At 40.9% G+C, this 133,559-nt stretch overlaps 1 protein-coding gene across 9 annotated transcripts; it reads left to right on the top strand.

Moving 5' to 3' along the window:
* Positions 1–26,181: 26,181 nt before the first annotated feature.
* On the top strand, positions 26,182–109,104 carry ARHGAP12 (Rho GTPase activating protein 12). Of its 9 annotated transcripts, XM_071559953.1 has the most exons (20): positions 26,192–26,268; positions 27,255–27,339; positions 28,945–28,991; positions 32,051–32,802; positions 66,559–66,822; positions 71,768–71,908; positions 73,474–73,554; positions 81,807–81,932; positions 85,407–85,481; positions 87,962–88,023; positions 89,624–89,705; positions 95,599–95,703; positions 96,059–96,157; positions 98,573–98,675; positions 99,637–99,756; positions 102,583–102,681; positions 104,735–104,812; positions 105,672–105,806; positions 106,065–106,167; positions 106,581–109,104. In XM_071559953.1, the coding sequence occupies exons 4-20, from the start codon at positions 32,134–32,136 to the stop codon at positions 106,753–106,755; spliced, it is 2,517 nt and encodes an 838-aa protein (XP_071416054.1). In that variant the 5' UTR covers positions 26,192–26,268; positions 27,255–27,339; positions 28,945–28,991; positions 32,051–32,133; the 3' UTR covers positions 106,756–109,104. The 9 variants fall into 9 exon arrangements, with proteins under 9 accessions (XP_071416049.1, XP_071416055.1, XP_071416056.1 ...); XM_071559949.1 differs by lacking the exon at positions 28,945–28,991; XM_071559950.1 differs by lacking the exon at positions 28,945–28,991 and having other exon boundaries at positions 26,204–26,268; positions 27,242–27,339.
* The last annotated feature ends 24,455 nt before the right edge of the window (positions 109,105–133,559 follow it).

Consider the following 133,559-nt stretch of genomic DNA (forward strand, 5'->3'; position numbering starts at 1 on the left):
GTTTTTTGACATCAACGGGTGTACCCTGTAAGCAGAAGATGGCTCAGTCACGGCAGTGCAGTGCTGGCTTTTGAGTACATGTGTCTCTCCTAGGAGGTAACTCACTGGCACCTTTTTAGTTGAAGACAAGGACATAATCAGAAGGAAAGTAAGTCTCCTTCCTCTCTGAACTTTCTTAGGAGCAATGGTATGATCTGAAATTCTGAAATTAAGAAAAAATATTATTACCTCTCTTCACAGGGGAAATCTGTACCTGCATTGACAAACTGATAAGAAATTACTTGGCAGAACAAGTTTGTTCTGTTGGCTGGCCTGGGTGCTTCCCTGTTGAATGCACCAAGAACTTTTAGCACCAATTTAGGAAGTGTCAAAATCCATCACTCTATATAACAAGTGCTACGTGCAAAGCTATCACTTGAATATGTATTAATTACGTAATATAACCTCACTAAATGACACAGAAAACGCCAGGAAGGTGGTTACTGAAAACTGATGGGTAAGTCAGAATTTTTGCTTGGGGAGTTTTGGGCTGATGAATCTTTCTAAATTCCCTACAGGGCTGTCCATTGTTTTATCTTTAACCAATTCTTGCTGAGGAGAATGACGTGGGACTGAACAGGGAGAGTAATTTGAGCTGCTGCCTCCTTTTAGTGTTCCCTTGTGAAAGCTGAAGGTGCAGAGAGTGGGTATCAGTCAGCTCAGCTGTCCAATATAATGGGCAGAGGACAAGTTAGATGAAGGAGGAAAATACAGTACAAAAGAAAAGAGCTTATTTAGCCTATTTAAATTTGAAAAGGAAAGTAAGAGGCTGATGACTGTAAAGGGGAAAGATGGGTGGGTGTTGCAGGAGTGTCTTTCAACAGTGTACTCCTGTTGTGTTCTGCGCGGTGTGTGCACACGAGTTTGGGGAACAGAACTAAATTCATCGTTCAGCTTCACCGACACTACCAAGGGAAGTGTTGATCTGTACCTGCAGCAAGTAACAGCAGTGGGAGAGCAGCATAGCGCACATTGTTCGCGTTCCTAAATGCACAAAACTGGGCGTGGAAATGACGGAGGTGCCCGCAGGCGTGTGTTAAAGAGCTATTTCCACAGCTTCTGTTGTGACGAACTCGATTGTCTCCTGCAGTTGTAGACAAAATACCCTTCACGGCTGATAACACCATATCGGAGATACCTGGTGAAGCCACTTGCTGTTTTAATGGATTCTTGATTTGGCTTTTGTCAGAAGCAGCAATTAAAGGTGTATTTGCTGAACACTGTAAGTGATGTTACCCTGTCTGCTTATCGTCTTCACCACCAGGTGCGGTTCCCATCAGCCAGAGAGCTGTTGTGCTGCCAGGACAGATGTTTTACATGATCACTTAGCATCCTATAAATAACTGGGCATTGGCAGAGCATTACGGGCTGATCTCCTGAGAGGGTGTAAATGATTCTTTAAATGCTTTTACTGAAGGAAATTCCTTTCAGCAGAAACCATCACAGAACTTAATCTGCTGCCCAGGAAAGTTCGTTTGGGGCTGCGAGGCCTCTGTGTGCAGTGCGGGCTGCCTGATGCCTGTGGTGTCCAGGGCATGGTTTGCGGAGGGGCTGCGGAAGGATGACCCCCTTCCAGCTTCCGATGGAAAAGGAAGCTCCTTTAGGAGAGGGTGTGCTCTCACATGTGCTCTGGGGGCTGTGCCCTGTTGGGTTCCCTCATCCTGGTGCAGAGGCAGCGCAGCTCCCGCTTCTCACACGCGGTCAGGAGTCCTGGTCCTGCGCCACCAGCCTCAGCCCCTGCTGCCTTCCCCTTCGGACTGGAGGGACCCCGTGCCCACCCTGGGCCCCGGTTTAGTGACTCCTCACTGTGCTCGGGAAAGGGATGGACTGCCTGCTTTTCCTGAAATTGGTATTGCTGCTCCTACAGGTCTGCTTTCCTCCGTGAACGTGAGGCCATGAAATAGAGAGGAGCTGAGCCACAGGTCTCGAGTGGAAGAAACACAGGCCAGGCTGTGGTGGAGTAATAAAAGTTTCGAGTTTGGTGTGTGAGACTTTCAGGGTCTAAAGTTCGGCTTACAATAACAAACGATGAGTTCTTCCTCTGCCAGGGCTGAGCTCATCCTTGCTGCTGGGAAAGGATGGACCGCTGCGTCGATGAGCCCACGGGGATGTGATGAAGTGTGAGCTGCGCTCGTCACCTCACTGCTCAGCGCAGCGGAAGCGGAACTGCCTGGCTGGGATTGAAGTTTCAGCTGTGCAGAGGGGCTGAGGTGGAGAGGGCCAGCACCAACCTGGCCCACACCAGCTCCTGCTGTGGGACCTGTGTCGACCCGAGTTCTCGTGGCCATGACAGAGCACTGGGAACCGCCGGGCTGGGGATCCAGGGATTCCTGTTCCCTCCCTCAGCTCCCTCTGTCCTGCCTTCAGTCTGGAACCCCGGTGGGGCAGTCGTGCCCTGGGTCGGTTCGGGATGTGCCCCCGGCATCGGCTCAGCGGCCAGGGGACGCGCGGGGATCTTCCGTGGATACGGGTGGAATCGCATCCCATTCCCGGCGTTCGGCACCGCAATGGGCCTTCAATGGGCCCGCAGTCCCAGCGTGGTAGTCCTGTCCCAACCTGGGGCTCCTGTCCCAGCCAGGGGCTCCTGTCCCCGCCCGTGTCCTGCAGCCCGGCCACCTTCCCACCGAGCTGCACAGGAGTGAGTCCTGGCATTAAAATAGTGGTGTAAAGCTGCATGTTAAGTTTCAGAGAAAGTACCAGAATATTCTCCTAGGCGTTTTCCACTCTTCATTTAAACCGTCTTTTTTTTTTTTTTTCCCCAGGAAAGTACTTAGAAATGTCACAAAATTTGGTTTCTTTATTTGAACTGCAAAATGATATAAGATAAAAAAAGTCAGACCTGCGCACTGGGTGAATCATTGTCAAATCCACTCGTAGGTGAAGCTTGAGACATTTTTGTATTTTGCTCTCATTTCCAGTTGACTTGTCTCCATTGATCCACAGACACTTGAGCGGCACGTGAGAGGTGGGAAGAGTCATTCCTGATGAGAAATAGATATTTCTCCCCCACACTCATTATTGTAGAGGACTATCAGTTTCCCTTGGCAGCTTGTACAATGGGCTTGCTCTCTAATAAATGCAGATAGCATTAAATTAATGTTTCATTCCCATGGTGACTAACAGTGGCATCCAGTTCCAGTGCAGGATAATTCAGTGGCAATATGGCAGCAAACAAGTACCTCGCTGTTATGGGCTAATCAGAGATGCAGTGTTCAAATTGGACTCAGAGCATCCATGTAGCTTGGAGGGAGTTTATTAATCTGGTCACACGCTGGTGAAAATAAGCTGTGAACTGGGAAATGAGACACTAAAATATCTGCATTAAAAAAGGCACCAAAATGCATAAAAATAAGCATAAAAGCATGAGTCAATTTTAACAAAAATTTTCCTCCCATTCTTCATCCAACTTTAACTGGAACCTGCACAGGATCTGTCAGTGGAGGAGAACTGTATCCATACCTGATTGCAGGAGGAGGTGAAGAAGAGGATCCTTGGCTCATAGGCTTGCCTAATAAAGCTGGTAGAAATTGGGCTGCCATCCTGGGCAATGGTGGAGTTTGGCTTGGCCGGAGTTCAGCAACCCAGGACAAGGTAACGCTGTAGAGAATGAGACCCAGAGGTGTTTGGAAAGTACTGCATGGAGTGGCTGCAGCAAACAAGAGCAGATACCCACCACAGAGAGACTCCAGGGGCTGGTGAAGCCGGAAGGGTGAGCAGAGCCCCTCAGCACCCTGCCATGCTGCTGAGAAGGGCCCTGCTGGCCCTGGGGCCAGACCTGTCTCCGAGGCTTCTCTCTCAGCTTCTCCTCTACTGCCTTTGTTCCCTCCTCCTGGTGCATAGCTGGTGGGCCTTCATTAGGCCCAACAGTGAATGCATGTTTCTTTTGAAGTTATGATACATTTGAGAAGACACTCCAGAGGGAACAAGATGCTGAGCTTTTTGAGTGAACTTGCAAAGAAGAGATTTTGCAAGGACCGGAAATTCAGACTTCACTATTACAACATGCCCCAGGCTTTTGTTCTGCACGTCAGCAGTTCTGCAGGAGTCCAAGGACCAGCAGCAGCCTAGTAAAACACAGGGTTCCTCTTTCACTTGTGCTCAGCTTTATGGGCTGTGTGTTTCTTAAAAGCTCTTTTGTTGCATGTGTTCTTGGTGAGAGCAATGCTTCAGTTAGTGCTTGGGATAAAATCTTATGGGTGCTAGTTGCTTTATACTTGTCATCAGATTAGTTATTTAAAAGCATTTCATTCATATCCCCTAGAACTACTCTGAAGATTCTCATCACACTTGTTTTTTTATTAATGAAAGCTCTTGGAGACACATCTGGCATGTTTTATTGATCATAATCTCAGGGCTGGAAACTCATCTTGGTAGCTATAGCAACAGAATTTTTTTTTCCAAATGTCATCACAACTCCACAAAAAGTAGAGTAAGGGGGAGCAGATAATTTAAATTACTAGACAGCTAATAACTCCTTTTTCTCTAGGCAATTCTGAGATTTCTGATTTGATACAGTAAATAATAGGAAGAAAATCTTTTGACAACTACATCTGCAGTGGAACATTATGAAAGTGAATGACATGGATGCACATGGTGTTTCAAGAGTCCCTTTTAGGGGTTGTCCATTCCTCCAGTCTTGCTGGGCTGCAGGGATCATGGGTAGGCTGGGGGCACAGACCCTGGAGGAGCAGCACCATGGAGCACATATTGGCAGCCCTCCCTCTGCTACCCAGACAGGCAGGGGTCTCAAACACTGCCCACACCAGAAGGGCTTGCTCCTGTTCCTGGTAGGAAGACGTGCTCCCAAAATGTACCTAAGGGTCAAGATAAAATGATACAGACTGAAATGGCAGCTTTCTGTAAGTGTGTTTTTATGGCTAAAGACCCCGGTGAGGTTGGCACCACCAAGTTCTTCTTATCAGAGATTTTCTCAGGTGTGTCTACTCAGACATAAGTCACCTCTGAGCCAGGGGACCTGCAGGTAACCTGGCCTGTGTTGTGGGATGGTTCTTCCCTCTGTTTCCAGGTCCACTGTCTGGCTCTGAGAGCATTCATGGCCATGTTTTTTCATCCTACTCACACTTGAAAATGGTGATGCTGGGACAGTCAAAAGCAGCAGTGGGTGGATGCTGTTGCCCCCCTTGCTTTCCCTCAGGGCTTTCCATCAAGGCAAGTGGAGAACCACCCTCAGCCTCCAGCCAGATCAGAAAATCAGATCCAGCTGTGGCTGCCTGACTTGTTCAAGTCTGCTAGAAACTAGATACAGGTATAAACAGTATTTCTAAAAAAATTCTAAGACATTCAATTTCTAAGACATTATCTTTTCAGCCACTGAAAAAAAATGGCCCTTTGGAAGAGCTGGAGAGCACAGCCCTGAGAAAATTGCAGAGGTCAAAGGGCAGGCTCCTTCCCTGGAGACCCCAACTGCTGACCAGGTAGGGGCTGGAAGCTGTTGCCATCAGCTCCGTGGCTGGTGAGCAGGGCAAAGCACTTTGGTATCCTTAACATGTTCCTCCAATTGATGATTGCTTTTCCCAAGTCCGTTCCCAGTGTGGGAGGTCTGCCTCAGCCACACAGCCTCAGGCAGAGCTGAGGTTCTTGGCAGCACCCTACAAAAGGATCATTCTTATTCTTCTTATTGTTGTTGTTGTTATTGTTGCTATTATTATTATTGTTATTAAGCTTGCAGCTGGCAGACAAGTCATCTGGGGGCTCTGCTGCTCCAAATATCACCTATGTGACCCCCATTTCTGTGAATTCCTTCTCCCTGCAGCCACACCAACAATACAACATGAGGCTTTCCCTGCAGATGCCTTTTCCACCCCAGAAACTGCCTAGATCACCTTCTCAAAACCCAGGGTGGATTGGGTGTTTTTAATTTGCATCGTCTTTCCTGGGCTGTGTTAAGTCTCCACCCACCCCAGCAGCTGCCCGCGGGAGGGTGTAAATGGCCACTCAAACCCGGACAAAGCCCCCGGCGTTTTATTCTCTTGCAGATGATGCGGCCGCTCATGTGTGTTAATCTCAGCGCCAGGTCACTGAACGGGAACAAAGCGAGAATTGTTCCTCTGGAGCCCGGGGGAAAGCAGGAACGCAAGGCATGGGGGGGGGGGGGGGGGGGAGAGAGAAGACACGCCACCCCATCCCGGACAGCGGCGGAGAGCGAACTGTGTTTCCGTTTTGCTGCTGGTAGTACCGAGGGCTGGTTGCTGGAAGGGATGCTGGAAGAGATGCTGCTGAGTAAAAGCTGGCACGGGTTGGCGCTGACTTGGTGGAACACGTTTACCCTGAGTTGCACCCACAGAGCACCCTGGGAAAGGAGATAACCATCGGGAAAATACGCAGCTACGGTGCTGCCAGGGATTTGACACAGAGAAATACTCCTGCCGTTATCGGTTTCTGCTGGTTGAAGTGCAACTCCCCGCCGGGGCAGGTCTCTCAATGCTTTAGCACTTAGAAATTCCGGGAGGCGAGGCCAGTGGGAATGATCAACCTGCCACATGGTTAAGGATTGGCTCCCTGAGGTTTTGCTTCCAGTTCAGTAGGTCAAGTGCATCACTGTGAAGAGTTTGCAATTTTACATGGTAAGAGCAAAAGGGAAGAATAAAGTACCTGCATAAGAGCAGATAAAGCCAATATGCCTGAAAAGAATTTCAAAGGCAAAATGGTTCGTGTGGTTGAGGAAAGTCAAGGGGACTTCTGCAGAAAAGTCAGTGTTGTGTTGTACTGGAAAGGCATAAAGGTAGAACTTGTCTTTCCTCAATTTGATCTATTCCCCTGCCTTTAGATTCCCCAAAGGCTATCCCAGGAAAAGCCTTTTACCTTAAGCAACTGTTTTAGTGTATTACTATAGCTGAGGGCCTCAGAGAAGAGCTGGAAGTTTCCCTGATGCTGCTGCTAGTTGTGGGCAGCATCATTGACAGTGTCATCAACAGAAAATTGAGCATCCACTGGGAAGTTTCAAACTCATACAGACCTCAGATAATTTAGAAATGATTAATGAGGCTACCTTTTATTTCAGTTCCTGATGCATCTTTATAGTTAGGCAGATCATACACCACCCATTCACACCTCAGAGGAGCCCCAGACAACATCATAACACCAATATGTACATGTATCACAGCAACCTGCCCTCATGCTGTAAGGATCTAGTTCTGTTATCTCCTGCTTTTCTACACTTGCAAACATCAAAGTCCCTTCGTGTCTGTCACCTCCCAGGACACCACAGCCAGGGAGAGGGAGGTGCTGACCCCTCCCGCACCCAGGTTAGGTCCTTGATGGCAGGGAATGTGGTGCAGGCAACGTTTTGATATTTGGTATTCAATACTTATAAGAGGATGGGAAGGGGCTTCTCAGCCTCTGCTGATGAGTGGTGTCCTCTAGGCCAATGTTTATGGACTCCGTACAAAAAGGGAGAACTTCCACCAGTGGAGCTGAGAGGGCATCAAGGGCTTGCAACTGCCTTTGGGCGGAGGAAGGGGCCAGACAAGGGGTTCCCGCATCTTGGCTGACTAGTTTAACCACAAATAACCACCGAACTAGCGGGTGAAAGTAACAGCAATAAAAACAAACCCAGCACCTAAATGAACCAAAACAGAAAGTAGTGACTCATGTGTGGGTCTACACAGAGGACTCCCTACTCCCACTTCCCACATACCTTCAAAGAGCTGAAAAGCCTCTCCCTTTTTTTTTTTTTGTCTTAAAATCAGATTAGAAAGAATACTTGTGAAGTGTTTAAACTCTCATGGGGAGCAGGGCTGGGCTCTACCCTCCTCACAGCTATTCCAGTGTCTGTCCAGGGGCACGCTGCACTGCCTGTGCTGGCTTTTCTTCTTGTGGGTAGGTACCCACTTCTGCATCCCCTGTGTAGTTGAGATATTATGAACGTTAGACAAAAAGTTAAGTAGCACAGGGCCCTATTACAGTCTAAGTAATCTCTTTGACTCTAGTCTGTGTTTGTAGCTAGCTCTGTGTGATGATTGTAGCAGGGCTGTTTGCTGAGCCTGTAAATGCCAGATAGAGAAGGAGAGCAGGGCCCTGCATTTAGCTGAGGAATTAGGTCTATCTTCTGTGTGTTGCTGATATGATCACTTGTATTCGACTCAGTCAGCATTCATTTAATACACAGGCATTAACAAATGCTCATTAAAGTCAGATAGAAGCTGTCTACTGTCTAATACTCCAAATACTTCAGGCTACTCATAGCACTACAAAAAGATTGCACTATCTATTCGTGTGTGTACATATATATATCTCTATACATACATATATATATACACACATATGCATATCTATATGAACGTACACAAATATGTGTGTAAATGCATGCACGTATATGTATGTTTGGATTTTTTATTCTTTGAGACAGTTATGTTCTGCTGATCAGTACAGAGACATCCTTGTGGATGCTCTGCAATTGAAATGACCTCACTGAGTTTGTGCCGTGTGGGGCGAGGCAGGGCCGTGCTCATTGTTCATGCAGCCTCAACCCACACAACCTGAGGTCAGCAGCCGCCCCACCAGTGCCTGGGAAGGCCGTGGCCAGAGTTCCTCCTGCTCCAGGGAGCCGAGCAGCTGCAGATGAGCATCCCTCTGGGTGGTGGGAAGGGAGGAACTACTCTGCCCCAGCAGGGCACAAGCTACATAAACCAACTTGTTGCAGATTGGGCCTGGTACCAAGTGTCAGAAATGCTCACATTTTATTTAGTATATTGGCTTCCAAGGCAGAGCCTGACTTGGCAGCATTCCTGAGTTGTGGGCTTCTTGCTGCCCACTTCATGGAGCAGAGTGAGCATTCACCAAGGAGCACACAGTGCCCTGGAAATGCCCTGTGTCTTCCTAATGCTGTGGACACAGCACCAGTGCTGACAGCAGCAGCACAGCAGCTGCCCATGCCAGGGGACACTGAAGGAACACCTTGCTGTCAGGTACCAGTGGTGGCTGCTGCCACTTCTGCACCAGGAGGGTAGTAGGAAGCTGCTTGCTGATGCCTCTCTTTCTGCACAAGCATCCCCAGAGCATCAGTAAAGGTCTTGTTTTGTACTCTGATTTATCTGGAAAAAGATATGTCACTAAATATTGAGTCACTCTGCAACAAGACTAATACTTTCCAAACAGCTGCAGGTCTCTCCTATCCTCTGAAATATTCCTGTGGGGGAGTGATGTGGAATATGTTCACCTCTAAAATATTATTTTCAGTTGATGCGTGTGCTGATGCATGTACAATACTGTCAGTGAAATTATCCCAGATCGTCACATGTTGGAGACTCTGTACAGTTTATATCTGTAATTTATTTCTTACTTCTAAACATTTTAAACTGCCTTTTAAAAAAATGAAAAGCAGACAAATAAATATTGGGAAAGTCTTGCTTGAGATTGGGAAAACAGGTCTTGTGGGAAAATCATTTATATTGTTCTTGGTTTATGAAACACTTCATAGAGGTCAGACTTCTTTTCTGTGTAAAGATCACACATGGGGTTATAGAATGTTTTTTTGAGTCCCACAGTATGTCAGTAGCAGAGGTAGCATATATGCTATTAATAAAGCATTAAATAATTAATATTAATAACTAAGATGCTCAGGGAAGGGCTGGGGTGGTAGAGCTGTGTTCAGATGAAAGCTCCTTGCTCTTACTCTGTCCCTTAAACTGCTCTGAAGCAGGTGTACCTAACATCTTGCCTCTGTCTGGGTGTCCAGCTGTCCTAGTGGAGCTCTGTCCTGGCCCTCCCTATCTTGCCTTGCAAAGGACGGCAGGCTTTTGCCCACAGGAAAGGGAATATTAAATGGGAGAAACAAAACCAACTCCCAAACATCAGGAAAGGACGCTGTGCTTTGAAGGAAGCCCGGCTGCTCCACACTCCCTGGTGACTCACGTCCTTGGTGGCTGTGAGCAGCAGCCATGGCATGAACTGGAACCAGGATGCTGATGGATGCCACGGGCGGCTGTGGGCATGTTTAGACTAAATGGGAAGCTCAGGTCTTGGGCAGCAAGGCTGCGGCACACATTGCCATTCCTGCCACAAAACAGGCTCATCCCAGACTCGACACAGGTGCTTAGGGATACTGAGCTTGCTTTGCAGGCTCTTGTTGAGTACCTCTGGCTGTTTGTGACAGTGTCCAGAGTGTCACCTGTGCTGGAGCCGTGATCTTCATCGCTAGGTGGTTCCATAACTCCAGAGGTGCAGGAGGCAGTGTTTGGGAGCTGTTCAGCGGGGAGGAGCCATGGCAGCAGGGTGTTCCCAGGAGCAGTGACTCAGGGGAGCATGCTGCTGGCCCCGAGGTGTCCCAGCTGGCACTGAGCTGTCCCATAGCAGCCGTGGGTGTGTGCCACCTGCCACACTCCTTCCTGGAAGGAGCCTCTGCTGCTGCTCCTCTTTAAAAGTTATGAAATTATCTTGTTCAGAGAAGTTCTGTTTACAGTCTTATTTCACCAGATAAACTTCTGAGTCCGTGTGATGCCAGGAAAGATGTGAGATTAAAGTTGGAGAGTTAAAATCCATCCACTCTTTCTACTTGATGAAAGAGTGTATGAATTTCACCTTCACACCATGACTTGGGGATGTACCTTCAGCTGGCTCTCAGCCTTTTGCTGGCACTACTTGCCTGATTCATTGCAATTTTATACTTCTTGAATGACTGGCTCGGGTAGAGCAAATCCCTGGTGTATTCCTACCAGCCCTTTGTATGTGAACAGGATGAAGTATTGAACCACTCATCAGGACAATAGTAATTAGTTGCAACATCTGAATCAAAATGCATAATTAATGCTGTGTCACATACTGAGTATCAATCATGCAATGAGAGTGTTGTGATGGCAATTAGAAATTCCTGAGTTTTAGGGCCATTGTTGTGTCAAAAGTCTTACTCAACTTACACAAATTGTCTGGGCAGTATCAATTGTGCAGCATCTGGCAGAGAGACTGCTGGCACCTCACAGTAACCCTGTTGCAACCCTGTCTCCAATGAAATGGCATTTCCTCTGTCCTGGAGCACATCTCTGGGTGATAGAGTAACCCTGAGCCCAGGCGAGAAGCCATCTCTCTCCTTGCAAAGAACAGTCTGCGAATACCGAGGTCCTCCTGCTCACCTTTCTTTGCCTGAAGTCTCCTCCTATGCAAACTCAGGGAGCTTCCTCCCTCAAGAGTTTCTTTCACAGAGCGTGGGGAGTGGACGTGTCACAGGCAGCCCAGGGCTCCAACCCACTGCCCCATGAACAAGCAGGGGCACAGTGATGGCAGCACCTTAGCAGCACTTCCCTCCACTACAGTCACCACCAGGACACATGAACTGCACACACCAGACTGATCGTGTCTCTCCCTGACAGCACCTGGGAGGAGACTTCCTCACCTGTTCTATAAACATGGAGCATGGAGAGCCTGCAGGTTCTGTCCTTTGCTGGGCTGGAGAGACTCCAAGACTAAGAGATTCACAAACCCATGTTTTCTTGCTCTTAGAGGAAAACACGCCAATTTTACAAATGCCAGCAGCCTTTACCTGCCACCTACTGGTTTGGGGAACAGCTCTCAGATTTGTGTGTGCCATTGGAGCTGTGTGAACAAAATTGAACTGTGTCTGCTCAGCAATGCTGTCACTGAAACCACTGGGGTATGCAGCTTGTCCATGGGCATCCTACCTTCAATGCTACACACCCAAAATACCTATCCAAGGTCTAGGACACCTTTGCAACGACTAATCTCTTGAGTTGCCTACCAATAACATTTGCTGTTGCAAAAGGCATCCTGGGCTGATGCCACCATATTTGTCCCACTGAAAGCTTCACAATCATAGAGGTGCTGCCAGACATGCTTGGTCTGCGCACCCAGCCTGGTATTTCCCAGTACTGAGGTTCTCTCAGCCATAGTGAATGTTGGGACATTTTCATGGTCCCCTCTGAATACAGGGAAAGGACAGACCAGCTGTCTACTGAACAAAGCAGGGACAAAGAAATAGCATTCCCACTGAGGCTGATTTTTAAAATGCTTGTAATATGCTATGGTGCTTAATAAAAAAGAGAGAAGAGTAGTGATGGTGCAGACAGCACAGCAGTGTCCTGTGCCTGTCAGGGGGAGGAAAGAAAACAGATCAGTGATCTCCCCAGTTTCCCCATTAGCACCACTCCCACTCGTTCTTTTTGGTTTTCTAGAAAACAAACTTGATTTCGCATCAAGTGCCTCCCTCTTCTATACCCCAAACTCTTCATGGCCTGTTACTGTTTTCCTAAAGCATTTTGAACTAAATGCTGCTTTCAAACCTGACCCCAAGCCCTGCTGGTACTGCTGGATCATCTGTTTTAGCCTTCCACCCCTTAATGGTCCTTTTACAATATTTATGGTTCACCCTTTTAATAATGTGAGATTGATTTAACTCTGTATCTTTTTCACATAGTAATTGTAATTAAATGTTTGAATCCTGATGAAATATTATTGAGCGGCTTCTACCAGCTGCTACAGCAGGTAAGGCCAGATCCACAGGCCACTGATTTTCTTAATATTGTGGGAGCCATACAGAGCTCAGGAAGAGCCACATATTTTCACTGCAGACTTTCCAGGCCGCTAAAACAATGTCTGTACTAACCAGACTGACATTATTCATCTGAACAGGAAGGCACCCCCATCCCAGCATAATGAGCTGGTTTGAGAAAATTACTGATTTTTTTCAGTTCAGCAGCTGAACTAAAACGTTAATAAAAGAAACAAAGAAGAAATTATCAGAATGAGCAGTATGTAAAATTTGCAGGTGTTTCTTTTAGCTAAAAAACCTTGTCCATAAAACCATCTGACCCAAAGCAAAACACTTTATTTCCTTGCATTTATTAAAAAATAATAAAAAAGAGACTCCACACACAGAGATCTGTTCGTACACATTCAAGATGCCAGCCAGCAGCACGCTGTCAAATCCTCCCTCAGAAAGCAGCTGTGCTGCCGCCCCCACTGCACTGGGGAAATGACAAGGCTCTGCCAGGACCTCATGCTGACCCAAAATGTTGCTACTGTGTCCAATTGACCAATAAATAATGTCTTGTTCAGGGATGCTCTCCTGAATAGCCTGGTAATCACTGTTCCTCGACTAAATGCTCCCTAATGGCTGAGGTTTCCTTTGGAGTGGATGTGAGTCTCTAATGCCTGTGGGTGAGGCGTTTTCAGCGGTGCAAACTGAAAGAGCCTTCAAGAGATTGAGGCCAAGAGCATCCTGCAGTATCCTCTCTCTGTGCTGGGGAAAATTGTCACCAACAATTAATCATGGTTTTGTTTGTTTGTTATTTTCCCTAAAAATAACTATTTGGGTCAAGTTTATAAACAGTTTTGGGGTAACTGAATTTCTTTAGGCGGAGAATTTGCAATTTCCTTCTAAGTAACTGCTGAGTCCTACTTTAAGAGTTAATTACTGTTGGCAGCTCTGAGAATCCTTTGGGCAGGTGGAGACAGCGTGGAAGAGACAGAAGTGAGACAAAACATTTTCCAACCAAAGATATAATTAGGGATTAGACAGACTGATCCTTCTGCATAGTATAATTAGGAGATTATGGCGTGGCATTGGCTGGGATTAGACTTGGCAGTAAAATCTCTACCCTGTTATATAAAACCTTCCAGGTTTTGAACCGGAAACCTGTTAACAAAAAATCCCCTCACTGTCTTAAACCCGTGTCATGCAGCAGTCTTGTGCTGCTAAGGTTTGCATGCTGAGGAGTGAATGGAAACTTGTGTGGCCTCTTGGGCAGAGGTGGAGAAACCCCTGACGGGAGGTGACCACATCTCAGTCTGCTGCTTCCCCTTCCCCTGCACAGAAACTGGTCCCAGCTGAGCCTCCTCTGCTGTCCCCAGCACCCCCTCAGCTGAGACTTTCTTTGAGCACCTCCTGATTATTGCCATCATGGGGCAGTGGGCTTGAGGACCCCCTGCTTCTGCTCTGGCTTCTGGGCAGGTTTCTGCTGGGATCTCCTCTAGGGAGCTGGGAAGAGGCTTAGAGTGCACCTGTCATCTCTCTAGCCCTGGGCATCATGTGGGAGGACAGAACCACTCTCTTATTCAGTAGAGGGGGTCAAGAAAGGTACCCTGTGGGCTGATGGGCAGGAAGAGAAAGAGAAACCAGCCCGTGCACAGCCCTGGTGTTGCAGTGGTCTGCATCAGCCAAGCCAGATCCTTAATCAAATGAAGACAAAAAAATTTGTGAGAATCAGCTACATGGATCACATCCCCTTATCTCCTAACCTGAAGCATTTCTAAAATCATTAACTCAAAAAAAATTACATTTATGTCTAAATGAACCACCAGCAGAATAGGCTCAGTGTGGTTTTGGTACACTAGTTGATTAATTCTTTCTAAAAGTCAATAAAGCAGTCCAGTGAAGCATCCCCCAAAGCAAGCAGTAAGACCAATGCTGCCATTCAGCTGTGGTATTTTTTGGGGTACCCAGAGATATAGATTTTCTGAGGAGAGGGAAGTGGGAAACTGTAGTGCCTCCCTGCAGCTCTGAGTGCTTTGCCATGGGTTTATTTGTCATGCACTACGGTCGCAGCATCAAGGCTGTCCAGTTCCCATGGCATCCTCTTCTCTCTACCACTTTTTCCTTTTTTTTTTCATTTATGTTGTATTAATTCTTCAGCACTAGAGCCACCTTTTACTATGTTATATTTATTACTAGCTATTCATGGCAGTGTAGATTGTAAATGTGAACACCTCTGAGTAATTAACTTCCTTCATTATATTCACCAGCACAGGACATGGATAATAAAATAATAACTTCATCCTATGGTCAATAAGAATAAATCTGAGGATGAAATTCATGTGACAAAAGCCCAGTGTGAGAGGGCCCTGTGAGTCACTGCAAATTCATTTTTTGGTTTATCTTTCTGATGCTCAAAAATCAAAGTATAGTAAAGTTTCAACAGCCTTCACAAGAATATCTTGACCAAATCAGAGGCTTTTACTATTTTGGGAAGCATTGATTTCAGCAAGGTCAGTTGTCTTTCTCTTGCTGTGCAATCACAGAATGAAAAATTGCAGAATTTACAGAAAATTGAGAGTCATCAACACATTATCTTGTCAGACTGATATGTGTGGAGACAAATGACTGTCAGATTTCCTCAGCCTAGGATGTTAATCTGAACACTATCTGTCACTGACTAATTGCACTAAACTTCCCAGCATTCACATCAAGCCAAATATTCAGGATACTAAAATGAAGATTAAACATGTGATTTTAATTAGAAATTATTCCAGAGCAAGTGCTTGGCTGCTCAAATCTTTTATGGTATTACTTTGAATTGTTTTGTAATTTTATCCATTAGATGAACCAAATCTTTGTGATACACCATAGTCTTCTCTAGTAAATGTAATTGTCTCTCCCCTACATTTATCTTGGTCAAGATTATTACGCCCCAGAGTACCTTACTGAGCCTTTTTGCTATCTGAAAAGCTAATTAAAAAGGTACTTGAAGTTGCAACTAAAGAAGTAAAAGAAGATTTAGAACTATAAAAAGTAATCTGTATACTTCCATAAAAGCACCTACCTGGGAGACATTAAATGACTGCAATGTACAGTCACAAATAAAAGGTAACACAGTAAATTGGAGCTGTAATTTCATCTCCCATTAAGAGATTAATAATTTTCCTCTGACAGTGATAGCAGTTGAGCTTCAACATAAGAGCACATGATATGAAAGCAAAATAGCTTGGTTTAGAAGTGTGTATTGACAGTCATCTGTCTGGGATCCTACAAAATACAGTAGATTTTTTCCCCCCACATTTGGTCCAGCAGTACAATTTTGTCAGAGGCTGAAGAAAGTTTCATAAACTCCTGAAATCAGAGTGCATCCCTATTTTCAGAGTGAGTTTTTTGTTTTTGCAAGATGTTGGAGATCCTACTGCCTAAAACACCTGCTTGCTTAGGGTAATTTTAAATGTGACTCTTCTCACTTGTGCTTGACATCAATTAACCCTTGGAAGAAAGAAGTCTTCTTCTTGTATAGTTAACAAAATGGTCTGAAAAGATCTGTGTTTAAAGCAAGCCTACCAACCTATCTGACACCCCAGTTCTGCGGAATAATCCTGTTGCTTGGGGTTCCCCCAGAGCCCTGAGGGCAGCTTCTTTCGCCAGCACCTCAAAAGATGCCACTTGTACTGTAGCGAGCCCCAGGTCATCCACCAAAGAAGGGGCCTGACATTACTTCCTGGAACTGGGATGAGTTTCCCCAGCAGTCCCCCCTGGTTTTCCAGCAGATGGCAATAATGGTAATGGGTTAGTGGGAGGAGTGGGGGGTCTGCACAGAGCTGGGGCAGGAGCCCCCCTCAGCAGCCCTGCCAAATCCCTGCAGTGTGGGGAGAGGGGAAAAGCAGGGCAGAGAGAGCAAGGCAATGAATAATAGATTAGTAAAATCTAGCGAACGAGAAAGTGCATACACAGGAGAGGGAAAGAGTGCATAATTCATCTATAATTGCTTGGGGGCGGATTTTAAATAAAGAAGAGAGATGGGTTGGACATTCCTTTTGTTTCTTTTTTAAGTTTTCCAGCAGCAGAAATGTGTTTTTATTCACCTGTCTTGAACTAAGGGCTCAAAGGTGACCCAGCTACCATCCTGCCATCTGTCAGGTGATGTGGCTGGTCACACATGGGATGCCAAGGTGTGACTGAAGCATGACCTAAAAATGACTGCAGCCTGTAGTACTGCAGGCACAAAGTGGTGAGTGCAGAGTATGCACCTTTAAAAAAGACTGGGTCAAAATCCTGATACCATCTTGTCAATGGCTGTATCACAGCTCCTGAAAATACCCTAGAGGAATTCTCTCTTGTGATTCATGGTTAATCATCCTCCTCACTTTGCAAACCATAGAATTTATGTGAAGTTGGCTTTTATCACAGCAAATGAAAACCTGTTTAACTTTCTTGTGTTTCTGCAAAATAAACAAGGAAACAGAAGAGAATAACACAGCTTGACTAATCTGGATTCTGTAAAGGATGTTTCCCTGGGAATTGAGCATGTTTGTGTCTAAAAGTGATGATTTTGTGTGATAACTTACACCCTGCATTTGTCAAGACTAAATACTTCAAAATTCTTATTTTTGTTACAGAAAGTCACATAAATATAGGCCCATGGTCTCAGCTCAGAGTTCTGTTTGTGCCAATATCCTGTCTCTGAAAGTTAAAAAAGTCAAGCTCTTCTGGAGAAATATAAATGAGATAACATGCTCTGGTTTCCTATTCACCGTGGGGAGGGACAAAAGACTGGTATCTGCTGTAAAACCTGAGCATTTGTGACTGCCACTGTTCCACAGCTACCTGCGTGAAATGCCTTTTGTTTTCTCATCTTGCTACACTCCTGGCCTTGGTGAAAGACTTTGGCAATGAGTTCCATGTTCTAGTTTGTGTGAAAACCTTTCTCAGTTTCTGCTTTGTAACATTTCAGTATCACTGAATGTTCCTTTCTTTTTTTCCTTTCTTTTTATAAAAAAGTGCACTTAGAAACTTTTGATCTGATTTGTCCTTCCCAAGGACAACTTGAGGTTATAATAGCACAAATCCATTTCCATTAAATAGGAGTGGAAGTAGATTATATATTTCCCACTAAATAGCAGAATCACAAAAAATATGTCCTCATTCATTCAAAAAATTCAGACTTGATCTGAATTAATTTGAACGGTGCTGTCTTGGGAGAGCAAAGGAAAAGCGATGACACAGATTCCCATCGCAGAGCTGGGGGGAGGGGACACCTCCCTTTGAACATTCACACTTGGCATGAAAAATGCAGGTTGGGTGTCTGCTTGAGGGGATTTGAGCTTCCTATACCACCACTTCCTCAGTCCTTCACCACTAATCGCCACCCCATTAAGTATTCCGGGGTGCCTGCCATCCTTTTGCTGCTGTTCCACTGTCCATTAATAATTAAACCTTCACTGCAGGGGGACTGAGCCTCAGATATCTCCCATCCTCCAGGAGTGCTCCGGGCTGAGCAGCGTTCCCACCTTAGGCTGAAACGCCTGCTCATGTGTTTCCCACATACAGAACAGTGCAGGTCAGAGGGACTGTAAGAGTGACTCTTATGGTTAGGATGCTAATCTGGAGGAGATTATAAACGTGATTTTAAATCCAGTTTCTGCTTCGTTTGAACTAAGCTACGAGGTCTTTGTAAGCTACAAAAACGACTGCATTTAAATTTGTTTTGACCCAAGTCAGGGCCTGTCTTTAATTTTGTTTCCACCCCTACCCCGCCTTGCTTTTTTTGTCTCGACAGGAAGGCTGAGAACTGTCCCTCCCTTTTCATTAATTGCAAACATAATGTTAACAAAACTCTGAGCCAGTGAACACCTCTCACTTGGCTTTGGAGTTTATTCATCCCTAAGGTAGAGCAATTACTTCATAATTGGAAGCACCTTCTAGGGACTCCTTTATCAGTAGTTTAATGGATACTTAACATCCCGGCCACCACTTCCTTGTGAATCTGCCTTGGTGTTAACAGTTTTTATCTTGGCTCAGCTGTTTGCAACTGCTCTGGGGCCCCTCCCTTGCAGGACATAGTTTCATCCTGACCGAAACCAGCATCCTACACAGCATGGCTCTGTCATGGGGCAGACAGGTGCTGCACCAGATTTCTTCCCACTCTGCAGGAAGAGATCGTGACCTCAGTTATGTAAAACTGCGGATGGAGCAAACAAATTATGTACTGGTAAAGTCATGACCGAGTATGCACAAGGCTTCTAGACTTTCTAATTAGGGACTGAGCTAATTAGAACTGGCTAAAATGCCCATGTAGTACACAGATTTTTATTTCATGGGCTTCAAAAGAGATATAAGCCTCTAAAAGGTTTAGCATTTATTAAATTGAAAACTGACTTTTCAAATTAAGTCTGTGATTACATGAATCAAGAATCTTGATGAAAATAAAGAGAGTTTGGGGATTGGCTTAATGAATTTGCTAAGGCTAAGATGTTTCCATAAAGGTTTTAGGGAAGTGCCAGCCAGTAAATGGCTGAAGATGGGAAAAACTGCATTGGACAACAGCTATGGCAGTGTCACAGCTAACACAATCTTTGATTTCTTTATCACGGAGCAATTGTAAACTCAAGCTATGAACTACCTGAAACGTTCCAGGGGATCCTTCATGTCAGCTTAGGGCATAAACCTATGCTGGTCCAGCCAAAAAAAAAATCTATTCTTTCTAATGAAACATCTATTTTATGATTTAAAAAACACATGCAAATAACAAAGACCCAGCCAATCCCTTTTTATCACTTTCTCCCATGGTTTCCTCTCTAGTGAAAAACTGGAATGACTCATTTCTGGCTAGAAGCAGGTGAGACAGCAGAACTAACAGCAGCATTGACTGTGTCACCTATGGCATTATTCCTATGCCTGCCTTCGAGCAATGAAATACTTCAGAAGAATTTCTTTTCAGTTTCTCATGGAAAATGACTGAGCAAACAGAAAGAGCAAGCAAAACAGCAGAGAAACTTGCAGCAAAGCAAATATAAGACAAAATGTGGACTTGGATTCCTGGAGATATGTCTATTTGAAGAAGGAGTGACAGGATTGGAAAGGGTTTCGGATCTGAACTCCAGTGACTCCCTGGGAATGGCTATGATATACTGAAATTGTGAAGAACTCTGAGCCAGCACATAGTTTCCTTCATACCAGCCCACTCAGGGACTTGAAATAACTTTTTTTGTCAGAAGCAAAACACAGAAATGAAAGATAGAAACACAGCTTGTCATGGAAATGTCATGACCTTCTACCTGACTCTTTCTGCAGTAGCTATTGGCACAGGAGCATTGGGGGTTTTTACTTTTATGAAGCAGAATTAAATAGAGAAGAGTAGGTGCAGGGGCTCTAATAGAACAGGAAAAACAAAAGGGGGCATCTGTGCTAGTCAAATAAACAAGGTCACAGGTTCTGGAACTTGATAATCTATAGAGTGAAATTGTTAGAGTAGTCCTCTCCATGGCTTTGGTCAGAGACTAGCTTGCTGTCTCCCGTGTGTCCTGTGATTGGACCTTTCCCAATAGGTAGTTTAGATGAGAACACCTGATTTTGAAGAGCAAGAACTCTATGGCTGGGCTAGTGGGCCCTAACTGTCTGAGAGATGCTTAGGTCTATTTAACCCACTGGTTTAGGCACAGCCTTAGAGAATTCAGGGATCTTCCTTGGACATAACCAAATCCCACCTTTTCTCTAACTGTATCTAACAGCATCTTGAAATGAGTTAAGATTTTTTCTGATTCTATTTTCTCTCAAGTCACTCAAAATCTACAAAGCTATACCCTGCTTAAGATGACAAGCTTAAAGAAATATCTTCTATGCTGATTGATTAAAAAAAAAGGTATTTTTTATCCTTGCTATGGCTGGCTATTGTAGTTCTTATTTCTCTTACAGGTAGGAAACATCTCCTAATTTCCAATTCACATCTATTCACAGCTCAAACAGGAGAGCCATGCACATGTAATATGTTATGCAGCAGCAGCTTCCCCAGTCACATAGACAGCCCTGGACACTAAAGCTGTGCCTGCACTAGTAAATAGAACTGGCTGGGGCTGTCCTCTGGCCAGAGTGAACTGGCAGCATCCACCAGCTAAACTCTTCACCCTCAAAGTCAGAGTGGATGCATCCAAAGGGCCTAATGGGAACAGTCTCTGGCACATGCTAATTCTCAAACTGCTTGAACACGGAGTTATTTGGTTTGGCCAAACGCGTGTGCCAAAAACATGCCAGGGAACATGGTGACAATTTAACATGCTGGGTGGCCCAGTTTGTTTACAAGCATGGCCATAGCTTTAGACTGTGATCTACAAGAATATTTATGGAGTTAATTATCAGTTACCAAATGAAATATTTTTCTAAATTACTGGGATCCATAAAGTGAATCTTCTTTCACCGGGAATTGCTCTCTAGCTCAGTTTTCTTCCAGACTAACCCCATGGTGACCAAGTAATAACTTTAGGAAAAAAATATCATGCTTACATAACAAAGGATTTCAGACAAAAACTGAAATATAACACATGCATATCTATTTTTTTCTGGTAATAGGCAGGATTAATTAATTTTAGGCAAATGAAAATTAAAATTTAAGTCACTCATTTTTTTCTCATGAATTTGTCTAATTCTTTTTGAACATGAAAACTTTTGGCATTCACCAGTTCCCGTGATAGTGATTTCCACTGTTTAAGTACTTAACAGACTCGAGTGCAATTGCTCTGATCACATACGGGCACCTACTTTAAAATGAGATGAATTACTCTCCAAACTCCTTTCACTGTAATAAATAGAAGCCTGAAGGGAGCTTAGACAACTATCTTTGATGCAGAAACACACTAATAGACACCCAAAAAAACTTGGGCAGGATGAACCTCTCCCCTGACTTTTAGCTATGCCTGCTAAGCTGAGGTAAACCTCATCCAGTCTACCAATTTCTGTTATTCCTCATGAACAAAATTCAGTATGAACCAGACAATCTCACATAACTTCACTTTGACTGCCCACTGGGAGCTTTTCTGGACCTTGAGTAGCCTCTGGGGCTGCAGGGGTTTAGCAACTCTCAGTCTGAGTTGGAGCTTCCAGTTTCAAGCACCCATCAGCAAGTGGGTTGTTTACCAAGTCACACTGGGCCCTTTGCACTGGAGCAAATTCGCGTGATTTGGGGAACCAGAAACTCCCTTGTGTATCTTCTCTAAGCCTGAATTTGGTGCAGTATAAAAAAATGAACTTAAGAATGAAAAAAAACATTTAACACACAAGGTTTTATTTAATTCTTTCTACACAGCTTTGTAACATCTTTATTTCTAGTCTGCTTATCAGTGGTTCATAAACTCATTTCTTTCCTTTTCACTAGACAAAAAATAACATACTTAGAAATTAGAGACACTGATGCAGGACTCTTCTTAATTCTCCAAAGTATAAATGGACATTTACATTGTGCTTTTTGAATATCAGCATTTTTCATTATAGTTTATGCCAGGAAAGTGATATCATTATTTAAAGGATTAATTGTGCCTTTTGTGTGTTTAACCTGTTAGCTCAAACCTTGGTGAGATGAAGACACAACTAGCTGTGCAGAGCTGACTAAGATTTAGCTTAGGCAAAGGTCTTAAGGCAGCACAAGGAAATGTCCCCCTTCACCCACTGTCAGCTCTAGCTATTCTGTCAGAAAATTGTTCAATACTTTTCTCTACTTTTAATTCGGTGCTGTGACTCCGAGGTATATTTTCGTGCTCAACATAGAAGTAATACAGTTTGTAACACTATACTTGAGAAGAGAAAAGGGATAAACAGTTTAACTTCTCAGGTAAGTAGTGAGCCAGGTCTTGGCAAGAGCAGAATTGAGGGATCAGTTTGACCAAAACAAACCTCAGTTTGTTCTTTAGTAATGCTGACAATCAGATAGTTGTAAGAAATTGTCCTTTACTTGCAAACTGAGACTGCCTATACAGGCAATAGGCATGTCTGAATTTTTGTTACAGCTTCCATTGGATGAGAGAGAAGTGAATACTGAACACCACAATGGCCATGTGGCTAATGAACAGAGCAGAGTAAAAAAACATGTGTTGGCCACTGTCCACTCTGGATAATACGATTTGCAAAAATAATCTGCTGGCAAAATGGAAAAATTTTACAAATTCCTCACTGAATTTTCACAGTAAAACAAATAATCTTCTCTGAACTGTGGATAAAAGTTCTTCCTAAAGGCAGAGAACATTCCTTTGTAGCGTCATGGTAAAAGAAGTTCTTCACTGAACTTCTGAGGAATCTGGCTTCCTTTTTCTATATTCTTTACTTTAGTTGTTCCATCGTCAACTGATTTTCCTTATAATGCACAGTTATATAAATAAAAATGGCTCATCTGTTAGTTGAGTCAGGAGATGGGGAGTAAATTGGCAAATTTATGCAGAAAGCCCACAGCATCTGCACTTTGTGGAAAAGTGCTTTTGTAGTACTGAGAAAGAACAGAAAGGAGGGATTGATTGTATATCTACGTGTAGGTGGTAAGAGTATTTTTAGATAGAGGTGAGAGGCTGGAAGCTGTAAAAAAACTGAGAGTAGGAGCAGAGTAGACAGTAGATGATGCAGGTAATGTGCTTTACATCAGGCAAGTTGAGCCATTTAATAAAATACGTTTGTAAATAGTATTAGGAGTAAAATAAAAATATTTTCTATTTACATCAGAACTGTTTGCTGAATTAAGTACATTTGTTTAAATTTAGAATGATTTGTCTAGTGCATATCACTGCTGGAGTTATAAGACCAAACAGAGAAAAAGTCTGTAAAAACGAGTGAAACCACAAGGAGACAGTAAAATGATCATGGTAGATATTTGGAGTAACTGCCTGTTAGATGTGACATAGCTTTCTGTCTTTGCCTTCTCAGTCACTTCTGAAAGAAAGAATCAACATAGTTCATAATGGGATTAGTCTGTTTGGTGAGGAGGGCAGCAAACAATGAATAAACAACCCGGATTTAATACTGATCAAGTTTTAAGCAGCACATTTCTGCTGGTTACCTAACATCAGTTCTGGCACTATGAGTAGTAGGATGGCAACAACCACTCTCAGATATGCATTTCAAATTAATTAAAACATGACACACATCTAGAATTACTGCAACTGAGGCATAAAATAATGGACAGCTGAACTTGCAGAGATTTGAAATAGACTCAGAAGAAAAAAAATAGAAAAAAGTAAAATGAGAGTTTGCCCTTCAAAATTAATAGGCTCATCTTTTTAGACATATAATCCTGGTACTTCAGAACTTTGAATCTAAGGAAAGAAAGCAATATTTCTATATCTATTTCAAACGCCAGAAAATTATTTTTCCAAGACTGGTTTTTCAGAACTGTGAAGCTCGTTTTCTGTGGATTTGTATTTTATTATAGAATGTATGTATCAACTTTGTCTCCACAATTCCACCATTTACAATGTCCCTTTCTCACGTGGCTTCTTCTCCACCTTTGTATGGCTGACTGCTTTTACAGAACTAGTGGGAGCTTACCTGCCTTTAAGGCAACTCCCTTTTGGCAAACATAGTTAAATTTGGACAAAGGTTTTGAAAGTCTAGCGTAACAGAACAGACGGACACAGTTCAAACACTGACTTCTCATAAGGAGTCAGTTTATAAATAGATTGATGTGTTGTGTGCAAGTTATGACATAGAACATTCAGAACACAACAGATACATGAACCAAGTCCTGTAGTTTCTATCATATCCTGTGTATAGTACATAAAGCTACATAGATGGCAATTCTTTCAATCCGAGATTTGTGAGGTCAAAATGTGTACTGGATGTTTCCAACTAACATAGACTTATAGTCCCATCTGAGGTGTCAGTATGACAGCCTTCCTATATCTCCAGGGGCAGTAAATCACAATGAGTGAGGATTCAGCTCTTTCTACTCCAGTGGAATGATGGAGAAATCCTTCATAGGCAGAAAATGTAACAGATACTAAAATTGGAACTTATTCTGGAGAGTTTATTTGTAATGTGGAATCTTTCATGACTGCACTTGGGCAGGGACTCAAAATTACATATCTTCTGGCACCTTCAGCTCTATTATGCATGTTGATATAATGTGGGACCATTGGTTCAACACTGACTCAGAGGGAAGAGTGCCTGAGCCTGAATCACTAATGCCATATCCTGCAGCACTCTAGTAAAGCCTTGGCAGTAAGGAAGGATAATTACAGTGTGGTTACTACGACTGATTTTTGAGATGCTTTTATATATACCTCAGGCATGTCACTAGGTGAAACACCATCAGCTTGCTCAGAAATACCCAAGTGTCTCAGGTATATTATTGTTTACTACAAAACTGGGCATACAGATAGAATCCTACTAGACAAAAACATCCAACCAAACACCCTACCCTGAATTACTCTATATCTTTTTCATGTATATATGATTTACAGAAGAGTGAGTATGAGTACAAAACTATTGTCCTTTTACATGTTTCTTTTGCCTTTTAATGATAAATAAACCTCTACATACAAGATGTTGTTCCCCTTGCAATAGAAATGCTGGTCTCCAGTCTGTTTTTTCAGACTCTGTGAATAGCTGCTGAATGAGTGCGTGTGACAGTGGTACCTGCCTTACAACATCAACAGAATTTTAATAATGGTGTTTTGTGAGCAGACAGCCCAAAGTCAAATGATGCTTGGTGTCAAGGGGACATGCTCACAAGTATTCAAGCTAAGATACACAGAAGAAAAACTACAAGGTATTTGGAGAGTTTACCACTTGTCTTGCATGTTTTTCATATGAGACATCAAGGAAATATCGATATTGGAAATTCAATATGAATTGGCATTCCATATGAAAATATGTCCACATGTTCAATTACAGCTATTGATTCTATTTTTATCTTTTCGTCAGTAAGCGTCTGTTTCTCTCTCTCTCTTACTGGAACTACACAGGTCTTTTGCCATTGTATTTCCTTCCCTCGCAAACCTGTTCTTTCGGCCTTTTGATGATTTTACTGTCTCCTTCCTTCTTCCGTGTGCCAAAATAGTCAAAGAAAAAGTTAGGCCAGCATTAACTTTCATTAGATTAATAGAGTGCAGACAGTTTATATGTGTCTGTGTCATTGTTTCAGGATGTTTGCAGATTCATTCAGATACACACGTATCAGTTACAGTCAGTTCATACTTTCAAGGTTATCTTTGCAACCAACAGAACTAGATACCATTTTTTAAAGGAGAAAGATAAGATTAGTCACAATTTCAAAATGTTGTGAAGGCCACCCAAAAATTCCCAAACAATGTTTGAAGACTTTTACTAATACAGTAAGAGACACCAGTAAGTTGTAAATGACACAGTGTAACTGACAAGGACTGATTATTTCTTTTGAGGCAGACTATTTAAAAAATGAGGTTTCTTTGGATGCCAGCTGTTAAACACTCAGACCGGCCTTTGCTTGCAGCGAGGAAGGGGTGTAGATTTTGTTTTCCATCAGGTGTTCTCACTGGGGACAGAAAGGCCCAGATGTTTCACAGTGCCGCGTCACTCAGAGTCGATGGAATCCCTGAGGCGGGCACCCTGGATCCTTCAGCGGGGCACAGCAACACGGACAGCACGACTGACGGACACAGTGCCCGGGGCGCTCCCCACTCTCGGGGTCGGGCCCCGCCCCGGCCCGCCCCCGGCCCGCCCCGGCACGCCCCGGCACGTGATGCGGTGACGCCGCGGAGCCCGGGGCGGACACTCGGCGGGGCCGCGGCGGGAGCGGAGCCGGAGCCGGAGCGGGGCTCGGGCGGCAGGTGAGCGGCTGAGCCTCGCCGCTCGGCTCGGCTCGGCCCGGCACGGGGGAGCGAGAAGGGGAGAAGGGGAAGGGGAAGGGGAAGGAGAGGTTCGAGGAGGGGGAGTGCGGCGGCGTTGGGACAGCGCTGGGACAACGCCGGGACAGCCGGGCAGGGCAGGGCAGGGCTGGGTGGCCTTGCGGTGGCACAGCCCCCCGGGCCGACGCGGCCGCAGCCCCCCCGGTACGGTGCCTCCCTCTCGGCCCGGGGAGCGCCCCCCGCGCCCGGCTCTCCGTGGGGGTCCAGGCGGCGCCGCCCCGCAGTGCCCCCGGTGGCGGCCGCGGCTCCGCCGGGGGCAGCTCCACACCGCACCTGGGGCTGCCGGCGGGGCCGCTGTGCCGGGGGAGCGGGCAGGACCGCCCGAGCCGCCGTGTGCGGGCGGCGCTCGCTCACCTGCCGGAGACAAAGGCGGGCAGCGGCGGCTCCGCCGCCCTTCCCGGGCGCCCCCGCCGGGCCAGGGGGTCTGGCGCCCGTGTGCGAACCCGAGTGGCGGATCGGGGCGGGCGGTGCGGGGCCGTGCGGGTGTGCCGCGCTGTTTGCCGCCCTCGCAGGCAGCAGCTTAACAAAAGCCCGCACCGAGGAGCGAGCGGGGTCGGGAGGGAGCTGCGGGCGCTGCAGCCCAGCTGGAAAGTTGTCCTGGCACTTCTTCCAAATGCATCGCTTGTTCGGTACTGTGGGGTACAGGCAATTATTAAATGGTTGCTTATTATGCAGTTAGTGTTCAGGGACGTGTGAGCTCCGGGAACGCAGCTTACTTCCAAGCAGTGCTCGGTTTCTAACTATGTTCATAATCTCCGAGGAACCAGTGAAAGGCTAAGCTTGTTTCTATAAAGCTTGCAGGTTGCCTGTGTTTCGGTTATATATGTTGTTTTCATTTGCGTATTTGCATCTATTTTTATACAACTTTGGTGTACTCTAGATGAACACTTTGCAGCTGGTTCTTACAGGCACCGGTGAGGGCTGGTCTGCGTGAAAATACTGGCTGAGGAGTCAGGAGTGCTGCACAAGGAGTGGTGCCCCTTGGGAAGAAAGGTATGAATAGGGTTGAATTCTATTATGGGACCAGTCTCCCAGGCAGTGGTTGTCCAGAGTACAGCCTGAACTCCTAGGGAAGGTGCCCAGGGAGAAGCAGAATAGTGGAATCTATTGAGCTGCAGCCAGGGTATCTCATCTGGCCTGAACTGTTAAGAATTTATCTTAATTTAGCCTCTGTAATTGAGTTTATTTCTGTATCAGCACTGCGGAAGGGTTCATTTCAGTAGTGGGTGAAGTTTGATGCTGAAAATGGAAAAAGATTACACAAGTCAACTGCTGCTGCTTTGTAGGACACTGTGGACAAGGTCATACAAAGAAACTTAAGGCGATTGGTTAATAGTGGCATTTTTAACAACTTACCATTATCTGCTTGTATTATGAAGTAAGTAACAATTCCATAGCCACAATGAGTAAGGTTCTTTTTCCCTAGAGGAAAATAAAAGAAATGGCACAAATACTTTTTAGTATTTCTCAAGTCAGTTACCTGGTTCTGGAAGATTAGAAGAAAATACTCTGTGCCTAATTATTTCAAAAGAAAAGTATGAAATGCTTACTGTGTAAATCCTGACCCTTTTTTTGGATGGTGGGAAGCCTTTAGTTTTAGGATACTTCTGAAGTTAGGGCTCACCATATCTAATATGATATATGAGCATACTGTCATGTATGATTGTACTTATGATTCTGTGTCTTTATCTTATGTAAATGGTCTTGAAAGAAAAACGGTATTGTGTTTCAAGGTAATCGAGTGAGCGTCATTCTGCAGTTCAAACTGGATGCTGTAAGGAGGTGATGGTGCTGCTGCAGAATTTAGGTGCTCTAGGAAAGGCTCACTTCGGAGCAGACCTACAGCCCTCTGAACCCTGCCTGTCTGAGAGTGGCTGAAGCTGTCACATCGGCCATCACATCACCATAGATACAAACGGTCTCGTTTTGTTGGGACATACATAAAATCTAGCTTGCATACAGAACCCCTGAGTGCGGAGCAGGCTGTGACATCCCGGGAGGAGCAGAGCCCAGCGGGCTGTGCCATCCCCGGAGGAGCCCATCTGGCTGTGCCATCCCGGGAGGAGCGGAGCCCGGCGGGCTGTGCTGCCCCGGGCAGGGGCGCGGCGGCGCCTGCGGGCGGAGGGGTGGAGGGAGGGTGGAGCTGACCTCTGCGAACACCGAGGGCTGCCAGCCTTACTCAGCCTTAGCTGAGTAAGAGATGGGAACAGTTCCATCGGCAGTCGGAGTCCGAAGGGATCTGTGCCTCTTGCTTCCCAAGCGTGGCCGGGCTGCTGCACCCGGTGCCATGTGTGTCATCACCAGGGTCTTCTCCCACAGGACAGCCTGAGTGCTCTGTGCAAAGGTGGGTTGTATCTCCACTTAGAGATGTGGCCTGTCTTAGCTGCCCTGTAGTGATTGGGTTTTTTCTCATCAGAAGAAAAGTGAGGGCTAAGTCTGTTCTTTGGTGTTCATGAATAAGTTTTTTAGGTCTTCATTGCTAGTGAGGCCATTTGTTGTTATTAATCTCTTAATCAGATATTGAGACTGTATTATTTATTAAAGCTTACAGATGTTCTCTGTGGAAGTAAACGATTTTTCATGCTTATCATCCTCTAGGGTTCTTCAGCCTTCTTTACTAAAGTGAGTGCCATCCAGCATTACAGGTAATGGTAAAAAAACCTAATACAGTGAGGATACAAGGTCTGACCAGCCATATCACTTCAGTTGTTGATTAGTAGGACAATAAAGTCAGTACTCCAAATTGCAATATTGTGCATTCACACCTGCATCACTGTGAGCCCCTTACAGGGGAGATTTGGTCAAGGTTTCCATGGCTCTTAAACCCTTGTTCTCTGAGGCATCTTCATGAAAGGACATTACAATTAGTCATCCCCCGGGCTGCACGTGGAGTGCATGTGACACAACAGCTGCATAAAACAATTCAAGCAAAATAAAAATTAATGCATTTGGATCTGTGGAATCAAGGTCCATGGTAGTTGTTTGCAGACCTACAGGGTTGATTTCCTACCTATATCATAGATATCTCTTGCTTCCCTGTGTTGAGAAGGAGAGAATTGGAGCCTTGTTGATCCTGATGATGTGATCAGTTTGTAAAACTGCTTTAGTGTTCTGGCCAAACACAGAATGCAGCCCATCCCTTTTTGATCTTATATTCAGCTTCACCAAATGTTTGCTATTGACTTGATAATTTTGCAGCTTGGATGAAAGAACAAAAACCGTGCTGCTTATTTTTTGTTGTTGTTAGGTTTTTTTTAAGGGATGAGGCTGTAAAACTGATTTCAAAAGTGGATAGAGCTATTTTTGTAGCAGTTCTGTTTTATTTAACTTGTATTTCTCAAAATTTTTTTCTTTTCTAAATGCAACTTGTTGAACCTCTCTGTTTTGAAAAAAATTTAATCATGAATTCTCAAGAAGTAGTTATATGGAAGGGGCAAAAGAGAAATGAAAAATCCAAGCTTTTGAATGCTTGTTAACCCTGTGGGAAATCAGAGGCTTATGTTGTCCTTTTGGTTTCTATGTGGGAGAAAGGACAAGGACTCCTTCACTATTTCTCTATGTTTCGAGTTTTGAGGTAGACTGCAACTTGGTAAGACTTGGCCTTTTTCTGGGTGTGACCTGCAAGCCATGAAAGGGATCCGTAGCAACTGTGAAGAGGGGCTGGAAGGAGTCAGGTTTAGTAACAAAGGAAAAGTAACATTTGCATGGCAGAGCTTCAAAAAGTAGAAAGACAGTGGAAATGGATGCAGTTTGTTCATGTTTACCTTTTGCTACTGTTGCTAAACAACTGCAGAGCTGCGCTTAAAAACACCTATTTATGTAGAGCAGCAGGTAAGCAAGTTGTTTTGTACCAAGGCTGGAAATAGACTATAATAATGTGAATGTCAGTGTACCATTTTTATGGTAAGCACCAGAATCCTGGCATTCTTTTCTGCTGCTTCGTGTTCCCAGTGTCAGCTTTGTTGAATGTGGTACCATCCTTCTTCTGCCAAATCCTTGGTAGAATTGTAAATCTGACTTTGTGATTGTGTTTGGAGTCTTGTAAGTGATGGTGGCTTTCTAGTTACCTGTAGGAATTAAAAGATGATGGACTTCAGGAAAGAGAAAGGCACAGATTAAAAATGGACACTTTGTCTTGGCCTGATACTTTAGCTTTTTACCTTGTACTTTTTCTTCTAAGTTGTGTGGCAAATGTATTTTTTTCAAGGCTCAGATGAAATAACAGAAATGGCAAAAGAAAATTGAAGAACTCTTGGTGGTTTCTGCTTTAGCTCTCCCCAGCAGTTCTTTTTTTGTTATTTCTGTCTTCAGTCCCATTTAGAAGCTGAGTTCCCTCTGCATGTGTGTGCCTGCACAGAATTGCATTAGTTCCACTCTGTGGCAGGGTAAATGCTACAAATCTCATCACAGAGTCTTAACTTGCAGAGCTGCAAGTTTCACATAACTTTTCTCTTTCATGAAACATGCATTTAAAAATATAAAGATGTATTTGTTACTCTTTATAAGATTAAGTGTGGCCACATTTTACTTGAATTTCCCTACATTCTCTGTGAATGCTAGAGGTCTTCCTGTTTACTTACATGCTTTGTTTTTCAAGATTAAAAATCATATCTTTCATGTTAATTAACTGTGTTATGTTTGGTGTATGTTGGTGCTTATCCGCTCATGAATTCTGACATTGATGCTACATGATTAAATAGAAAGGACTTGTAATTCCTGGGTGTGGATACTGTTGTCTGGATTATAAGATGATGAAAGTGCTTTTCAAAATTTTTGTGTATTATTCCCCTTTCATTTATTATCCATTTTGGTTTTGGTTCATATTCCTGTTTTATTACTTCTGAGGTTTTTGTTTGTTTTTTTCAGTTTTAACCCTTAAATTTTTGGTTACATTGGGTTTTCTGTGAGGTAAATACCACAAAAAGCTCTCTTAAGAGCACAGTTAATATACAGAATTGAAACCACTGGAACCAAAGTATCTCAGAAATGTTGAATACTTCCATCTAATAATACCATGATTCTGGATGTTGAAGTCATAGTAGAAATTTAGATAAATGAATGAAAAAAGTAGTTATACCACTTGTTTAAAAGGCACCATGACCTGCAGCCTTAGGCAGTGTGAGTCACGTAGCCTCTGGTCATCTGCTCCAGAGAGGAGAAGGTGAGGACACTCCCTGGGGCTGCTACACGTTCGGGTCAGGCACTGCCAGCCCATGCTGAAACTGGTGACTGGGGGGAGACTTAAGGGATTCTGTAAGGAATATCTGATCCTCTGAAAGGACTCTTGAACTGAAAGAGGAATCAAAATAAGGAAATAATAGTCTTCTTCTGGCTATTTTGATTAAAACCGGTGTAGTAACACAGTTTCGTGAAGAAATTAAGTCTATGTGTAAGCAAGAGATTGACTCATATCAGACCATCCCGCCAAACCCCTGATGATCAATCAATGTTTTTTGGTAAAAGAAATAACAGGCTTAATGATCCGCTTGATAGGAGGAGACTTGTGTGAATAGGAGAGTTAAATTGGTGATTGTTGTACTACTGATTTTCTATTTTATGACCACGAAAGAGATCTGAAAATACTGCATTTTCCCATCAATTAATTAATCTAAAATTAACATAGGCAGGATTATTTGTGAAATTATTTTTCCCTGAGGTTCTCTTAAACAATCACTTTATTTCATATACTCTTTTTGTCTTACAGCTCTGATTATTAATGGGAAAATAACCCTGGAGCAGAATGTCGCTTACCTTTTGCCTGAAAAGGTGAAATCTTTTAAAATAGAAATGGCTGATAAGGGTGGGAAGATCCTTCCAGGACAATTGTACATTCAAGTGGAGTATGACTATGAGTATGAGGCCAAGGGCAAGAAAATCGTGATTAAGCAAGGGGAGAAATACATCTTGGTGAAAAAGACTAATGATGATTGGTGGCAGGTCAAAAGAGATGAAAATTCCAAACCCTTTTATGTGCCAGCACAGTATGTGAAGGAAATACCCCGAAAAGCACTGATGCCACCTGTTAAGCAGGCAAGCATGCTGCCAAATAACACTTTGAAGTTGACACATGGATTACAGAGATCAACAGAAAATGTGAATAAGTCACCAGAGCTTTCTAGTTTTGGAAAGTCTTCTCCAGTTCAAGTGTCTTGCTTAGTTCGAGATGCCAATCAGAATCTGGGACCAAACAGTACCCCATGTCAAACTCTTGCTTTGAGTCTGGACCTTACCCAAAACAACGGAAAACTTAACAATGAGTTGCAATCTCCCAAAGTTTCCAATCAGTTTAGAACCATCTCCATGGGTCACTTCCCAGGCCCAGAGTTCTTGGAAATAGAGAAGACCAGCTTTTTGCATGAACAATCTTGTGATTCAGCTGGAGAAGGCTCAGAAAAAATTCACCAAGATTCGGAGTCTGGAGATGAACTTAGTAGTAGTTCCACAGAACAGGTACAGGTAAGCTGAAAAATGCTCCCCATGTGTAGTTTTTCTTTCATTATTGCCATAAGTGCTTTCTACTCTTTTGAGATTTATTCCTAATGAATTCAGAATAAGTAAAAATGTCTTCTCTCAGCATGAACTTCTTACTGAAATCTGAACAGTTAATATGTATAACTCTAGTCCTTGCAGAATTACTGTGCTTTGGGAACTAATTCCATTTACATTATTCTGTGATTGAATGTTACAAAAACACTATTGTTCTTCCTTTATTAAGGTTGTTTTGATATGTTACGGAATTTGGGTTATATTTTCTTTCAGAGGAAGGGAGCCTTCTGCTGTAACTCCTCATTACTTGGCTTGTTGAAATAATAGTGCTGGTTACTGTCAACTTTTTTAAAGTGTGTATAGATAGCATAAGAGCTGTAAACTGGTGTATTGGTGGGTTTAATAGTTTTAAAATGTTACACTTAAGGTTTTCATGCAGTCTAATTTCGGGTTGGTTATTTTATTTGTAGACTCTTTTAATGAGTCAGCCCTGCCAATTCTGCTTCTCACAACTTTACTCTGGATTAAAACTCAAAACATGTGAGTTTGTTAATTAGTATGGAAGAATCTCAGGAATGGTGTACTCCTACTTCAGGCTAAAACTGAGCATTGATGACCTTTGTCCTTAGTAAGGCAGTTTCTCTCAGTCTTTATTTTTCTTTTTTAACAGGCCTCCCCACCCCCACCAAAAGATTAGAACTCTGACTTAATCAGGTCACTTCTGGTACGGGTAACCAAGTTAGTCTGTTGTAATCCAGGTTTTTTCTTAAACCAGTGATGTATGTGTACATACCCGTAATTATAAACGTGTGTGTGTATAGATAATTCCCCTTCCTCACACCTGCCTCCCCCATCTTTCTGCAGAGAGCTGTTAAATTACTTTAAGTTATGTTAAAACCTCTCTGGTCTTGAACTTTCTTACTTTGTAGTGTGATACTGTTGTTGCTTGGGTAAAAACTGATTGTTACAGTAAATCCCACTTGCCAGCATGTATTCAGAGTACCAGAGAATCTCAAGTCAAACTTGATGCTAACTTTAGAAATGAAAAATCTTATATTTGAGAGCTGTGAATCAGTACTTTGCTAATAAGACACAATGAAGACAAAGCTGCTTAGGAATGAGTCAGTGTGAGAAGATCTTGAAGATGGAAGATTGATTAGAACCTTTATGTAGTCTTGGGCTGTATGAGCTCATATATATAGATGCATATTTATTGAAATGCTCAGAATCAGTAGTTTTTCAATATCCTACTATATTTGTGGCCTTTTTCTTGAAATTCAGAGTTTCTCTACTTATGGGACAGTATGCCTTGAATATTTTTATATTTCATGATAATTTTATTTTAACTTCATTCCCCCTCCCCCAGAAAAGGAATAAATAGGATTACTGAGTTTAATTTCTTTTCTTCAGTAACGTGTTGTGTATACAGTGTGAGAACCAATGAGCTTTCTTGTACTTTCTTTACAGCACTGTCCTAGCTCAGTGTAGCTGATAGGAGCCACTTGGAACAATAAAATGATAATTAGATATTTATTTTAGAAACATGTGTTGGCCCGTTCACTGCCATAGTAATCGATTGCCAAACAGATTATGGAAATGCTAAGGAATGCTTAGAAAGTATATCCTACTTTAAATAGTTCACCACATTAAAATTTACATTACATGTTAGGGCAGTTCCTTCTTCTGTGCTGGCATTTCCTTCTCTAAAGTAGGTGGAATTAATATTACATGGGTGTCTTTTGTCAATAATAAATATATGGCCTGCAGCTCAGTTTCCACTGGACTTTGTGCCTGTTGATGCAGTGACACTTAATCTTTTCACCTTTCTCCCCTCTCCCACCCCACCCCACCCCACTGTACTCAACACTACAAGCCATTTATGTTTGGATTTGAGCAGGGCAGCAGTGCACATATTGTAGACTTCACTGGGTTATGGAAGGTCTGAAGAGGGGAGTTTTCACAGTGCTTAGCAAGAACAAATACTAAAAATGCCACATTTTGGCTGTGGAAAATGCATGGCAGTTTCTGACTGCTGCTGGAGAACCTGCCATTATTGGTCTTGGGCAACAAGAGCACCATGCTCGCTGTGCCTTGCAGTTTGTCTTATTTTGTAACTTAATCTTATTGTGCATAATCACAAGCTCTTTAAATACAGTGAAAAAGTTTGACATTTAGTAGCCGTAGGGATTAAAGCAGTGGTAGCACTGATGTCACTGTTAGCTCAGTCTAAATATTCAGAGTGCCGGCCTTCGCACTGGAACAGCCTGGCTTTTTTTTTAGAATTCTTTCAATAATGAGCATTGTTTAGTAGAAATCAGCTGTGCAGAAATTAATGGCTCAGAAAGCTGTTTTTATTGCTCTTAGTCTGTAGTGAGAACATCAAGTTCCCGGCTTTTCACGCACAAACAGGATTTCACTTCACAAAACTTGACTGTGCTTCTCCCTCCCTGCCTGCTGTGGAGTTCAGTTTTATGCAGTCTGCATTATAATAAACTTTAAGCTACAGGTGTTTTCTCTTAAATTTGTAAGATTAGAAGCTAAAATGACCTTGATGCCTCTATATGGGTAATGTTTTGGGGGTGTTGTGGTGATAGTATTCAGATTTAGCCCAAGCTTCACTCTGTTTTCAGTGGAATGCTTCTGTTAGGAGGCTCTTCTAAGAAATGGTTACATTATTCCCCGAAGATTAACCTTGTTCTCCTTTCCAGTAATGAAGTGCAGGTTCTGCAGCTGTACAGTCTTGAGCTCATAGGCTTGCTTGGTGTGGAAATCCTGGAAGACGCAGAGCCTTCAAAGTACTGCATAGAGGAAGGATTTTTTAGCAGATGAAATGAAGGATAGAGAGGTGACAGTGTGAACAGAAGTATTTGCTAATGGGGATGTAGCAAAGGATCTGGTCAAGAGAAACATCAGGACTGGGTAGTGCTCACTGTTCACATTTTATGCAAAGAAATTCCAACTATTGGATGCAACTGTGGTGCATAAGGCATTGCAAGAGTCAGATGTTAGTTTATGCACTGGAACAGTGGGGAGGCTGCAGGTAATTAGAGGAAGTAGGGTTTGAGAGGCAACAAGCTTCAGTTTAACTGGATTTAAGTCTCTGGTGGCTACTGTAACTGGAAGTAGTTTGGAGCTGAATGAAATGGTTTGGACTTGAATGTACAGCTGGGTGAAAGAATCCCTGACAGGATGGTGGCACTTGAAGCTGTGAGAATCTATGAAATTCAATAAAACTTTAGGAAAGTTATGTCAGGTGTGATGTCCTGATCCTACAGGAAGGGCAAAAATACACCTCAGAGATGCCAGAGATACAGGGAAAAGGAAAATTTTGGGAGAGGAAGTCTTTAGCAGATATGGATAGTACTGGAAAGAAGCAGATCGGAGGTCCCAGCAATATGCAGTAGAAGCAGAGACCTGAGTAATTGTTCTGAAGAAAAAAATTACATGTTCAGGCATGCCTAAACAAGCAGGAAAAGATAGAGCCAAAGTAAGAGACATTAAAGTGGTCTTGAAATGAGCCTTGGGCAGAGTTTGCAGGTAAAATCTACCAGCAAGTTTTGAGAGAGAAGGTGTGCAGACAGGGAGAGAGTTGGGTGAGTTCAGTGATGGTGTCAAGTATGTTTAGATGTTATCTTTGAGTATAATACTTTGGAATAAAGTTGTTACAGACAGAAATTACAGTCTGCTTTCAGCAATGCTAATGCCTGGCCTATGGAAAGTAACCTTGTTTCTGATGAGCGTTTCCTCTTCTTCTGTCACAGGAGACATTGAATATATTGAAGAGTAAATACATGCACTGTCTTAATGTTACTTTTTATGCTTATTAAAAGTTACTTTTAGTAGCAGGCTGGTTTTAATCATTATAAATATAGACAGTGACCTATTTGCAAAGATTGTTCTGTCTTTCATCCTCTTTAGTAATTGACTATTGCATAAACTGTGAAGCACTAAAGGGGATTATCACTAGGATGACTGTTTTGCTTTGATTAAATCTGAGTAGTAAAGGTCTTAAAGGGCTCTTTCTGTCTTACCTGTGCAGTTTCTGTGTGCTTATTGTAACTTTTTAGCCAAGAAAACAAAATATTTTGTGTTTCTGTAGATGTCAGAGCAAATCTTCTGGACATCTTAGCATTCTTGACTTTATTGCTTAGTTGAAAGACTAATGGCAAATGATTAAACTGCCTTGCTGGTCAAATGTAAACCTCTAAAATAAATGGCTGTCACTGTTTTGTGAGGCCCAGAATTAGTTTGCTTCAATGATAGGAAATGTCATGCTGATTTTTACTTCATTCATTTGTCCAGTGGATAAATAATTTGACAGTTGAAGGAAGCATGCAAGAACTTTTTTCTTAATAAAACTGAGCATATTTGCAAATTCATGGTGTTATGTATAATGTAACATTTTGAATTATGATTGAAGAATCATCCTTTAATCTCTTAACTCCTTGAAATCAGCATTTTTTATTCTAATTATGTTAAGTGATGAAATATGCCCATTGTAATGAGATGAAGAATAACTTTCACTGACAAGGAACTAAAAGCTCTATAGTTTAAGGAGTTTTATAAAGCCTTTTTTTTTTTTGTAACATCAGTAACTGCTGCTAGAATTTTGTAAAAAGCTTGAAATGTTTGCTAAGTTGCATCAATGACTCAAAGGTTCTGGAGATACAACATTAAGGAATACTTTTCCTGGCTGCTTTTCTGTATGTTTGTTTTTTTCCTACCCAGTGTCAACAGGTCTGGATAGTTACACTCTGCAGTGGTGCTGCTTGTGATCAGCTCAGTCTCAGTATTTTTAATATGTAAGGCAGGTAGCAGATAATTGTCCCTCTCGGTCCGGGTGAGTAATTTTGAATTTAGGTGCCCTAAAATGAGAAGCCACAGTGTCCCACTAACACTGCCTACAGCCCATATCCTGAATACTCCTCTGAATGGCCCTGCTGCAAATTAGATTGACCTTACTTAAAAAAAACCCCCACCAAACACAAGTATTATCTATATGGGACAGTTGTCAAAAAATCCTGGCCTGTGAGAGAAGTTGTTTCTTGCTCTAATGCTGGTGTTTGGATGCTCAGCTGAGCAAGGTACAGATCTAGTTGGTACATTCAGTTTTATGCCATGCTTTTAGAATTGAAACAGACATTTAGAGCATGGTTAAAATTCTGCAAGTGCCAACACAGTCTTTTGACTTTTCTGCATGAAATTAAGGTAAATAGGGGTGAAAATGATAAAGTGGAACCTCCAAGGCTTCAACCTTTGTGAGTAAACCTCTGCCTTTCATACTGGTAGAATTACTTACTGGCTCAAATGCAGCTCAAGCTGCACTGCCCTAAGGAATAAGGGTCATAATATGGAATTGATTTTTCTCTTCTTATCTAGAAAAGTGTAATTTTGAGTGTGCAATATGAGTTTTGGTGCCTGCTGTCCCACCTCTCCTTTCTTTTGCATTAGTGCAAAGTGCCAGCCTCGGCAGGGTGACGACAGAATCTTTATGGAGGGTGGAATAAAATGCTTAAATAGAAAAGCAGCCCCAGGAAAAGAAATGGCTGTTTTGTCTCACTGCTGCCTAAATTGAAAGCATCTGGAGATCCTGGGGACTTCCGTGTTCTCCCTTGGCGTTTTAAGTTGGGAACCTCCAGACATACAAAAGACTTTGTAGCAGATAAAACTCTGTTTGAGAGCATTTGAAAATATTTGATCATGTCTTGTTCTTCCACATAGCTCTGGATATAAACAACTGCATTTGCTGTGTCTTTACCTAGTTGTGATCTAGGCAGTTGTTTAATATTGCAGTGCTTGCCTATGGAACAAATGTGCTGTTATTCTGTAGAATCCTAAAGAAAGTGTCATTTGTTTCACAGCAGTGTGACAAAACGGTGGGGAACGTATGACTCGGTAGAATAAAATGCAGAACACTTTTTTGCTTTTTTTTACACAGCTCTCTGGAATAGTAGACATTTGTGCTTAAAAAAAAGAGTAAAATCTATGCATATCTAGTACGCAAACAGCTGATTTTTCTCTGACGTGCCTTACCAGGTATGTTTGATTTAAAAACACAGAGAAATCGGTTTTGTCTTTGTGTGGAGTTTGTTCTAATGCTAAGGACAGTAGTTTTGGCCAAAGCAATCTTTCACGGTAGTAAGAATTGAAAATTTTCAGATCACTGGTGATGGTGAGTAACTGGACAACATAGTGTTAGATTACATGTGTCAATTTTGAATTTAGCCTATTTTAGTATGGCTTTTTAGCCAAGGCCTTGGGCAAGACAGTAGATTTCGAGTAGGTTCTAGTTATGTTGTAGTGGTTTGTTTTATAAAAGTGCTAAGTTAATGCAGAGGGGCAATCAAAGAATCATAGAGAATGTCAGTCATAGGAAATGGAGCAAAACAAAAATGCAGAATGCTAATTCCATGCTATTTCTGTATTCTAAACAACATGCAGTTGCCGGCCTCTCATCTTGAAAAGGAGATAATAGTGCTGAAAATAGCATAGAAGAGGTGAAAACTACAAGCAGAGACATGGAATAGTTCTGTGAAGGCTTTGCAAGAACTTTCTGTGATAGGGAGTGCACATTTAGTGCTGCATACAGAGAACTACTGATTTTTGTTACTGTGATTATTGTTGCTGAAATGGCTGAGAGATTGTTTAGAAGTAAAGCAACCTTAATTCTGGTATTTTTTCCTTTCTTTCAGCAGTTTTTATCTGCTTGTCCTGTCTTTGTAAACTCTTTTGACAGAGTTTTGGAGCTTGTGTACAATAATGTGAAGACTGGCATAGGTGTTTGGAGTCTATATTTTAATTCCTTTTAGTTCTCCATCTGATAAAAGTTTTGCAAATGAAAGCCAGAAGTTGAGGAGCTGTCTGAGTGCATTTAAGTTATTGCTTATGTTGAGTTTTGATGTTACATTATCTGTCTTCAACTTCTGTTCGTAATCAAATCATGGTTAGAAACTTTCTGGCTCCTATTTTAAATCTGAAATTATATATTACATTTTGAATTTAATTAACGTAATTTTAATTGTTCCCTTTTCTAATGGTTTACTTAAGGCTTCTGGGTGATCTTCAGATCATTCAGTTAAATTAAGCAACTTCCCTGTGTTTTGTTTAAACACAGTGCTGAAGAGCAGAGTTTTATGTATGATTTCTAGAGTTATTTGGTGTACACAATTGCTGTATTTTGCTTTTCGTGGATTGTGGTTCGGTTGAGCCACTTTGCTCATCCAGTCACCACCTGGCTCTACAAAAGTTTATTTCTAGTACAGCAGTGAGATGGTGGTGCTGGCCTAGGCAGTGTTGTGATGAGCATGTTAGTGCCCTTTATTGCATACTGAGTAGTCACAGTCTAGTGCAAAGTCAGCAGATCCGGTGGACTGAAGGACACACTTGCCTTTTTAGTGTCACTGATGTGGTGGGACACACATGCAACAAATATGCTTATGTAAAGATACTGTAATAAAATGTTATGTCTGATAAAACAAAAAATATAGTTAATAAACTTTCTGTACTCTCAACTGCTTGTTCAGCAGATCTAGGAGTATTGTATACACTCTTCTAGAGAGCTTGAAAGATTGCCATGATATTGTTTAGAAATTATCCATGCTACAACAGAAACTTTACATTGTTGCACATAACCATTGTTTGTCTTATAAGTATTTAGGAGAAGCAGCTTGATCCTGCCTCGAAGTGTTGTAACCCAAGAAGGCCAATGGGATCCTGTCCTGTATCAAAAATAGTGTGGCCAGCAGGACCAGGGCAGTGATCCTTCCCCTGTACTCTGCGTTGGTGAGGCCACACCTTGAGTACTGTGTTCAGTTCTGGGCCCCTCAGTTCAGAAAGGATATTGAGGTGCTGGAGCAAGTCCAGAGACGAGCAACAAGGCTGGTGAAGGGACTGGAGCATAAGCCCTATGGGGAGAGGCTGAGGGAGCTGGGGTTGTTTAGCCTGGAGAAGAGGAGGCTCAGAGGTGACCTCATCACTGTCTATAACTACCTGAAGGGAAGTTATAGCCAGGTGGGGGTTGGTCTCTTCTCCCAGGCACTCAGCAATAGGACAAGGGGGCACAGGCTTAAGCTCTGCCAGGGGAAATTTAAGTTGGATATCAGAAAAAAATTCTTTACAGAGAGAGTAATCGGGCATTGGAATGGGCTGCCCAGAGAGGTGGTGGATTCACCATCCCTAGAGATTTTTAAACGCAGATTGGACGTGGCGCTGGGTGCCATGATCTAGTAAATGGACTAGAGTTGGACCAAGGGTTGGACTTGATGATCTCAGAGGTCTTTTCCAGCCCAATTGATCGATTCTATTCTATTGAATATGAGGTTCTTGAGTGACTTTGTTTTGACTGCTTTTCCTGTTGGAATTGAATAAAGGTCATTTCCCACCACAACCAATGATCTGTCAGCATGCTTGGCACTCTCCATATCAATTCTTGGTTATCTACATCCAGTTGAAAAAGCTAATAGATGGTAATATGTTATGCCATAATATGCCATACATAACTGCATTGTGCTTTAGACAAGGGACTATATATGTGCATGTGTATACATGTATATAAAGATATTCTCTCTAATTATATATATGGGAAATAAATAAATCAGAGGCTACTGGTCAGTTTCTTGATAGCACTTCGGTCTTAATTTGCACCTCATACAGTGTGCCTACCAACTTTAAACCCCTTCACGAAACTTCATGAGATGTGCTCATCAGTGCTGTCCTGTTCCTGTCCTCCAAATACATTGATTTGTCCTGGTTGTGACTTTGTTATCATCCCTCCCAGGTGCTGCAGCCTCACTTTCAATGGCATCCTCATGCTACCCTGAGGTTCTGTACTTTTCATCCTGTAATGTGTTACTCCTTCGTGCCCACGGGCTTTGCCAGGGAACTGCATCGCCTCCTCCCAGGCAGCTTTTCCCGGCCAGGCTCTGTGGCTGCCCTGCTTTAGGCAGAGAGTGGAGCCTGAGCGCTTCAGAAGAGGCCATGTGGCCCTGCCAGTGGCCCAGCGGTCACACAGCGTGTTCCTCCCGCCCTTTGCCCATCTCTCATTCACTCGCTGAGCTCATCTGTTCGCGCCTGTCACCCACTGCAGCCGTGTCAGGAACAAGCTACAGCCTTCAGCTTCTCTTGCTTTCCTTCCTCTTGCCTTTGCCAACCTGAAGGTCATGTGACTGCCTGAGAAGACAGGATGTACAGGATGAGGGAAGTAAATACAGGATGAGGGAAGTAGAACTTGAGATACTTTTTCTTGTTATTCTTCCGTACTTTGATCTCAGAGACACCTGTCCCTGTGCTTCCCAAGGTTGACAGCACTTGTTCCTGGAGCAGATTGTAGGTTGTCATGCACCAAGATGTAAATTTTACTTTTAAGTTTGTTTACTTTTCAATTAGTTATATATGTAAAAACTATCTGTACTTGGGCTTGGGGTTTTTTTGTTGGTTGTTTGTTTTTTCAGTTCTATGTAAAAACAAAACCCAAATCCAAAGTGCTGTGCTAAAAATCTAGCTCTAAACTCTTTTATTCTTTTCTTCTTCTGTAAACCTCTAAAGCCTCAGCAGATTGTGTCCAGGCTTAGGGTGTGATGGTACCCTGTACAGCACTTGTGAGGGCTGTGAGATTGAGCTTTCTCACTGTTGCATATCTTTGGCATGCTGTTTATTAAAGTAACTGAAGAGAATGCTTGTGGGAGCACAAAATGTGGGAAGATTGGTTGGGAAATCTTCCGCCCCTTGGAAAACCAACAGAACTTGAGACCGACGCCACTAACAGAGTTGAATAAACGTCTGCAGACATCGCTGTCCCTTGCATTTAAAAGAAATATAGATTGCATATGTAAACCTTGCTCGGTATCGAGAGTGTAAAACCTATGTCAAATTACTCTTTGTTCTTCTCCCCTTGTTTCATGAATAATGGATTAGCTTTAGGCCTCTGCCGTAGACAGATATACAAACTGTAAATTCCTTAGTTAAGAACTATTTGCATGTTGCCTGCCCCTGGATTATAGAACCCTATATTAAGCAAGAAGCTGTACAATAAAATGTCTTTATTCCTCCTTCCGAATAAAGTCCGGTTTTGACCGTCTCAAATGGCGCACAACGGTGAGGCTTGAAGTCTCGGCTCCCAATATTTGGAAGCTAGCCGTCCAGAGCCCGTTGGCAGTAGCAGGAGAAGCGGCGCCTCCGCTCCGGGGACCGTGCGTGGTCGAACTTCGAAAGGGTTCCGGAACTAAGTCTCTGCAAGGATTTGCGCAGGTGAGCGACCACGAACGGAAGCTTAAAAGAGCTTCAGGGATAATAAGAAAAATGGGGGGAAATCTATCTTCAGAGCAGAAACATGTATACTCGATCATGAAAAGCCTGCTTAACCAACACGGCTCAAATATTGATGAACAATCTTTACAGAACTTACTGCTCTGGGCTCAGGCTAACGTGCCTGATTTAAATTCAACGAACAGTTTTGATGATGCTAAGTGGGATAATATTGGCGTTCTCCTTTGGGAAGCGGCCACTATGGGCGATGACAAAGCTGCAAAGGTCTTACACCCTTGGCGTGTTGTTTTTGAAACTGTAAAAGCCCATACTGCTAAAAAATCGCAGCTCCCTGAAACCAGCGACACAGATGCGGAAACACCAGGTGCTCGCACACCTCCGCCTGTTGCTGAGGAGGAGAAGCCCATTTTCCCAGCCATGCAGCCACTTAGCGAATCGTTGCCTGCCTCGCAGCAGTGGGGACAGAATACTAGCAATAAGCTGGACCGCCCAGCGCTACTGCCACCGCCTCGCACTGAAACGAACCCTTGCTATTCGGCTGCCAGAGGAAGCCTCGCTGCCGCAGTGGGTCCTAATCCCAATGAAAATCCCTGGGACCCTGGTCCACGTAACCTGACTGAGGACCCAATATTGTACCCTCCAAACCCCATGCTCAGGCAAGAGTGCCTAAGGCAAGATGCTCCACCTGTCCAAAATTCTGGGGTATTAAGAGCCTTCCCAGTGTTTATGCATCCAAGACAGCCCGCGTATTGGGAACCAGTCCCTTACCCACTGATAAAAGACTTAAGAAAGTCAGTAATTGATTATGGTTTGTCGGCACCCTTTACTATGGGAGTTTTGGACAATTTGTTTAATAGCTTTGTTCTGACTCCTCATGACTGCTCCTCTGTTGCAAGAATGACTCTGAGCACAGTGCAATTTGCCTTGTTTGAAGATGAGTGGAGGAGCCTTGCAAAAAAAGCAGCAGAAGGCATTTTAGCTGCTAACGGGGTGCCAGTGGCAGATTCGATAAACAGGCTTATGGGAGAAGGTCCGTATGCCAATGTTGCTGTGCAAACCCGTATGCCTCTGCCTGATTTAAACCTTGCAAAAGATCTGGCACTACAAGCCTTTCATAAAATTTCTAACACAACTGCCCAAACTCCGTCCTTCACTACAGTGCAGCAAGGACTAAGAGAGCCATTTTATGAGTTTGCCAATCGGCTCCGAGATGCAATTAATAAACAAATTGATAACAAATTGGCACAGGATGCACTGTTCCAAAAACTTGCTGTAGAGCAAGCTAATTCTGAGTGCCAAAAAATACTACGTGTCATGCGAGAACCAACTATTACTGATATGATACAGGCTTGCAACTATGTCAGCTCGCAAGCTCCAGCCTCTGATGCCCCTGCCCCTCCTGCCGGAGTCTTAATGGCTTGTCAACAACCCTCTGCTCCAAGGTATCAAGAGCCTGCTATGAGTGCGGTCAACCCGGCCATCTGCGAAAAAATTGCCCAAAAAAGAAACAAGATAGCCAATCATCCCTTTGTCATCGCTGTCAAAAGGGGTCTCATTTTGCCAAAGATTGCCACTCTAAAACAACTAAGGAAGGCGTACCTTTGCCTCCGAGGGGGGGGAATAGATACAGGTCGGGAAACTGGAAGACGAGCGCCCGCGGGAGCAGCGCGATGACAAAAAATGCCCCCGAAATCAATGTCAGTCTGTCGTCTCAGTCACCTCACTGCACCCCCATGCCTCAGACAGCGCAGGAGTGGACTTGGCACCAACAACAACAGTGATTTTGCTTGATAACAAAGTTCAAATTGTTCCCTCTGGAGTTAAAGGTCCCCCAAGCCATGGATGCAGTGCTCTTCTAATCGGCCGATCATCTGCCTCGGTGAGTGGAGTCTTTGTTCTACCAGGTGTCATCGATTCGGATTTCCTCGGGGAGATTAAAATCATGCTGTGGACACCCTCTCCGCCTGCCTGCATCGAGAAAGGTACACGCATCGCTCAGCTGATTTTGATACACGCACACCCCCCTGGCAAAAGCATCCGACAGAGGGGAACTGAAGGGTTTGGATCCACAGGTAATGCACTGACACCAAGCAGACACATAAACTGGTCACAGAGCCTGTCTTTAGACCGGCCAACAATGCGCTGTTCAATTTACAATTCCACCCTGAAAGAATCTGTTTGCCTTAATGGCTTAGCTGACACAGGAGCAGATTCAACTGTGATCTCTGCCCAGCAGTGGCCTTCGTCTTGGCCACTTATCACTCCAAACATGGGGATTACTGGAGTGGCTGGAGTTGTTATGCCTCAACAAAGCCTATACCCAGTAGTTGTCACAGGCCCAGAAGGCAGAACAGCCACTGTCAAACCTTTTGTCTTAAATCTCTCTATTAACCTTTGGGGAAGAGATGCTTTAGCTCAATGGGGAATTGGACTCAGTTCAAATTTATCCTAAGGGCCACTGACATGCAGCTTGTCCCCACTCTCACCTGGAAATCAGATATTCCTAGATGGGTATCTCAGTGGCCTATTACAAAAGACAAATTGCTGCATCTTCACTCCATAATAAAAGAACAGCTTCAAGCTGGACACATTAGTCCTACTACAAGCCCCTGGAATTCTCCAATATTCGTGGTTCAGAAAAAGAGTGGCCGGTGGAGGCTCTTGCACGACTTACGATGCATTAATGAGGTGATTGAACCAATGGAAGCATTACAGCCAGGTCTGCCATCCCCAGCAATGCTGCCACAAAATTGGCCTTTGACTGTTATTGATTTAAAAGACTGTTTCTTTACCATTCCCCTGCACCCAAAGGATGCTGAACGTTTTGCTTTCTCAGTCCCCTCGCTTAATGCCAGTGAGCCGTATGCCCGATATCATTGGAATGTTTTACCACAGGGCATGAAAAACTCTCCAACAATATGCCAGCTGTATGTAGCTGCAGCCCTATCCCCTGTACGTTTGCAACATCCAGAAGTGCTCATATACCGCTTCATGGACGATATTTTGGTTTGTGGACCTAATACAGATATGATGCAAAAAGCCCTTGCAGACACAGTCAAAGCAGTCACAAACCATGGGCTCCAAATAGCTCCAGAAAAAATTCAACGAGAAGCCCCTTGGCATTATCTAGGATGGAAAATCACAGAAACCTCAATTCAGCCTCAACGTGCTTCTATTACAACTTCAGTGCAAACCCTGAATGATTTGCAAACTTTGCTAGGAGCCATTAACTGGCTGCGTCCAGTTTTAGGCATTACCACAGATGAACTGCATCCCTTGTTCGACTTGTTAAAGGGAGATCCTGACTTAACATCACCTCGACAGCTGACCTCGGAAGCGCGCGCAGCACTGCAAGCAATTGAACAAAAACTAAACTCCAGGCAAGGTGACAGACGCCTCCCCAGTGAGCCTGTAGTGCTTGTCATCTTAAAGGGACCTAAACAGCCTTATGGACTGTTAGGACAATTGTATCAGGGCAATGCGAAGTTTTGTTTGTGGGAATGGATTTTTTTGGTTCACCAGTTTTCAAAAACAGTTACCACATTGCCAGAAATGATTTCTAAATTGTGCTTTAAAGGTCGTAAAAGGTGTAGAGAGCTTACTGGATGTGACCCCCGAACTGTGTATTTGCCAATGACTACAGAGCATTTAGAAGAACTGCAGATGCTAAGTATTGATTTTCAAACTGCTTTAGCTGATTATCATGGTAAATTAAGTATTCATTTACCTGCTTGTGCTTTTTTACAGAGGCTTGATAACATTCCCTTGAAACTCAGAGCTCACTGGTCTCCTGTTCCATTACCAAATGCCCAGACTGTCTTTACTGATGGCTCTGGGAAGACTGGGAAGGCCGTAGTGGTTTGGCAAAAAGATGGCCAGTGGCAACAAGATATTCATAAAGCTCAAGGTTCACCCCAAGTTGTTGAGCTGTCTGCAGTTGTTCGTGCTCTCTCTCTGTTTACAGGTGCTTTAAACATAGTTTCAGATTCTCAGTATGTCGTGGGAGTCGTCAGAAGGATCGAGTTCTCCTACCTCAAAGAAATCGCTAACCAAGCTTTGTTTTCTTTGTTTAAACAGCTAATGCATGTTATTCACACCAGGCAAGCACCATTCTTTATCATGCATGTTCGCTCTCACACTCTTTTGCCAGGATCCATTACTGAAGGGAACAGACATGCAGACACGCTGGCTGGAACTGTTATTGTCCCTCAGCGTGTAGAACAAGCAAAATTATCTCATGACTTTTTTCACCAGAATGCTAAAGCTCTAAGAAAAGAATTCAAACTTACTGTGGAGCAAGCCCGTGCTATAATCGCTTCTTGCCCAGATTGTCAATTAAATACTCCTCTAGCCCCAGAGGGAGTGAAGCCTCGTGGCTTAGAGCCTTTACAGATCTGGCAAACAGATGTCACACATATACCATCTTTTGGCAAATTAAAATATGTTCATGTCTCTATTGATACTTTTTCAAGTTTCTTAGTGGCAACAGCACACTCAGGTGAGAAAAGTCGAGATGTCCAGAAGCATTTCCTAGCTGCATTTGCACATATGGGTATACCAAAACAGGTAAAAACAGATAATGGGCCCTCATATGTGTCTAAACAAACCAAAGATTTTTTTGCACTGTGGGGCATAGATCATGTTACAGGAATTCCTCACTCTCCCACAGGACAAGCCATTGTGGAACGCGCCCATAGCACCCTAAAAAATATGCTGCAAAAACAAAAGAGGGGGAGTGCAGGTCTGACCCCACAAGAGTGTTTAAACAAAGCCTTGTTTGTGCTGAATTTCTTAAACAGGCTAGTAGAAGATTCACCCCCAGTGCGGCGACACTTTGTGCCTGCACACATTTCTGATAAAGCTAAGGCTGAGGTAATGTTTAAAGACCCGCTTTCAGGGCAATGGCAAGGCCCATGCCCACTGATCACTTGGGGAAAAGGGTATGCATGTATTTTAACAGATCACGGACCGAGATGGATCTCGTCACGCTTTGTGCGGCCATCTCAGTTGCCAGCCTCCTGACCTCAGCGATGCCAGCAAGAATGCCTCCTCCAGCACCGGTTCCACCCAAATAGCTCACCTCCAGTAGAAAAAATGTTTGGACAACCCTCGCTAAGGCCACTGGAACTGACACGCTGTGTCTGTCAGTTGCCACCCCTACGAATCCGTTCCGCACCTGTCTGGTAGGAATTCCACTCTCCAAAAAGGAGTGGGTTGCTTTTCTGATAAATAACCAACCCCCATGCACATACCCAGAAATTCACAATGTACCTATAGACAGCTGCCATAAAATAACAGACCAAAGTCAGCTCAAAAAACCATATCAAAACCACTTTATAAATTTGACTGTAGAGCCCCAGGAATTAGAAGTCCTTGGCAGTTTAACTGCCCCAATGTGCTTCCATTTTTACCCTGAGAATTCACACATACATAACCCATTAGCTATAGATATTTCCCCTGTGGGAACTTATCACAATGACAGTTTCTGGTGCAAGCAGCGTTTCTCTGCAGTAAACATTAAATCCAAAACCTTTCCTATTGGGTTGCCAGATGATTTGTTTTTGATCTGTGGAGAAAGGGTATGGAAAGGCATTCCTAGCAGAGCTGAAGGGGGACCTTGTACATTAGGTAAGCTGGCTCTGTTTAATCCAGTCAAAACTCCCTTACCCCTAAAAGAACTCTCTCATAACAAACGCCTTAAGCGTTCCTTTGACAAGAAGGATTTTAATACACATGGCTTTAAAGCTGATTGTGACTCGGAAGTAGTTTTTTGGAATCATGCACAAAGGTTTTTTAGTAGCTTTTTGCTGCCAGGTATTGGAGCAGGACATGCTCTCTCAACCCTGGACAAAATGGGGTGTTGGCTCGCGAAAGAAGCAAATGCCACCAGCTCTGCTCTTGAAGATTTGCTGACAGATGTTAGCTCTGTCAGGCAGGCTTCCCTGCAAAACAGAGCAGCCATTGACTTCCTTCTGCTTGCCCACGGACATGGTTGTGAAGATTTTGAAGGGCTTTGTTGTATGAACTTAAGTGATCATTCCGAGTCCATTCACAAGAGCATTGATAAGCTAAAGGCTTTAGCCAGTCAGTTAAAAGAGAACAATGAGAATAGTATAAGTAATTTGTTTGATTGGTTAGATGTTTTTAATATTAGTGCAAATCTTAAAAAAATAATTATTGTAGCATTGTTTGGAATCTTTATATTTGTTTGTATCTTGTTGTGTGTTCCCTGTTTGCTGTCTTATATTCAGAAAATGATTAGCAAAAGTTTTTCTCGAGTCTTTGTTTTCCAGCAACTAAATACAAAGGGAGGAGTTGTGGGAGCACAAAATGTGGGAAGATTGGTTGGGAAATCTTCCGCCCCTTGGAAAACCAACAGAACTTGAGACCGACGCCACTAACAGAGTTGAATAAACGTCTGCAGACATCGCTGTCCCTTGCATTTAAAAGAAATATAGATTGCATATGTAAACCTTGCTCGGTATCGAGAGTGTAAAACCTATGTCAAATTACTCTTTGTTCTTCTCCCCTTGTTTCATGAATAATGGATTAGCTTTAGGCCTCTGCCGTAGACAGATATACAAACTGTAAATTCCTTAGTTAAGAACTATTTGCATGTTGCCTGCCCCTGGATTATAGAACCCTATATTAAGCAAGAAGCTGTACAATAAAATGTCTTTATTCCTCCTTCCGAATAAAGTCCGTTTTTGACCGTCTCAAATGCTCTGGGGTAAGATGATGCTACACTGACAGATTCTTGTTTGCAGTTGATTTTCCGAGAAAAGTTTTTGGCTGTACCTTGACAGGCTGTATTTAAATTCTGTGCCAAGGGGTGGTCTCAGGAATTCCATATGCTTATCCTGCTCTCACATCATCTTCTCACAGTGCCTTCTTACTGTCTGTCCAGAAACTGTTGCTTTGCTTCTCAAAGTATTATGTTAAACAGTGATTTGAGTGCTGAGCCAGATCTGTGTTGTCCTTGGTATGGTTGGATCTGGGCTCGAGTACAGTCTCAGAACTGTAAAGTAAATAAAATTGCACAAATACTAAGTCTTTTTATATCTTCTCAACTGTCATCTGAAACAAAAATTGCTGGTTTTATATCTAATTCCATTGAAGTAAAGTGGTAGTTGTAGACTTTATTTTAACATCTATTTCAATGTTGAAACATAAAATATGTGACAGGCATACTCTGGATACTGAATTGCAGAAATAGCTGTTCTTAAGAATGAAAGACATTCTTGCTAGTGTAAGGGAAATAAAGGGGAAGAAAAAGTGCAGAAATGCATAGCTGAGTGTTTCATGCTTTCTGCCCTGAAACTGGGTGCCAACAAACTGTCTGCAAGTGGAGAGAAACAGACTAAGAAGTATAGTCAAAAGAACAAATTCTTTTTTTAGTTGTTGTTGGGGGGGAAAAAAAGATGCAACCTGGTTGAGAATCCTGTAAGATTTACTGCTTGCTTAGTTCTGTTGCAAGCAGTATGTATAGCCTATGGCTGAGTATTTCTGGGATGTTGAGATGAGTTTCTAACTGTTCAACTCTGTACTTGCCTTTACAATTTAAAAAAAACCTCAAAAGTGATCTTAAAAAAATATCTCTAACTTCCTGAAGTTTAGGCACTGTGGGTTAGAAGTATTTCTAAAATATGCATCCTACTATTTGGTATACTTTTGCAAAACAGGATCCTAGCATTAACACTGCAGTGACTGTAGCCTTCAGTTAAAAGTTGAAAATTAAAAAATGTCTTGAATCATGACATAATTATGTACAGGCTATTTTTTGTGTATGTGTGGCCTTAAACAGCTACTAAAGGAAATATTCCTATTTTGGTCAAAATTTAGAACAGTTCTTATATAAATATATAAATATGGCCTATATAAATATGCCAACTGCTGGCACGCACTTTGCTCATTGTATTATGTTTTTTAAGGCATAATTTTAAACTGAAGTTTTGACTTAGTATTCTCTTTATGTCTTCTCTGGCATGAGACTTGGCTTTCTACTTTGTCCTTCATTAACAGAAAAAATGTTATATATGATGTAATAGTAGGTCTTCTTTGTCCTAAGTCATTAAAATCCATGAGTTTGAGGGGGTTCAAGCAACCCTGACAAAATCCGAGTTTTGCTTGTGTGCTGTAACATATGTATTGTGGAGGCAGTGTCTTGTGAATTTAGAAGGACTTGTGCCATTTTGTCTTAATTCTTTATATCTCTCTCCTCTCCAGTATAAATGATAGATACCAACATATGTGGGATTTTTATGGCTTCTTTAGAAACTTCAACATGCAAACTAAACAGCTGAAAGTGGCAATACAGAAAGAGCCTGTTAAAAACCCTACTCATAATGGGAATTTAGTTTTAAAATACCTCTCCATTAGAGCTGTGAACTTCATTTACCTAAGTGCCAAAATCAGAAATATTTTTCCTGAACTGCGGAGTTTTCAACACAAAAACCATGTAAATTATTGGAAAAAGCAAGAAATACATTAATTTTGATGTCAGGCATTTTTTCCCTCTATTTCTTTTTGCCTTAAGGTTTGATCGCTTCAGGCAGGACAGTGAATGACCCATTCCAATGTACTGGGAGACAGTGAGGATGTCAAAGAAATGCAGTGGCCAAAAATACCAAAGACTCCTTTGAAAATGAATTTATAATCTCCTACTGTTGTTACACGGTGACTGTCTTGCACCTTGTACGTTCCGTCTGTCACAGAACCAACTAATTATATTCAGTGTTACACAGTAAACATGTGAGAGGATGCTGGATCTGAATGCAGATTTAATGAACAATAATCTAGTACAGGGAGTAGTGTTTTTTGAAGACATGAAAGTTTCATTTGTTGATGGTTGGTTAAAAACGCACCATATGAAAATGAGTTTTATAATGACATTTTAGGTAATCTCTTCTAATAATGAGCTAAATTAGTAAGTGGAGCATGGCATCTAATTTAATTTAACCATTTAAAAGATTACTTGTTAACTGAAATTATGCTTACATATGTTAAAAATTATGAATAGTATGTGAAAATGGCTTTTTTATAATCTGTAAACTTCACTATTTCTTGAGGGAAGATTTATGTGGAGATAGAATCCTATGAAAACAATCTATCGAAAACATGGAACAGCTTCTTGGTCTAAATAATTTTTAAGTTGGGGGATCTTCTCATAGTGGTACATTATGCCAAAAATCTCATGCAAGGCATACTTTATGACAAGTGACTTTCTCTTTTGTGTGTTTGTAACTTCTTGCTGCTCCTGGATGCCTTTTGTCATGGTATGCCAGCGAGTGCAGCTGAAAGCTCTGTACTGCAGTGGCAAAAGGTGCCATAAAACTTCAGTGTCTGCTCCATGAATGAAGATGTATGCTAAAGTGTAAAGTAGGTGTTCCTAGTGGAGTTTGGCAGTGTAATATCTCCCTGAGTTCCACTGAGGGGATTGATGGTTGCAAGGCTCATCTTGAAGCCTGAGGCGGCTTCACTGTAGGTTTGTTAGGATTGCTGCACTGTTGTTGTGCCAGATTGTTTTCCCTCCTCTAATCCCCCGTTTCAATGGCAATCTAAAAAGCACAGCCATAACACTTCCTGTAAGTGTTTTTAGAAGATACAGCTAATCACCCTCTGTACTCAATTGCCACTCTTGAGAAGACAAAAACATTTGGAGTGGTGTTAGCTTAAAGCCTATTTGAGTATTTAAATTTTCCCAATAAGCTTTATGTTTGTAATACAACTGTTGTACTGGCTGTGAGTGAAATTTGCTGTAGCAAAATCTTAACATTTATCAAGGAGAATAAGCTCGATTAATTGACAGCAGTGCTGCAGAAAGGTCTCTGATCAGCTTTCAGCAGTGTTACTGTACAGGCCCTCGTGGGACCTGGAACCTGGAGCTCCTACAATGCCTGTAGTTGCCATAATACACCTTTTGAGAGGAGCTCCATGAAAATGTCTCTAGAAAGCCGCATAGAATTCAATGGGAAAACATTCTTGTATATAGTAATTTTAAATACGTTTGTTTTTCTGGCTATTCGTGGTAAATGGATTGTTTTTTCCTGAAGTAGTAATGCTTTAAATGTTACTCTTTTGTGATACTCTGTTTTAGCTAAATCATCAAACAAATACAACAGACATCTAAAGGTGTGCCATTTACTCATGGCCATTGTAGAAAAATAACATGCCCTTTGCCCTGGCATATGTTTCTCTTGGAGACTCCCAGAAAGTTCAGCTTCCACTCAACCTGTTTTCTGCAGATGAACAGCTGCTTTCTGTCAGCTTTCGAGAACAGCTTCACGGGCTCAGCTTTACTATATACTCTAGCGTAGAGACTTTAAAGCATACATCTTCTTGAAAGCATTTTTTCCCAACAGCTTGGCAGATAGTGCTGCCATACTTTATTACACTTGTAGTTTCAATGAGAATGTTCTCTAAAGGCTGGTGGCTCCAGCTGATCCGCTGAATGCTGAGCACAGAATGATAATTCAGCAGCATGGGGGAGGGCTGTGCTTGCAGGGCACCACTGTCTGCCTGTTGCTTAATCAGCATGAAACTATTAGCAAATTCTTGCCATCTCAGCTATAATGCACTGCTAATAGGTCTGCTTTATTGCATAGGACAGTCAAAAAAGCCTGGAATGTTTCAGTAATTTTGAGTAGCATAACATCCCTCTTAATGAAGTTTGACAGCATTTTCTGAACTCCCTCATGCTGTATAACAAGTACCAAAAATGCATTCCTGTGTACTAAGTGCTGGTCACTTATTTGTATCTTTCTTAAAGCAAGTATTCTTACATGAAAGCTTTTCACATAATTTTAAATTCTAACGTTTTATATAAAATAGATTCCTGACAACAAAAGAATCCATTTAAACATATTTAAGTTTTGTCAGTTTTACATTTGTCAGAAGAACTTGTTTGTTTGGATTTTTTTTAATTTAGATTACCTTTCACCCCTCTTATTTTAGAATGTGCTTTGTAATCTGGAGTGCACAGGGATGTGTGTAGTGTGTTTGCTAGTGTGGCTTTTTTCACTGGGATCATCGGGAGTAAGTTTCATACACAGCTAGTGCCAGATATCTGTCGTTTTCCTCTCTGCCTTTTATTTAGGGGCAGTATTTTTTTATGGCAGTTTAATAACTTCTTAATTTACTGATAAATTGGAATGCATCTCTGATATCTAGGGCTTGGGATGATTTTCAGTTTCAGTTGTCAGCAGTGAAAAATTGTATTGTGGGGCCGAAAGACAATTCAATGATGTCAGTTTATTTTGCTTTTAGTAAGTTGTGAATTTGTCTTATAATCATGGGAAAAGTGGGAAGGGTCACTGTATTTCCCTGCTTCCCATCTTGGTACTGGGCAGTCTGCACTGGTAATCTGCATGATGGGCAGGGATGTGACGAAGAACTCAGCTTCGTATTTTTATTGCAGGTTCTGGTTTGCCTGCAGCTGCTTTCACTCATTTCTCTCTTACGTCTGAGAGTGTTATCTCATTCCTGGAGCCAGAATTCAAGAGGGATTTTTACTTTCTTAATCCAACAGTGCTGCTCATGGTCAGAATGGCTCTAGTTTGAATGCAATGCCATCCCTGGGTAGACCAGATCTGATCTCTATGATCAGTGCATCTTTAGCAGACCTTGTCTGGATTGATCTTACTGTGACAGCAGGTCTTTGGAGATGGAGCCTACTTCAAATATCAAAATCCTTGACCCCCTCCCCGCACAGAGCACCTCCTTTTTTCTGGCGGGCTGTACCTCTTTGTTTCAGCTCTTTGTAAGAGGTCTTTCATCCTCAAACTTTGTTTGATAAGGACCTGCAAACAAGCAGGGGGATTTCTGTTAAACTTTTAATTGCAGTAGTTGTTGATACTTGTCTGAAGGAATGAAATCCACATAGAAAGCTGGAGGAAGATTGTTTTTGTGTATGTGTTGACTGTGACTTACACAGTTGGCCTCTACAGCAAACACAGCATTTTATGTTAAATAGATAGTACCAAGCCTATGAATTGCTGAGTAGTCCATGTAAGGCATAAGGGACCATTGGAATGTGTCCTGACACCTGTTTTATAACACCTACCAATGAATATAATGCAATAATTTTCTGTGTGAAACCTGTAACTGTTATGTTTCAGGAAGATTGTTGAAGGAACAGGGATACTTGGATCTAGTTTTGGCTTTTGAGGGTGGATGGCTATGCTGAGCTTCTGGGGGAATTGTTGAGAAGCCCATTTGTTATCATTCTTGGAATGTTGTAGCACATAGTATTTCTCCCCCACTCTCTCCTTTTTTTTTTTTACATAAGTTTTAGGCCATATGACACACTGCCTTAGTCCCTTCACCAATTCTTTAAGTTACATAGACATGCCATAGGCAGTATGCATTGATAGTGGTTTGTGGTTATTTTGCAGTTAGCGTAGTGGGTTTTTTTATCCTAATGGCCACACAGAAATTATATTTGAACTGCAAAAATTACAACTGCTTCTAAACAGATAAATATTGAATTTTAGGTTGCACTGCAGTTACTCAGAAGTGTAAAGAAGTTAAGCAAAAGCCACAAAGCCCAGTTCACTTAGTTTGCAAGACCTCTGTTTTGTATTACAAAATGCAGCTTGTTTCATCATTTGCTTATTTGCAACTTCTCAGGGAAGAGAAGTGACTTGAAGTTTCCTGTCAGTGCTGCAGCTATGTAAGTGAACCAGGGGAAATGGGTACAGTTCCTGGTAAAACTACTCTTCAATAAATGTGTGGTTTGCCAGCTCGTAACATTTTGGGGTTGTTTTTTGCAACTTGTACCTGGAAATTGAGTTACCAGCTCTGATTCTGAAGGCTGTGAAGTGATAATTCACAGCTGAGGAAGAAGCACAATCAAAGCACAAGCATTTCTACTTGTCTGGCGCGTTTCAGGATATTGCTTTGGGTGACTTAAATTCTGTGCTGGAAAACTTCTTAATATAGAGATGCTTTTCCTGCTTTTGTGATCATCTCTGAAGACAGAAGTGGATTTGTCCATTGTTGAATTTTCTAGATCTAAAAAAAAATATGTATTAATCCTAGAAAATGTAGCACTGTGTGTATTTTCTTGTCTGGTTTGTTGTGCATCTTACTGATTTTTTTGGGGTTAACCACCCCCCAGCGAACAGGACAGGAGCCACTACAGGGTTGATGTGACTGTGAATGGAGGCATGTCTTAATTTTTTTCTGAAATCTAAGAAGGTTGATTCTCCAAAATTCATCCCTCACATTTGTGGGTATGTCTGGAATTGGAAGGATGACAAGACCCAGTGGAAACATCTTGTTTTATCCATGTCAGTTTTGCTGCAGATTGAAGAAAATTGTCCTCAGATTTTTCTTTTTGGGGAAGGTGTGTAGGGGCAGGGTGTGTTTTTATAACAAAATGTCTTTCTCTCTTCACTCTTACCTTTCCTCACTGCTGGAGCTGTCATTGTTCATTTTAAAAATCTTTGTTGTTTTCTGCCTGAGCCGCAGGGGTTGCATGAGGGCTCTTCTCCTTCAGGCATGTTCTTTAATGCTTCGCTCACCATGGTACTGTATTCCTTGTTCTTATGGACTGTTGACTTCCTTGAAGAAAAACCAAGGACTTAAACCCAGCATTTCAGTTGTGCATACTTGTACAATAAATCACCTTCTTACTATACCCTTTTAATACCTTCTCCATTTCTAACTTCAAACGTGCATGTGCTGCCTTTCAGGATGAAGGTTACAAATGTGTAAAAAACACGAATCTTTGTGAGAGTAAGAAAAATAGAGAACAACTCATTGTGATTCTTTATTACTGCAAGGGACAGAAGTAAGAATGCCAAAAGTGCTATTGAAAGTTGTGGATTAAACTTCACTTAAACTTTCAAGGAAAGTTCCCTATTTTCCTGATCAGAGTGTTGCAAACTCTAATTTCTGGTTTGGTCTGTACATAAGTAACTTTTTTTTTCCCCTAATCTGCGCCCCCCCCCCCCCCCCCCCCCCCCCCCCCGTCTTCCCCGGCTCTGGGAGAAATAGACAATTCTTTACTTGTTATTGTTTCTGTAACTGATTCAGTTTTAGATACTTGAAGATAATTCCTTCTTTCAGCCACGTTTGGAATTTATTAATGGAGCTAAACTTCCTTAAGAGCTGACAAAGAGAAGGTCTCTCTGAAAGAGAAGGTCCTGCTTTCTCTCACCTGAAACAGTCAGACACTTCAAAGGTGTCTCTGACCTTGCAGTGACCTGCAAACACCTAAGCAGTCTAAGTATGGGGGGGTTTGTGTTTTTTGTTTTATTTTTAGTGTCTCAGTGGAGTCAATATATTGCCACTCTCCTCTTCCATGTGTTTGCTGCTGGGTTACATCAGCATCACAGGGGCAGAGGGCACGAGAGGTGGGGTTACTCCTTTTGGCAGCCATTGGAACCAGCTTAGCGAGATGTTAAAAATGTATCATAATCTTTTATTTTCTGAAATAAATTATATATGTGTCTCTTCTTGTTTTATAAACTCTGAGTTGTTGGCTGAGTCCACTGAACTATGTGCTTTATTAATCTGATGACATGAACTGAACTAGCAAAAGCATTTTGCTGAACTTCTGGTATAAGCAGAAGTGTCAGTGTGGCTTCTGCCTTCCTGCACAAAGGAAATTCTTTGCTTGTGTGCATGGGTAGTTAGGGTAACTCATTTAAAATGGCAAGTGACTTTTCTCTTGGCTTCCCTTTCTGCTAAGATGAGCAAACCAGTTTTTACAAAAGAAAAAAGAGAAAAACGTTGGTTTCTTTGTTTTCTAATAGTAGATATTCTGATGTGTTCAAAAGGATAGCTGTTTTAAATTTGTCTGAAATTCAAAACATGGACTTTGCACAGACTTAAGAACATCCTGAGATTATTTCCCTAAGCCAAGTCTGTTTTATATTAGAGTATGAATACATTACTTGATGAACAGGTTTTATCATAATTTTTCTAGTCTTTGGGTGTATAATTTGATTTTTTGTTTATAAAGGTATAGAATTAGCATGACAGTATGTAAAATGTCATTCTTCAAATCATATATTTTGAAGTTGAATAGCCAGTCAGGAGACATAGAACATGACTTTTCTGGTGTTTCTCTTTGTTTCTAAATGGAGGCAGTGTTGAAACTAGTTTCTCAAGTTTTTAATATGATGTTTGTGGAAGTTAATAGGTACAGCTGTAGCTACAGCTACACTGGCTGTTTTCTGAAGTTTATTCCTGAGTGGGACATTCTAATCAAGGAATTGCCCTCTGGAGATTGGGGGCATGTGAGTTCCTTGTGTAGGGTTGTTCCAAGTAATAAACTCAGGGATGCTCAGAGAGGCAGATGTGGAGGGTAGCAGGGTGCAAAGTGCCTAGGTGTTCAGGAAGGGATGGAGTCTGCCAGTGACATGACAGAATATATTTTACTGTTAGTGTGTTAGTAAGGCAAACAAACAGATGCCATAGGATCTGGTTTGATTCTGTGCCACGGTTGCTTCCTTGGCCAGTTAACTGTGTTCTTTACTGGAGTTTGCCACCTTAATTTAATCCCATATCCCAGTAAATTTGCTCATACGGAGTTTGCCACCTTAATTTAATCCCATATCCCAGTAAATTTGCTCATACTTTAGCATTGCCCATACTGTTTGAATATGGGTGATGTTCTGCAGCTGCAGATGTTATCAGAAACCTCTAAGCATTGCAGTTCATAGGCTCAAGAAGATATTTTGAAGTTATTCTAACACTTAACAAAGGAATACTAACATAACAAATCCTTGCAGAATTTGCTGCCACAAGCAACATTTAGTGAAGCAGAGTTTCACACAAGTGAAATCTGCTTTTACAGCAGAGTAAAAAGGACAGCAGCTGTAAATTGTGTGGGAGTTCTGCATTTTCTTGTCAAGTGTTTGGAATTAAATACCCTTTCTAACAGAACACAGATTTGATGACTGCTCTGTTTTACAACGATCTCTTGCAAATTAGTTACTCTATTTAAAAAAGAACAACTATATATTTTGAAAGTGACCCATTAATATTTACATATGTAGTTTTTAAATTCTTAGTGGCTCTGGCTTTTTCCTTCTCTTTCAAATAGTAGAGGATTACAATTTGTGTTCTACTGAATGATGGGGTTTTGGTAATTTACATGGTAGTAGTTAGACTTCATTCTGCTTGTTCAAGTGGTTCTCAAGCTATCTTTTTAGGGTTTTGAGCTTGCTCAGTAATACAACTTCAGTAACTTTTGAGTAACTTGGGAATTTTGTCAGAGCTGATGTTTAATTTCCCATCTGTACTTTCCATGGGTTTGTCGCTTTACACTGCTTTGTGTAAGCACTGGACCCTCAAAAGTACACTTAAAGGCTGTGAGATCTGTGCTTTTGCAAACATAAAGTGTAGAAAAAGTTGCTATTCAGTTTGAAGTGATTATAATGGAAACTTTTCCATGACCTTTAAGCTGTTGTGGGTTCAAATAACAGTATTCTACTCTCCTTCTTCCAATAATATTTCAAAGGAGCTGACTTTTTAAGCATGCTGTGGTACTGTAATGGAGACAACATAGAAGTATTCCAGGAAGATGTTTGTAATCTGTCTTTAAAAATGTTTTTACCTCTCTGAGGCAAATGAGGTGTACAACTATATATTAAAATAGTTAAAACAGTAAATGGCTTGATATGTGAGGGCTCTCCACTACTTCTGAAACTTCTAAGAGATTATTCTGCTATGACATTTCTGAAACAACTGTAGAGGATCTTGTGCTTTTGTGATACTTCCCATCTGAAAAGCAGTACCTGTTACCATATTACAGGACAGTTTTCCACAGGAGAAGCAAGATAGGCTTTTCTTGTGTTTTCTTAGTGTGCTTAGTTTGTATAGAAAATAATCCTTGAGAGACATCACAAATGATTCTCAACAGCTTTACTCTTCAAAAATCTGCATTCAAACATGTACTGCAGGTTCCACAGAGCTCAAGAATTGACAGCAGTTGAACTAAAATGCAGAATAAACTTGGTGTTTCAGTTAGTATTGTTGAAATGTCCTTATTAGAGAACCAATTCAAAATGAATTCCATGAAAGTGGAGGAAAAATAAATGTGTATATCTCCATCTACATGGCATATCCGGATTGTTCAAGATGCTGACTAAATTTCTGAATTAGAGAAGCTAACTACATTATGTGTGTTGAAAGTATCAGTGTTTTATCTGCTGAAGTGGACAAGGTGGAAAAGGAGTGAAGGAAATGTGCTGTCTGAATTTTCAACCTTGTTGAATTTGGTTCCTCTTTCCTGATCGGGGTAAGCTTGCTGTGTAAGCCTATGTGATGTAAGGCATTTCATATGGTATTGAAATTTTCAACTATAGGAAAAGCAGCTTTGTCTATATCCTGGGACAAAAGCTTTTTCATGGAAGGGAGAAGCTAGATTGTGCAAGTGGCAAAGTACAAGTACGGTAAACACTGTCATCTTTGTGCTTGTTTTACAAAGGATCCCATTGTAAGATCTTACTTCCATTTTTTAAAATATTTGACATCACCGTTGCAATCCTTCAATATACTTTCTTTTATTGCTATCAACTTCCTAAGTTCGTATGTAATAGTTTGCTCATGCAGAGAGCAGCTGCAGAAACGTGAATGGGAAATCTGCAGAGCATGCAGGAAAAAATGGTTTTCCATCATTGTTCTTTGATCAGTCACTTACGATGGATGATGTGGGAGTGGTCCCTGGTACTCCAAGACCCAGCCAAGCGCTTCCTGCTGTCACAGGCTGTGAGGTACCAGAGAGCCCTCCTGCTGCTGCAGCCCCTTTCCATTTCTGTTCTCAAGTGTTTGTGACTGTGCCAGAAGCAGCCACCTCTTGGCTCTCTGTGCTGCAGGATTTTGCAGTGCAATTAAATACATCATGGTCTTCATGAGTATGAAAATAAGTCAGTTCTTTTGGGCTACCAGGGGAAGCTTGAAGTTTGAGAAAGTTTTTGTTATGCATTTAAATAATGATAAAGCCTTACAGTAGCACTAGAAAAAGATTTCTATTTTTGTCAACCTTGGGGAGTTTTCTTTTTGTGTGTGTTATGAGAGAGCTAAAGTTGAAGGGAACTGACAGACCCTCATGTCCTGTGTACTAAGACTGTTTTATAATCTGGTTTCATGAAACAAAATATTGATAGAGATACATATAGAGGTAAATTAATTGTATGCAGCTATCTCCAGTAATAGAAGGAAGTAATATCTCAGCCTGTAATTCAGTGTAAGTAAAATGCAAAATTTACTGAAAGATAAAATTAGTGGAGGTGAATCAGATGATTATTTTAACTGTTTCCAGGCTGATGGAAAGTTACTGGCATTAAAAAAAGTTACTTGGAATCTATATGCTTAATTTTTAAATTTCACTCTTTAAACATTTAACTGAATGTTGAATGGACTTTATTAGCCAGATATATTTGAATTATTTGTATAGGATGATTTTAATTCTGTATTGCTTTACAATGTCAAGTATTTTTTCTTACCACTATATTGGCAAATCAGCTTAACATGAGAACTTCAATATAGTTAAGTAATATTTGCATTACTATAGCTTGTCTGAAATGTATAAGCAGCTATAAACAGACTTAGAATTTTTACTGTCATTGTTTTATGTGTTCCTTAGACTTACAGGATGAATTATCCAGCTATGGATGGAGAAGATTAGTGCATAAAAAATTGAGTTCCCAATTCCATTTGGCATGTTAAATTAACTTGCTGTCTCTGCCTCTGAGGTGGTAGAGGACTTGCTGAAAAATCTCCCTCATGGATTTTTTGGTATTACACTAAATTAAATATGCCTGTATCTGTTAGAAATAAATAGAATCCAGAACATGTTTGTAAAAACATAAGCCAAAGGCAGAAAGAGGAAGGAGAAGATGAGCTAATTATTCCAGCTGAAGCTGTCACTTTGTGAAAATGAAACTGTGGAGTTTTTGAGATTTCTTTTGTATCATTTCTGGTGAATAAAACTGGTATTGAAGTCCCAGGCCTTCCTAAAAGGACAGCAGCAATTCCTTGGCAAGAAGCTCAGTTGTTGAGGGAACTCGGATGTTTCATTCCCTGGCTCGGGATGCTGAGGGATGTGCCTGTTCTCCTTTCTTCAGCTTGCTGCTGCAAAGACACAGTATTCCCTTGCTTTCCTTCAGTATAATGCTCTTCTTTTGCTGAGTGTGGACAATCTGTTGCTTGTAATCTCGTACAGAGTACTGAGATTTGCCTTTAAATAAATCAAAAGCATTTTCAGGTGGTGGATAGGGAAGACATCTGTAGTCCTTTTTTTTCTCCCAGAACTGCAGACCTGCCCTGTTGGAGTACATTGAAACTTTTTTTTTTAAAAAAGTTTACTTTAATTTTGAATACTTGAATACTACCATCTAAAAAAAAGCCATTTGTATAAGGTAACATTAAAATTTAAGGTAACCTCTGTGAAGCTGATACGCATTTTGGTAATGAAAAGTACCTTTTGAAGAAGTATAGCAAGTTTGCTTTTCATTGCACTGAGTTCTGGTTTTCAGAGGCCTGATAGCATATCTGTGGCCTCTGTTGAAAATATTGAGTGTTCATTCGTGAATGATTAACAGGTTGTTTTATTTAAAGGCACGTATGTGCTTCCTACTGTGCCAGTTTAAAATCAGTGTTCTGAAAACGCTGTGTGTGCAGTCTCTGTTTGAAGAGTGCTGTGTGTTGATTCTGGAAACTTTGTCCTGCCTGCATGAGACTCTCTTGCTTATCAATTTGCAAGGATTTAATGCTAGCAGATTTTCTGAGACCGTAGTTAAACATGGCAGATTTCTATGGTGGTATAACAGAGAGCATTACTGAGCTCTGGGAGACGTCCTTGCGTTCTTGAAGTTGCCAGAGTGCTTAATGGACTGTACAATTTTCATTCATGTTGCAGTGTAGTAGAGGTATTTCTGCTTTCTTATGGTTTTTTATCACTTTTTTATCAGGAGTCCTTCACTGTTCTTAGCAGGAGAAAGCAACATGAAAAGCTCTGAAATCCATATCAAATAGCAAATGAGTGTTGAAATGTTTGGAGGATAAGGCATTTTATGTGCATGGGCATGTTGAAGGATGTGTTCTTGTGATTCTGATAGTGAGAAGACAAAGAATCTCTTTGGGGAGGTTTAATTCCATGTTTATGAGCATTCAGAGCTGAAAAGAACCTTGGAGGGTGAAGTTCTAACTGGAAGCCCTGTTTAGTGTTAAGCATGTGTTTAAGTTTCCCTTAATTGTGTATGTCTGGTTTTGAAAAAACAGCCATGGAAGTCATCAGAAACTATTTTGATCTAAGTAATGCTTTATCTTTTTGGATTTATATATTGCCAATGAGTAATGGTTTAGGTAAATGAAAGGAATACAGTTAAATTGATCCGCTTTTTGACTTGAAACTCTTAAAGGTTTTTCCAGAACACAGTCTGGAACTGAAAAAATGGTCATCTGAAAGCAAATAGGGAGGTGGTGCAGGGCCCTGGAGCTCTGCAGCGACAGGCACTGGGACCTGCCTCTCTGGGAGGGGTGGGAATGAGACAGGGATTAACCTTCCTACCAACACTGGCATAGAAAGTACACTGAAGTTAATTTCAGGAAACTCTGAACTTTCTAAAAGCTGCTTTTCTTATCAATAAACAAGAAATTCTTGACAAGATTAGCTTGATAACATTGGGTGCTGTTGGAGTGAACGTACACAACAACAAACCTCCTTGCATGGCTCGAGGTATGAGGAAGTATTGTGTATGCTACGTGGTTATTTAAAATAGTTCCTGATAAAAAAAGTTGTATCCCTCAAAGTTGTACTTGTGAGCTAAGCTGTGTGTTGTCTCCAGATTGATGGCTTTGCATTTTTTTTTCAATGCTTCACAGAAAGCAGCAACTTCCATGTGCCTATCAAAAATCTTGCAGTTCTCCCTAAACAATCTGCGAGAAGAGAGAACAACAGGGAACGAAAGTAGCTGGAAGCTTGGCTGGCAGGACAGCTCGTTGTCTTGTTTGTTGCTTAGGACAAAAGTTCTGGCTTTTCCTTCAAAACCAGAAATTGGTATATTTAGTTTGGAAGCATCGAGCATTCAGAAGAAAATTCTTTGTTACACTTTCATATCACGTTGTAGTTGTAAACATTATGCTACTGGAGTTATGTGGCAGTACATCGGCTACGAGCTCCTAGTATTGACTTAGCACATCCATGTCCCGCAGTTTCATATGGAGTTGTGCTGATTGTAATGGTGAAAAGGTTAAAAACCTCAGCATGAAGCCTCTGAGCCATATTCCTGTGCTGCTGCTTGAGAAAATGTTCCAAAAACTGTACCAAGCATTCTGTGTCACAGCCTTTCTATTTGGAAAACACTTCTTTTAATACATAGAACTGTTCTTTCAATGATGGTGCCTAATTGTTTTAATTGAAATAAAAAAGCAACTTGCAAATGTGGTCCAGACAGCAAAGCCCTCTTATTATCTTGTGTGGGAGAGGAATTTCTGAAGGAGGTGAGGGTTGTGTGAGCCACCAACCCCCCATGCAGCAGCCAGGGCGCTTGGAGGTGCCACTTTTGCCACTTCCTTGGAGCAGAGGGAGGAGCTGAAGGTTTGTGCATTCTGAGGTGCAGGTGCGTGTTGTCATTTCGGTGACAAGCCTGGTGGTTGTGTGGCAGGATGATCTACGTGAGAGGTGCAGCTCTGCAAGGCTGTTGGGAAACTAAGGCAGGAACTGCACTCTCCAGTGAGGAGACATCAGGCTTCCTGCCCCAGCATCCTGAGGAATCGAGGTTCCTCCCTGAAGGATGATGCTTCATTGGCCCTTCATGCTGTCAGTGCTCTCAAAATCAACTCTACTAAAGGCAGCCGTTCTACCCTCCTCACAAAACAAAGCAAAACAAAACAAAAAAAAAGAGTCAGGCATGCATGACTTGGATAGTAGCAAAATAGCCTTTTACTGTTCCTCAAGTTTCATAACAGATATTTTTCCCCTTGAATTAGATAGAGGAGGATACTAATTGGTTTGGGCTCTCTGATTTTGCCAGTGCTGCAATTTTTGGTTTTTTGCCCCCACCACTCATGGTTTGCCTTAAATGTGTGGTACTTGCTATATCTAGTGCGCTGTGTTTTCTCTTTCAAAGGCACGCAAAACAAGTCCATGCCTGTTATAATCTCATTAAGTTCCTCTCTGGCTGTTTCCCCCTTTGGTTGTGGATATTGCCCATATTTGGCTCTAGTGATGGTGCAATCAGTTTATATCTGATTGTGTGGTAAGGGATACTGTCTTGCCTGAGCAAACCCTGATAATTTATGATTAGATGTGGCCTAGATTAGCATCTTATGATTTTAGTGTTTAAGAGTACATTATAAAAGATCTTTTATAATCCAATGGCAACAAGAGGCACAAGGACTTGCCTTCAGTAAAGCATCTCAATTAAAACCACGGGGATGGTATAAATTATACAGTTCCTTCCTTTAAAGTGCCTAAATAATGTGCCCCAAAATACAGAGATGGCATTGCATTACCAGGAAACTCCTCGATTTGATTTAAGAACTGTCTGCTTTCACAATCTTATAATCACAGCTCTTGTGAAAACACATACTCCTGGGTTCAGAGTGGTATGTTTGTGTTATACTTTAAAAATTGAACATCTGAAACTTTTATTTCTCTTCTGGATACTGTAATGGCTTATTTGAAAGTACTCACCATTTCAGAAAGTGCTGTGGACTTCTAACCCTGATTTCTTCTGGTTGTTATGTTAGAGAATTATTTATTGATGAGAAATTGCCATTAGTGTTTTGTTTTCTTGTAGGTATTTGTTTTTCTACTTTTGTGCATGTATATGAATAAACTCAGGTGGATAATAATATCCACCTACTTTCTACAAGAAGAGAGTAGTAATCAAAACATTTGGTGGTGTTGCTGTTTGGAAAGGCGTACAGGTAAATGTCCAGGTGTTTTACAGCGTTTCTTAGTCACAACATTGTGCTCGTCTTTCCAACTGAGCTTCCTGTTTAGATCTTCCTGAGAAGATAAATGTGCTGCTTTACATTCACCATCGCTGTATTAGCAGTGAGGAGAAAAGGCTGGGGAACAATCTTTGCCTATCAAGTGGCATCTCAGAAATGCTACATTTTGTCTTGAACAAGATCAGATTACTTACAGTTTCTGAGCAATACTTGAACTGTAAAGCTGAAGTTTTTCAGCAAGGCAAGCATACAATTTTTGGTGACAACTCCAGTGCTTTTCAAATCCACTGTAAGACATAATTATCAGCTGTCATCTGGAAAAATGCTGAAAAATTGGTTCAGTATTAAATAAATATAGCTTGTGATACCTGCCTTAGAATTAATGATCTAATGTTCTCACACTCCAACATCTTGTGGCTGTTCTTTGTGCTTTTGTAGTTCACAACAAAAAAAGGAGTTTGTTGGTTTGTTTTGCTGCTGTATTCTGATGTGTAAGGGAGCATTTGAAAATACATTTGCTCTTTAACAGTACATTTCTTCTCTCAATAGCCCACTACTCCACCAAGCCAAGGGAGGCCTGATTCACCAGTTTATGCTAATTTACAAGAACTGAAAATATCTCAGTCTGCACTTCCACCACTACCTACAAGTGCTCCGGTCCAAATAAATGGGGAATGGGAAACCCATAAAGACACAACAGGACGGTGTTATTACTACAACAGAGGATCGCAGGAGCGAACCTGGAAGCCTCCGCGGTGGGCCCGAGATGCAAGCATTAATAAAGGGGATTCCCAGAGCCATGCAGAGCATGAGGTAGTTCCTTCTAGATCACAAGCAATGACATTGTAATGTCTGTGAATGCTTTTTTTCTGTGGGATTTGGTATCTCTGGGTGTCAAGGAGTGTCTTAGTTTTTCTTTTTTGTTGTCTTCTTATGAAGTAGTCAGCAGTTTCACTCTTCAGTTACTTTTGTGTAAAAGAATGCTGCATACATGAACAGTCTACAAGAGGAGTAGTAAAAATGACTGTAATAACAGCCCCTAAGCAGATACTGCAGCTTTTGACTAGATAATGTTCAGGCTAAACATATTCTTTAGATATATCAATGGATTTCTTTTCATTATGTAAACCTTTTGCTTTTGGGAAGGCTTTGCTGCTGACCTTGCTTAAGAAAGTTGAGGCTTACCATGAAGTTATTTGTGTTAAAAGAGGATTTGGGCTAATATTTGAGGTGCCAGTTGATTCTGTGTAGCTGGTCCCTAGGGAAAGATTCTGGTATGTGTTTATCTGAACTGCAGTGGTTCAGATTAAGCAAAGGAATAGTTGGGAGATGTATTATTACTATTTAAATATGCTAAAAATAGTGCTGTTGTGTTCAAACAGTACTTAGGTTAGCCAGTTTCCCGATTGAAAGGAAAAGCAAATATTTATCAAGAAATTTTTCACATATTTCACTTTTATATACCCTTTCCAAATGTATGAAGTTTAGTTGGATTTTCGTCTGAGCCAATATATATATATCTAAAATGTGTATAGCATATATATCCCATAAAACTAGTGTTTAGTTTTAAAATTGAATTGTGGAGTGCTCAAAAGTTTTTGATTGCTGGAAGGCTGTCATAGAAGTCTACCTCTGGAACAGTAGTAACAGAAGCAGGAGAGAAAGGGAAAAAGAAACCTTTCATTGCCTTTGGCAATGGTCTTTGTAGCAGCCATGACATCTGCAAGCATTTAAATAGTCAAATTTTCTTGCCACAGGCTAAAGGCGGGAGCAGGTAAACAGGTGAAATGTTTGTGCCTGTCCCTTTGGTATCTCTTGTGATGGTCTGTGAATTTATCACTGGCTGTCCTTCTGCTGGATAAGATTCAGGTTTTAGTCTGGTTAAGGTGATTGGTTTTTTGAGTAGTAATTTTGCTTTTATTAAGTATAACTGGTTTTCTCATTGCCATTATTCTTCCTTCCTGTTATGGAAGGTCTTGCAAGAATTTCCCCCTTTCCATCTGCAAGTGATCCCTCTGATTCTTTCTCATGCCTGTGTACCATGACTTCATCACATGGTTGCATCTCCAGAATGCTTGATTTTGGTAGGGTTTTTTATTTAATTGCTCATAACATCTTTCAACTCAGTTCTTTTGGTTGTGATGCTTGAGGTGTCACAGATTGGCCTTCAGATCTATCAGGTTTTCAGTCTTTGTGAGACCAGTGGATGATGATGACTGTTTTGATTTTTAACTAGACACAATTTTTATTTCCAGTAACATACGGTCCTTAATTAATTTGTCTTTAGGGGGTTATCAAAGTTTGAGCATAGGGAGATGCATGTTGCAAAGTCACTCAATCCATTTTCCAGCAGTTGTGTTGATTTTGAAGCTGGTTTTGTTTGTTTGTTTGGGTTTTGTTTGTTTGTATTTTTCCTTCTCCATTCCCCACCTTTCCTGTTTTGCTTTTGGGACTGTGCTTCACAGTCAACTGTTGGTGTTCCTTTTTGGTTTTGATCAAAGTGTAAGATTTGGTCAAAAGTACTTAAACAAAAAAATTGAGTAAAGGTTGAAGTCTAAGCCTAAGTTACAGTAAAATACAGAGCACCTCAAATTTTGTATGATTATGAAGAATTAGAACAAATATGTCTTAATAATTAGTAAACCCAGACTTTATTTATTACAATAAAGTTAAATTGTTTTTTACACTAGTCTGAATTATGCACATTTAGTAATAAAAGAGCCCATGCTGGAACGTTGAATTCTATTTGTGTCTCTAATGATTTGTCCTCAGAGGAGCTTCTATCCTATTAGATAGCAAAATGTCAAGATGATATGAAAATGAGAACTGTGAATGAGCTCCTATTCTAATATATGTGTGATATGTTGGAACATGTAACAGTTTATAGTTGGTCTTAGAGCTTTGGAGTTAGGAAGGGGAATTTTATTGATTAAGAAAGGGCATAATTATACCTGATTTGCCAAAGAAGTTGGATAATACATGGCACAGAGAGAACAGTTGCAGGTTATGGTTATATGGATGCAGTGAAGCAGTGAAGTCCTATCAATAGGGCCTCTAGAAAAGTATGTAAGATTTTGGAATTACAGATAAAATGTGTTAGAGGTAGTGATTGCTAATGTGTTTGAGGAAGGAGTGCTTAACAGTAACTAGGACAAATCTGTCAAGTGAAGTGAAGCAGTTTAATGAAGTTGGACTGTAAATGGAATGAGATTGTCACCATATCAGAGAAAGGCAAACCTCTGATGCCCAGCTAGGAGACCATAAGACATCAACAAATTACCCAATGTGCTGTAGAAAAGCAACGGAATTTCATTTATATTCAAAACTACATTTAAAATGTATGGCCAAGGTGCAATTTTGTTCCCTCTTTTTTTGTTCCAAAATAAAGAAATGGTAATATAGGGATGGTAGCTTCTTTAGTTAGTGTTCTTTATTATTATTTTCACTTTTAAAAGTAGTAGTAACTTAAAAAACTAGACTGGTTAAGTGGTAGAAGAGAGACAGTAACTCTGCCTGTTAAATGCATGGTGATGAATTGATTTCTGCCCCCAAGAATTTTCCAAGTAAATGGCAAAAAATGATGATGCGGGGGAGGGACCTTTTCAGTAATTTCCTTTAGTGCCACAGCAAATTTCTTACAAGGTGAAAAGTTAGGCAATGGTCTGCTTAAGAGGGCTTTATTGACGTGTGGTGTAGTACAACTGGGAATGGGACTTGGGGGAAAAAAGCATGGATGATACTTAAAAGCGTATAGGCAGTTAATACAGGGTGTTGAAAGTGAAATTGAAAGCTGTTGAACAGGGTTTGGCCACTGTTCTCTAACCCTGTTGGGTGCAGCTCTAGCAGTCGTTCCTGCCAGCTGAGGGAAAGGAATGCCTTGTCTTGGTAAACTGTAACAACTCAGGAATTTTGTTGAAGTTCAGATCTGCAAAGGTACAGGACATGAATTAAACCTCGAAACATCCAAATAGCATTATATGGATGCCTTACAGATAGACTAATTGACAATCATACTTACTAAACAACAGTGATTTTCCAGGAGAATTTTCATGTTTAGGTCCTCTTTTTAGTTTTACATGTGTAAGGTGTTTCTTCAGTACCAGGAATTGCTTGCAAGAGGCAAATATAAATGCACTGTATTATTGCAATCTCTACTGATAGTAATAATAAAAATGTCCAAAGTCTTCTACTTTGACCATATGTCAATGCCATTAATATTTAACCATCAAAACGAGGTAAACACAAATACATGTATGTAATACACTTTATCTTATAAAGCAGTAGTTCAAATGTGGCCGATAGCAGTCTGAGCAACTCCTCAGTCTTAATTCTGCTGAGTCTGAAAATGGGACTCAAGACCCCCCCCCCCCCCCCACACACACACACTCTCCGCATTGGTTAGAAATTGGCACATCAGAATTTCCCAGTACCCCATGTGCAAGAGAAGGAGCATTGCTTAATCCATAGGTTACATGCTCACAATTCTGTAAGCTGTGGAGGACACTTACATTTTCTCATGTTCCTTTATTAATGACCTGAAAATTTCCTGTGGGTTTTGCTGTGATTGTTAAGCTGTTCTCGTGTCAGTGGAGGGAGTTGGTCACACGAGTGGTAGGGTAACTCAGAAAAATAACACCAAAACCCTGTGTAGTAATCATTTAGATATGTCACTCAACATGTCATCTCTAAACCCACTGACTTTTAATAACTTTCTGATAATTGAATAACTTTTCAGGAGAGGTTTTTACCTATTTAAAATTGAAATTCTGTCTTTCTCCTGCCTTGCAGTTTTTCTGAGAACCCTTATGGCAGTGTTACTGAGGAGCAGTGTTTTACTGCTGTAGTTTCTGAGCAGCAAGATGTCTTCTCTCTGCAGTGTTGTGCCTCCTGCTAGCTGAGGATCCAAGACACTGTGAAAGGAAATGTGTGTGGAATTCCTCAGGAGATCATGGCATAGAGATATTGTGGGAGATGAAAGCATGGAGGGGTTTTTTGATACACAGAATGGATGCTTAGAATTAGACTACAATATATTAGTAAGGGGATGAACAAGGTTTTACTGGGGAAGAGAAACTGACGTGTGTGCAAAATCTTTTTTCTGCATTACATGTCAAACTTGTTCCTTACATTATAATTCACTTCTGTCTTCAGAAAGGAATGTTGCACCTTAGCTAGCTGTGCCTGGTAGAAAGCCTTGCTGTTGCATTGCTTTTTGTCACGGGCATCAGAGTTGGAAGGAGGAGAGTGGAAATTCAGGATGAATTGTGTGAGTGCTGTAAGTGCTGGGACCTAAAAAGGTGCAACTGGAAGTTCAGATTGTCTTCAATGATAATTGTGTTTCCTGGTATGTTTGAAAAACAAGAAAGGATTTAGATATGAAATTTGTGATGTTGCCAGAAAACCAAGGTTAGCAGGTATCCCAGACTTTCTGAGGCAATGCAGATCACTAAAGCTGTCTCTCTACATCATTTAGTAATGTAAATTTGTAGGAATAAAATTTAGATAGGCAAAAAACCTGGAGTTTGAATTTGAGTTGCTGAAACCTGGTAAAGTGGAAATAAAGAGATGTATCAGTATAAACTGGTTGTTCTGAAAATACTTTGAATTGTCTGTGCTGTAAAAATGCATCTTATTTTCTGAAAATGTGAACTCCCTGAATTCATTACTATTCTCTTTCTAGTCAAATAATCTTTGGTCTTTCAGATTTTAAAGCGCTGTCATTCTCAAAACTGCCTTATATGTTTCTGACTACTTGTAGCATCTTTCATCAGAAGAAAACGACCACAGTTCTTGTTACAGCCAGTCAGATAGTCAGTATGGTTCTCCTCCAAAGGGTTGGTCAGAAGAGTTGGATGAACATGGTCAAACCTTATATACCAATGACTATACTAATGAAAAGGTACTTTTTCCTTCTTCTCATCATGTGCTCTAAATCTTTTCTACTAATTCACTTCTAGAAATGAAATCTGTATTTCCAAAAGTGAAAGCATTCTTCACCAGTATCTGCTTTTGTTTTCTTAAATATGCATGAAACTTTAGCACCTGAACTTTTTTTTGTGTGTGTGTATGTTCTTTACTGTTCAAAAACAGTTTTCTTATTTCCTGTTGTGTATCATATTATATTAATTGAACATATCATGTATAATTTTTGTAATTCCTGCCCTGCCTCATCCTCTTGATTTTGTTTCAGGAGTGAACTTCATATCAATGTTTGTTTTTCTCACTGTCTTTTAAGAGCTGCTCTTGTCTACATAGACCTTCAGTCAGGATGGTTTTGACCTGAATATAATCCTGCTTTATCAGTTTCATCATTTCCTTTATCAAAGGATTTTCAATGATGCTTTCAGATGTAGACAAACTTCATAATTAAACGCAGCCGTATCAGCAGATCTGTGCTCTGTTCTTATTATCTAATCGCTATAGACAACTTATTGTGATTCTGGGCATGTCATAAAAATTTCTCCCACATAGGATATATGGCAGTGGTTGTTTATATTTGTAAAACACTCCATTTTTCTTAATGTTCACTGGAGTTGCATTGTGGGTTTTTTAATTTTGAGAGTGTTCACTGAAAGAGTACTTGGTTGATCGCACCACCTCTTCTCCAGTTGAAGTATGCAAGTTTTATTCACGAGAAGTTTTTAAATAATGGAGTTTTATGTCAGTCTTGGAATTTTATCCTGTTTAATCTGTTTGTGCTAAACATCTGTAGAGAACAGACCTATGTTTTAGCAAATGTGCAGACTTGTTTTTTTAATTGCACTGGGATTGATAGAAAACATTTCCTACCACAAACATCTTATTGGAAGTCAATCTTGTGAAACCTGCTTGAGCCAAGAGCATTGCTGTGAGTGTTTCTGTGCGTATTTTTCTGCCGTCTTGCAGATTTTTGCTCATTCCAGTTCTTTCCTTTCTGCATGACCAGCCCAGTTGTTATGGATTTACCTCTTTGATTGTGGGAGTTGCTTATATAGGTTACAGAAATTATATTGTATTCATGTTTTATCAAGGAACTACATCTCATGTTCCCTCTGATGTTTTTTAGAAGTTGTTTGACAAATGCATGTTTCTCTTAAATTGTCAGCAGTTGCTGGCTGAGCTTCTTGGAATTTTATGTCTAAGATCCTGACACAGATCTGGTGGAAAGATTGTGCCTCCTTAAACTAACTATGGAATATTGATAAGAATGAGATATGCCATCTTAAAAAGTAATCTATTTATCACCATCTCTTGTGTGATATTGTGGGCCTGTTTTCTGAGGAGTTACGGAAGGAAAAAATGTTAATGAAGCCAATTCAGGATGTTGCTCTCATTGCAATCTAACCTTGATTAATTAATGGAGGTTGTGCATTAGACACTGCTGAAGTGGATGGCACTTTATTAAAAATTAAATCTCAGGTCTCAGAGATTCTGTTTCGACTGTCACTCTGATTACATTTTGTATCATCACATTTCTTTCTGCAGTGGATAAAACACGCAGATGAACAAGGCAGACCGTACTACTACAGCGCTGATGGGTCCCGGTCAGAATGGGAGTTACCGAAGGTGAGTGACCTGAAAAAGAAACTTGAACAACTTGGGGCTTTGCCCTGCTTCTGAATACATGTTAGTGGGGCCTTTAATGGGAGTTACTCACTAGAAGAGGATTTAGATGTTGCACTTTGTTATTTCTTGCATTTTTGTGGAATTTTTGATTGTGAAGAGAAGAAAAAAACACAGTCAAGGACATGAAAAATGGATGTATGTAATTATTGAAATGTCAAAGCTGAACTGAGCTTTCCATGCAAGGCTGCAGAATAGTATCTAGGGTTTTCCAGTGATATAGAAACCTGTAGAGGAAAAAAAGCTTCTTTTTCACTGCAAAGTGTTCCTGAGGAAACTGGTCTAGTTTTAGTAGCATCCAAAAGGCTTAAACAGACAACTGTTGGAAAGCAAAAGTTTCAGCAGAGTTTTGTGCTATCTTTGAGGGTGACACAGTTTCACAAGAATTGTGTTCTGCTATTTATTAATTTTGTAAGGAAAATTGAAATTTATAGGATAGTGACAGTTTGAGGGACACTTGGTAGTCTGAGGATGTACCTAGTACTATTTAATTCTCATTTTCACTTTGAAAACCTATAGGGCATTTGTCATAATGTTATTGTTATATACATATTTTCTTCTATTAAGATGCTTGTTCAATCCTACATAGAAAGATGTAACTGGTAAAACAATAATTCTGTGTTTCACACAGAACTGTGTGCATAAGTGTGTGAAAGAGCATGTTTCTCCATTATTGTTTCAGCAATACCTATGTCAGTGTCCTAAGTCACTCCCACTTAGAAAGGAGCAACCTTAATAGATAGTGCTTTTGTATGATTTGTGAGAAAGTATTTACATTTAACTTCGTGAGTGGAGTTACGTACTAAGCTGTTGCATCAGTAGAAGAATTTGTATCAATCACTGAAGAGTTGAGTTAGTTCTAGGAATTCTCCTATGTTAGTCTGATAACTTGAATATTGTAACATGCACAAATGTAACAATATAATCTGTGCCTATTGGTTTTAAAAGCTATTTAACTATTGCTTAGTTATTAGATTGTTAGATGTCTGAAAATCTGATAGACCAGGTTTACCAGAAGCAACTGTTGGTTCAGTATGTATAAATGAAGTTAATTTTGAGGAATAATGTCTTGGATACTTCATTCCATGACTTCTGCAATGCAGGAAGTTTTGACTTAGAAGAAATTGTTTTTCACAAAAATAGATTGATTTTGGATTTGAACTAAATAGCAAGTTGCCTTTAATCCTACTAGAATAATCACAAAGATAATCCAGTGCTGTTACCTGAGGCATATTAGCATAAAGGGATGGGTTCTAGTATTTGTTTATTAATGCATGTTATTTTAGTGATTCTAAACAAAATCTGAGTTCTGTTGTATTAACAGCCACCTCCAGAATGAAACATAGGCTTTGTTTTGGAATTCATGATCTGATATGCTTTAGTTCTTACATGAACATTGTCACATATTGCTGTTAAAAATTGTCCTTGAAAATTATTTCTCATGATTCATTTGAGCAGAATGTACTCTTTAATTCTGTCTTGAAATGAGTAAATTTTGACTGGCAGCAAATGTAAGGTTAACAGAAGAAAATGAGCAATTGACTCTTGGATTCGTGATTCAAGAGCCTGTGTATTTCCAGAAATCCTTGGCTTTTACCTTTAAATGCTGTGGAATGGATTAAATATTTCAACAAACAATTTGACTAATTTATGTGACTATGTATTTGAAGATGTTATTCTTGTGAGTAGTTAAGTGGGATTGAAGATTAGTCTCTGAAAGATCTTGCTGCAGCTGGTTCAAAATGTACTTAGAAAAAATGAATTGGAATGACAATGCAGACCACGAAACCGCTTTGAAGAAAATTAATCTATGTTGAAAAATCTCATGAATAGTGAGAGAAAACCACAGAAAGACTTCAGCATTATAACACTTGCTTGAATGAAAAGTAAGTTACTAGGAAAAAACCCTACCCTTGGTCGGTTTTTGATTCCAGTGTATTTAGCCCAAATACTGCCTTCCAAATCTTGTGAAGTAAAGTGACAGAAGAGCATGGTCATGTAGTGCTGTTAAGAAGAAAAAGAAAATCCTTTTTGTTAGATGGCTTTTAATAATCATTAGAACTAAAAATGGTTCAGAGGTTTCTGGAAATAGCACAGTAGCTGAGCTAATACTGTGACATTAAAAATCTTCATGGTAATAGCATTAACTTTAAATGTGCACATGCTTGGGAATAACACAGTATTCTTGTACGTGTGTTAAAAATTGTGGAGGTGTATGTTGGCAAGGGAGGGCAGTTACAAAACAAATTACTTTAGACAGTCTCACAGAAAGCCCTCCAGTCATGTGAATTTAAATAACATCTCAGAATAACTGAATGCCTCTGGCTAAAAACAATGTTTCAGATGGAGTAGCTTTGACAACTGCTGAAAAGTCTATTAAGGCTCATGATGAGTGTGACCCACATGATGAGTGGAAGCGAAGAACATATTGAATTAAACTTTAAAATAGATAGTAATATTTTAACCATGGTTTCTACATCATCTTGCAAAAGGCTTGGAGTTTTCTGCTGTGCAGCATCCTGCTGCACTCAGTTGTTAGTTTTTGCCAGTTGTTGGAAAAAACCAAAACAACCAAACAACAAAAAACCTAACAAACGAACTCATCGAAGTTCATTCCTGCATAGATCACTATGATAAAATATGTTTATTTCCTGTGTAGTGAATGAATAATACCTAAATCATGTTGAGAAAGGCTACAAACCCTATTCCAGAAACCTGGTTTTCTAATATGAGCTTTATGATTTAAGCAAATGAGAACTCTCTATTAAGAGTAGGGAGAATTAAACTGATCTCAGGAGTGAGAGCCCTCTAATTTCTAAAGTTTTAAAAAAAGTTAATCTATCAAAATGGTAAAGTGAGGAAAGCTATGTATGTAATAAATATTGAATAAAAAGCTCAAAGAGGACCTAGAGAGGATAGCCTAATAAAAAGTAGAGGTCAAAGATCTCTCCGGTTTGCAAAATGCATTCCTAGGCTGATATCTGGCCTCCTGAGGAGGTCTCTAATTCAAAAGTAGCCTTTGATAGAAAATAGATGTATATTATAAGCCTCTGGAGTGAACTCATACTTTCAGTGCTAATATTTGCAGACTGTGGCATTGCAATTACAAGCTTTCTTCTCACAAGTTCCTGCAGCATTAGCTCCCCTTGCTGTACCCACAGAGGAAGCAGTAGGTGAGGAACTTTATTTTTGTCAGTCTTAATGGACCAGCAGTCTGTTAATTTACTCTATGCACTATCAATATGGGGTATGACCTCAGGGGCCTCAGTTCTGGTACCAGTTAATGATTTCCTGCTGGAGACCTGAGTGCTGTCAGACAGAGCATGCTAGCTGAGCAACTTCCAGTAAAACATGATGTAGGTAATGTCTGGAAGATACCCATGCAATCAAATGGTGCAAGGAAATAAAGAGAGAATGTGTAATAAATAGGGCTTGATTGTCTTATGGTAAATTTGCCTTGAGGTTACATCCCATGTGTGTTGGCATTTGTATCTACTGCAATTCAGTGCGTTAGGCAGTCTCATTAGCAATAGTGAATCAGCTTCACATTGTTGGCCTAAAATTTGGGTTTGCTTGGTGAAACATGAGACAGTATCAGCTGGTACAAGGATCTAGGTGGTTTTTAAGGACACAAATAGTAGAAGAAACCTGAGATGAGTATGAGAAGGCAGTCAGATTTTTTTTGTTTTCCTTGTTCTCAGTATTTGTACTCAAAACCTGGTCTGGTCTTCCTTATTTGTCCTGGTCTTTGGTGATTCCCACCCTACTTTCCCTCCTCCCAAATAAGATGAGGGAGGAGGAGAAAGTGCCAGCAGCTTTTGCTTAGACAAGTGGCAGGAGCTGTGGCAGTCAGTGCTGACTTGGAGCTGCTCGTCAAAGATGAGCAGTCTTGGTGATCCTGAGGATTAAAAGGTGAAGCAATGGGCGTCCAAGATAGCAAAGCAAACAAAGCAGGTTATCCAGAGATGTCTTTCAGTCACTTGTACTTTTGAACTAGAGCTGCTTGTCCCCGGGGTCACCTCATTCTGTTCCTTCAGGTGCAGCTGATGCCTCCAACTGCTGCCACACAAACATCCCATGGCAAAGAATGAGCAATCTTCTTTCCCTGGAGAAGAAAAGGGAATGGAGTCCTTGCAAGGACAAAAATATTTCTTACTTACTTATTTATGTTAAAAAAGAAAGGTGTTGCTGAAAAGTATAAGCTGTGATGTAGGTTTTATGTCTATTACAACACAAAAAAGTTTATTCAAAGCAAATGACAGTAGTAGGAATAGCAAGTTGTTTTGTCCTGAGGCAACATTTGATTTTTTTTTTTAAACAGTGTGTTGGAACAACTGAAGATAACATATATGAGGTGCTCAAGGGAACTAGGCTAGTATGTTTTTAAATGCTGCTGGTTTGATCACTGATTGCATGAAGGTAGAGTAAAATGCTTAACTTCAGGTCTTTACTGTAGACTTTTGAAACCAATTCCTTCCCAGTCTTATCTCCCTTCACCCACCCAGTTCCTTTCATCTGGCTGAGGATTTGTTAACACAAACCAAAAGAAAAATCTTTTTTCTCTTTCTTAAAGCTGACATTTCTGTGTCATCTCTGTAAGAATGGGAACAACTGCTACAAATAACTTGGAGGTGTTACATTTATTTCAGCCACAATTAGGCTAGGACAGAGCCTTGAGCCATGTCATGTATCAGGTTAAAATTAAATATAAATCACTCAGCCAGTTGAGAGGGTTAGAAAATTTTATACCAAGGCAAAGAAAGCCTTTAAGTAGCTGGTGAAGGTATTGAAGAAATTCAGCAATGAAAAGAATACTGTGTGACCTAGATTTATACCACTGATGTCCTTAACCTACACCAAGGGCTTTTACAAGATGTCTGTTTTGCTTGGTGTATATATTCAGAGAATGAATAAATGGCTTGTGTGCTCACTTTGTGATTGGAGATGCTCCCAGTGAAATGGAGAACAAAATGAGGTGATGTGCCAGAGGGATTAATGTAATGGGACAAATTTCAGTTTGTGGAGGATTTTCAAGGAGCAGAAGTGTGTATATTTGGAGTTCTGTGCTGCATTATAAAAGGCTTTAGAATTAGGAAAATAACATTGTACTCTAAGAAGATGCTCTTAAGGCACATGGTGTAGCAGAAGTTATCCTAGCAGGCAATGTGTGGTCTTGAATGGGTTGGTTTTATTGCAGTGTAGGGACCTTGCCTTATCTCTGTCTTCAACGTTACCCCAAGACTTAGGCCTGGAAAGCCTTAGACTTATGTAAACCCAAGATTCTGTGTGAGGGAAGGCAGGCCCAACCTAGTTGCTTATTGTTGCTGGCAAACATGGTAAATACTGTAAAATGCCTGTGGAAGAGACAGCAGTTCCTCTGCAGGCTGGAGTCCTGTGAAGTGTTGGTAAGGGAATTGTAGCTGACACTGTTCTGCAAGGGTTTTTGGAACTAAGACTGGGGGGAGCAGACCAAAGATTAGCAGGGTGATGTCACCCAGCTGAGCGAGGCTACTGGCTGTGGCCTCTCTCCAGTCAGTGGACTCTGCCTGGTCCAGAGGATGTTGAGTTCTGTTGGTCTGTGTGGAGTCTGGAGTGGTGTCTGAATCTTGCTCTGATTCTCCTTGGGGATCACAGATCAATCTATGTATTTTAAAAGTAGAGGCTTGTCTTGACTCAGAAATACATAAGCCTTTTATTTCCACATCACATCCCCCCCTCCAGTTTTACTATTTATAATGAATAGCAAAAAATAAACCCTGAATAAACATATGAGAAAAAAACATGTTTGCTTGAAGTCTCTATTGTGGGAAAATGGGGCAAAAATTTCAAATGTTCCCTTGAAAGAATTGTCAGTTTACTAACACTGTATGAGCAACGCACATTATTTAAGCTGCTAAGATGCATATAGCTCAGTGTTCCTGAATTTTTAGCAGTGCTTTGTGGATGATCTCCATATACCGTTGCTTTGCTTTCCTGTTAAATAAGTTTAGTAAAACTTGAATTTCATATTACAGGTCCTTTCTCCCTCAAGGTGGGGTTGTCTGTTAGATAAGGTAACTCCTGGTGGCTTGTGATAGTATCAAAGGAACCTTTCAGATATAGATCATGTGGAATTAGGCTTGTGCCTATATTCTAACTCTTAACATAGACTTAAGATCAAGGTACATTACTTTAAAATGCATCCTTGTTTAAACTTTGATTCCTCAAGTTAATCAAATGGAAAGCATGTGGAGGATTTCCATAAGTAATGTACACTAGTGTGACTAAAGTGTAAATCTATTTCTGAAACAAATACTTCTGTTTCATAGCAAGAAATGTGTTTGCAGCCTTAGTTAGGTCAGTGCTGCTGCAAGGAGTAATGTTTGTTGCAGCCTTCTGTGATTTAGATGTAGTTTCGCTGAGAATTGTTAAGATTTTAGTTGTAACACCAATGGGCAATTTTGTTGCAGATAGCTCAGCTTGCTGTCACACTTAGGGTTGTAGGAGCATCTGCAGAGTGGTGTTTCCATAACCAGAAAGTAAGTTAGTATTAGTGTCCTTGCAGCAGGAATGAAGGTTCAGCTTTTGATTTAACAAGGAGTCAAACTGAGAGTTGCTGTAAACTTCACCCTGTAAGGGAGCAGATACCATGTGAGTGTCAATGTGGGGCAGAGGCAGTGCAGGCTGGAAACTGAGTTTCTGCAGTGACAGCCAGGACACTTCTGCCTGGACATGAACTACCAAATTTTCATCTCAGTACTGCAAGATCCATTCACTCGGGAGTGTTCTACTACTCTTGTGCATATTGAAATAATGTATTGAAACATTAAATTATTTAGCTTTTAAACATCTGTTGACTTACTGGCACATAAACTCGGTTCTTAGTGAAACACAAAGCTAACTCAAGCATCATGACTGCCATAGCAATAGTAATGCTGGTTCTTTATATGGGCAATAAGTATAACTGTATTATGCCATTTAGCTTAGATTTAGCATTTATGTTGTTTAGGTTAACCCTTGCCATGCTTTGTTGCTGTGTGCAGGTATAGATTATTCTGTCTTTGAAGACCTGAGGCTCTGAGCTCACAGTAGGAATCAGTAGCAAAACTGTAGAACTTGGTGTCCATGCAAGGATTTTTGCTTTAGTTGTCTCAAGTAAAGGGGACACTTGACTTTCCTTTGCTACTTCTTACCCTGGAGTAATCTTTACATTACTCCACAAATACTGCCTTAAGTTTCTTTCTATGTCCAGAATCCAGTCTTTTGGTACTGACCAGAAAGAAGGAAATTTTTCAATGACTTAAAAAACCCTGTATGCTGATGTTGTCTTTTCCTGTTTGTATTTTCAGTATTAAACTTTGTTTGAAATATTTTTTAGACTTTTTAATAATGTATTGTTATGATGTAAAATGGCAGCACTACTAATGATAAGGGTGCCTCAATTCTAAGATCTAATTAAATTGTGTGTCATTCTCATGATCTTCACATTTTCTCAGTCTCTGTTTTTGCATGAGTTACTAGAAAACGTATCTTATAGTAAATACGGTCTGTCCTTGGCTATTACAGCTCTGCTAAGCCTGAAAATGATTTCCTGCTAAATATTTATTTTCCATGCTTATGGAATGTGTAGATTTGTACAGGGTGTGTATGTTACACACACACACACACACACGATAAATAATTCAGTGTGTTAATTCTGAAAAAGCAAGTCCTCACCCTCATGTCTCCTCCCCTAGGCATCCCATCTTTGGGTCAAAGAGAGGTACACCCAGGCAATTGTAAGAATCCAAGTTCCTTACTGCAGGATGATATGGTTTTCTTATTCTTACACAAGAGCTGGACAGCTGCTATAGTACTGTCAGTGCAATATGAAGAGTGGAGGTTTAAAACTTGTATTTATTGTAATTCATTGGTGATTCTCAATATCCTCTTGGGTTGGAAAGTCAGCAGTAAACTGTTGCACAAGAAATCAAACATCTCTCTGCCAATGGAGAGTATTATCCCAACAGGCCAGTCTTAGTTACTGCTTCAAAGAGGACTACAGGAGAAAGGACAGTTCAGAAGGCTAAATGTAAAATAAAACCAAGGCTGTTTTCGCATCCCTGGGTGACATCAGGAATCTGAAAGTTTGCACTGTTCAGACATATGAGTGGTACGTCCAAGTCTTGTTTGCATGAATTGGATTCTACTTAAAATTTTGTTTTTCTCTTCTTCAGTACAATGCTTCACCACAGCAGCAGAGAGATATAATAAAGAGTAGGAGTCTGGACAGGCGGCTACAGGAACCAATAGTTTTAACAAAATGGAGGCACAGCACAATTGTGCTGGACACCAACGACAAGGTAGGAGCAAGTTCAACAGCATGATGAAATACCACCTATTTCTGTTGTGTGAAGTGTTTAATGTAACAGAAATGAGTATGCATGAATTTCTGAAATGTAATTTTTCTTATGTTCTCTTGTATCATTGTGTATAACATTAAGCAAAACCAGGGGCTGCTCAGTAACTTTACTGCTGTAACTTTGTGAATAGCAGCTCTTTTCTTGTCCTTGAAGTATTTTAAGTAGGGTTAGTTCAGGGGTTGGCATGTGCAGCCATTTTACTTGTAATGAGGAATTTCCCAATTCAGTTTAAGCTATGGGTTGTAATATTATTAATTCTCAACCGTATTTGAGAATTATGGTTGTGTACAAAGTTCTCATGTGAGGTATAGTGATATTTCAAAGCTGAATGTTTTAATTGTAGGAAACTCCAAGTAGAAATACACTTAAAAGATTGCAGATGAATAATTGAAATCTACATAAAATTGAAATAAAAGTTGCACGTACTGAAGTAAAAACTATGCCATAAAGATGTAAACAGTAATGTTATATAGTGGATCCCTTTAATGGTGATTCCATTGAATGCCACGGTAATGTCTTGAGCAAAGAAGAAAAGCTGTGTGTGGTTATCAGAGTTTTAATATTGTTATTGAAGGGCAGAGGACAGTATTGAAAGTGTTGAAATGCTTACCTTTAATCCTGTCCAGAGCTGAGCTGGTGTTTAGTCTGGAAAGAGCTGTGGGTCAGTAACAACAAAAGCTGTTTCCTGCCCTTTCTTAGGGCATGTTCTTGATAGTCTGTTTTGGGCTGCACAGTAACAGATGCTGTTTAGGCCAACAAGGAGACAGGGCTTCTCCTTTGCTCTCCCTCTGCCTGTCTTTCTCCAGTTTGACTTTTGTCCCAGCCATTTCTGCTTGTGCTGGGACATTCTGCTCTGTGGGTGAGGGGAGTTGATGTGAGCTGAGCAGGGAGGAACTGAAACGGGTGGCATAGGGTGGTAACTTGCTGGTTTCTGTGAGTTTGCTGCAATCCATCCCAAGATTCATGGAAAATGAAATACTTTGTAATGCTGAAATGTTAGCACTGACTGCTCAGTATGAGATACTAGGAAATGGAAGAATGAATGTAGATTTAGGAGTGTAAGGGAAAGCTTGTGAGAGTGCTTGTGTAATTGGAAATGTCAAAAGCAAACTTAAATGGACAGAGTAGTTGTAATAAAAATGGATCTGCTGCTCAGAACTTTATTTGCTCCGCTTGTTGTGTCCAGTACATTTTAAAGGACTTCCTTTTCATGAGTTGACTTAGTTCTTCAGAATAGGATTTATTGGATTTGATCTTGAGCTTTGGAGTTGTCAGTTTAGAATGCATCAGTTGTGGTGTTGAGGAGGCAGTGGACCGTGCTGGGCTGGAGAGTTTGCACCTGTACACGTTAGTTCAGCTTGAGCGATTCTGAGATCTCACTACTGCTCCTTTCCCCTCTTCTCTGCCTTACACATCCTTCTGTACTCAGCGTGTTGTGGCACTGCATGAGACAGCCTGGATGGAGCCTTGATAAATCAGAGCTGAATGGACACTTCTAGCCTTACATGCAGTTTATTCCTCTTGGGTGTGAGCAATTTGTGAGACAGCTCTAGGTTTTGGCTTTGCTTTTAAAGTAAGACTTATCTTTTTATTTTTTGGCATAACATTTACTTGTGTTTTGAAAAGACCTTTATGTAGTGGTGCACTGACAGAAGAAACTTTTGTAAAACATCGAATGAGTGGAACTGTTTACATTTCTTCAAGATACAGTGTTCACATATCAAGAACTTAAACCTAGTGAAGCAAACATGAAAGTGTACAAATCCTAAGTTTAATAACCTAAAGAAATTGTATATATCAACCATATTGGTAAAGCCTAACTAATGTTCCTTTAACAGCTTCAAAGCAAGTATTTTTTAACATTAAGGGGACTATAGTTCATGTAAAGTGCAACATTAATGCTTTAAGAAAATTCAAAATGTATAGTGAAGCAATAAACTGTTTTGTGGAAAGACAATTTTTAGTGCAGTAATGCACCTGTGTTATTACCACTAGCAGGCACACTCTTTAATATATTTGCTTTAAATTAGTATGTGAAAAGGGAATACTTTCTTACCACAAATACTGTATTTCTAGTTCCAGAGTTGCTTAGTGTATGAAAGCTATCTGAAATTCAGAATGAAATAGGAAGGAAAACAACTGGTATTTATCTGGATAGGCACATGAACCCTGAGTTTGCTTTTTAGCTGACTCCTAGGGAAGCTATTTTCTTTTTTTTTTCTCCTTATTTGCTTTTCCTGGAAAAGCAACACATCTCAGTTGTATGAAAATAGGCCGGTCAAAAGAGTACTTGAAAATTGTCAGAGTGAAAGTACGAGTTGCTGTGGCTCATGAGAATTTAATGATATCAAACATACTCATTAACAGTTTATATATTGACATGTGCCACAGCCAATAGACATCAGCTAAAAAATGTGGTAAGCAAAGGGAAAAAATACCTTCCTGGGAGGGACAGTGTTGATTTTCTTAATTTGAACAATTTTTTTTTACTTTGTGGACCTCTGAAAATATGGAGCTTTTAAGCTGTTCTTAGAACTGCTAAAACTCTGTTATTATGCTGCTAAAAGAACTGGTGGGCCACTTCTGTAGGTAGATTTACAAGAGAATTTTAAAACGCAATGCTGCAAGAGCAAACTGAATTTGGAGAGCTAGAAAGGGAATTAAAAAGAGGGAGGGGAAAGAATTAACATGTTAACGTTGACAGAGAACAAGTGATGTTTTTCTTCTGTTTGAAAATCTTTACTGGATTTTCAAGCAGTGTATTTGGGCAAAGCAATCATTACTTCAGAGGAAACACACATGCCTTTTCTTCTTTCTTTACTCCTGGTGGGCAATTTTTCTAGTTTTCAGAGATTTAGTAATTTATTCTGGTATGTAGTTAACATTTAGTTTAAAACAAAAGCCCAAATCTCTAAGGATTTTCAGGAAATTAGTGATCATGACTCACAAAAATTAGTAGAGGTGGTAAATATTTTTCCACATGTATAACAATTTATTATATTGATCTTACATTTACTAACCACAGACATATTTTGTTCTTTAAAATCTTAGTATATGGTACCCTGTAATAAGTTAGTATTCTAAACCTGCTTCCTAATTTGATAGCAATGTCATGTGAAAAATCTGCCGCTTAATGAGGATGAAGATTTTGCCTTAAGCTGATACAGCATGTATTAACATTTTTTTCAAATGTTTGTGTACTAATTAACCCAGTGTTGTCTATAAATCTTGTAAGAGCATTGTTTAGTAAGCAAGTTTAGAATATATCTGAGAATATCATAAGGGATTAAAAGAAGTACTTTTTTTTCTAATGTATGAGCTTGTAAAAAGAGGAAGAAAGTATCTTTAGAGTTAAAAAAATGAAATTAATTGTAATAAAAATAATAACTTATATTAACTATTTGAATTTTATAGGAATCATCAACTGCTTCTAAGGCCAGTTGTTCTGAAAATGAGTCCTCTCCTTCTTCACCAAAGCATCAAGCCACAGTCAGTATGCAAAGTGTTTAAATAGATAAGTAGATGTTGTAGAAACTGGGTTATTCATGGTAAGGGAATTGAGGGTAAACCTTCTAGTTGTTGTGAAAAATAATGGGCCAAAACTATTTAAAGGCTTTACGTTTTAAAAAGAATGCATTACATCCAACTCTGCTTTCAGAAAATATGCAAATTTCTTTGGTTTAAATGCAACTTAGTGACATGAGATTAAATTAGAAATTCACTGTGAAATAATATTATGTCAAATTATGTATAACTCAGTTTACTTCCTCCAACAGTCATGTCTTCTCATCTAGCATGCTGAGAGGTAAAAGCAGAAACAGATTCCCCCTCTTCGCAGAATCCCTCACTGGTAGCAGTCAGTAACAGTTTGTAGTATTTGATATCTCTAATTTTGGCTTGTGTTTCAGTCTGCTGAAAGAGACAGAGGACCTGGCATAAATAAACTATGTCCTTTTGATTTAGTAGAATAACTACTGGAAGAAAAACTCAAACCTGTTAAAACCCATTATGAATGTTTAAGGGATTTTTTATTTCAGTTTATATTTTAAATGTGATTATTCCTGACTGTTTAAAAAGGAATTATTAAAAAAAATGAAGGTTTTATCTTTTTTCCCCCCAAGATTTTGGAATTGTACTACAGCAGTATTGAAATAAGTAACTTGATCAATTTTACCAGCTCCTTAGTAGGTACCTCAGGGCATTAAAGGCACAACTTCTCTGGTTTCATTCTTACTCTGCATGCAGGGGAATGGTTCTCTGGCTTATTCATGGTAATCCCTTCTTACAGCTCTTCAGACAGTTTTTCACAATAAAGTAAACATTGCTTATTTAGCAAGCAAAGTTGATAGCCTTACACAAAAGCAATTATTGCTGCATGTGGTCTAATTGCTTTAAATATGGCTCAGACCTTGCATTTTTAAAACAGTATTTTTCAGAAGAACTCACTACATCTCTAGATAATAGAAAAAAAAATCTGTCTTTTCTTTAGCTATCATCTGGGATTTAAATATTCCAAAGAAAGCTGGTAAATTTTTGATTATTTGGCTCCTTAACTCTCGTTCCACTTCTTTTTCCCCAATTACATTAATTTTCCCATTAGTACCCCCTAGTGTTGCTGCTAAGGTAGGGCATTATGAGACTTTTTCTAAATAGTTCTGTGGAGCATCCCCATTGGTTTCACCACAAGTAATTTATTAAAACCAGAGTTTATTTTGGGAAGTGAGTGCAGGTTGCACAGTCTCTGTGAAAGATGATTAAAGGCTGTTCTGCTTATTAAAGCCAAAGGTTTGTTCAAAGGGTGCAGTGCATGGGGCTGTTGGTCCATGGGCTGAATGGATCACAGAGTCATCCAAAGAACGGGATCATTTGTTTGTTCAGTTTTTTGGAGGGTGGGTGAGGGAAAGGACTCACTTCTATTGAAAATACCAGTTTTGGAAAACAATGCATGTATCACTAGCTTGGGAAAACATTCTAGCCCAGTGAAGGTGTTAGATTAAGAGCAGCAGTTACCGTTTGACTGAAATAACATCTGATCTCCCAGCTAAACACCTTTGTCCTTTATAACATGTCCTTCCTATGTTTTATGTGCTGTGCTTGAAAAATGTAGGTAAAATTTTTAGCGTTCATGAAAAACAGATCCATGTCTTTGGTAAGGGTGTTGGCATTCCAGCAAGAAAATTTTCTTTGATATTGTATTCTGCAGTTATGGTCTACTTAAATTTGAGATTTAGAAGAGAATGCTACAGACGATTTATCTTCTGTTTTCACTGGATCTAGAAACTAGAAATATTCACCCCAAATATTTGGAACTTGCAGACACGCTTTTTGTACAAGAGTGTTCTTTTTCCACTAATCACTGACTGATCTCCAAATTTTTAGTAGGCATACTAATACAGATGGTTTTCATCAATAAGACATAACTACATAGTTTAAAATTCTAATATTTTCCTTGGGGATAGAAAAAAAAATCAAAGAAATGTTTCACTCATCTGTTTTTAACATGAATATGTTAATATTTTCCTGCACTTTAACTATGTTTTATTTAAAATACGAAATTACGTTAAGATTACATGAAGAATTTGTCAGGGAATTTAGGCTGTTTGTCAGCCTATTTTAGTAAAGGACAAAAACACTAATGTGCTATTACACAAAACATTATGAAATTACATTCATAATATCCACTGTCTACTATCACAGATTATTTAGTTTAGCTTGTCCCAATAACCTAGGCCTTGATGGAGGAAAGCTTTTTACCCTCTGAATGGTAATGAGTACTTTCCCTGAGGAATTTTGATTTTGCTGATCTCCGCATATTTAAATACGATTAAAGACAGTTTCTTGAAGTTTTAACATGGGCAGAGATGGCTCATTGCCAGAAATTGATTATTTGGGGGATTGAATTCGGTGATGTGATGTTCATGGAATCAGATTTTCTTTTATATTTCTTATGTCTTACTCTTATCTTACAGGGCCAAGAAAAGTATGGTTTATTAAATGTGACAAAACTCACAGAAAATGGGAAGAAAGTTCGGTAAGTCTTGGACTTCTGGAAATGCATATGCTTAGGGTTTGAGCAAGATCTTTCATGTTGGGACAGCATAGTGGGATTTACAACTTCTTACTTTTTGTCTGAATTTTCCTTAGAGGCTTTGCTGTAGGACACAGCATTAATCTTATCCCATGTGTTTCTCCCAGTGAGCTAAAGATAATGGACTTGAGAGAGCCAGAGGCCCCTGTGTGCCAGGACTTCACACAGGACAGGGATTTCATGAAGGTGTATTCATGAGAGACAGATTTTTAAAATGGGATTTATTTATTTAAGGAAAAATCTGTATAGCTTATAGAAGGGAAAATCTGTATAGCTTGTAGTCTATCTTGTTCTTTGGATAGAGTTGGTATAAGAGGACCTTTCAGACTTTCACTTGATGTCCCTTAATTTCCAAGAAGTGTAACTGCCATATGCTCCCGAATTCTTCCTTCACTCTGCTTGTGAAGGAAGTGTAATGCCTGACATCAGTCTCCCTTTAGGTGCTGTGTGACCCCATTTCCAGCTTCCTTTCTGTGCCTCCCAGCCCTGCATTTGCACTATAAATTGTGATGTGGTGCTGGGTAACACATTTCTGGTGCTTTGTGAAGAGTCGATGGCAAATACTGCATAAGTGTGGACATCGTCAGATTTAATTTGGGTTTACTTTTTGCCTTTTTAGTTTTTTTAATTTAATCTTTTAGATCTAGTATTATGTTACATCTAGTTCAGTGTTTCCCAGACTTTTGATACATAAAGTGTGATTTTCCTGAGAATTAGATAATCAACACCCAGCTGATACTCTAGAGTCACCCTGACCTAGTCCAGTGCAACTGGATGACACATCTGACCTCCGGTTTGGCTCCTCAGAGATGCTCCTAAGAGCTCAGTATGACAAGGTGGACAGTGTCTTATGGAAGCTGCTACTGGTGCAATATATTGTCACCATTTCTGTTGCATCTGTTGGAATCACTGATCTGGATTACTGCTGCTGTATAGAAAAATGTAGCATGGCCATCCTGTCACTTTGAGAGCTGTTGAGTAATAATTCATGTTTGAGTAATGCGTATAGATATTCTGGGCCTGTCAAGACTTTTCTTTTTTAATGGCTCTGGAGGACTGGCATAAAATCAAATAAACAGCTAAACCAAGTAATTTGTTCTTAATTTTCTTAGATGTGCAACAAATATTTTGTTGCCAGTGTAAATGTGCTTATTATTATCATAAACGTGAGACACTTGTGTCTGTGATGTGATGAATGAATTTCAGAATTGTGCAGTACTTTGGCATGATCTATTAAGTACACAGTAGGCTGAGCGTTCCAGATTAGCCCTTTTGAAATTATAATTGCATGGTGCTCCTCGTAGTGAACTACTTCCACTACTAATTAGCTTTGTTTGATTTAGACTTTGATGGTCAGGCTGGGATTGTTAACATATGTTCCCTTCTACAAGTATGATAGTAATTAGGACTTACTGATGCCACTAATGACTGTATATGCACTTAAATATATTAACATACAGGTCAGCTGGGCCACAGTGATTGACGGTTTAAATATCTGCTTTCAAAGTCAATTTATTTTATGTTTGTTTGCAATTATTTACAGAAAGAATTGGATGTCATCATGGGCAGTGTTACAAGGGTCCTCATTGCTGTTCACTAAAACCCAAGGAAGTGGAACTGGCTGGGTAAGCTCAGGAACAATCCCCACCCTCACTGAAGTGTAAGGCATATAAAGCACAATAAATTAAAGCTCTCTTATTTTTTCTAAATTAGGTATATACATTGGTATTTAAGCCCTACAAATAAGTGTAAGTTAGCAAGAAAATATTTTAGTGCAATGATTACCATGTAGCATAAGAAGAAAACCAGTTCTACTTGTGTCTATATTTGACTAGTAAGAAACTGATAAAGAGGTATTTGATGCCTTGTAGGCTTCAAGTTTTTGCTCCAGGCTGGATATTTTTGTGTTCTTAGTAATGTGTTCATCTAAACAGTTTGTTTTACCATTCTTGGATATTTTTTCATAAACTCCAGGTAACTTTGAATGTGATACATATAATAAAGAAAACAGCCTGACACTTGGCTTCTTGTGTTGGGCTTTTCGAGCAATGTTGTATTGTTGTCTTGTAATTTTGTCTTTGTCTTGCTGGATTCCATATTTCGTTTTAGATCTGCATAGTGCATGACAAGTATTTGTTGTCTGATGAAGACCTAAAGAGAAACATCACATTGAAGATGATGATTATTCAATTTTTTTATGTCACCTGTAGGGTAACAGCACAACAATTAAATTGGCTGTATTTATCCAGCTGCATTCCTACAATAATGGGTATAGAAATGGCTCTTGATCTACACCCTACTTCCCTACTTTTGGAGGTCTGACACTAAACTGTGTGGATCTCCTGCAATAACTAAAGACAGGCCAAATTCAGGGTTGGTTATTTCAGTGTGTTATCATGTGAATTCCAGGAAAATTATCTGTTACAAGCAAGATATGCATCTTGCTGTGCTTTACTGATCTTTCTGCTTGGCTCATTTTCTCCTGCGCTTCATTTTTGGGCAGTGCATTGGAATTGACAATTCTTTTCTATAGCATTGAGTTAATTCCAGAGCTGTAAACTTAATTATTTTCCCCTTCTGCACAAGGGGAGGTTGGAAAAAAAATGGATATGGATGGGTAATAAAATTTGAAGTAGAAGAGAATGGAAAGGGTAAATTTGGGCGAGAGAGTGAACCAGAGGGAAAAGAAAGGAAGGAAAAAAGAATAAAGGTGGAAGGCATGAGAGAAGGTAAATTACACTTATGGTAGGAAGAGGATTTTGGTGACTTCTGCCATTTTCTCTCATAGCTAAGGATCCCCAAAGTATTTTAGTTTTATAAGTATAAATATGCATGTTTGGAAAGTAAAACATTTTGCCTGAATAACTAGTCAAGGTCCAAAATCTTGATTACAGCTACTAATAATCCAAATGTAGCTGTAGATCAAACCAACTTTTTTCCAGCTATATGTTGATATCATTAAAACACACAGTGCTAAACTGTTAATAAATGAATGGTAATGCTATGGATTATGTATGCCCAAATGAATTACCCATAGAAGATAAGCAATAAGCAGAGTTGCACGATTTAGGGACACTAGTGTAAATTGTATTACACCATTCAAATGCAGTCATTTGGTGGGGAAAATAAAAAGACATAACTCCTTTTGATGATTTAAGTGGAGCCAAAGTCCCATAGTCACAATATTTCTGTGAGACACTGTCAGTTATGTGTACTGTCAAGTGTTAGAGTAGGGTCAGCAAAGTAAATATCAACAGTGTAAACAGAATAAGGTGAAGGTGGAAATACTAAGTGAGAACCTCATAAAAGGACTGAGTGTTTTATGTCTGCATACTCACAGTTGGCTTCATAAATAATTAGGTATTCAGCACACACTCTTTTTGCTTTCTGCAGGAAACTTTTTGTGGGTATTAAAAATTCCACCTCAACTCTGAAACTTTATTCTATGTCCATATTTTAATAAGGTGAAGTCTTACAGTTTGACATACAAGAATTACATTTCTTCATCTTATAAGAAGAATATGTATTTGCATTCGTTTAGTGATTGATATAACCATATCTTCTTTTTTTGTGCATTGTTTTGTGACTTCATCACTTTTCTTCCTTTTTCTCATCAAGTCATTTTGCCAAGGGGGCTCAATTCCTGAGCTCTTGCTCTTGCTGCTTTCTTCTTGGAAAAATGCTCTCAGTCGTCGACCTGCTGTCACCTATGTAAACTCTGCCCAAGTTTCAGCTATCACTGTATGTGTTATTGTTGCATGCCTCTTGTCACTGTAAGGCTATTTGCCACTAATCCTGAAAGTAAACTTGAATTTTTCCAAGATTTAGTTTTGACACTTCATATAACACCTCATGTATCTTGTTTGCTGTTTTTCAAAGTCACCCAAGATGCAAATTAATACAAGTTTATTGCAATAATCCTGTATTTGTTCTGCTGGAACAAAGTAGAAAGTGTTTCTGATTCATTGTTGCCAGAATTATAATCCCAAATTTGTCTACTATTTGAACCACTAGTGCCTTGACTAATAAGGAGCATAATATGGTTAGCTTTTTAACAGGTATTTTATGTCTTATTCTTTCTAACACAACTAATATAGAATCTTTGTATGGTGCCTGTGATACCTTTGATGCAATGATATACATGATTGATAATTCTAGCTATAATTGGAATACCCAAAAACGTAAATCTTATCTGTAAAGAGATGAAAGAAAAAGAGCACAAGGATGTTTTAGCTATATTCTACATAGAGAAAGGTGATGTAAATTTGTAGAACTCTCTCCATATATAATTTAAGGATCTGCGGGTATGTTTTGCAGTCTAGATGTCAAGCACAGAAGTGTTGCCTATCAGAAGCTCATAAAATGTTGGTAGCTAATATGGTAGCTTCTTGGTCAAGGTGAACAAAGAGGAATTTATGTATTAATACTAGTGTTAAAAATGAGTTTTGAAGCTCCCCTACCAATCACAAAGGACCATCTGTCTCCTTACCTTTATTTCTGCAGTCCATCCTCAGGTGAGCAGGACTTGGAATTAAAACATTTTATCCAGCTCTAATTAGAAATAGAATTACAAGAAAGCCAAGTGTCATTTGTACTTCCAAGGTCTTCCCATACATAACGTTCAGTTCTGTTTCTAGAGAATGCTGGAGTATGTGACAGTACAGACTGCATGGCTTGTCCTGTGCAGGCTTTCAGGACTTAGAGAAAATCCTTGAAAAAATCCTATTTATTGATGTCAATACATATCTTCAAGACTATGCTTAAGCTCCACAGCATGTACTATATCTAAAGCAAACACCCTATTCTTTCCAAAAAGTAATTTCTGCCATACAACCAGCATACAACCATACAACCAGAAAAAAAATCTGTCAGAAGTGACTGTAGGACAATTTCATATCTAAAACAGTTGGCAGCACCATGAGTAGACTTCTCCCTCTTTCTCACTGCTGCCCTTTCCAAACTTCCCAGACAGCTCAAAAGAGAAATCCAGTAAGGATAAGGTGTCTGCTCAGTAAGAGCTGAATTTATCCTGACTGGTGCTAGCTGGGTAGTACACTGTTTTGAGAAAGCAGACTTAATGTCTGTGTGGCAGCAGTTGCAAAGGGAAAGGTTTTCTTTTTACTTCTGTCAGCAGAATCTACTTGCTTCAGAAGTGTTCGTTTGCCTTTACCTCTCCTTATGTGCAGAGTGTCTGGGCAGCCTGTGCAGGACTTGCTCCTGGAAGCTTTCAAGGAGGGAAGGGGCTGCTGCCATCTCATTTTCATAGACCCAGGAGCAGAAAAGAACCTTGACAGGAAAGCTCATAGGAGAGCTTGCACAGCAAACTTAAAATGTCCTGGAATAGAAAAGTTACATTTGTGATGAATATATAATACATTGATATATTGGAAGAGGTTTGCAGGGAGGCTGGATTATTTGCATGAGTTTACCTGTCTTTGGATCTCACACAGCAGTTTGGCCACCATCTGAGCGAAGGAGAGGGGGCAGCCTTCTTTTCCCCCCTTTTTTAAGCTTCTAGTTTTTGCTTTCTCCTGTGGTTTCTCTGAGACACTGGAGTCAGGCAAAAAAGATTGGGATAGAGGTAAAGGTGTTGGAGGTAGTGCTGCGATCTGTGAGTTGTGGAGTTCAGCAAGCTGATGAATTGGAGGGCTTTCCTTGTGGTCAGAACAGCAGTGACTGTTACATTTTTGATGTGTGTTGATTTCACCTGTAGCAGGTCTGCTTCTCTCCTGTGTTTCTCAGCATCATCTGGGTCGTTTTTTTAACGGATCATGCACAAACCCTCCCCACCCACATTGCTGCAGTGGACTTTGGCACTAGTTTCCTGCTCTCTCCAGTGCCAAACTCTATAAATTGATTTGAATTTTTTTCCAACACGCAGCAAGATTGATCTAGGCTGCCAGGAAGTGCGTCTGGGACACTTTGGTCGTGCCTGCAGCAGTTATGTGACTTCTCTAACAGGCAACTGCTGCTGCAAGAGCCATAATAGCCCAGAGATTGTTCCTGTGGATTCCACTGCTGAGCTGGGCCTCTCTCAAAAGCTCTCCTATAATTAATAAGAAATGCTCATGGATGAGGTATCTGAGAATTAAGTTAGAAAGGGAAAGATGGTGGTTGGGTTCCCCCCCCCCCCCCCCCCAAGTGCTAATTGGCATTGGGTAAATTAGAAATACTCCCGTTCTGACATTTCAGGGGTAAAATAAAGAAGTTAAGATGCTACTTTTCATTCAACACTTCATTGCCCTTGGGACTCAAGGCAGGGAGATTTTCCAGTGGTAAACAGGCTTTCTAAAACACAATTAGCATTAATTAACATCCATGCTGGGAATTTAATCAGAAGCAGCAGATTAGTCCTGTTTTCTGAACCATTTTTCCTCCCCTTGGATATAGCTGTTCTTGTACAGGCTGGAAACTTGTGTTTGTGACAAGGAGCTTGTCCTGGGGCTTAGGTTCCTCAGAGCTGTCAGAGGAGCAGCATTTGCACATCAAAGACTTCTCAAAGAAATAGAAAAGAGCCTTTCTGATGGAGCAGATGCTACAAACTTTCCCTGGAACTACAGCATTAAATTTCTGTGCCATAACTCAGTGACTTACAGCTTTTCTTGTTCCATATTTTACTCGCAATTACACGTTTTTATTTGTATGAGCCGCTGAATTGGTTTCCTTGAGGAATTAGATTTCAAAGCTCTTGAAAGTGGTGTATATTGACATCTTAGTGAAAGTACTTTATTTTAAAAAATCCTCATACCTAGCATAGGTGTAAAAGAAGTAGGTAAAAGTAGCTCCCTGATGTTTTCTTCCAGATTGTTTGAAGGGTTACTTGTGGGTTAAATGTTTTGTGGGGTTTTTTGTTTATTGCTTTGGTTATTTGCTGTTTGTTTAGTAGCTCGACACTGAGTTCTGTTTACTTGGTAGGATATGCTCCAGCATTGCAATAGAAGCACTACAAGGAAAACATAAAAGCATTGGGGCGTAAATGTTTTCTAAAAATAATAAATAGATAAAATTATGTAGATAAATGTAAAAACTAAAAGTGCCCTTTCAGTATGGAGGGATGTGATTCCTGTGCAGCAAACCTACTGTCTGATTTGATTTTTGATTTTATATACAACCACTGATTAAGTGACAGAATGTTTGGGGTTTTTTGGTTTGGTTACTGATTAGCTGGTTTTGTTTAAAGCTTGTGACTATCGTGACTAAAATCAAGCTACAGGCAAATGGTGTTTGGTCTTCTACCATTTGTGATAGGGGGAAAAAGCTCCACTGGAATCTGATTGGCACTTAGTTATGGAATTTTGAGGGCTTTAATTTGAGCAGCTTGTAATAGACATGCTTACAGGGTGTTCTTTGTAAGAATTTGTTTTCCTGGTATCATGTGCTGGTTTGTGGCAAAGTGCTATATTTAGGTTAAGCTGTATAGACTGAATACTGTTGTGTTTAGGGGATTGCCAGGCTGTTTACCTTTAAGGATTTTTTTTTGTTTTTAAGTTTGTCATCATTGTCCCTGTTTTTTTCCAGAAGTTTGGTGTCAATCAGTCTAAGCCAGAATTTACAGTGGATCTCAAAGGGGCATTGATTGACTGGGCCTCAAAGGACAAATCCAGCAAAAAGAATGTTATTGAGGTGAATTATTTTATTTAAATGCAGAAATATATGCCATTCAATTACTGATGTAAGAAATTTTCTCTGAAATTAAAATAAAAATCTCAAAAACTTGATTTTTATCCATTTCTACCATCTTAAATGTATATGTTATCTTGGTATCTGCAAGAAATGTCCACTTTAAATGCATCTGTATGGTATATGCTTTTTAATTTTAAGCAGACTGTTATTGTTTCTACTTGTAAGTGTTCTTGAGTGGCTATGTATTATCTAACAGTTATGCCAGGGAGAAGTTTAATTTGATTTGGGTAATTTGACTTTTGAATTCTAGTGTGTTTATCAATTCTGATGATAATCTGGTTTTATGTCTTTAAAGCTAAAAACTCGCCAAGGAACTGAGCTCTTGATTCAATCTGATAATGACAGCTTTATTAATGAATGGTATAAAGTTCTTAACTATACCATCAATAATCAGGTATGTATTTGAATCATGAAGGCTCTACTTTTAAGGTAATATTATTTATTAAATTGATTGATGTAACAATTTCTAGTGCTCCATGTACATCTTCATTTACTGATCTTCTTGAGAGAGTGCAGAAGTTTGAGGATGTGGCAGTTCCTGGTGGTGACAAGTGAAATATAATTAATAGTGGCAGAGGAAGAAAGATGGTCCAATGTATTAAGAACCAGGAAGTATGGGGTGACTTCCAGCTCAGGAATGAACTCACTTCTGGGGTCAAATACTTGTCTGTTTCAGTGACCTGAAAGGTTCTGATAGAAGGGGAATGAAGGGAGGAAGGTGGCCAAGGGAACGCTTCATGACACATTTGTCAGCATTTGATACTGCTGTTCACTTAGGAAGGCTGCACTAAAGAGCAAATTAAAAGCCCTGGCATAATAGTGTATTATCTCTTCATAAGTGACAGCATAATGGCAACTATTTAATTATCAGAAAAATGCTTGAGCATTTGCTCTTGATGTTGACAAACAAGATGAACGATATTTTTATTCAGAATAATTTGGAGGAGATTTTGGAAGAAAATATTCCTCTCATATCCAGTTTGCTTCATGTACATTCTTTCCTTTTAATAGTTACAGACTTGGCTGCTGCCCATATGCTCAGTTTGTGTTGCTTTCAATGCCAGTCAGTGACCTTCCTTTCTCTTGACTCTGATGTTTTTCACATACGGGTGTTTTCCACTGAAGCACAGCAGGCTAAGATGAATGTTCAGTTTCTTTCTGATTGCTTCTAATCTGCTTTCTGCTGGTATGAAAATGTTATGACCCTTAATAACCAGGCAAGGCAGTGGCTGAGTGACACCCTTCTCCTGTCTGCCTTGCATAACAAAAGCAAAGCCACTTCTTCCCTGCTTAAATATGAACAAAGATGGAAAGCTGAGATATGCTGAGATGGGAGTGAGATACTACATGTTAGGTTGAAGAAGTGAATGGAGGAATAGGGAGAGTTTATCAGCACTCTGGAGGGGAAATGGTGATGTATTTTTATTGCTGGGAGCTGGTAGCCAAGAGACCCAAGATAACAAGGCATAAGTTAAGAAAGTACGTCAGACTACCTGGTAACTTGGAGCACTGAAGCTTTGGGTACAAAAATCTGTTAGATCTAAAGCCAACTTTTAATTTTGGAAAACTTGTGATAATAGTAGCTATGAATCTCTTTCCCATGACCAAGGCACTAGTTCTACTGTGACAAGATCTTCCTCAAAAGAAGGGGCAGATCGGATTCTGTTCTTTGCTGCTTTGCTGTCATGGTAATATGCTGTGCAAGAGGAATAGCTACCTGCAAAGGATGTGGCTGCTCTTTTTTCCATACAGAAATTCCCAAGTTAGCTTTGAGAACTCTTGAATAGCAGAGGATCCTTAGCAGGGACATTAACTGGGCAGTTGAATGCATTCATCTTTGGTGTGTAAAAAAGCTGTCCAAAGCTTTTGGAAAGGAGTAAGAAATGAGGGTGTTTAAAGCTAACACCTGCCCTTCAAGCTGAAATGCAACTTAGTCAAAAAAGTCATGCTGCTGCTCACTCACTGCTCTGGCAAACACAACTCTGCCTTATTTTTAAAATGTCCTTCCTTGTAAGAGAAGGCACTCTACAGTCAGAATTTGTTAACTGTGTAGCATTCCAGTTCACTTCAGTAGAAGTCAGGTAAGAAATATATGTTGTCCTGACACCAGAGGAAGTTTCTTTTCCTATCTCCTGATGTGCAGTCATGCACACAGCATAGGTATGAGGCTACAGGTGTACAGATTAGCAGACTATGCCTCCACACTTCAACATGATCTACATTTTTGCTCTACAGTGTTTAATAAGAGTATGCTGAGATAGCAGTAACACAGGACAAGATTTTTAGACACTGGTACATTTACTTTTTCAGAGTGAATTCAGTGTATGTTTTGACAGTAGTGAAATTTTCCAATTGCTAGTCCTATTTTCTATTAAGAAAATTTGAATTGTAAAGATAAGAAATTGGGTAAATGCACTAGAAGTGTTCAACTCTAATGAGTCAGTCATTTTTATAGCAGATAATTAAATAGCTGATGTTTTCTATTGGATTTGGAGAATAAGCCGAACCAAAACCAATTTTTGTTGTTTATTGGTTAATGTAATGAAGTGTTATCATGAAAGGCTGGTTGCATTTGTTCAAGGTCCAGCAAAACTTTCTCTGAGTTCTATGATGAAACAGTGTTTCTCCAAGTAATTAACCTGCCAGAAATGGTGTAGTCTCTGAAGATATATTTAACCTCTAGAGTTCAGGAAAGAACCAACTGAATATCATTATGGGGAGAAAACATTGCGTGTTGTAAAACTGTCTACAGGAAAAGTGTTCTGTAAACTGGCAAACTCATCCCTGTGTCTCTTCTTAAATCTAATAGGTAGTAGAGTCTGATGAAGCATTAGAAGATGAGGTACCGGATTCCCCTGGGGTGGAAAAACAAGACAAAGAGAAAGAGAATAAAGACTCTAAGAAACTTCGTTGTGAGTTAAAAGTTTTCCATTAATTGATTCTGGCAATGCCAGTTTTCATTTTCCGCATCTTCAGTATTATGTGTAAATAGGGAAGAATTCAAAAGGATATCAAAAATGAAACTACTCAAGTTTGGAAATAGGCTTTTATGTAGTTCATTCTACACCTTGATGCCACTTGGTAAATTTTCTTCCTTGTTTTCTTAATCAAACTTTAAAAAAAAAAGGAAAAGAGTGAAATATCTTTAGCTTCTGCAGTATGACACACTAAAAATAGAAAAATAAGTGGTGATGAAATTAATTATTTTCAAAGTGATGTCAAATGCACAGAAGTAATTAGGTGTTTTATCTGACTTTTTATAAATAGTTTAGAATAAGAATTCTTTTGTAGTTCTACTGATTAGAATAGTTTTGCTTGATTTTTATCTGTGGCTCAACATCCATAAATATTTGCACTATTAACTTAATTGCAGTTTTACTGGTTTGCTAATGATGTATTTGATAATTTAGAGAAACTAGACATTTTTAATTACACCTTCAAAATTTCTTTAAGATGCAGAAATTAACTTCCTGTGCACATCAAAATTAATCAGGCAGACTGTTTTCTGTATTTTCCTTTCAGGCTTTATAAGTAATTTTCAAGAAAGTATTTCTTTCAAAATAATTAACCTAATGAGAGGCAGGACCAGTTGGGAAACAGTAGCTGTATTTTTTAAATTCCACATAAATTCCATATGTAATCACCATTTAGTTGGTTTTGCAAGTTTTTTTGTGGCAGGGTTGTCTCTTAGGGGTTTGAAAAATGAATGCTATTTTCAAGGAGTTCCAAAAATCTAAGGTAAAAATTGTGGATGCATTATAAATTTTAATATCTATCTTGATGCTTAATTTTTTTTTTTGAAATGTTGGTTCCTTGGCTGATAAACAGTGTCGGTTCTGTGGACAGGACTGCTAAATGTTTTTCTTTTTTCAGCGGTGAAAGCACCCAGCAATATCGATTCCACAGATCAGAAAAAGACCAAAACAAAGCTCAAGAAGTTTCTGACACGGCGCCCCACATTACAAGCTGTCCGTGAAAAAGGCTACATTAAGGGTAAATGAACCTTTTTAACAAAGGAAATAATTTGAAAAGCTGAATTTTGTAGTTCATGTGTAAAATGGGGTAAAATGGTCTAGTTCCAGAGTAAAATACATGCGTACAGTTGGTTTAACATAAATCTTGGATGTATAGTGGAACTGGTGATGGACTGTTGTACTGCTGAGCACTGCTAATAGCCATTAAAATGAACGGGGGGGGTGTCCTCTCCTTCAGCTCATTGCTGGCAAAACTGTAGTGAAAGTTGAGGGCCCTGGAGCCCGTCTGGACTTGGACTCTTTAGCAAAGAAGCACTGCCATCCACTCTTCTGAGCTGGAAACTCCAGATAGCTGATCATCATTTGTGCATACAAGGGAAGGAAAAGCCCTTTGGGTACACAGCTGGATGGATGTGTTCATCTGTTTCACAAGGGCGCTTTAGTCTGTGTGGAATCAGACAATTGTGCCATCTCATGAGATATTTAGGCAAACCAGAATAAGGTTAAAGCAATCTTTAACTTAAATGTTTTTCCCCTAACCTTTTTTGAATGTATACATTGTTTTAATTGTTTCACGAACAATGGATCTTACAGATACTCTTGAATCAAAGTCATGAAAGAATTGATTTCTTTTTGTCACTCTTGTAGAAACTTTGAGAGAATGGTATTTCCACAGGTTTAAATTTGTTGGTGTAAATTTTTGACTTGATACTGTAAAACATAATTTATTTATTTATTTGTATGCTTTAGGAGGACTTGTAGATGGTGCTCTGCTAGGGTCAAAATAGCATATGGGTAGGCAAATATCAGACCAAATCCTTCTGTGATTTGCCTAACTACATACTTTAACAGGTGTGCTTCTGTTGCATGTGGTGTTTGATATATTTGTGTATCTGCAAATATAAGTTAACTGTGAATGATGGAATTTTGTTTGGGATAAGGAGACATTCCCAGACTTCAACATTTTGCTCTGCTTTACAGCTTAGTGTTCATGTCATGGCTCAGTGTCATAACTTCTGACATTAGCAACAGGAAACACTAAGCCAAGTTCAATTTGTACATGTGCGTGCTAATGATTGGATTTTTAATAAAGACGTTAAGGAATGAAGAGTTTGTTTTTATTTAAAAGCATGGTGTAAATTTTAAAAGTTGGATCTGCACTGTACAGTTCTACATCTGCTGTATGAATGAAGAATATGAAAGTCTTTATTTAAAAGCCGAGCATACTTTTGTGGCTACTACAGAAGAAGCTTAGTAAATGAAAAGTTTGGCAAACCCAGTATGAGCATAAAAAATAGGGAAAAGTTCTAGAAAAAAAATCCACTTGAAACAGCATGCACTAAGTGGAGAAGTAACTGTGCTTAAGTTTTGTCACATGGGAAAATAAAAGCACAGAAGAAGAAAAAAATGTTATTCCTGTAAATGTTGATATTATTAAAGTTGTAGCAAGTTACTTTGTTAAATGTTACTATTTTCTTCTGCTACCTAATCTGCACTGCTTTACCTGCCACAGCTGCATGCTAGCCTGGCTTTCTGCTCTGTGGGCTTTTTCAGTCCTTTGCTACTGCTTCTGCTTAGACAGCTGGCTGTGTGAGTAGCTGCACCAGGCTGCAGGTGGTCTGGAACACTGGCCTTATGTATATAGCTAATAATGCCATTAAATGCCCATTTTCATACTCTCTAATTGGTTTGGTTTGCTCCTTGGATTTCCCAAAGCACTAGTCAAGATGCAAGAGTTGTTAATGAATCTACTTGAATTACTAAACATGAGAAATGGGCTAGATGTTGTGCATGATGTAAATGCAAGAGCAGTCTCTGCAGAAGCTCTGCAGTAAGATATACCTGACTCTGGGCAGATCGCCCCTTGCATACCTTATTTAACAGATTGAAAAAACAACCAAACAGGAACCTTCTTCCATTTTAGGAGTGTGAGTTTTGCTTCTTTGTCTCAAGACCCTATTTCAGTCTTAAGCATCTGAACAGAGGAGGCCACCTATTATTTGGGCATCTTTGATGAAAGCCGTAGAAATGGGTCTGTTAAAGGTTTTGGTGATAACATAGTCTGAACAAGAGGAATTACCGTGTCAGTGAAATTCACTGAGACATTTCAAGATTCTCTTCTCTATCCAAGCTGATTTTCCTTTTTGCTCCAGTTTATGACAGAAAACACTCCTCCTGGATTGCGTAGTTTTGGAAACAAGACTCAAATTTACCTCTGACCACAAATAATCGGTATTTAGATTCTGACCTTGCAGACAGGTTGCCTAAGCATAGTCATTCTTGATGTGAAGATTTGCCATTTACAATCTATGTCAGAACTTAAAAACGTTGGAAGATTCTACATTAAAGTATATTAATATGTAATACTGTGTTAAACAGTAGGTTCAGTGAAAGATGAAAATTTTACAGGGTTTTTCCCCAAGCAATGCCAAAAGCTTTCACTCTGGTTAAAGTTTATTACCTTTGTTCACATTTTAACAAATGTGGTTTGAATTCAGATCAGTAAGAGTGTAACAGGGCACATTGGAATCCATTGCGTTTCTCAATACAGTATTGACTATTTAACTCTTACCAGAATCACCTGGTGGGTTAAAATGATTTCAGTAGCAAAAGTTCCTTATTTGGTTGCTCACATTTGTGTAACTGCTGACACTCTCTCTTGCTGGGAGCTTTTTCTTGCTGGGAGCTGCTGAGAATTCTTTTCAGAACTTTTCTATTTCCACTCCAATACTGCAACAATTATATCCAGTAGTCTTTGCCCTTTGTAGAGGTTTGTTTTAACCTGAACTAGTTCTGTCACTTGAGCCCTGTTCCACTGTAAATCAGTCTCTTTACTTGGTTCCAGATCAAGTTTTTGGTTCAAATCTCACCAGCTTGTGTCAAAGAGAAAACGGCACGGTGCCAAAGTTCGTGAAGCTGTGCATTGAGCATGTTGAGGAACATGGTATGGTTGAAGTTTTTTGTTTCCAAATCTCTCTTGCTCACCACTCTTACATAATTATGAATGTTCTAATCTTACAATGTTGTAGATTTATTTGGGGAAAATAATCTGAAACTTGAATCTCTAGTTAACACTGGGTTTGCAAAAATGGGATCCAAAATGGGGAGAGGGGAGGAAATGGTGCATATAAGAAACTACTCTGCTTCAGTATATTTCAAGCTGAGGAGAAGGCAGGACAGCCTCCTGGCAGCAAGGCTCTAAGGAAAGAGGGATTGCCAGAAGTAGTAGAAGAGCTCAGCCCATCAAGGTTTTTTTCAGATTAAAAGAGAGAGACAAAATGCAACCATCCTTCTTTTTTTTTTTTTTTGAAGGCTTTAGCATGCTAACAATTACTTCTATTAAAACTTCCTTGCAACAGACTTCTAGGAAAAAGTAGTGTTCCTGCTCTGTATATGCACTGACTGCCAGACCAGTCTATCAGTTTGATGCTCTTCAGCCACTTACACTGACTGCTAAATTTTATGCAATTTCTGGAGATTATCAGTGTCCACATATTGACTCAATTTTTGTTTGCTTTCATTGAAAATAAGTGTCTCCTACCTAATAACTGAGAAAACTTTGTTTGAAAGCTACACGTGATGTTCTGGGTTGTCTGCTGTAAAGGACATCTTCACACTTACTGAAAATACGTTGGTTGTGACCCCTGACTTGGCTGTAGTCTCTGCTGGTTTTCTTGCTTGTTTCTTGCTGTTGTCCTTGCCCTATCTCTTGGAAAAGATGACTGAGAGGGGATTATGGCATCTCCATAATCATCATTCAGACATATTCCAGTCTGTTAATCTGAGAACGGAAATCTCTTGAGAATCAGGGTAAGTGTTACAAGGGAATACATGTGGATTCTAAGGCATCTTCCATGGAAATTTTGTTTAGGATTTTGTTGCAGCCTGTAGACCTCTTTCTTAATGCTACTGTCTTATGGCCTGGGAGGGGAAAAATAACTGCTTCCATTGCCTTACTCCAGTTTGACAAACTGCCACCTTGCTTGTGGCAGTGGGATTTATTCCACCTATGATCTGCAGATTGTAAGAAAGGGGTTTTTTTTTTGCTCCTTTTTTTCCCTTTCTTTTTTTATTTTAAAGACAGGACTGCAGTGAAGATAGTGAAGTTTTCCTTTTTTAAATACCTGAGGGGAAGCTCACAGAAATGAACAGCTTTTTTCCCCCCACTTCTCCAACTCTTCTTCCTACTGCCAATACACTTCAAATCAGTTCTTTCTGTAAAGGAATGACTAGTGGATTATGGGGAAAAGGGATATGTCAGATGGTGCTGGTAACTGTGCTGTGTTGCATCAGACAACTCTGAGGAGCTACAGGGACTTGCAGATATTCTGGTAACACTCACCCACTCAGTGGCACTGACTCACATGCTGCATTCAAGTGACTTCCCAAATACATCTTTTACCTCCTAATCACTGCTGAGTAACTGCAGTAGCAACCACAGACAGTTTTTCTGGTTAAGTGTGCAGTCCTGTAAGGCAAGGGCTACCCTTTTTAGTGTTGTAGGCTGTTGCGTAGCTCTGTGTGTGCATGCACAGCATTTCTTCTCTATACAAACCTGGTCACTTGACAACTTTGAGATACCCTGCATGCATGACTTGATTGGATTTCTTAACCATACATAAAAAAATTGAACTTTGTATCCACAAAATACTTGGTCCTTGCATGTTGGACTCCCATATATTCCTTGCCAATCCACCCAGAGCATCTTAAACAAGACCTCTAGTCTCACTGGGTAAACTTGGAGCTGTTGCCTCATTACTACTTGCATAGGAGGTTTTAGAGATTACTTTGAGCTTGGCCCTACCAAACCTGCATCAGCAAATTAAACCTCTGAGCCTTGCCCATCAAAAAAACCTAGTTTAACTTTTTTCCCTTTTTTCCAAGGTGGGTTTCTTCTGTTTTGAATTTTCCTGAGTAGACCTATAAAGAAGCAGCCTAATGATTCCAGAATTCATATATGTGTAAGGTATTAAACTGGATTTATCTCTTTATTTCAGGATTAGATATCGATGGTTTATACAGAGTTAGTGGCAATCTTGCAGTGATTCAGAAGCTCAGATTTGCAGTCAACCATGGTAAGCTTCCTCCAACTGTATTACAACTGCATTGGTCTTCAGATTGTTGAAGTTTGTAGAAAGCTCAGGAGAAAGTTTTCTCTATAACTGTAAAGTATCATGAGAAATAACTGTCATCCTCAAAGTAAAGTTACTTCAAAATCATTGAATTGAGTTCGTAATATACATCACTTGAAAAACTTATCCTGGAGATTTGGTCTCATGTGGAACACAGAGCCATTGCTAGAACAGAATTCTAAGGAAAAGTGGGAATAGAAATTGAGGAGAGAGGAATATTTCAAACAAAGTAACTCCATACCTTCTGGAAAAACAACAAACATGTTAAGCTTCCACTAGCATTAAAATTGTAAGTTAATGTTTTGGGGGTTTTTTAATGGGATTTGCTACTAATTTTCAGTGTGGAGGGGCTTGACTCCTCTTCACCATACTCTGTGTATAAATTTTTTTCATCTGGTGGTATCATAGTGTTTTGTTCAGTGCAACTGGGAAGGGAACAGTAGCCCATCCACAATCTGACCTCTCATTTCCTGATAGACAGGAAAAAAATTTGTGCTATGTCAGCATCTCCTGTTTCCTTCTGGAAAATGCCCTCAGTGTAGGGGAGCTGCATGTAGTGCAGTAGGCAGGTTTAGCCATCTCTGCCTGTAACCATTAAGGTTTTGGATCCCCTTTTATGCTGCCACTGCTTGTATCCCAGAATGGGATATCCCCAGAATGGGATACAGTATGGGCTGAAGTGGAGCAAGTCTTCACTGCTTTAAAAGCATTAAGTACTAAAGAATAGTTAAGTTTATTTGAAACAAAAAAAAAGCTGTTATCGTTAAATTATTAACATTAATTACTCATTTTTCTCTCTCAGATGAGAAACTAGACTTGAATGACAGTAAATGGGAAGATATTCATGTCATCACAGGAGCTCTAAAGATGTTTTTCAGAGAATTGCCAGAGCCGCTGTTCACTTACAATCACTTCAACGACTTTGTCAATGCAATTAGTAAGTCTGAAAAACGTGGGTGTGGTATTTGTATAAGTACAATTCTTTTAATTATTTTGGACATGAAAAGTGTTTTTGTTATAAACAAGGGTAACTTCCCCGGAATTGCCTCTCTGCAATGCGGGGGCTGGTCGGGAGGTGGCAGTGTCCTATCTTGTATTAGCACTGCAAATGTGGCTTTTATTCCCGGGCTGTTAAATTTTAAGCTAAAGTTTCATACAAATATACTGACTTCTTGTTTCTCTCATTCTTTTGCAGAGCAAGAACCAAGGCAGCGTGTCCCTGCTGTGAAAGATTTAATCAAACAGTTGCCAAAACCAAATCAGGACACTATGCAGGTACTCTTTAGACACCTGAAGAGGTAAGTTACAGGAGGAAAGGCTTTGTGTTGATGACCCTCTTGTAAAGTTTAATAATCCAATTAAAAGTACCAGGTGGCTGTTCCCACTGCATTTTTATTTTTTATATTGGACTTGATATCAGTGTTTTTATATGAGCTTGCAGAGCACCAAACAGACTAGAGACAGTATGTTTCATAGTTGTGATGTTTACTGCCAAGTACTTATATTTGAGGGAATGTGAGAGGACCAGGAATAACATTTCAAAATGACGCTTTCGTAGAGAGGGAAATTACAGCAGCTGCATGTCCTAATAGCAAGACTACTCATTAACTTAATACTGTGAATAGTCTTTTGCTTTGGACTGTGTCTTTTTCTGTCGTCCTATTACTCTAACGCTGATAAGTCTCTTTTTGTGTATTTTTTTCTCTTTCAGAGTTGTAGAAAATGGAGAAAAAAACCGAATGACCTATCAAAGTATAGCAATAGTTTTTGGTCCAACCTTATTAAAACCAGAGAAAGAGACTGGTAACATAGCAGTCCACACAGTATACCAGAATCAGATTGTAGAGTTAATTCTACTGGAACTGAATTCCATCTTTGGACGCTGACATTTTTCTTGGAGTAGAAACTGGAAGTGATGGGTTGGCAGTGGTACTCCATCAGAAGGAATTATATTATGTTTGTGGACCAAGCAGCAACTTGTTTTTTGCACTTTTGGGGAGGGAAGAAACAGGAGAAATGTTTGACCACTTTAATACAAATTCAAGACAACACTTTGGATTTCTTTGAGAAGTTCAATGTAAAAAGTGATTTGAAAACTTTATAGTTTGCCTTTTTTAAGTAGCATTGGAAAAATGTAATATAGGTTCATACACTGGAGTTCTTGGAGAGTGAAGCTATTAATCTCAAACTGGATAATCTGGAATTTAATCTCAAAATTCTCCCACTTGGTAGCGAAAAGTCCTACCAACTGGTATGGAAAAATTCAATGAAGCTACATCCTAAACTTGTGTATCACAACCTACTCAGATCTGTATGACACTTTTCCAAGGGGTTTCTGCATGCAGTGGCTGTCTTAGACTTGCGCTAACAGTTTGGTTTAGTTATTCAAATCTAATTCTTCAGTTGATATCTGCTGCCTCTTTTCCTTATTTTTTCTTTTTTCCACCTTTTTATGTTGCTGTTTGGGTTTTTTCTTCTCTTTCTTTCCTTTTTCCTCCCAGCAACGTATCTAGAAGTTCTTAGCTGCTTCATAGAGCAGCACACTATTTCACTATTTCAAACACTGAACTTGTAAGAATATCCAGCAATGGGTATTTGTCTTGTGGCATAACAAAAGTAATATTTAATAAACATGTTCATTTTTTTCTGGGTATTTCTTGAGCTAAGTTTTGTGTTATGCTGATCTAAAGCTAAAGTCCTAAGTAAACACCAACTGTAACACTGTATTGAGTTCTTGGTATAATGCTGTGGTAGTTGAAGTTCATTCTCGATGTAAATACAGGCTTGTCCTTCTGATTCTTGTATATATATATAATTCAGTCCCTGTATAGTTAAAAACACTTCAGTCACACATTTCTAATCATGGGTAGATTAGCTACAGTAGCGTAATGTTTCCAGTGGATGTCTGGGTTTCAGCAGGGAAACAGGTTACGGGGAGGGAGGGGATCTAACTGTGTGCACTTTTAGATGTTAATTACATTTGCGGGCAAATAACTGTAATGCAAATGGTACTGGAGAAATACTGAGTGTGCTTGCTAAATTGTTAATGCACTACAAGAGGAGTCTTTTAGGTTATTTAATATGTACAGGATACATTAGAAAATGTATTACGAATTCTAACATCTACAAATAGTGAAAGTCATGTTTTGATAGGTAGGTAGATACTTGATGGAATCCATGATGCTAAATTTAAGATTTTCTTTTTACATTAATGTAGAATAATTTGTAAAATTGCTTTTGAAAGATTTTGTTACAGGGAGCATGGTCTGCTGAAGATTTTTTTAAATGTATTTTTCTAGACTAACTGCTGTATCTGACATATTTGTTATGTCTAACCTGAATAAAGGAAACCAATAGTTCTTTTAGAGTTTACCATTCACACTTCAGACAACAAGACTTTAAACAAGGCTGAAGTATCTTACCCCTTAGCATGGGTGGATACCACTTGTGGCAATGAGTTGTCACACTGTACTAAAAGATGAATGCCTGCTTTATAACCTGATGATTTGAGGAACTTCCCAGTCCCTTTCTTTAACAACTTAAATTCTAACATAATGTTCAGAGAGAGCAGAAGTAATTTATGGATATAAATTTGCAGTCTTTAAAAACACATCCGAACTTGGAACCTACTGTACAGAAAGCAGTTATGTTGAGGAAGTGGTTGTATGTCAGTAGCCTCTGATCTGCTGTGTAGCTGTCACAGACAGTCCTGGCTGACAGCAGAGGGGATCTGTGGTGATGCACTGAGGCATAATCTGATGAATGGTACGAGAATATCATGAGCATAGGGCTTGCATGAAAAGGTTTTGGAGATAAATGAGAAGATTAGTTACCCTGTGGCTTTCTCAGTGTCTTCTTGTGGTAATGGTGAAGTCTTGTGGTTTGTTGCAAAGCGACCCGTGTGAAAGCTGCTGAGCCCCATCTCTGCGGTGTGCCGTCAGCCCCGGGCCCGGCTATCGCAACCAGCAGTGCCGAGCGGCGGCTGTGCCCCAGGAGACTAGAAAATACCAGCAAGGTGGAAGTCTGTGGCTGTACAGTATTAAAATCCCCACTTTGGCTGTAAAATAAGAAAAAATTCCCACTGTGAAATGAAAGGGCTTGTTCACTGGTCACCTTTTCTGTATGAGTGTTACCTTTTTCAAAGGAAGAATGCCTTTTTAAAGCAATTTGATAATGAGGATGTCACACTTTTCCTTGTATTCCCCCAAAATAAAGCATTTTGTTATTACCATGTATAGTATGGTTTTGTGCAGTGACATTGTTTTAATACTCTGTTTTTTTAGTTTAGGGATGGAAGAGTATTCTTTGTAAACAAAAGAGATGTAGGTAAAAACTTGAACCATTCAGGGAGGAGGAGGAAGTCCAAGCTGCTACTACATTTGTTGTGAACTTTACATTTGTTGTGTCAGCTTTAAACTGTGTATGTCACCACTTTGGGGTTTTTAACTGCTTGAAAGATCTTGTCTTGTTCCTGCAGTTAGCTTTCTTTTAAATAATCAAAACCAGGGGCTTGCACAGACATAGCAGAGGAAAGTTACTTGTATTAGATGAAACATAGTTAATTTTATATGTTCCTCAGTTTGGGGTCTAAATCAGATTTGGTTCTGGTTTAAAACCAATTTAAAGGCTCAGTATACATTTTTGAGGCCATAAGCACTCAAAGATACTGGTGATCTGACATTATATATTGGTGCTATCTGAAGTTTTTGTTTGCTCCAGTGCTGGAGCTGTGTCCAGCTCTATAGTTCAGCTACACAGCATTAGTACCAAGCAACTTTCAGATATGCTTGATCTATACCAGTTATGGGTCTCTTCACTTTGAAGCTAGAGAGAGAATTGGACATGAAAAAAGACAAGGCAAATATACACAGTCATTTCATGTAAACTATTTTTTTTTAATAAGAGTTGCATGCAAGAAGTTTTATTTACATGCAAGTGGATAGGTCATACTTACTGCCCAGGCCCTGGCTTTCCTCCCCGTCTCCACAGAAATCCATGATAAATTCCCTTTGTACTGAACCTATTGTATCCTGGCAAGTGAATCTTCAAGTGGCAGCGTGAGAGAGAAGGGAGTTTGTAGGTAATACAGTATCAGTTTATTCCTGTGGGGGGCCCTGATTTTTTCCCCTTAAAGAGAACAGCTTTATTTAGCCCTAAAGTAATGATATTTTCAGAATCAATTGGTTAATTCATAAGCCATAATGTAAAGCAAGCACAGTAGGGCATTCTGCCGAGCCCGAGGGGAGGGACAGCATGTCTGATGAGGCTGTTGCAGCCGCTGGGAGAGGAGAGCTCCTCTGAAGAATCTTAATTAGCCTCCACAATTGTGAAGTTTTGTGGGCAAGCAGCTGGTAGGACTGGATCAGGCCTTTACTAAAGTAGCTCTCTGTGAGTGGGACTTAAATGAACATTCTCCCCCTTCTCCAGCTCCCCCAGCATTCTTGTAAACAGAGCACTTGTAAAACAAGCTCACACTGTGTAGCAAAGCAACATGAAAGACGTTCAGAGGCGACTTGGCCTCTCGCTCCTTTTTATTGCCTTGAGAATTAAATGGCGGCTCCTACTATTAGTTTCCTACAACTTCTCGAAAATGATTTGAGTTTAAGGTACTCAGCTGCTACTTTCAAAAAATAAAAGAAATACGTGCTGTATTCGGCAAATTCAGAACTGCAAAGTGGAACAAGCAGGGGTAGCATCAGTTTTATTTCTCTCAGAACCTCATCCTGCAGTTTATTACACTAAAGTTGAATGGGAAAGGGGAGAGAGATCTTTAGTGTGGAAAAAAGTAAGTACAAAACACTGAAAGCAACCAGACAAAGCAGGTGTGATGAACAAACAAGATAGCAAAGAAACAGTAACTCAGAACTGCGGGAATCCAGAGCAGAGACCTGGGAGAGAGCCAGACTGCCAAGAGTGTGGGTTGGGGTTGTTTTTGCTTTTCTCTTTTTTTTCTTTTGCAATTCTTACAAGACAGATGAAGGCCTGGCTATGTTTTTGAGGGTAATTGGCTCTGTAAACAGGTGGAATTAAGTAATATTGCAAAATGGCGGTACTCTAGCATTTCCAGAGTGGCTGCTGTGTGGCTCCTTAGGGGTGTGCTTTTGTCTAGATTCACTGGATACAAACACCTGAGTTGTAAAGTCAAGAACTATGTTTACTTCAACCAGCATCTGCACAGTACAAAAATAGACTTGTTCTCAGTTTGGCACTGTTTTGTGGTCACACCAGGGCCCAATTTGAGATCCAACCCATGGGGCACCAGATCCTGAGAAGAACAGGTAGCCCTGTCTGTTAGAACCTCAGCACACCTGAAGAAAGAAATGTATGAAGCTAAAAAGTGGGACTATACACAAAAAGATAAAGTTCCAAGCTAACTATCTTCACAACTAGTTAAAATGCATATACAGTATAAATCTGTTCAGAATAGTTTGTTAATTCATTGTGTGAAAGAAACCACTGTCCTCTAAAGAAGTAAATACTGTAATTAAAAGCTATCATTTCTTATGTCGTGCATTGAAAAATACATGTTAAAGATGGGTAGCTTGTCCAGTTCATCAAGTGCTGTGGACAAACAACTGAATTAAACCACTGGTGGTGGTGTGTTTCCTGGCCACTGATGTGCCAGTGCTCAGTGCCTTTACAAAGAGTGTGATACTGAGCTGGTGGTGGCTTGTTGGCTTCCTTCATGTGAGTGTCCTGACTGTTTATTTGTTCCACTGAAGGAGGTAACTAACCTAGAAACAAAACTGAGAATCACCTATTTCAGGTGAAGTGCTCTTCTTGCTGAGATATTAGTACTGCTCTCGGTTTTCTCTTTGAAGTCTTAATGATAATTACGACTTCTTTTCCTATTAATCTCTCCTTTTGCCTATTCATCCACCTGCTATTCCTGCTGCACTGAAAGTCAGTCCAGCTTGGACATTTTGCTTCCTTATTTGTACAACAGCCTGGAGCCCAGGGGCTGGAATGTGCTCTGTTCTGCCCAGAGCGCTGCTTTGCCTGTGGAGGCTGAGGCATGGGCCACTCGGCCATAGACACTTCATTACAAAGCAGTCACCAGCATAAAAGCATGGACTAGAGAATTAAAATAAGTTCCTTTACAGGTAATAGTTAAAGCAGGCTGCGTACTGCTCTGTGGTTTGCGGAGTGCCTGTTCTCCTGTATTGCAGAATTGTACCTAAGCTAAGCAATTGGGTATTAAATTTTTCACCAGGCTGAAGGAAAGCAATATAATTCCTTGCAACCTTTTAATCTGCATCCGCTTTACTTGTGTAGGCTGAACTGTGAGCCCGCTGCCAAGAGAATTGCACAATCTTCAGGTTTGCGTTAAAACACTGTGGCTATGGGCCAGGATCATGCTTGTCCCCTTCTTTTGCCTGAGCTCCCAGCCTACCCCATTTAAATGCATGAAAATAAATAACTCTCTGTCCACCTCTCCTATTTGTGGAGTACAGCAGCTCTGTGCAGCAAGCCAAGTGCTCAGGGTGTCCTTGGGTGCAGCTTCTTACTCTGTATATAGACAATTTATTTAAGAGGGGGAGAAGAGAGTTTATTATAAACATTGAACAGTGGGCGGCATCATTAGCTCTTTAAAATCGTAACTAACTCCCCAGGTGGTTGTCCTAATGCATTCTGGGCTTTCTTTGCATCCCTGAGATAAAGAGAAAGCCTGAGCACGTGAGGGCAGGATGCAGCACAACACGTTGAGTGCTGCTGTTGCTGGCAAGACAAACTCGTCTCTGCAGGAATGAGTCTCAGGTGGCAGAAGCACTGCCCATGCTGTATGAGCCAAAAGGGGGTGGACCCGCACCTTTCCTTCCTGTCTTCTGCCTTTCTAATTTGCTAGGTCATGAGCTAAGGCTCATGGCATGTTGCAGGCCAGACATCATGATTATAATGGTCCTTTCTGGTTTTAAAGGATCTGTGAATGGAATTGGCATGTAGCCTTCCATTTTGCCATCAGCTTCCTTGTTCCTACTTGGCCATTCATATCCTATATCAAAGGAAAGGGCTTCTCCTGGCCAAATCTTCCTTCCCATTTATCTTCTAAAGTAATGCTAAGAAATGACTCATCACCCATAGCAGCACTCATGGCCCCACTGTGCTGGAGCATTCCTGGGGACTGGGATGGTCCTGGTGCAACCAGGTGCTGTCACTATGCCCCTGATTTCAGTAAACTTCAGCTAAAGTTATTCATTGTTTACCACAGCCTGTGATGTAAGAGTTGAATGCTCACAGTCACAAAGGCTTCCCTCTTTAAAAGGCTTTGCTCCAGATACAAAGAAATCCTGGAGCCATGAGCTGCTGCCGAGTGGTGTAAACACCTGTTTCCTGCTGCTCTATTACCATGCAGAGGCCCCGGCATGAATGGACCCTGCCAGACCCCACCAACACAGGCCTGCCACGGGACATGGCACCCGGCACCACAGCCAGACCTGCAGAGGAAGCCCCTCTGGGAACAAAAAAACCCAACAGGTAAAAGTAGCACCCAGCAGACCTGCCCAGCCTCCCTGGACACAGCAGCACAAACATCCCCAGCCCCTCAGGGGCACTGGAGGCAGCTGCAAACACAGAACAGGGCTGGAGACAGAGCTGTGTTTCTCCCAGGCCCAGCAGCAGTTTGGGCTGCTCTTAAAGGCGTCTGCTGATGGAGAGGGTCAAGCCTTCAGACAGCCATATCTGGCAGATAATATCCATCTCACTCAGAAAAATTTCCTTTTGCCCACCTGCATAGCTCTTGGTCTGTCCTTATTCATTGCCTTTTTCCCATTCTGCAGTGTATATGGTGAGCTATTTTTTCCTGTGTCTCTATGCATGTCATAGGAGTCCATAAAATGATTAAAGGTTACCACGTCTCACTTCTCTATTCTCTAGAGTAAGCAAAGAAAGGGAGAAGGGTGTGCAAATCAGTCTGACATCTGTAGGGTCACATTCTTGGGAGGAGCAAAAGCTCAGGTAAACAGCTGATATATCAAATTGCTCCAAAATGTACACTTCCACTGTGAAGTGTTGGCAAGGAGAGCCAGCATTATTTAACAGGGAGGACAGTGAAAGCCATCATGGGCAGCTGCACTGGGTCTGTGCAGATCAGCTGTTTACTTTTATTCCTTCCCAGAATAACGGGTTTGGGTGATATCAACATCCAGGTGACTGCAACTCTTGCTATCCATGTGAACAAAAGCTCTGCTGAAGCACCAGGGACCGGAGCACTGGTACAAAGTGCTGGCCCAAGAGTTGGGCTGTGGGAAAATGGTGATGGAGCCTGAAGCAGCACTCACAAATGACCTCCCACACTGTCACCAGGGCAAAAGGGACCACACTGACCCCCAAAACAGAGACCTTGGAGAGGGAAGAGAAAGAATCACTTTCAGGAGCTGTCACCTAAAGCAGCAGCCCTGGTATTACCTGCTGCTGTCTCCTTAGAGTACATCGCAAAGCCTCACAAACATCCTGGATAGGGCCAGGGTCATGAAGTGGGGGAGATCCTGGAGTTCCCCTCCCCTGCTCCTCCCAGCACCCATCCCTCTGTGCATCCCACAGTGGTAACCATGATACCTGTATGTTGTCCTGCCCTAACCTGTAGCTTCCATGAGTCAGGTCATCTGGGCAAGAGCTGCTCCACTAGCTGTGCACTGGAGAGACAAGGGAAAGTTGGAATTACATTTGTGCTCATGGCATGAAAGCCAGCACTTGAAGGAGAGTGCTGCTTGCTATCTTGTGGCATCTGGAAGAGGTTTTGGAGATACAAACATCAAACATGGTTAGCTTGATTATTATTTTAAAGACAAAGCTTTGTGTGACAATGAATTATTTAACTTTGAGGGGATCTCAGCATCTTTTAATTATGTACAAAAAATTAAGGCTCTGAACGTTAAGAACCAAGATTAAAATAAAAATAAGGTACTAGCACATTTGGCTTAGTCTAGCAGATTTGTCTGACAAAAGAACATATAGAGGTGCTATTTTTTACTATTTCACCTGAGCTGGTGAACTACAGCACCAGGAAGAACAAGACAAAGCCAGAGCTTCCTGATGTCTCCAGGTACCCATGAAAAGGCTGTCATTTAAATTCTGAAAAGAAAATATTGTAAAGCCATGCAGTGGTGGTTTGAGGGCTAGTAATGACTTCCCACAGTGCATTACTCTGCAGAAGATGTGCCCCAATCCCCTTCCTGACAGATAGCTCAAGGTCTGCAAAGCAGAGCCTCTATTTCCCTTTTTATTCACAGAGAGTGGTCCCCAAACAAGTCACAAAACCGTGGGTGAAGATGGAAGCGCTGGAAATTATAACCCAGGGCAGAGCAGATGGTGCAGCCATAGTGACTGAGTTACTGTTCCTTTGATCCCACCATCTGGGCCCCTTCCCACCTGCCCTGTAAACAAATCCGGGGCAAGGTTTTTACCCTCCCCTAAAGCTCTGTTCCCCACCAAGCTGCCCAGCAGCATCTCACACTCTTGTACAGTCACTTTTTACAATTAAAGCACTGAAAGGAGAGGGAAGACACAATTAGGAGGATTCTAGTCTTCTTTTTGCAACCTTAACCCTACTCCTGTTCAATCTGGCAGAACTGCACTGTCACCTTCTCCCAGGATAATGAACTCGGGTCTGTCAGACTCTTTTGTAGGGAGGTGAAATATCTAACAAATTCTGGCCCCTGCTACCCATCAAGCACAAATCATTCCAGAATTGCCTTGGCCCGATTCCATCGGTCATCCTTGGTCCTGGTCATCATTCTCGTTACATCTCCTCTGCAGAGCACACTCCCAAATGCTCCCAGGTTGCAAACATCCCCCCTTCTTATCCTGCGACTTGAGTCATGCTTGGATGGGAGGGTCCCAACTCCTGGCCACAACAGCCAGGGGCAAGGTTCTGGTTTGGCCTCAGCCCTCACCACGATGGGCACAAGCAGGAGACACAGCCCAGGCCAAGGGTTGGCTGCATCCCTGGGTCGAAGAGTTCCCTGAAAAGGACAGGCAATGGTCACCAGTACAGAGGCAAATGGGTTTTCAAGGGAAATTTTGGCCGAGTTGTCTTCTTGCCTGAGACCTCATTTCTGTTTGTTTGCCTGTCTTGCAGTGGTTGGCTACCAGCAGAATTAAGTTCACAGCTTGATCAGTTAAAAATACCCACCCAATTATCTGTTAGGCCATGTTTATCGTTTATTTTCCTGTCTGTGAGTAGTTCTGGAAGGCACAGAACTGCTCACCTCAAAGAAGGCAGCCAGTCTGGACATAGGGTGTTTTTATTTTCACCCACTTTCTCCAAAAAAGTGCCATGTGAGGGCTCTGATCTCCTTTCTAAAGGGGTCTCATGGTCTTTCCTTTGAGAGTGCTGCATGGTGTCTGCCATGCAGCAATCTGTTCACAGCATAATTATTCTCTAAGACCTCAGAGACCGTGAGGCTCCTGACATTTTTCATTGCCTGGAGAGGGGTAATTTTTCACTGCCTTCCTGAGGACTCCTGCACTTCGCAACAGTAATGGACCATCCAGCTACATCCAGCTGCAGCCTACAGTTTATTTTATCTCTTCATGGACATAAGCTGAAGGATTTCCAGCTAAGACTGGGGAAATGGGGAGGTATAAGCAAAGCTATTAAGCAAATAGAGGAAGCCCATAGCAAACCACAGACTCTGTCACAGTGGATATAACATGATTTTGAAATTGTATAATAACAAGATATGCTTTACCAAATACTAAGTATAAAGTAACAGGAGAGATGGGATCTTGAGTAACATTAATATAAATAAACTCTGAAATACAATCAGCAGGATCATACATACTTCTAGCTTTATCTGTCTGTAGCTACAGATCTGTGGGCCAGATCCCTGCTGCAGATGGTATGGGATTGTGTCAGCTGCTTGTGGGGAAAAGGCATCACTTCATCTCTGGGATGCACACTGAGGAAACAAAGCCTAGAAACTGTACTTTGGCAGGACCTACACATCTCCAGCTAGTTATTGCATTTTTTCAAGTAATCTGTTTAAAACAAAGTAATTGTAGCAGGAATCAGTCTTGCAAGGAGCTAGTAAAAAACCAACCAAACAAAAAGAATTGAAATTATAGCTCTAATTTGAAATGTAGTAAGTGTTTTCTAGTAATTCTGAAATCTAGCATCTAATTTAACATACTAAAACAGATAAGCAACAACCTGCAAGCCTGAAAAATAAAAATATCTGAATTTTCCCAAACATTTCCAGTGATTTGCCAAAGAATAAGTATTTTAGTTTCAAGCTCTAAAAAGGATATTAGTTCTGAAGATGAAACAGTAAGGAAAAAATTGACTCTATTTATTTTTCTGGTAGCATTCCCTGTGGTGCTGATGAAGGGCAGGCAGGCTGGGCTGCCTGCTTCCTCTCCGTTTGAAGAGCAGGGTGGGTGGGTGTTGGTATTAACAGTGCTGAGGACACTGCTCAGGGCAGGGCAAATCCCTGCTCCCAAGTCAGCTGAACATCTTCCAGTCCTGCAATCACTTCTCTCTTAGACAGTCTGCACATCGGTGACAGAGTAAAAGTCAGCCAATTCCCTTTGATAAAGTCTAGGGCAAAAATTAGGTTGAGGCTGCTTTGCTCCAGACAGGTTTTTGGTTTTTGGTTTTTGGTTTTGATTGTGTTGGGTTTTTTTCCTTTTTTTTTTTTTTGTCTTTTTTCTTTTAAACCCAAACCTAAAATTCAAATTAGGCTCCAGCTCAAAGCCTTTACCACCAGGGCATGAATGCTAAATAGCCTGTTCCCAGCCCAATCTGTTCACTGCCTGGCTAATGATTATTCTCCATAGAAACCCCACCAGAGTCAGTTATTATTCTCTCCTCACGCACTTGTATCTCTCTTATATTTATATAAGAGTAAGTAGCCCTGTTAAGTTTTTACCTCTCTGATTGGAGCTTATTTTAACCTCAATTAAGCCATCAGCCCAGTTTTCTGAAGGCAGAGCAATAGCATAGCCATTATCATTCCCTCCACCTTTTGTATGAAAATGATGTTGAGGATTGGTTGCTTTGGGGATTGCTCTGTGGCAGGTAACCAACGCTGAGAGTCAGGGAGGATAAATGGTGCCAGACTCCCAGAGGTGCTGTGGCACTGTATAATTATTGTTCCAGACAGCTGAAAGCAGCAGGGTTTCTGGTTCCCCTGCTTAGTTTCAGTCTGCCATGATTGCTGGCACAGAAAGATGCTGATTGTAAGTAAACATTAATTATGCCCTGCTACCCCACTGCTAGCATCACTGGGCTTGCAAGAAACAGAAGCACAGTGCTGTGCTTGGCTCCTACTACTGAAAAAAAAACATTTATACAGATTTCAATGTCCAGGTTTTCATTTTGCTTGGTCAGGGGGACACTGCTCCTAAATTTTCTCCTCATGAATAGCAAGAGTTATGGTGCTCTTTGTATCCCTGCTTATGCGCTGTACTTCAATGCTGTTGCTAATAAAATTACTAAAATACTTATCTTTGAAGAAGGTGAGCTCAGGCAATGAAGCAAGCAATTTTGTTATCTGCTCTGGACCAGAGAAATCATTTTAGTGTCTTTAAAAGAAAAAGAAAATAACAATAATCCAACAAAGCAAATATAACTTATCAATCATCCTATATGTCAAGATAATTTTTTTCAGATGATGTGTTTTTGTAAAATGTCAGCCTACTTCTTCATCTTTTTTTTATGTTGCTTTAGGGTTTCTTTTTTTCTTTGCTAGAAGAGGCTTAAAAATGCGGAGCCCGCACTGTCGCAGATGGCAAACACCACTGCTCGGGTTGCGTGGACAGTTACAAAGCGATTTCCATGGCTCTCGAAATGCAGCCACCGACGCTGATGGAATTTCGCTGTGCTGTGATTGCACCGCACTGCAGTGAAATAGGTTCAATTTGATTATCTGGCTATTCCATTTCACCTATATTTACAACCTGCCTGACCTCTGGGGGAAGGGGAGGACAGGCAGCCAGTCATGCTGGAGACATTTCAAAAGGTCAAAGCAATACAGCGTTTACCACTATAATTCACAGGCTCTACAATTCTGAGATGGTGCTCTCATGACAAAAAGTGGCAGAAGAACATAGTTAATGTGAAATATTTATTTCTTCCCAGAGCAAACAGAAAGTAGAGAATGTTTTAAAAATTTTTCCTTTTCTCCTTTTGGCACATGATGATGTGCAAGTGCATAAAAAGCACTGCACAGACAACGCCTTCTTTTTTAAAAGTTGCCCTTGGCTGGTGCTGAAAGGTTTGTGTTGGACTGGCTGTCCCATCTGCAGCCTCAGTGCTGATGTTAACACATTTGCAGCCCCACAGGGATCCTTTTGACTGCATTAGTTCTGCTGATGCCACTCCCAAACTGGTGCTACCCTCAGCAACTCATCTCTGCTGCCTGTGAGCAGTGAAGCCACACCATCCCTCTGATGTTGCAAAAGCATCTTAGGGGGCTTGGGGGCAGAAAGTGCTTTGCAAATCTTAATTGAGCTTCATATGCAGTTTTCCTGTCCTGAGGTACAGATTCATTAAGGTCATAAACAACCACCATTCATTCCAACAAGATAGTTAATAAAATGATGTGTTGACTTCAAAGCATTATTTTTAAAATCTTGTATACCTAATACCAAAAAGTCAGAAAGTAAGAAAAGCAGCCTTAGTCTGTGCAGCTACCCAGTTCAGAGATTTCCATCCCTCCTAAGCATGGGTCTCAGTTTGGAGTGGGGCATGTAATCTGGGTCTACAATTTGTTCCTCTTACCTGTTTGTATTTAAATACTGTCTAGTCTTGAATCTTCCCCAAAATTAGGCTTTCTAGAGCTATTTGGGCCAAAAGTTCTGTGAGTTACAATAGTTTCATTTTGAAAACTGGGTTGATTCTTGTTTGTTTTAAAATGAACACTTTGTATTACATCTCCTGAGAACTCCTGTCTATTGTTTTACAGGTTATTGAATTAATATAGGAGAGAGTAGAGTCTGAAAGGCAGCCATAAGACCTCCTTCTTAATATCTTTTATCTTTGCAGGAAAGATATTTGAAAGGCAGCCCAACAGCTCAGAGCTGCTTGGAAATGGTACTACCTCAGCTTCCTAAATCATCACAGGTCAGCACTGTAAAGTGGTTTTCATAGGGAAGCATTACAATTAGATACTGTATCACATTCCAATAGAATCACTTGAGGCTCATGCTGCTTCACCCATTTGCTCCTAGTCCTTTTCTCAGTCCCTAACAGAGGTCTCTGGTCATACCCAGCCACAGCGCAGAGCCAAGCAGGTGAGTTTTCTGTCTGAGACAGGGGCAAGCACTGGCTTGACTAGTGCTGCTCAGACTCTTTCAGGCAGAATATACTTTGCTCATGTAGCTCCCTCTGCTCCAGTCAGCTTCCAGCTGCACCACCTACTTCTGCCCCCTCTTCACAGGGATATTTGATGACACAGCAAAACTATAGCAGCTTGCAGGGAAGGGAAGGAGAGGAAATGAGACCTGTGTGCCATTGAATATAACAAGCCAAAAAAGCAAGGAACTAAAAACAGTGTGCCAGAGGAACAGACTGTGCTTATGATGCATGTTCAAGACTCACTCGCAGAACACCTTCCCTGCATCTGAGTCCACCCTCAAGTACCCAGCTTGGGCCAAGTAGCAACTCTTTCATTAGAAGGTGGTTGAAAGCAGCTTCTGCTCACACACTAGGCCTTAAAACAAGCTTTGCACCATAGGAGGTAAATACTGCTTTAAGGCCACAGCACCTGGCACTAGTTGTGAGTGTCCAGGACCTGGGAACAGAAGATGGTTAGGCAAGCTGCTTAGGGATGTTTCATCCAAGCTCAACCTCTGGCACACATTTGGGGTTTTCTCATACATGGAAATGGCTACACTTTGCCTTTACCTTTAGCAGTTCTTTTAATAATTCTGTCTTTTCTTCATCTCTTTTAATTTCTTTTTCCTTGCTTTGCATTTTATGTTTCCCATTATTCAGCAAGAATAACTCACCTCCCTCTAACATTTTCCTGAAGTATCTCAGCATTTATAAATATAAGCAGCACAGGCAGTCCAAAATTCTTTAATACAAGGCCATTTTCCAGTGTATTTTAAAGCCATCAAAAGCAGAAATGTTTGACAAGGTTTGCTGGGTGGGATTCTTCTCTGGTTCATAACCTTGGAGAGGTGCTGTCACAAAACCTGCTCAGAGAAACCTCAGAATGATCTCAGGGAAGACCCTGAGGTGATAGACCTTTAGGGAACATTAGCACATCTACTGTTCAAGGCAGAAATTTAGAAACTTGTTGAGAGATGGCTTTCATGTTAGTGATGGGATTTTGTAATTTACACACAGCTTGACCAAATTTGGCCAATTTTTGAACCTCTGGAAACTTCCAGACTGCACATGGGCAATAAATGCCAGCAGAAGTTTGCCAGCTAAAATATCTTTGCCCTGAACATGCTCCTGCTGAGGGCCCATGAGATGCTAACTGAGCTTTCCTCACCTCCCCTTGTGGGGCACAAGCACTGGGGGGCAAAGGACCAAATTAAAGTTCTTTTAGCAATCTTAATCTTAGAGTTCCCTTTATTTCTCTGCCTGGCTCAGCAACCCTACTTGAAGATGTGCAGACAGACAAGATGGAGATTCCCAGTGTAATGGAGCCATGGGAGAATTAATATTAGCTGTATTTAAAGTATGCAAAAATAAAGCTTCTGAAGAAACATGTTCATGTCACCAAAAATTCCAAAGGTATGTCTTTATTGTTTGTCAAAATAATTGTTTAATTATTTATAGCTCCACATTGCATTGCCAAGATGTACACACTAGTTCAAGTAACAGAGTTGCATAAAAGAGCCAGATGATGTGTTTCTAGAAACATCTTGTGTAATTGGCATTAACTCACCTTGGCTGGGCTCTATCATGGGTTGTCTATAATATTAAATTACTGGAACATAGGGTAAAAGGAGATAGGCCCATCAGACTGAAGCCTGGGGTGGGGAATGCTGAGAATGATGAGAGGCAGACAGTCTGCAGAGGGGAATTTCTCCCCTTGAGTAGTCTGGAAACCAGGCTCAGCAACAGCCTTTGTAAAAGTGAAGAAAGGGATAAAAATAACAAGGCAGAAAAAATTGAAAGCAAAAAAAAAATGCCCACACCAAGAAATGAATGCATCTTCCAGGCAGGTTGAGAGAGCAACTCAGGGAATTTTTCTGCAGGCAATTCAGTAAAAAATACCCAAACCCTCCACCCTGCAAGTCATGCATTGGCGATAGGAGGATGAGTGATTACAGCTTACAGAGACCATGGCTGCTGCAGAAATTGGCCTGCAAGAGGGTGTCAGAGCCTACAAAACTCTGCCGAAGCCACCATGTGAAGTGTCAGGCATGTGCACACTGAGCAGAGCCAGCGGAACGCGGCTGGTGGAGCCACAGCCTCCAGGTGTGAGGCAGTCAGAGGGAGCCACCCGGGCCAGGTAAAGGAATGCCCATAAGACACGTGAAGAAATGTCATACAACTAACAAAAGGCTGCTTTTAGAAAGTCTACAAAGGGAAAAATGCCCTATTATGCTTCTTGTTAATAAGGCTCCTTTCCTATTTTTTTCTATTTAATTCCAGCAGTGAGCAGAAGGAAAACTTTGAGAAGAAGCAGGGCAAACCTCTAACCCAGCACAGATTCCTCCAGGCCATTTACAGCTCTGCACACAACTACAGCTACACAGCCTTGACATTCCTGATCTTTTACAACAAACTGGGCATTGAAACAAGATTTTCCATGTTTGCTTCTCCATATTACAAAAATTAGAAAGGAACAAAAAATTACAGGCTGCACCAAAACACACAGACCCAGAGGGACATTCCTGAGTGTCCGCCCTGTGTTTGACCTTGGGCTGGCACATGTAACTTGAGCTGCTCTGGAAATGCCAGACAGATCAGTGGCCATCACAAAGTTTTCCTGCCAGTGCTGCAACTCCAGCAGCAGGTTGCTAAAGTCCCACAGAACCACTACAGGAGCCCTGTGGTACAAAGGTCCAGTAAGTGCCACCACCCTTGTCATCCATGGCCATAGGGTCTCTGGAACTTTGCCCTGCTGAGTCATAATCACAGAATCACTGTAGAGTTGAGGTTGGAAGGGAACTCTGAAGGTCATCTGGTCCACACCCCTGTTCAGCCAGGAACACCTAGAGGAGACTGCCCAGGATCATGTCCAGCTGGCATTTGAACATTTCCAAGGATGGACACTCCACCACATCCCTGGGCATCCTGTGCCAATGCTTATCACCTTCACAGTGAAAAACTTGTTTCCTGTTCAGAGGAAACTTCTGATGTTTCAGTATGTGCCCATTCCGTTGGTCCTGCTGTTGGGCACCACTGAAAAGATCCTGGCTCCGTCCTCTCTGCTCCATGTCTTCAGGTATTTATATACATTGATAAGATTCCCCTCTGAGCCTTATCTTCCTCAGGCTAACAGTCCCACCTGTTTCAGTCTTTTCTTATGGGAGAGATGCTCCAGTACCTTAATAATCTTTGTAGCCTTTCATTCTACTCTCTCCAGCATGTCCGTATATGTGTGGTACTGTGGAGTCCAGAAAAAAAGGGAAACAGCACTCAAGATGTGGCTCTGCTGGTTCCTCCAGGGGTAGGATTTTGCACTTCTCCTTGTTGGACTTCCCCCTTCCCATCACAAGTTTATTGACTACAGGATGTGTCGCTGTACCCACTGACAAAGCAAAACCAACATTCATGCCCAAATTGTTAACAGATGTTGGGAACATCTAAGAAAACTCATGAAGCCCCAGATTGGTCCTTCACTGAGATTAATTTTATAATGTCATCCCAGCATGGTGCAGCTCACAGTAATCTGCCAAGCCAAAGAAAGTCATTAAGAAAGTTAAGACTGTGCTGTAAGTACAAATAAGGGAAGAGGAAAATGAAAGTTCATCTGAAGCTGTTCTTACCTCACCTTACTTGAGTGTCTAGATATGGCAGGCTGTCAGAGAACTCTCTAAGTGCCTTGGGAGCACATATGCAGAAGATCAAGTTTTTCAGCTCCCAGCTGAGCAAGACATCCTTGGTGCTCACAGACTGGAGCACACTGGGAACCTCAGCAAATCATGGCTGGATTTTAAGCCTTTGTTTTTCAGTCTCCTGATGTATTGAGGCACAGGGTGAATTTGCAAACAAACCCAGCACTGCAAGTCTTATGCACAAAGGCTTGGGACTTCTGCTACTCTCACGCTGCCTCTTCCAGGCATTTTGGAAGGGTCTGAAGAATGGCTCGCTAGGGAGACCTCCATGGAGCATCCCACCACCTGTTAGCTGATGTGTAAAAGGAAGACGGATAAGTGTCAGCATAAGGGAAACAGACTGGCACCGCCAGAACACTTAGTACAGCAATGTCTCCATATTTGCACACATCCCTGAGCTCTCCAAAACCCTGAGATCAAAGATACTGCTGTGTCCTGGTTCACAGTAAGGCAGGAGCTGAAACTGGAAGTGACATGTTTAGAGAGTGGTCATTTAGTGCTAGCACAGGCTTCGTGAGTTTCCACTTGCCTTGATATTAAGCAGATGCTAAACAGTAGGCAATTTTATGTTTCTTTTAACTGGAAACTGTCTTGAAAGCAATGAAAACTTCCCAGAGAAAGTTTTGTGAAATGTCAGAGGGAAACATCTGTTATTCAAAACCTACCAGGAGGAAAGAACTCCAGTTAGAAATTTCTCTTTTGCATGTTTTTCCCGTGCTGGGAAGTGCTCCACTGGGACTCTTGCTCTCACCTGCCTGCAGTGCTGCTGTTGAAGGCTGGCCTACAAGAGCAGTAGGATCTAGAGCAGCCAGAGTTTCAGTCAGGATCTGAGCCACCACAGAGTAGATGGAATAAGGCAACTCAGGATCACACAACCCTTCCCAGGGACACAAGCCACAAAACAGCTTAGCACACTTTTGCCTATAATTTACTGCACTTCCAGCAAAACTTGTCTTTTAAACACCACTGGTGTTCATTAAATGTGTTGTTTGGTAGAAAAAAAAAGATGATTTCAGGGCCTGTCCCTTAACTGAAATTCACTGAGGACATCAAGGGAGACTCCAAATACAGGGCAAGGAATAACAGATAGGAATGAATAAGGAGCATTTACAGATCCCCCACATTTCTCCTCTCTTCATCTAATATTGGCCATCAATCACAGGCCACTCAGGCACAGGTTATCCTAAGGGTTAAATTTGAGATGGCTCCTGAAAAGCTGTTGTTTCTATTACAGGTGTAGTCCTGACTGCTTTGCAGGGACTCAGCGAGCAAAAGTGATACTTTTAGGGCATAATGCAGCTAGTGTTTCAGCCTCCCCTGACATCCTGTAATTTCCTATCCCAGCCTCAAGGATGCTGTGTGTTTCCAGGTTGTCACAACCTCAGACACTCTTGACAAGAGTAGTTTGAATGGTGATGCAGTGGACCCTGGGAGAGAACAAAGCTTTTCTGTCTAGATCTGAGGCTTGAGCTATGACCTGAGTCTGCTGTACACCTCACTATTATTTATATAGAAGCCCAGGAGATCTAAAGTAGATAAGCAAGACAAGACAAACTCAGATTCTTGTTTCTACAGTCATTGTTTTATTTTTCAACTCAGTCAGAGAGCAGCAGTGGCTGGTATCCTTCCACACTGGGGGAGAGAGGTTAGCAAGTGGAACTGCAAAGTTTTTCCTCTCTGTCCTATGAACAGGTGATGACCAAAGCAGAAAACAAACCCGGTCTTGGGGGACTTGTGTCACCTTTGTTTGGCCTACAGCAAACTCTTAGAGCCAAAGACAGTGGTTGTTTACTGCCATAGAGTCAGCTTTAAACTGCTCAGTGTGACTTTTTTTGGGTAGAATAAATAGCTTTTGTTTCACTCCTCTGCTGTCTTTGGCTCCTGCATGTACTGGTTTATTGGATTAAAACACGCAGATTAAGGGGATAAGCTAATCAACAAACAGGAATTGAACTCTGAAAGGCTGGAGCAGATGGTGGTGCAGTGTGTACTCCCAGCTTAGTATCCACACCTGGGAGCATCGCCCCTCCCAGTGCAGGCCACAGTCAGGTTCACCTCAGCTATCACTGGGGCACCACACTTATGAGCAAGCACTGCGCACATCTGGGTGAGAAGATACTTCCATGTCCTCTTCTACTAGACTCACCTTCTTGCGGATTTGTGTGGACCCATTTGGTCTGTGTCTGCACCTGTCTAGACATCTCCTGGCATAATTTTAGACCCTGACCAAGTACTTGCAATGTCCTGGGAAAAGCCTCATGCAAACTCAGTTCAGGGCCCATGACACAAACCACTATAAATAGGACACGAAGGTATTTGTTAGTCACACATTTTCATTTGGTCCTATTTAGCCAACAACAGACAACTGGAACAGAATAGACCTAATGCATGAGTCAAATCCTTACTAGACATGCCTGCACCAATTTTCATGGGCACAAAGACCATGTGCTGGTGTGCAGGCTGCTGGCAGGATCGAGGCACTGGCTGAAAGTGATTTTTACAAATCTAACCTCTAAACAAAAAGCAAACAAACAGGAAACCCTCTTGTTTTTTGGGGAAAGGGTTAAAGTGACACACGTATACACATGCACTTTCTTGCCCAGACATGGGCTCAGCCAGATACACTACTTTACCTCTGAGTAATCTCCAGAGACACCATGCTTGAGCTGTCCCAGCTTTTTGCACAGTCTGTTTGCTGCTGTGTTATATCCCCATGGTATTTGCTATAAGCCAGGTTCCACAAAGGCTTAGCGTGAAGTCACTTATAGTAAAGTTATTTGCCATTCATTTGCTGCTCAGTTCCAGAGAAGGTTACCTTGGATAGTCTGCAAAATGATGATGTAAATACATGTAGCTTTACATTACAGAGCTAACTCAGCTCAGCTGGGGACCCACCTCTGAGCCTACAGTAGAAACACAGCAAATGCCTCCACAACCCTCCTGCAAACTGCTCTGCCCTTCCCATCAGCAGCAAGACTGCTGTGTTGGCACAGCCGAACCCCACGCCTCAGGCTTCACAGCTGGTGCAGTGCCACAGCCACCTCATTTCTGCAACAAACATGAACACAGCCATCCTGAACACATTTCCATGTGGCCATCTCAGTAATCCTCTTCTTCCCCACACCTTGCAGTCCTATTTCCCATGTCCTCTCCTGACCTGCTGTGGTTATAGAAACCATTGCACATCCATTTGCTGGTTGTAAAAAGAGCACTTCTGATACATAGATGTCAGGTCACAAGGTGGGGAGTGGCCTTGAGCATAGAGGATTACCTTCATGAGTTACAAATTAAGAATACACATCCCATCTTCATTATTATTCTAAAAATTCAGAATGTAGCAGGAAATTTGACCTCTGTAACTGCCATTTTCTCCAAAGAAGAAATCATATGAAAACAAAGCCTGCAACTTCTCACCCAAAGTCACACTTTTAACCTCCTGCAAATACACAAAGGTGGTGCAAAATCCCCACAATTTTTTGTCAAATACTGTATTGGACTGTCAGTAGAGGCTGAACCAGCCTGGCACTGATTCTAAAAGTAAATAGCATGTCCTGAAACACTATTTCAGCTTGTGTTCCTACAGGAAATATGGCCAAAGAGAAATCCTAGGTGCACTGATGGACAACTATGAAGTCAAGCCTGAGCTTTTCAGACCCACAGCAACTTCTGCACAAGCTAGAAAGCCTCAACACATTCCTACCTGTCCTATACAAGTCACTTTCTCCAGCCACTGCCGCTTTTGTCTCCTTTCAATTGACTTGATTTTTTTGGATTATAACATATGGACACTTACTGTGGTAACCTTTTCCCTCACAAAAACACTCAAGTCTTGAGTGAAGTCATGAGCTTTGTGTAAATGGCTTAACCTTCACTAATTAGGACCCCTGTTTTTAAGGATATATTTTTTAGGCTATACTGACATCTGCAGGTGCTCCATAATGGATTTTGAAAATTAGGCATGCTATTGTTGAAAAATCAGCCTCCAAGTTTGCAATGAAAATTATGATTGCAGCACTCTATCTGAAGGGAGAGGCAGAGCAGGGCCAGTTCCCACGAGAGGGTGCTATGCAGTGCAGTGGCCAAACTCTGCTATCAAACTCTCACTGTTGCTGCAAGAGAAGATTTACTGCTTGTTCATGAAATTGTTCTCAGGCCAGTAGATTGCAGCAGGCCAACACAGAAAAGATCCTGCAAGGTGCAGCTCCTCAGGAGTAGCAGAGAGTTGCATTTAGGTATATTTTTGCTAGTATTCAAACCTGGGTTGACCAAGATTGGTCTTAGTTTCAACAACAGCCACAAAAACCTACATTTGAAAAAATGCCAGAGATCATAGGTGAGAATGAGGGTCTGGTTATCTTTGGTCATTATTGCTTGAATTTTTGAACACCCATTGAAAATGTATTCTGTCAGAACATAATGTGCCTTGCAAATGTTTCAAGTTTTCTGTAGTTCTGGTCTTATAGTGAAGAAGTGAACACGTCTGCTTGCTGGACACATTGCTGCAGTAAGATGTCATGTGTTCTTCAACATGAAGAGGGGTTCAGAGTGCTCTGTCTTTAATGAAGCTGTAAACAAAAACCTGTGAGAGATGCAACTTGAAGTAGTTGAACAACAGAATGAAACCCAAGTGGCAAGACACGTGGGCATTTGTGCATCCTAATGCATGCCTGGGAGTTGCAGAGCAGAAAGACATTGGCTGGAGCTTAACCACCCATGACAGGGTATAGCAACAGTTTTGCAAAGGTGAGTTGTTCTCAGATAATTTCTTCATGAAGTGGATAAACACACAGAACTATCCTCATTTACCTTCCAAGGATTTTTCTGGCTTCTAAAGAATATTTTATTACCCATACAAGGCTTTCTGTTTTATCTCATCCTGAAAGTATTTCAAGGCATAAGTACTTGGACAGCCATTGTATTGCTTCTAAGTATTCTTGAACTATTAAAAAAGAACAAATCAACAAAAATAAGACATGGTCCTTTTACTTTAAACAGAGAAACTTCCAGTACCTAAGTTGTTACTTGTTTGTCTCACATCAAATTAAAATTCAGGCTCTTTGCCCACTGGTTAAAGGGCCTCACCAGACACCCAGCCAGCCTGAGCACAGGAGCCCTGAAGCAAGGTCTGGCAGGGAGACAGTCACCACTTTATCCCTGCTCATGCAGTCTGTGCTCAGGAGCTCCACCTCTGAGCCCTCTAGGTGCTTTGTCACTCATGCCAGAAGCATCAGGGACTGATCCTGGAAGCTGTTCTTTTTTAAGATGAGGTTGTCATGGTTTAGTACCAGGAGTTAGGCATCCCACAAATGAATGCCATCAGCTAACACACAGAAAAGTAAGAGACAACCTGGGATGAAGTTACCACTCTCATGTCAAAAGCCTGCCTCTGCTCATTTTGGCTTTCCACATAGTCCCTCTGAAGCGAAAGCAGCTACTGGAGCAGCTAAAGAGAAGGAATTTGGACTGCAAGGGTGCTAATGTTAGATCTCTCCCCCTCCCCAGGCAAGATGCTGTATCTGTGTGTTGTTTCAGTGTTCATGCAGGTGCGGAGATGCCTTTGCACCATTTCTGGGACCTGATTGATCATCACTTAGTCAAAGCTTTGCCATGCAGCTTTCTGGTGCTTCTCATTCTTGTGTTCAAATTCAACAAGGTAACAAGCACACCTTCAAAGCAAGCAAACTGTCCAGGAACACATAATTTCCACCACACATTTATACGTCTAGAGAGAAAAAAATTCTCTTTGTTTCCCCAAGAAAAGCCCTGGGGCAGGTAAACCCTGTAGTGCACCTGTCATGCATTGAGTGCAGCACAGCTGACAGCCATGATCATGAGGCAGCCATGAAACAGATGAGGAGGGGATAGGTCCTTTCTTACTCTGCATCCCAACAATAGTAGAGACCTTGCAAAGCCGTGCACAGGACACAAGTGCCAAATGCTTACTTCTCTGGGCCAAAAGGATTGTAGTAAAATCACCTAATAGACAGAAGCATAAAAACCATGGCCCTAAAGGCCAGGGCAAACCTTCTTCTTCTGTTATGAAGATTAACATTTAATAAAACAGGGAAAATTGATTGCATCCAAGACCTGCCCCAGCCCCTGGGCTGAGGAGTTGCTGAGGACTTGCTCAGTTGCTGACATGACACAGCTTTAGGTCAGCAAAAAGGAACATGACAGCAAGTAAAATCCAAACTCTACTTGCTGAAAGTGATGGGTTGAGAAGAAAAAAAAATCCCTGAGTCAGGAGGCAGAATATATGTTTTGGTTTGTGTTTTGTGATGATCTAAACCTGAAGTCTGATCTGAAAATAGAAAAAATGCAAGGAATTCAAATTCGGGTCCAGACTTCATATTTGGATCCATTCCAAGCAAAACAAAAAAGGACTAAGTCTTCTGCTGTCTGAAGATTAGACACCTTTTTGTGCCAAACCGTCTGTAACTAAGCATGAATTTCACACAATTAAAAAAAAAAGGTGGAAGGGCAGTAGAATACATTTACTTGGTCTTTAAGTAGAGATCAAATAGTCTAGATATAAAAATGCTACCTATTAGGACATAAGACACTAGCCCAGCTCTGAAACTGGGAGTTTTCCAAGGTTTTAAAACATCTAACACATTGTCAAAACAAGCTACAGATAAACAAGCAAACAACAGGTGAAAAATGTGACTGCAAGGGCTGTGATGACAGTTCTGTTTGCACAATACATTCATTTCAAGGTACTTGAGCATCTGTTATATATTTAGTTCCTTCCTGCTAAAGACAATAAAGCAGGTGAGCATCACTTACACCTAGGAGACCATATGTTTGTGAGATGCTGGGAAGGGCACTCAGCATAGAGAGAAATGCATTCCCTTCAGGGGAGAGCAAAGTAGACCGAATTTCTTCTTGTGCTTTATTATCAGGATGTTATTAATGTAAGTGATTTAAAACAATGTACACAGAATACAGCACCTGGGCTAAATGCTTCCTCTTCCTTGCTGCCAAGACATTAAAAATGTGTTTTTCTTTGGCTTTTGTGGACACAAATAGTATAGAAATTAAAGTTAAGAGTGGCTACTTTCTTCTACCCTTTGTACTGAATCCTCTTCTAAATTGTCAGAAGGGGAAATTGAATATGAAAAGGTGGTTTTCAAGCAAGTTTCTACTACTAAAGAGAAGCTTCCAGCTGCTTAGCTTAAAGCCTCAGATGAATACTGGAAAGGAAGAGCTTCCTTTGTTTTAAAAATTCCTATTTATGATATCCCCATACCCAGAAACCCAGCAATGGCTGCTTTTGCTCCCACTATCTGAGGTATTTTTCATGTTTTGAGGAAGCAACAGACTGAGGAAAGCAGTGACTACCCTTTACGCAGAATGTGAAAGGGCACATTGTGAGTACTGTGTCCAGCTTTGCTCTCTTCAGTACAAGACAGACATTGATATACTGAATTATGCCCAGTGGAGGCCAGCAAGACAGTTGGAGGCTGATGCACATGGACCAGGAGAGACTGAGAGGGCTCTTGCTGCTCTCTGCAGTTGCACAGGGAGAGGGAAGATGGGAGAGGGAGCTAGGCTATTTTCAGAGATGCACAGCAAAAGACAAATGGACACAACCTGGAACATGGAAAATTCCAGTTAGCTACTAAGTTGGACATTATCTGCTGTGAGTGAAGTTTGGGTAAGCTCTCTTGTGGTCACATTCAGTTTAAAATTGAAGGAACAAACTGCCTTCTTCACACTTTAGGCTGTGGTGGGAAATACAAAGAAAGGGAGAGAAACCATATTAAAATGATGATGCATTTTTATTTGACTACATGGCGTGCAGGACAATTCAGCTAGAAGGGCCCAAGTAATGAAAGTCCCCAATTTATAACCTCTGAGGAAGTTCATCCAGCTCAAAAAACTAACCAGATAAATGTCTCTCCTCTTCATTGACCAAGGCTCTGCTGAGACAACCAGGTCTCTGCCTAGAGAGGGATTATAAATTTAGAAATTAAATATAAGTGAGTGAACTAATTGGCCCAATGATTTCATATCAATGTAGGTGCAAAAAGCAGAGCTACAGATGAGTTTCACTGCAGCTGAAGGGGCTGGTCAAGACATAACAGCAAAATATTGCTAGCTGTGAAGATACCCAGACTGCTTGCTGGAAGTGTTTTGAAGTGTTTAGAAAACAAATAAGATGATACTCTTCTTTTCCAAGTCTAAGAAACTCAGGTCTACACTACAAATCACAGTTATACTACAAAGACAGGAAAATTATCTCTGACATTCAGAGAGGACTATATTTTTATGTGTGTACTGAAGTACAGAAGTGCAAGTGTTATGGTGTAACCATGCAATGCAAGTATGTGTAATAGTAACAACAGGAAAATTTTGTATGAGAAAAGCTGTTGGATTTACTGCTGTATGGATTTTGTTTAAAACTAAAGCACTGGTATTCTAAATAGTACTTATTTGGGTTTTTTAAATGATGTATTAAATATTTATTTAGTAAGGAACTAAATGGTATTGACTCATTGATGTTAACGGGAACTACTGACATCTTCAGTCAACAGCTGAGATCCACAAAATGCCTTCTGAAAGGACAGAAGTGAAGCCAGCATTTCAGGAAAGGGTTAAACAGAGATCCCCAGTAAGGGAGAGCTGGATGGTTATAGCAGGGCCGCACTGAAATGGGATTACATGGGCATGCAAATGGGGGGGACAATTCCTATAGCAGAACACTGTCCCACTGCCTCTGCTCGCCTCTTATTGAATCAATACAGTGTTATCTGAGTTACGACAGTGCCTTGCTGGGCAGGAGATCTCCAGCCCACCAGATAAAGACCCTGCTAAGCTGTAGCAGTTGGGCAGGGCAGAAATTTGCCCTTGGGGAGCCAGCTGGCACACGAGGAGAAGTGGGAACCACCAGTCAGTCTCACATCTCATTCCATGAGAAGTGTTAGTGTAAACAGATCTGACCTTTAGACAATCCTGTTTCTCCATGGTCATTACTGGGTGGGGGTTCCCACTGACAGAAAGGGCAGAGGAGTGATCTCCGGGAGCTAAGCAAACCTGTCGCCGTTGTAGGGCTGGTGATTTCGGGATGCATCTTTAGCCTTCCCAAGCTCTTTGGGACAACAGGTAGGCAAGGCCTGAAAGCTGTTTTGCTGGGTTAAGGGGCTGGTCCGTGCTTTTTCCTACACCAGGGCCCTCAGCAAGGCTGTGGTGGCAGTCCTAGGGGGAATGCATGGCTGCTGGGCTATGCTCCTCAGGCAGGCTCTGGGGGCTGCTGCAGGACATGTGTCACCAGCCTGGCGCATTTAGTGAGGAGCAACTGAGCTGTACAAACACTCCAGAGCAAAGCCAGTGCTGACCTTCACCATGCCCTCTCACTCACCTCCTCTGGGACTCCAGCTGCCCCGGGCCCACCAAGCCCTCTGCCTGCTACTTATTTATTTATCTTTAGATGAGCCTCGAGCGTTTCAACTTTCAGTCCTTCCTGTGCCCTTGAGGGAGGAGATAATGGAAGACCTGGCAGGAGATGCACACGCTCATCAGCCCAGGGATCCCTCACCCACCTTTGGAGAGCTCCCTGAGAGGGGTTCACACCCGTATCAATAAACATCTATCATCACCACATCATCGTTAGTCCATATGCTTTTTAAAATAAAGAACATGAACATAAATAAAGCTGGGGAAAGTGTATATATAAAATTTGCAGGAAACAGTGGAGACTTGGAGTAGCATCTTTCCTGTACTA

Source organism: Pithys albifrons, chromosome 7 (assembly GCF_047495875.1).
Source record: "Pithys albifrons albifrons isolate INPA30051 chromosome 7, PitAlb_v1, whole genome shotgun sequence".
In the NCBI taxonomy this organism is placed as follows: domain Eukaryota; kingdom Metazoa; phylum Chordata; class Aves; order Passeriformes; family Thamnophilidae; genus Pithys; species Pithys albifrons.

Coding starts and splice junctions, on each gene's coding strand:
- ARHGAP12 (XM_071559948.1), top strand. CDS start 32,134: ATGGCTGATAAGGGTGGGAAGATCCTTCCAGGACAATTGTACATTCAA. Junction 89,706..95,598: donor AAGGAAGTGGAACTGGCTGG/GTAAGCTCAGGA, acceptor GTTTTTTTCCAG/AAGTTTGGTGTCAATCAGTC. Junction 105,807..106,064: donor CGACTTTGTCAATGCAATTA/GTAAGTCTGAAA, acceptor ATTCTTTTGCAG/AGCAAGAACCAAGGCAGCGT.